Consider the following 144179-nt stretch of genomic DNA (forward strand, 5'->3'; position numbering starts at 1 on the left):
GCCGCTGCAGCTACATTTCCAAGCAAGCTTGTCTTAAAGAACAAAGGATCCTATCTTCTCTTGGACCAATACAACTACACCCATGTCATCATAAAGGGTGTTAGCTGCAGAGGGTGGGGGATTAAAGGGTTGCCTGGGGTAAGATAAGAAAAACTAAATTGCTTTAGTAAGGCAAAGATATTGTTGTTTATACCATTCCAGTTTGTTGCCGTGTTATACAACATGACTAAAGATCACTGGGGTATTTGCAGGACATAGTGGTCTCTTTCAACAAAGGAGCCCCTGCTGGTGCCATGATGACATTACTAGAGGTGATTCCCTGTTGCTCATAAAGCATTGTACATTTTAAAATACATTTTAAAACAAAGAAATATCTTTCGTTTAACTCTAAAGCATCTCCTGTAACCTTCTACCATTGAAGTTTTTGTGATTTCCCTGCCAGCTGATCACATGGCCATTCCTGATCACACTCCATGTGATCAGCGACTGGTAAGTCTACACCGTACACTCTGTACAAATACCACATGTGAGTGGAGGGAATACTTTGTCGATATCTGAGATGACATCATGTACGTTTTAACTGTAACAATGCTCAGGTGATGCAAACATGGTTTTTAATGATCCCTGAAGGGTAAAAAGGGCATTACTGTCACTTTAGGAAAATACAGTGTTGGATACTGTATGGATAAGGATTTACAGCGTTCTATGTGTCTACCAGGAGAATCAACATTTTTTTCAATCATCCAGAAAAATTAAAATATGTTGAGGGTGTAAGCAGACACAAAATGACTCAAAATTAAAAGTACTTTTGTGCAATACTAAACTACATTACACGCACAGAAAAGTCGTTTTCCTTTAAACTGCCACCCTTCTCCATGAAGTCTGTGTTTTATTTATTGATTGGGTGTGTGTTTTTTTTTCTTCCTAGAGAGATTGGGGAAGGCTCTTTATTTTCTTCCTCTGTAGAAACAGGAGGGGGAAGGGAAGGTAAAGTGGGTGCATTTGTGAGCTGATTGTGCTGCATCTCCGACCTCCAACAGCCTAGCTTGCCTTTGAAGTTTTCTGCCCTTCGACTTGAAGTGAGATCGATTACAGAAGAACAACAGGGACAAAGAAATTGCTGCTTTACGTGAAGGCACTTTCCCACGATCAGGGTAGCCAGCTCAGCAGCAACAAACCAGAGCAGACAGAACCACGTTCCCCTCACCTTCCTCCCCTGACAGCTAAACTCTGAGGGGGGCAGTGCAGGGAATGTGACTAAGTAAAAACACCAGGGAGAGGAAAGAATGTGTGTGTGTGCATGTATGTTATATACACATACAATGTTAACGGGCAATGCAAATACGTTACTAGTTAATAAAGATGTTGATAGAGTAATTAATTAATATGTTATAACGTATATAAAAAAAAAAAATGCCGTGGGGCTTGAACAACTTTGGATTTACCCTCTTTTTTTCTCCATTCATAATGTGTGATATCAGTGATTTCACGGTATGCGATGTATCCAGCACACTGCAAACTGTTCTAGTGTCAGCACGAGGAAAGAACAGCTGTGCATGTACGAAGAAAAATATAAGAGGATATGTATGCGCTAGAGAACAGCTGTGGGAGATTGTTAAGTTGTTAAGGAAGAGCTGGCAATTGTGAAGTATATATAAATATATACATATATGTATATATATATATATATATATATACACATACACGAGACCACATGTGTACCATACATGCAAGCCTTGTTTAGCTTTCTGTGAAAGGGGCCTGGTCTTACTCCTGCATGTCGGGAAGCCGAGAGAGGTCGAAGAGTGAAAGGAAGACGGATATAATTGCATTACCTAATTTAACCTCTCTCACTGCTGGGGGTGGTGCGTATGGATGGCGCCGCTGGAGCCTGCAGCACTGAGCAGGGTTAAACATCACACTCTTCAACTAAGTTTACATTACATTGCAGACCGCTCCAATTCCACCTTGTTAGCTACGAGTCGGGAGAATTTTTACCTCAAATGGCTTTCACTCTCCGCTCTACTATGACAGAGTAAGACAAACAATGGTTAATAATTTGTCACTAACATTCAGTCCATTCATAAAAAAACAGCAGCCGAGACCCCCAGAGAAGGTGGCAGCCTGGGGGATATTTTTCCCTCTACTTTTTTTCAACTTTCCCTCTTTCTCAGTGTTTTGTTTATTAACACCCCCCACCCCCACCCAATTCTCCCTTTCATGGCCTGACTCCTCCCCGCTAGACTGAACGGCGTCAGGGTCTGTGAACGAATGGGGATGGACACAATCAATAGCATTGGCCACAAATTACTGCAGGAAGTGTTAGCAGTGCACCATCAACCAAAGCAAGATCCATTCCACTATCACTAGGAAGGGGGAGTGTTGGGAAATCCCTCCCGCCCTATCGACAAACAGGGAGACACAAACAGCAGGCAAACTCACAGGCACTCCAGTGTAAGGATAACATTCACAAAAAGCTAACAGGGTGTAGTAGCAGTTTTCTTTGTGCATGGAATGGCACATAATTGTCTAATTACCCATTAGACTTAAAAAGGTTCAACATCAGTGTCTCTGGACAAGACAGAGTTTAAAATAAATCATATATATATATAGCAAATGATCAAATATGGGGCCTCTGTTACCTGATAATGCAAAAAGAGAGAAGGCAGATATACCCATTTCATCCACATCCTGAGAAGTTAGGGTACTAAAAACAGATTTATGCCAACCGATATATGGTAGTGGGGTTGGTAATGATAAACCAGGCATGGGACAGCACAATGCCTCTGACCATCCTCCCTTTCGTGGGCTGTGGAGTTATGTAGGCAGTGCACAGCCCAAGGTCCCCTGCTTCTTCTCCCACCCCCTGTAATGCAGGATGGGAGATAAATGGTGATGAATGCAATAATGTAGTTACCTTTAGCACTGCCAGCCGCCCCCTCAGTGCCGCCGCCCTTACTGCTGAGTGCTGGTATATGGCATGTTATGCCAGTGCTCTGCCTTTGAAAGACGCATGGCGCTAGGTGGAAATTAACGTTGGAGGCTGCTCTGACTTGCCACAGTCCTCCATAGTGTTAATAGGCTGGTTGGGGAGATTAGTGGTTAGGGAGAACCAGCCTATTCAGCAGTGACACTACAGGAGCTTGATCTCCCAAGAGGGTGATTGCCCCCTGTTCTGAAGCAGAGGGACATGTACCTTAACAGCTTTTTCTTGCTTTTTTTATCTTGACTTTTATCCACTTAAATTCAACTATTTTTGACATTTTAAAACTCTCCATCTAACATGTCTCCCTTCCATTTTTTTAACTTCTTTGACTCCATCTATTGTAGTTGCCCCCTCATTTGCCATCTATTATTTTACTCCATTAACTGCTCCCTATTCATGTTTACGGGGATCTGACATCTACTGATCCCTTGTGTTTTCAGGTTGTAGGTAGATCTAGGGATTGGAGTTTTAGCTGTTTCCCTGAAAAGTGACAACTGGATATTTAGTAAATTGAACCCTTAATTTGGGGAACATTGTTTTTTTGGAATAAATCCCTATAGTAATGGGATCGTGGTTTGGAGAATTTGTAAAGTAACATCTTGTAGATGTTAATCCTTGCTGTCAGTCTCCGTGTAGTTCTCTTCTTGCTGTCACAGTGATGATTGTAACTTGAAACTGGGGGTTTAATGATATCCTGTAATTGGAGGATTGATACATTATAATTCAAGAATGCGTACTTAAATTAATAATGATTGCTGAATTTTATTTTCATCACAATTGTTAAAACACACGTAGTCAATTTTATGTCATTACAAAATATTTCAAACCTTACAAAGACGAACACAGTTCTGTAATAAAAAAAAAGAAACAATGGTTAATTTGCTAAGTAACGGGGCTAACACTACCACCCAATGGACATTTGTGACAACTGTAGAAGAAAGAGCAATTAGTCTAAATTTTATGAAGGACACGGAGGCTCCTATTATATGCATTCTCTTTTAATACTACTCCCACAGCAGCAAGATACAGGAAACAGTTAACTGATGAAAAAAACATCCATAAACATATAACCAGCCAGCCAATCAGCAACCGATCCATGTCCATCAAAGGGCGCGATATACTGAAACACTTCCTCTTTTCTTGCTGCTCCCTCAGCGGAAAGTTAAGTATTTTGGCTCTCCTCTCTATTACAGTTATCCTTATATTTTGTTGTATTGGAAATATATATTACTGTATTTTCTCCTGGATTGTGCCTCTGTACGTTTCTGGTTGTGTGCTCCGCGGCTCTTTGCCGGTTTTCGCCGCACACCGATCGCACCCCCCCCCCCCCGGACAGGCGCCCGTCCGCCCGTCCGTTTACCTTACCTGTTTCCTTACTTGTTTCTTTCTTCCGCGTCGCGGTGTTGTTTCTTCTTGGTCTCCGTGTCGCCGGTTCAGTTCTTTGCCGGCGGTCCGGCGCGCGCATGCGCCCTGACTCGTTCGGCGGCCGTCTTCTTTTCAACTGACGAGTCCGGTGCGCGCATGCGCACTGACGCGATCAGCGGCCATTTTAGTTCGCACGCTTCTCCTGTTTCCCGCGATTACAGCGGCGCATTGTACAGCGGTAGCAGCATCTTCTACTTCGTTTCTCCACAGGTGTTCTTTCTCTCGGGTTAATCAACCCCTAGTTTATTTTCTCGGCCATTTTTTCCTAGTTTGTTATGGATCATTTTGGGGATCAGTCTGCTCCTACTGGTGCTGCTGGCTCTTCCAGTGTGGCTCATATTGATGAGGCTCAGCATCTGTCTTCAGAGGATTTCCAATCCCTGCTTGATGCCACAATGTCACACTCTATTACTAAGGCACTTTCCTCTGCTATGGGTGCTATGTCTCACTCTATCACCCAGTCCATTCAGCAGGCTTTACTCCAGGCGCCTGTGTCGTCTGTTTCTGCCTCTGTGCCCACCTCGGCCCCATTAGGCAAAAAGGCCCTGTTTAAGTCTAAACATATTTCTCCCCTGACTGACACTCATACTGATGTCGTGATGGACAAGGCTGATATTCCTGTCCCAGAGAGCGCTGGTATACCGCGCAAAAGAGTCCCTGACCGGACAAAAACGGCCAGACATTGGAAGAGAGCTAAGGCTCACATTGATTCATCAGAATCTGATGAGAGTGGGGATGACCTTGCCTCCTATAAGGACCCTTCCGATATTTCTGATAAGGATGATTCCCCTGAGGTTACTATGTTCCCTTCTGGGGAGGATACGGTCCAGGTTCTGGCCCCTTCTGGTGAGGCCGATGCCGATGTTAGAGACCCTCAGGGCGTCCCTCTATTTGATCCGGATAATCTCCGCCATCCGCGGTCCGCTGAATGGGACCCCCCGGCGCATATTGCTCAATATCTTGCGCTAAGGGTGCGTAAACCCCTCACAAAAGAGAGCAGGCGTAAACTTAGGGCTGAATGCCCCAGGCCCATTGTTCCTGATGAGGTGTGTAAGACCCCCGAGGTTGATCCTCAAATTATACAATTCTTGTCTAAAACAGGCTGGAAGCCTAGGAGAGGCTTGGAGTTTTCTCTTCGCCACTGTCAAGATAAACTCCTTGATAGCTTGGGTCCCATCACAAAACTGTTCGAATTACTTGAGGCGGGCAAAGCTTCCCCCGAATCCTTTGATTTTGATGAAGCTTTAGGTTGGCTTCAACGGCTGGTGTGCCTGACGGGCAATGCTAATGCAGCCCTGTGCGCTGAGAGGCGCAAGTCCATCCTGATTAAAATAGAGCCCAAATTGGTCAATATGGCTACCCAGGAGCCGGGTCCTTCGGCCAAGGGTCTGTTATTTGGTGACTCTTTTGTTAAAAATGTTGGTTCTTTCGTAAAGACCTTTACGGCCCTCGATAAAGCCCAGTCGTCTATGAAACGGGTTTTCGCCCCAAGAGTTTTTGCAGGGGCCGGACGAAGCAGGGGCCGTTCGTCTGGCCGGAGTTCCCGATTCCACGGAACTTATAGAGGCTCCTTCTCTCAGCGCCCAGCTCTCCCGGAGCAGAGATCGACTCCCTTCTTCCCTTCCAGAGGTCGCCCTACATCCTCCAGAGGTTCCAGAGGGTATTTTTCATCTAGACGTCCTTTCGGTAAGTCCCTTCTCCACGTCTCTCGATCCCTCGATGGTGGGCGGTCGCCTAGCGGCTTTCGCTCACGTCTGGACATTGATTACCTCAGATGTTTGGGTGTTGAATACGGTAAAGGGCTATCAGTTGGAACTAACCGTTTCTCCTCGGCAGGCTCGTCTTCCTCCTTCCCCAAGGTTTCCGCTTCTTCAGAGGCGCCTGATTTCAGACGAGGTAAGGTCTCTCTATCAGAAAAAGGCTATTTTACCAACTCCTATGCTCACCCCAGGGTTTGTCAGCTCTCTCTTCCTGGTTCCAAAGAAAGGAGGGGGTTCCCGTCCGGTCATCAACCTCCGACCCCTCAATGCGTACGTGGTGTATCACCACTTCAAAATGGAAGGGATCCATTGTCTCCGGGATCTATTGTTGCCGGGAGATTGGATGGTGAAGTTAGATCTTCAGGACGCGTATTTCACGATTCCGATAGCGCCCTCTCACCAGCATTTTCTCCAGTTTCTTTGGGCAGGTCGCAAGTGGAGGTTTACATGTCTTCCTTTCGGCCTTTCGTCGGCCCCGTGGTGTTTTACGAAGGTCATGAAACCGGTGGTGGCGTTTCTTCGTTCTCGGGGCGTACGTCTCATAATCTACCTCGACGACATCCTCATTCTGGCTCAGTCTCCTTCGCTCCTCAGGTTGCACCTCGGTTGGGCCCTTCATCTTCTTCAGTCGCTGGGGTTTCTCATAAATGGAGACAAATCTTGTTTCGTGCCGTCTCAGACCATGGAATTTCTGGGTTTTCGGATAGACTCCGTTCAACAGTCTCTTTTTCTTCCACAGTCCAAGATCGTGGCCATCAAGAAGGAGATCAGGCGCATGCTGCGTCTGGAGACGGTGACCGTGCGTCAGATAGCGAGGATGATAGGGCTGTTGTCCTCTTCCATTCAGGCCATATTCCCGGGTCCGCTCCACTACCGGGCGCTGCAACGGTTTCGGACTTCGTCACTGTCTTCGGTACCCTCTTACGAAAATTGTGTCTCTCTCGACGCCGAATCCAGAGACGAGCTGATGTGGTGGTTGTCCCACATGGAAGCCTGGAATGGCAGGGCCATCTTCGGCACCACTCCAGACGTGGTTATCGAATCGGACGCCAGCTTACATGGTTGGGGAGCGCGCTACGGGACTATATCTACAGGCGGCAGGTGGTCCTCAGAAGAGTCCCTTCTTCACATCAACTGCCTGGAACTGTTGGCCGGCTCCTTTGCCATTCGGAGCCTGGCGCCTCCCAAAGCCTCCTGTTCCGTTCTTCTCAAGCTGGACAACGTAGCAGCGGTTCGGTATATCAATCATCTTGGGGGCACCAAATCCAGACTGTTGGCATGTCTAGCAAGAGACTTCTGGAAGTATTGTCTTCTTCATGGCATCTCGGTGACCGCCGTCCACATTCCCGGTCTTTCCAACATCACGGCGGATTGGAACTCGCGGTTTCTCAGGGATTCCGGAGATTGGCGCCTTCATCCTTCTGTCTTCGCCAAACTCCACCGTCTTTGGGGACCGATGGAGATCGACCTGTTCGCGTCTCGCCTGAATTCGCAGCTACCGAAGTTCTTCAGTTGGAGACCGGACCCGGAGGCTCTTGCCGCGGACGCATTTCTCCAACAGTGGCCGCGGTCCCTCCTTTACGCGTTCCCTCCTTTCAGCATGATCGCGAGGACGATTCTGCACATGGTGCGATTCCGGACGTCTCTCATTCTGATCACCCCGTTGTGGAACTCTCAGCCCTGGTTTCCCCGACTGTTGGAAACGTCGACGGATTTTCCCAGGCCTCTCCCATCCTTCCCAGACCTGCTTCTCAACCCGGACCATCAGCCGCACGACCTGATTCTTCTGAACAAGCTTCAGCTGGTAGCTTGGCGTGTTTCCGGGGACCTTGGTCTGTCGAGGGTGTTTCACAGCGCACTCTCCTCCTCTTGGCCGATGCATGGGCCCCGGGTACTAGACGAGCCTATTCTTCAGCATGGCGATCCTGGTCTAGCTGGTGCCTGGGACGGTCATTGGATCCCGTTTCGGCCCCTCTAACTATGGTTCTTTCTTTCCTTACAGATCTTTTCCAGGACAACAAGGCGTATCGCACAGTTAATTTATACCGGTCGGCCATTTCAGCTGGACACGCTCCTGTAGATGGGGTTCCTATTGGCCAACACCCTTTAGTTTGTAGGTTACTCAAGGGTATTCGTTTTTCCAGGCCTCCTGTACCTCGTTACTCCTCTACGTGGGACGTCAATGTGGTCCTTCGGTTTCTGGAGGCTTGGTCTCCTAATCATGAGCTGTCGCTTAAAGAGTTATCTGCTAAACTTTTGCTTTTACTCTGTGTTCTTTCCTGTAAAAGAGTTTCGGATGTTAGAGCTTTAGATTTTTCGGCTAAGGTTTACCGTCCTGATGGTGTTTTGTTCGATATTTCTAGGAGAACTAAGACCAATATTAAATCGGTCTTTTATCCGTCTTTTCCTCTTCGTCCCCTCCTTTGTCCCGTGCTTTGCCTTCGGGAGTATGAGAGTCGCACTCGGGATCTTCGGTGTTCCTCCTCTCTTCCGTTGTTCATTTCTTTTCGACGTCCTCATGCTTCTGTTTCTTCTTCCACTCTTTCCAGATGGTTGAAGTGGATTTTGCAGCAGGCAGGCATTGATACCTCCATTTTTTCTCCTCACTCTGTTAGGAGCGCTTCGGCTTCCAAGGCTGCGGTCCTTGGTTGTCGTATGGAGGATATTTTGAAGGCTGCGGACTGGTCTTCTGATTCTACGTTTCGGGAGTTTTATCTTCGTCCTATCCATCATTTTTCTGAACGTTTGGTTGATCAGCTTTAAACTTGCATATAATAGGAGCCTCCGTGTCCTTCATAAAATTCTAAGATTTTACTAGTCTCATGACGTAAAGTCATGATTTTATTAAGGACACGGAGGCGAGTATTATTCCCCCCCTTCTTCTTCCCTCCCTTGGCTGGTTGGGTGAGTATATTGCCTCTGTTTGTGGATAGTCATCTATTTTGTTACGTTTATTTTACGTGGTTCCTTTATCATACTATTTTATCAGTGTGTTTATGCCAAGTCATACATTTTATTCCGATTGTATTGTCTTACCTCATGTGCTCCTGATTTGAAAATTTTTTTTTTCCATGATTTCTACCGGTGTCTTGTTTTTCTCTGTTTCAGCGTGATGTCTTCTGGATGCTTCCGAAGAGTTGTCCATTGTTTGAGCTGCCTGTTCCTGCTCCGGCTTTGTTGGTTCCGGTCTAATTTGATCCGCAAGAAAAGAGGAAGTGTTTCAGTATATCGCGCCCTTTGATGGACATGGATCGGTTGCTGATTGGCTGGCTGGTTATATGTTTATGGATGTTTTTTTCATCAGTTAACTGTTTCCTGTATCTTGCTGCTGTGGGAGTAGTATTAAAAGAGAATGCATATAATACTCGCCTCCGTGTCCTTAATAAAATCATGACTTTACGTCATGAGACTAGTAAAATCTTAGAATTTCATTTAACTCACACCATCATTATAAGTCAATGTATGTTCTTCTATAGATCTACTATAGGTCTATTTTATAAACAAATGATGTATGCCAATTTATAACACATTACACAGTTTCCTCTAACAACAGCCGACCAACAACTTTTAGTTTTCAATAAGATGCAGCAACAAAACAGTCATGCACATTTTGTCAAAAGAATGCAATGATAGACAATCTTTTAGCTGGCATATTTTTACAATGCTAACACTGTATTTCAGTCTCTTTTAGATTAACACCTTTGGTGTCCTGAACAAGGTTGCTCCTACAACTTAGAAACTTCACCTATCAGAAGCGTATTGATCCTACTATGTGTTTTTTTCTTGCTCTGTCACAAGCAAGATACTCATTACCTTTATTTTGTGATAATGATTGCGGTTAGCCCATTGGTGTAAATACTGTTGGTGTTGTACCATTGGAAGCACTGTTTTTCCTTTTGGGATAAATGTGAAAAAGATTAACTTTTAAGGAAATACAAAAATGGATATTGCTCAGCCTCAAAAAAGGTATCCAAAGAGGTCTGCAATAGTCGTTAGCGAGCCAACGTTCATAGAATAAAAACATCAGATGTGTCTTCTTCAGAAGTAAGAGACAGAGAGATACAGTATTTAGCTCTTAAATAACAGATCTTTCCACACTACTTTGAAAAAGCAGTGCAATGGACCAGTGAAAGACTCTCCACCCTTTAAGAGAAACCAATGTCAGGTTTGATGAGCAGTTCCTAGAGTGGCTGGAGGATCCAAAAATGTTTCAGCCAGGCTCTTCCACTGAGTTTACGATTAAAGTGTCAACAGATTCTATACAGCTGAATTATTTTTTTGTGGTCAAACAAAAACATTCCATTCTAAAACATGTATGGTTTCTGTCCTCCTGTCTAGCTAAGCCAACTCTAAGCATTTTGATCAATTTAAGGAAAACCTGGAATTTCAAATGCACAGCAAACAAGCACCGAAGTAATTAGTAACACATTTAAAAGGACAAGCAACATTATATAGAAGCCTTTATGTGGTGATTCCTCTTAAGTCTCTTGTTTGCTTCCTCCCAATTGTTTGCCTGCTACAAATGACAGACCAATAAAAAAAACCTTCTGCAAATAGCTGTGAAACTCATTGATTCTGCTGTCTTTTTTTTTGTAAAAGTAGTTTTGCATGGTCCTTAAATTCTGTCTTTTAACAACTGTTTATCTCAAGTCACTTTGAGTCTGAAGTAAATAGAAGTAATGATGCCTTGGGTTTCTGGAGATTACAAGACATTTGGGGCTACTTAAGAACATAATAGATGAGATTTTCCCATCACTGAACCTGAAGAGATGAGAGATGCAAAGCAGTGTCATGGGGTTTCATAAGATATGTTCTTATATTAAACATACAACAATAAATTGCATACAGTGTAAGCAATAAAACATATACAAGAAGGTGGCGTTAAGGCAAGCTCTAGGGTAAAACCCACACGCAGTTCTACAATATCAGTTTTAAACGAAAACGACTGCCATGCTGGCCAGGAGCATTATTACTTTCAAGTAATTAATAGGTGCCATGATATCAAGACAAATGTTATTTTAAATGGGCGATAACAGAAGCACAGAAAAAAGACCCTGATAATCGCTCAACCCACAAGAATTGAATTTTTCTAGCTTTCCTTGTCCTCTGTGAATATCTGTAATACACCATTATATACTTTTGCATAGCAATAAAAGGCTACCTGCCATCCTCATATATTAATATCTTGCTAGGGTTTTCACTTTGATTTACTTTAGTATGGTTTGAATGCATTATTGGTTGCTGAAAATGTGTACAATGAAATGCTAGCAGGTCATTTTGCAGGTCCCTTCAGTCCTCCTGTTTCACACTCTGAGGGTCTTTCCTTTGGGCCTGGTGCCTAAGAAAGGGCAGGCAAATGTTGTCTTATCCAATGGTTATCTTATCTGTCTGGTTCCTCTGTCAAGCACAGGATAAATAAAGAGAGGACCAGAGTGCATTAAACTTCCTTTGATAGGGTTCTACAGCTGGCCAGGGAGGCCATCAGGTCAGACATCAAATCTGCCTTTTGTCCCCTTGCTAGGCATACAGTTCAAGACTGATTACTTTTATAAAATGTCTGTCCATTGGATGCACACTCTTTTGCTATGCCTTTGAGATCTTTACAACCTTTCTCGAGTAAGTGGTCAGGAAAGTCCTCCCTGCTGCACTTCCTTGATGATTTCTTGTTCAATTGGGGTGCTGACAGGGGGAAATGTGCTTGGTTGCTATCATGCGTTTGGATTTCAGTGTTCTGTTGGTAGTGGATAAGACTGATGTCACCATAGTGTCTTTTTCTTTCTAGGTGTTGAAATTGACACTGAGAACATTTCAGCTACCACAGGTGGCTTGGTGCGTGTTGAGAAGAGTTTGTGATGCCAAAAAAGGTGCAACTCAAACTTGTTTAGTCATTGTGGGGACACCTGATGTTCACGTTCAGAGTCATGTCTAGTGGCAAGGCTTCTTGCAGGCCTTTGTCTCTTTCCATGGGGAATATCAAATGCTCTACCAGTACAATGGTCAGACTTGTTGACAGCACTCTGCGCTAATGCAGATCTGGAGCTGCTCCCTATTGCCTTGGGCTCTGTGTGCATAGGCATGTAGTTCAAGGGCCAGTTGGGGTTCTGAAGCAAAGCTGAAGGATTGGAGGGGTTCTGAGCTGGTTTGTAATTTGGCATTCCTATAGTTTTTGTGGCTTTGGTGGATTTATGTGGAGTGGAACTGTAAAATCAGGACATACTCAAAGACCCTCCAATGTGGCTGAATTAAAACAATTCTGCCAAGAAAGGTAAATTAGATAATTTAGTAATCATATAAATAATGGTAACCCAATATATAATGTGTGTGGGTGCACTAAATGAGAAAGAAGAACATTACAGCTAAACAGCGACACTGCAAAATTGTTAAAACAGCCTTTATCCCAAAGTGTACTACAAGTAAAAACAGTCTTGTCATTAAGGGGTTAAAAGCTGCAGTTTGTGTTTACTCACATTGTCTTTGTTGTATGTTAAATTAGTTGGATGATCTTAAATAGTAAAATGTGACAAGTTAGCAAAAATAGAAGAAAGCGTAAGGGTTGAATACTTCATCACAGCACTGGATATGGCCCAGCATGTTATTTCAAAGGCATATATGGATAACCAGGAGATCCTAATATTTTATTATTAATGAGTGTAACCACAGACAGCCTCTGATCTACAGGATCTGATCTATACATTTATGTTATATTGAAATAAAATGAATAGGATAATTGTGTAGCATTTTTTCAATCTAAGTAAAGGATATATTTTAAGTTATTTCTGATTTTTTGGTTTGTAATAAGCATATGAAGTCATAATGGTCACAATGGAATTTTGTGAAATGTTGGTAAAATATATATTGAACTGCTTTTATGGTTTGTATTTATTTTTTTAAAACAATCATAAGGGTACATGTCTCCTGAGGACTTATTGTTTGAATTACCTGTAGTAAAAGTATGGACTGCACTTTTTCTCAATTAACTTTCCATTCATTCACAAATTCTGTGCAGCTTACCCTGGAATGAGACCCTTCATTCTTCAAAGCGACCGGGTGACCTGATGCAGTTTCCAAGTAATGAGAGAAACAAAATCTGCTAAGATTAAACCCAAAGGAATCAGAGCTATCTTGGAATTTGCTGGAAAAAATAAACATTGCCACATTCTGAACTGCATTTTTTTTTTCTTCAAGAAAATGACCCCATACAAACTGTAGATTTCCAGGCCAGATAGCCCATTTTTGCAACAGAGTGTTCTTGTAGATCTATATGTTATATCTAATCAAGAACTGGCCAGGGTTCACGGACAAAAGAAACTATTGAGTCTAAAGTCAGACAACCAACAGTTTTCCCAAACCCTTTTAAATACTGCAAGAAAACCAGTTTTCCATATAGGAAATGTGGTAAATAAACATTAGACAGCCCTGACTCAAATGTCTATAAGGTCGCACAGCCCATGTTTGCAACAGTCAGAATTAAAGACCATCCTATAAAGTTAGAGTCTCTGTACGCATTAAAATCCATTAAAAAAATCTATATTAAACATCATTAATAATATTTTCCGGCAAAAATATTGGTTTGCTTCTTTTAAGCTTTAAAGGAGCCACTTACCTGTGGATAAATCCATAAAGTTTCTTGTTTTATTTAATGAAGATAATGCTAAAAATAGGTTTCAAAATCTTGCTTCTGGTTCTTTTTGGGGTGGAAGGAGGTTTTGGTGACTCACTTTTGGGCATGGATCTTTTAAGCTGCATATTCTGTACGCAAATGACAAATATCCCATAGAAGTTCAGCCTAACCTCATTCACAAGGTTAGTCCTAGGACATATTTCAGCCAGGAAAGGGCAATAAGCAAAAGGTGTGAGTCTGGACTTTTTACTTTCACTGTAGTGTGGAAGCCTACCCCTATTTTCAAAAGCCAGCAGTATAATAGCAGCACTGTTATAATGTATTCTAGGGATAGCCAATCCTTAGGTTAAAATATCTTTAAGATCCCTTTGTGATGATTTAATATCTTCATTTTAATTCATCATTTTCTAATTTAGTTGTACAACAAAGACTATATGGTTTTGGTATTATAAAAATATGAGAACGTGCAAGGTATATCCCATACATCCCATTAAGGTAAGGCTTCTTTCACCATATTATTCATTCTCATCTCTGTTTCTTTTTCTTTTTTTTTTAATAATTTATTGGTTTTTAAATATAAAAAGACATACCAATAACATACATACTATACATAATATACATAATATGAAGAATATATGCGACAATTTGTTCGTATGTCAAGACTTTCATTTCCTTATACACTAGCTTAATAATTAAGCCATATGCCAATCAAGCCCATTCAAATGGGTCTATATTAGTTTTTTGTTTAGTAGAAAAGCATATATAGATCATACTACCTAAACAAAGGTCCAGTCATAACACATACTATCAAGGACGCATACACACATGTGTGGCGGTAGAATGGAAGAGTAAGAATATAATTGTCAGTGACTATATTAGATTCCAAGACACTAAACCCATTGGTCTTACAAAACATAGGAGCGGATACAGTCTAGTATATGAAAAAAAAAAATTATGAAAAAAAAACATCTCTGTTTCTTGAAGGTATGCAGACCACGCAGGTGGAGGGAAGTCTGGGTGCTGCTCTAGGTCAGGCCTAAGGTGGCCCCAAAGGTAAATACATCACTGCACGATGTCATATATTCTTCCACTCCCAATAACGCTTTAAAAATTGCGGGAAATTCTGCAGGCTAATTTTTTTTTCATACATTTAGGTTTGGCAACAGTCACATTTACTTAAGGTTATTGTTGGGCGGGAGGACATCCCAGTTTTTAACACCTAAGCAGTTAAGGTAAAGAACGATTCCTTTAATCTTGAAAAATTCAAATGTCTGTCCAAGCAGACCTTTATAGTCATATCCTCTACAGTTTGTATGGTTATTTTATGAAATAAGTGAAATACAGTTTTTTGTGAACAGTGACTGTGATAGCAAATCATATAGTGTGATATTATTCAATCAAACCTGATGGTGGGGAGTCCTATTTCAGCCTCAACAGATCTGGTCAAGTGAATTCATGGTTTTGCATTTTCAATGTTATTAAAAAAAATTAAACTTTGTAAATATTTATTGTAAAGGAGGAAGGGTCAGTTTTTTGGATCACTACGACAGAAGCTTTAGTCTTCGCGACTTCACCCTAAAGCTAATCGGTGCTTAGATGCCCCAAAATATGTTCTGAGTAATTTCAATTTGGCTTAATCATGTTTTCTTCTGAAGTCTCATTTAACTTTATCACTCAATTAACTTCCTAATCACTGAGAGGCCAATTGTTGATAATGACCTATGTCATTATAATAATCCGTCTTCATTATAGTGATTATGGCACCCCTGCATGTTCTACATCTAATAAAATTAGTGTAACAGCATTCATTGGTAGTACAACGTAGTTTACAAAACCTGAGTGCTATTTATAATTTTAATGACCGAGAGTGCATAAGGCTTTAGATAAAGAAGGCACTCTGCAAACATGTTACTGAGTCATCTTTTTCTCAAGATGTGCCTTTTTCATCTTTTCAGGTAGGGAGAAGAGTTCTTCCTTTAAGTTCTGTCCTATCCCAAGGACACTGCCATTACTCCACACCCTGGTCTCTCTTACTCCCTGTAGAATGGGACTTTAATGCACCAATGAAACGTCCTATTATAGGAAGCTTTTCCACTTACTGACACCAACAAAAAAAAAAACAACAGACAGAAAAACAAGGAACCAAGAATGACATCTTTTTTAAGATTTCGGCCTCCTTATAGCAGCTGCTGGAACAGAATGAAGGCCCTGGACCAGTTCAGTCTAGCAGTTAAGTAGCTACCTAACAAGATGCAGGCTGCCATACCTGCCAACAATCCTGAATTTTCTGAGATAGTAGCATATTTTGGGTCCTGTCCCGTCAAATTTGGGTCTGTCCTGGCATAAAAATACTGCCTATGCACAGAGCATTGCATTTTAACTGTGTATGTCTAAGACACATACAACCTAAACGCTTACAAATGAGCTCCAAACTACCCAGAATCTATACCAGGTAGCCTAGAGCTCAATGCAGCAGGGTAACGCAGATTACATGACCTCACCCCCTTTAGCCCCCCCTTTGTCCCAGGATCCAGGAAGGAAATGTTGGTGAGTACGGATGCAGGTGAACCAGTAACCACTTAGAGAGACAGGTATGTGTCAAGCCTGGACTCCAATCCAATAATAGGAATTCCCTGAAAGATGAAATGGAGCATAGGCCAACCTCGCTCTCCTGTATTCCACTCCTCAGTGATCTAGTGTTTGCTACAGAAAAGTACTTTTATTTATCAAGATATTTGATATTGCTAAAGTATAATGATTTTGTTATTAAGAGTTTATAAATCACCAGTACACTCTACAGAGCTGCAGAGTTTTATTTTTAATCCCCAACATTTCATTAAGTAACATGGTTATGGATAATGTATAAATTGTGCTTCTTCCTAGATGATGGGTTTACTGAAATTGACAAAGTAGAGGTCAACATCACATCTTGCTAATCTGCCTGACCACCATTCTTCATATTTAATGAGCTCTTTGTTGGAGTAATAGCCAATTTAAGGCACAGTTAACAATAATTGCTGTGAAAAATAGTCTTTTAATTTAATATTTATTTAATGTTCCTATTTTGATTAACAGTTTCTTCTTTATCATTTAGACCATGCAAGCATAAATGATGGATAGAAAGCTCCCACAGGATATATTATCATTGCAGGTACGGATATGAACCAGTCATAGGGATTACCTAGGATAAGATACTTTAAATGTATACAATTCTGGTAAAATAATTGTTTTAGTTCTTTAAGGAACTTTATCAGTGACAGATTAACTACTTTAAAACTGAATATATGTACCTCATTCACAATTCCATGATTATTTATAAAACACATATTATAAACTCTAAAGGAACCAATGATTCAATCACATAAAAACAGCAAACTTTTAAGAAGGTTAAAAGCCTATAGGCACTTGCTTTTGTGTCCTGGCCAAATTTTAGAATAAGTTAACATTGTGCTTGAAGAATTATTGAATAATGTTACTAAAACTGTATTTTATTACAAAAGTGTTTTTAGCAGGGTAGGTGGAACAGTGCCTTTACGTGAATACATATATCTGTTTTCTATTTGGGTTTATATAGCATGATATCAATAGATATAGGTAGATATAGCTATGTATATATATATATATATCTTGATAAAGGACTACAATGTAGTCTGAAACATCCACATTTGTATTCACCGTCTAATAAAAGATGAATTATCAGATGAAGTACACTATGACCAACAGTATGTGGAAACGTAACCATCACACCTATATGAGCTTATAGGACATCCCATTCAAAAACTCATTTGGAGTTGACACATCCCGCAACCCCCCCACCACCACCACCACCACTATAACAGCATCCACTCTTCTGGAAAGGCTTTCTAAAATATTTGAAGTGTGTCTGTGGGAGTTTTTTCTATTTTTTTCTATTTTAGCATAGTTTTTTTAATCTAATATTATTTGGCAAACAATATGGTTGTTCAAAACAAATAGAAAGATAATGTATAGAAAGACCTTAATTGGAACACAAAAATAAACTTGCAATGAGTAAATACTGTAAACAGGGGTTAATTAAATGGACAGTGGCCCAAATTATTTGATAAAGAGCGGCCCAAACACCAATTGCTACCCCCTTGCCATTCTTCCCTTTCACACACATGTATATATATGGGAAGGGATCATTGATGGTGCATTTCCTATATATATTAGTTCCCCATATGTCTTGCAGTAAAGTTTATTAACATTTAATATGCAGAAATGTGCAAATGGCTTACAGAAATATCCACAGTTCAGAGAAAGAGGGCTTTTCTTGACTTAATCCACCTTTTTGTTGTTAAGGTCAAAGCAAGACCAAGGGACATCCTTTCTATGAAATTCTTTCCAAATTCTTGACAGTTACATGGTTCACGTGTGCAATGCCAGTCTCCTGACCTGAAATGTGAGACCACATTCTTCCACATTTAAAAAGAAATGTTTTGCAGGTACAGTAGCTCTGGCATGTTAGAGCCATGAGCAAATTTGGGGTTTTTCTGTAATAGTAACAGATATATATATTTTTTAGCATGTCTCCTAAAGTTAACATTGATAATAATCTCAATTGTAAGCTTGAGCAAGGTTAAAAATCAAAACAAAGTATGGATCTAATTGTAGTTTCATTGAGCTGTGCTCCAGCAAGTTCAACTTGTGAAACAAAAGACCTTTAGGCTCATGCGGAACAGCTCATAATTGTTTGCCCCTAAGGGTTAGGATGAAAAGCAAGTCAAAAGATTTTCCCAAGTTGGCTCTTTATATCTTCAATTTAAAGTGATAGAAGTCTAGGGATATCCCTATCCATTGAATGCTTTAATAGGATGATTACAGCTCAATAGAAAACATGTAACAAATCTTATTATTTTAATAAATACTATTAGCAAAATAACCAAAATGATATTTTATTATATCTTTATATATATATATATATATATATATATATATATATATATATATATATATATATATATATATATATATATATATATATATATATATATATATATATACGTGGGATTTGCTTGTTTAATGAATTGTAATAACATCACAACTTTAGCATGCAAATCTCCGACACTCCAAATCTAAAATTTCCATCAAAGTATATATCTGGGACATACCGTATCTCAAAAAGTTGTAGGATCTTGTCTGTGAATTGTCAGGGGAATAACATTCTGTTTTTGGTATTGTGATTTTCAATATGAGTGTGGTTTTGTTTTTTTTTAATTTGCATTTCCATTAAGAAATATATTTTTGAAAACCTATTTAATATAATTTGCTCATGTAACATATTTACCAGTGACATACAGTGTACTTTGTATTACTTTGCACTTTTCATACAGTCACTTTATATATATATATATATATATATATATATATAATGTTTTTAATAATTAAATGAAAAAACTGTTTTAAATGCACTTACAAACTTACAGACTTCGGTTTTAATTGCAAAATATTATTAAATAAAATTTTTATTTTAACCAATATGCAGCGCTACAGGTTATGATGGCACTTTATAAATCAATCAATAAAGATAATAATACATGTTAAGCAAAAATGCCCCTCTGAAAAGCTGCATTTTTACAAATTTAGCCTAAAAACAGTTCTATTAAAATTTTTGTATTTTTGAGAGAAGCACATCATGTAAAAAATGATTTATTTTTTTGTGAATAATAATAATTTAGTTTTTTATTGCATGATTTGCCTTAAAAGCTAAGAATTGTACCAAAAGTTAAAAAATATTTCAGTATTGATATTTTTAACAATAATACCTTTTCGGAAAAGCATATACATTTCCCAGAAATGATTCCTTAATATAAACACCTGTAATAATAATATAAATTATCAACCATTGCTCTCTAAACATGCACTTTTTAAATTGTTTAATTACTTGTATAGTTTGTTTAGTGTTTCATGCAGTCTTGTATAGAGGGTTGCAATCTTATGAGAATAATACGATTAGGATTCAGTTCTTTCCATGATGCTTTTTCAGCCGATTGGAGGTGATCTCTGAAATACTGTATGTAAACTAGGAACCTATAAATATCTCTTGATCTCAGCAGCATAGAATACTTGTTTACCTCTTATTCATAGTAATAGCCCCCAAGATACCTCAGTCACATAATAATGTGGGCACTTCAGTGAAATACTTTGCGTGCGCAATTGGAGAGTTTTGCTTGTTACTGTGGGAGGATAACATTCTGAATTGTAGTTTTTGTAATAACAATGTATGTACTGTAAGAACCACCACGTGATGTGTTGGAGCTGTAAGAATAAAAATAATAATACTGTAATGTCTGGTTTCGAGGTTCCGATAATGCTTTTGTACATTAAGCTCCATCTAGTGGTAATAAATTTGCATGTTTCAATTCTGATTCACTGCAGTCCTTTCTTACGGTTCTTTTTTCGCTGTTTTATTGACATTATGAATGGTCTATACATACATACCAGGGCTGTTTTCTTATACAAATAAGTGAAAAGCACAATCATCACTGTCGTCTCCCATCCTGTTCTATGTCTGTGCATAGTATTTTATTTTTAGCCGGCAGCTTTAGTGGGATAAGCCAACATGACAAGGGGGAACAGGGCATGCCCCATTTTCATACCTGGGAACGTCTGGGCTCAGGCTACCCGGAGCCCTCCCTTGCGGGACGCGGCCAGGACTGCACACTGACGTCAGGGGGCGGCCCTGTGATGTCGGTGGGAGGTCCTGCTGACGTCAGGGGTGGTCCCGCTGACGTTGGCGGGCACTACCCCCATTTAAAGAAAAAATGATCAGGGAGCGGGGCATGTCAAGACCCCGCTCTCGCGACCCGGAGGATTCGGGTCTTGAACCGGAGAGTTTCCAGGCATGCCCATTTTATATGGTTTGAGTTGGTTCTGGGGGGCATGGGTTTTACGTGGGGTCAGATAAGGCAGGTTTTGCAGGGTTTAGGGCCCTTTTGATACGTTAGCTTCTACAGCAATACACCCTTCCCTCAATGTATGTTTGTTGTTTTCTCTTAAGCTGGTGGGTCCTGGGTTGCTCTGCTCTGGTGCGGGGGCTGGTTCTTGGTGCTTGGGGGTAACCTCCTGGGTAGCTTCCCTAAGGTTACCCTGGTCAAACAATGCTGTGCGGGGACGCCGGCATGTGAGAATATCAGGAGAAGGGGATTTTGCGCCCAGGACAGAGAGCTCCCAGAAGGAGGATCAATATTCCAATGTTTTACCTAATGTTACAGGATGCTGTACTAGGTTTTATGTACTTTTCAGCATTTGGTTTTATGCTATTACAATATGCGGTTATTCTAGATGTATAGTAATAATTACAATAAAGAAAAAAACTGTTTGTCGTTGTGTTTTAAACAAACACTTTGGCCTTGTTAATCCCACTTTTGCCTCTGTGTGTTGTTTTACTAAGCATTAGGGGGATGCCGGACTTGGTTCTCCCCCTGTGATGAAAGAAAGTCCTTCCTTTTAGGTCCGTATTCTGTCTTACGTGTGCTTGTCTAGTACAGCGCTGTGGAATATGATGTTGCTATATAAAACAATAAATAATAATAATCACCATGCCAGCAGGTTAATATGTGCACATATACTATATATATATATATATATATATATATATATATATAAATAGAAAATCAGCCCAAAGTGGATGATAGACAGGTTGAATTGTCAATAATGGCTACTCATTCAACTCAATGAAGAATGCAATGCATCTTCTAACCACTGAGGACTGCTGGTTCATGGGAGTATATAAACACGCTTCTTTGCAGCAGTCATTGGACATGGTTCCGATTCGTTTTTTTCGGCACTTTTTTTTTTTTCTTAAACTATTTTTTTATTTGGCCCCTTTCCATGGGCTGAAGGTGAGCATTTAAGGTTGCAGACAGAATTTACCTGTAAGACAATCCTAGCAATATTTTCCTACATAATAAATTAATCTAATTATATCTACTTACAAAAAACCAATCATGGAGATTCTATGTAAGAATGGAGATTCTAGGTAAGGGAATGGTAATTGAAACATTTCCTGGTTGATAAACCTGCTCCTTTTAGGGACTCGTTTGCAGAGCCATTAGTTGAACAACATCCCCATATTTCTACCTTGTTGCATAACACAGCAAGTATTATTATTATTATTTATTGATTTATATAGCTCTATCAAATGGAACCAAGGGCTGCACAATGCTAAGTGACCGTCCAGACATGACCTTGTTTCTTTTCTTACCTCTGTTTTAAGTATAGACTACTAGAACATACTGGTGGGCAATGCACAGAGTATCCCAATCATCATCCACACTGTGAATTACAGTAATTTGCTTCACTTCTTATTAGTGTTACGTTCTGTAACATATATATCTTCTCCCACCCACTTCTGGCAATAATATGCCAAATAAGTGAACTCGATTAAGACAAGATTGATAAAACTGACCCATTTCACCAACCAATGGAACCAGAAACCACATTAGAGCCCAGCTACATAGATAGACCTTATAGAACCTTGCAAACAGTGACAGTAGCCAACACCATGCATGATTTGGCTGCCCTAGACACACAACTTCTGTAAAAAGGACTACTACTTTCCAGGGCCCTGAGCTGAGCCCCAGTACCATCTGATGACCGCTCCACCGAATAGGAAGCTGTGCTTTGTTTATTAGTACAGTCCTTCCTAATAAGTTAATTTAGAACACACACTGGGGGCCCGTGTTTACATAAACTGTCACACAAAGTAACGTGTGAGTGAGCCTTAGAGAAAGTTCTTTCTCTATTGCTCCATTATAAAAACGATTAATCCTGGTTTTGCGTTTCTTTGAGAAACGTCTGAAATTTTATGTGAAGTTCAGACAGAAGTCAACCATAGTAAACACATGGCAGACAGAATTAATAGGGATATAAATTGAGAATTATATCTAACAACTTGGGAATTATTTATCATGGTAACAATGTGTAGGAAATATTCTACATTAATTATAATAGGATGCATTCATTTTTTTTTTTAAATATAGGTTTGAGATTTCAAAAACATTAATGGTTAATTATCTGATGTGTCAAAATAGTAACAAATCTAGAATGTGAAAGAACATTCTTCTGTCTTGTCTTGTACTGCTAATGTTTATGGAGTCAAAAATATAAATGTTTACCAATCAATTATTTACCAATCAATAAGCCATAGTTAGGCAGGTGCATTTTGGGTCCCAAACATGTATTATGCCCTCTAATATATATTTTTTGGAGGACATGCTTAATGGGGCGGTTTTATGTCCCATAAACCCCCAACAATAAGGACTTACGGTATATTAAACTATCTTTTAGGTACTCTTCGATGCATTCTTTTTCTGTAAAAAAAAAGAAACAGCAACTATTAACAATTTCTGCAGATGAGCACATTAGCTGGCTTGCACTAAGAATACCTTGTGTGCACACTGGCAAGCGGGAAACGTTTATAGTGCAAAGCACATATCCTACAAACCAAGGGAGTGGGAAAAGAGAGCAAATACATCGGGCATACTGATAAATCAAGGATGTGGTCCTATGTAGTACCTGGATTAAAATAATTAAAAAATAGTAATAAAAAATCTTCAACAGTACTGACCTGGAAGTAAAAGGTGCCTCCAGGCTAGTTGCTGTCAGGTACACTCTGCAGAAGATGACCCTTTGCATCAGAGAGAGGGGTCATCCAGGTCATAAAGTTAAAAAAACACACGCACACATCCTTATTAAAAATACATATTTTATTATTTATTTTTATTACATCTCTGATCACTCATTAGTGACATTTTAGGTCACTGATTATTGATCAGATACACAGATCAATGTCAGTTGCCTAATATTTTTTTATTTTTAACAGCTTTAACCCCTTAAGGACAATGGGCGATCCCAAAACCCATTGAAAACAATTCATTTTGAGCCCGTACATGTACGGGCTTTGTCATTAAGGGGTTAAACCTTATAAATTGTTACCTGATTTATGACTCTTTAAGGCACTGATCATTGGTCAGTCTCATTGATCATCAGTCAGTGACCTAATCTGGTGGGTGCATATTATACACAAGTATAAATTGAGTGTTATACCTGCATATTATACACAGGTGCATATTATACACAGGTGTGTATTATACCTGAGATTTTACGGTATGTTGTTTAGAACCCCGATAAATGCATGGGGGATTAAGGAGAGTGGGTGGGACATACTTAAAAATTTTTTTTAAAATCACTACTATTTAAAGGGGGTTAACAGCCTTACCCATGGGATTTCTGAAAAATGTATCGCGCTTAAGAAAATCCAACATGCTTATGTTGTCCCGTTCTGTACATTGATATTAGGGTAAATGTATAGGAAATCTTTACAAAAATGTCTAAAAAAATCTATTTAATTGAAATCTGTTTCATTTATTCCTATAACTTCATATTTTACTTGAGTTTAGAAATCCTACTCTTAGCACCCACAAACAATACAAAAATGAAAGTTTGATGTATACCAATGTTCCAAATACAAATAATACAAATCAATTTTAGATCTGAAAATAGAAATTTATCAGGACATATGTCATCTCCTGCCTATTTTTCACGTAGTTTATCTTGCTTTTACATCCTGTTCCATGTTAGTGTTGAAAGATAATAACAAATCAACAGTCATCAAGAGAGCCACACTAAAAAATGAGAACAGTACTGGGTTCAGCCAAATGTACGCATTCGGCAAATAAACAGCCATCCTCTGTCTGCAAGCATTGTGTTCAAGCTCTTTGAGTTTTGCTTGGTCTGCTTATTTATTGTAAAATAATTGCATAAGTCAGTGTACAGTGTAAATATAACAGAGCAATCTCCATGGAAACCATTTAAAACGGAATGTATGTACAATGTTTATTTCAGTTGTTCACACTGAAGGTCATTCAAGGTACACATTTCCACTGCTCTGTTTCTTTGCTGAGGAAAAAAAACTTGTTTGACTATAATAAAGTCTTACAATCCCTTTTTTAGGCTCTTCTGTTTATATAATGTTCATGTTTTGAAATAAAAAAGAAGGAAACAGATTTTTTTGTGATTAGGGAACAGTTTGTTTTACATTTACTATGTATACATAAAATATTAGAACTTCAAAATCTGTAACCTAAAAAGTGTACAACAATGCGTATGGGGATTTGGATAATAGTAAAGGGAGGTCTTTCAAGTTAGGACACTTACTAGATACACTCATCAAGACAAAGTTGAGTAAAAATACACATTGAATGTGGGTGCAGTCCAAGGGCAGAGGGACATTTGTTCCCTCGGCTAGTCCAAAGTTGCCCACAAAGGGCTGGTCCAGGTTGCACCAGCCGTTGAACCAGCTCAGGGAGGCATCAATGCGTAGGTTAAAAGCAAGGCTACTTGCACAGTGTGCAAGTGCCAGAAAGAAAACTGCGAATTAGGTAAGCGTCTGATGGTGTGAGTGAGTTAGTGAAAAGAGGGGAGATGTATGAATGTATGTACAGTATGTTAGAATGAGAATGTATGTTTAAGTGTGTTTGTATGTAAAAACAAACGTTTAAGTGTGTGTGAGCATGAATGTGTAAGTGTGTTAGCATGAGTGTGTGTTAAGTATGAGTAAGTGTATGTTGGTATAAGTATGTGTTAGCATGAGTATGTAAGTTTGTATAAGTGTATCTTTACATAAGTGTGCCAGTATATATCTTGAAGATCAAATTAGTTTCTTTGGGAAAATCAAGTGTGAGATTTCTTGATTTAGTGTCTATTATTTTTAGTCTGTGATCTACAGTGTATATAAAGTGTAAAGTCTATTGCTTGATGAAGCAAACCTATTTTTTGAAGGTAGTTTCTTCCCTGATTACAAGCCCTGGTTAGTATGAGAAAACCATGATTTGTTATGTGTGATTATCTTGATTTTTATTTTTCTTCTTTCTTTCTTTTTTTTAGCTTTTTGTGCAATATGTACATTTCTATATAAAAATGTAAAACTGCATTGTTCATATTTTTAACAATTCTAGACAGGTCACAAAAAGAGAAACATTTCCAAATCACAAATGAAATGAAGGATACAAAAGTGACAGTAGAATAATAGTGCGGTATTACCATCTAAACTCATGCGGCATAGAATAGTCTTTATTGTAAGTTCTCTAATAGGATTAATATGATACACGAAGAAATAGAATTTATGAAGGAATTACATATATGATTCCATTACTGGTAAGCCATTCCTCTTTTTTTGAAGATGTTACTTCCTTCACTGAAGTTAGTGTTGTGACCGCAGTCCAAGTACCATATGAGATATGGAGGGTTGGTATCTGATTTTAGTATGAAGTCCTCCCAATGTGTCATGGGCTTACTAGCTTGTCTCCTGGAATGCCCATTACTATGGCTCTAGAACTTTATTAAAGTGCAAAGCATATTGGGTTTTTTTTCTACAACAATTAGTGTTGATGTAGTAGAAGTGTAAATACCAACATAAACATTTAATTAGTTGCCACACTTTTGCCAAGGAAGTTCCCAGGTGAGCTCATGTCCTGCTAAGGCTTCCCACAACTATTGTATGATTTGACTTATAGCACCTTATTAGTTATGGCCTGTTCTAATAATGCAACTTGATGGAAAAAAAACAGCGAAATAGGGCTTAAAATTAATGATGCTCGCAGGACACATAACAGACACTAAACATGTTTATTTTGATTAATGTTGCATTCCTTTTTGTATCACAATATAATGAAGTGTATATCTGTTGAAATTAGATTTTATTAGTGTCAGCATTATTTTGTAAACATTATTTATGCAAGTTTGCAAAACCAGATGTGCGTATAGAAGACTTGTTTTACCCTTCTTTATATATATTTTATGTGCAGAAAGGCTTAAACGAGAGTTTGGGGTATTCTCAAAGAGACAGCTGCAGTTCTGGTCTTTTGGACAAAGAGCCCTGACAATTTACTGTTTGTGCTGAACTTGTAGAATGATTAGGCCAGTCTAGGTTTTTCTACTCATCAACTGGCCTCTCAGAAATTGAGCTACACAATAGATCTGTAAAAAGCTAAAATTGAAACATGTTCAAGTGCATTACATGTATGATAATAAACCCATTCGCACCTCTTAGGATGTACTGGCACCTCCTTAAAAGCTGTAACCAGAGGTTTGTTGGGACGTACCAGTACGTCATGACATTGTTACAGCAGCACGGAGATAACACCGCAAGGTCACTGGGGGATATCCGATTTTCCCCCTGGAGGAGGATTGCACGTGTTGCCACCATATACAGAGCTCTGCTTGCTAATCACGGTGTGATCAGCACAGACAGATCAGGAGGAAGAGGGGGGGGGGCAAAGTTTCCAAAAAATGAAACAAATGTAAAAAATTAAGGAAAAAATAATTATAAAATAAATAAAAAATAACATTTATTGTGAGCCCAGTGATGTCACCAAAAGGATCTCAAGCCATACTGCACTGAGAACAATGCAAAAACAAACAAACAAAAAAAGAAAATAACATGAACATGAAACTCAGAGGCAAGGATCAAGAGTAGCAGCACTTCCAGTAAGCTTCATCTTTGGAGCCACTAACTTGGTTTCATCACAAAGGTTTCCATTGTACACTGCTGCAGAATGTGATGGGGCTATATAAATCAATGAATAATAAAAGAAGTACTCATTCTTAAGAAGAGCACATGATTTCTGGTAGTTCTTGTCCACTTCACTTTTCTTCCTCAGAAATGCTTCCATGCTCTGTCAAGGACAACATATTTCCAAGGCTCCTTTACAATGACGGCTTCCTTAGGCACAAATGTGTAAGATGACCCCATGTAATCCTTTTTAACATGAAACAGTCCACCAAACTATTAACAGCTATAGGGGGAGTGCTTGGAGTGGTGCTGCTGCTTTCACAAATTTCTTTAGTTCACAAATACCTAAATTATATAATGGCCTCTTAAGTCCATGAAAAAAACTAGTTATTTATATTAACTATGATCCCCACAAGCACATTTGTTTTCTAATATGATTTGTTTTTATGAATACTTTACAACAAATTTGTTTCTGACAGAACAGAGGAGAACAATGCTCATGCAGAGATAAATGTCAGCGATATGGTATAGCTGTCCTTTTGTCTCTGCTTGTGTGAGTGCTTGCATTCCTGTCTTCTCCCTGCCCCCAGTCATTATTACAAAGGAACTCATTTTGTGAATGAACTGTGCCTGCCTCCAGCAACACAGCTTTACCACATGACTTGTGATCATGTATTGAATTCCTGCCCAGCTGGGAAAATAAGCCTTTGGAAAAGGATTCTTCATTGATAGGCAGGGCCTGCTGGGACATAGTCTGTTAACCATCCTGGGAAGTTAAAGCGTGTATGCCCATCCTCTTAAATTAAATCAAACAGGCCACTCTGTGACCAGTTAAAGAGTCTGTTGAAGGATTAGTTCAGGCACCGTTATTAAGCTTTACGTGTCAAGGAGTCTGTAATGTACAGCACATCATTACTTAAAGGGTTAATACCCACACTACAGAAAAAAGCACATCATAATAACATGAATAATACATAAGTAAATAGGTACTTGTCTTAGATTCAACATAGTCATGTGCCTATCCCATTCATATTTAAATTCTCTTACTGTGTTACCATACAGTATTTCTGCTGGGAGACTGTTCCATTTATATACCACCCTCTCAGTAAAGTAAAACTTCCTTACATTCCATCTAAGCCTCAGACCCTCTTATTTTATATTATAGCGTTTGTTCTATTGCATTTCCCCCTTTTCTACTTCAAACTATACATATCGAGATTCCTTAGTCTTTCCTGATATTTTTTATCCTGCAAAACCACTCACAAATTTTGTGGCCCTTCTCTGAATGCTCACCAGAATGTCAATATACTTCTGGATAAGTAAAGCATTATCAGAGATCTGTAAAGTGGCAGAACCACCTTTATTATTATTATTATTATTATTATTATTATTATCTTTTTTTTATATAGCACCAACAATTTACGCAGCGCTTAATACAATACATATACTCAAGGGGTATGACAAGACGAGAATTGACAGACTAAGACAAACCGATACATTTGGTGGAGAGAGCTCTGCTCACAAGCTTACAATCTTGAGGGAATGGGGTGACAAACATAAGAAACAGAGAAAGGGTGAGAGGTAGTGTGGTGGTTGCATCAATGACAAGGAAGTTCTAGCAGCTAAGATGGTGCGGCTTCTCTGAAGAAGTGAGTTTTGTTTCTTGGATGTCAGGAGGGAGGGTGAATGCTGAAGGTTCAGTGGAAGTAGATTCCAGAGATATGGGGCAGCCCAAGTGAAATCTTGTAGAAAAGGACAGGTAGATCATCTGCATATAGATGATACTGGAGGCCAAATGAGTTGATTAGTTGGCCAAGAGATGAAGTATAAAGAGAGAGAGCCAAGGACTGAACCTTGGGGGATGCCAAACGAAAGTGGAAGGGGTGATGATGTCTTGCCGGAAAAGCTGACAGAGAAGGAACAGTTAGACAGATATGAGGAGATCCAGGAGAGAGCTGTATCTTGAATGCCGGTAGAAGCAAGTGAGTCAAGAAGAAGGTGGCGATCAACAGTATCAAAAGCAGCAGAGAGATCCAATAGTATTAGAATGGAGAAGTGACATTTTGCTTTGGCAGAGAGCAAGTCATAAGAGACTTTTGTTAGAGCTGTTTCAATAGAATGAAGGGGTTTGAAACCAGACTGTAGAGGGTCAAGGAGGGAATTAGAGGACAGGAAGTTAGTGAGGCGATTGTACACAATCCGTTCAAGCAACTTAGAGGTAAAAGGAAGCAGAGAGATAGGGCGGTAGCTAGTCAGACAGATGAGATCTGAGGAAGGATTTTTTTAGAATTGGTGTGATTAGCGCATGCTTGAAGGCAGATGGTACAGTTCCAGATGATAGAGAAAGATTAAATAGGTGGGTAAGTGATGGACCAAGGGATGGACATAGAGACACCTCCCTCTTTTTGCTACTAATGCCTTTACAACCCAGCATCCTGCTTCCTTCTTCCAACACTTGGTTGCATTGCTTACTTATTATTATTACCTTTTATTTATAAAGCACCAAAAATGATGCAGCGCTGTACAATTTAAATGGGGCAGTTAACAAACACATAACAAATATAGATTAACACATATAAATCTATAAAACTGGAAAAGTCGCTTAGTTAACCCTGTGCTCTATGATGTGTCATCAGAGGCTGGAGGAGAGTAGTCTATGCAAGTGCGACAAGAAGAGTTGAGTTGGCCCAAAGGGCAATTAGGCATTTGCCCCTGGGTCAGTCTTTATTTTTGAAGCAGGGCAAATCCAAATTCTTTAAATTGAGTCACCCAACATGACCCTGAACATTGAGTATGTGCTCAGTGAACGCAGTTAAAATAATCTTATATGGATGCTAAATAGTGTGGTAAGCTGGCTTGCACACTGAGGTAGCAGAAACATATTTAAGGCATTACTTAGTTTCTATAAGAAATTCCACTGCTTGTTAGACAAGTCCCTCAAATCTTTTCACGCGAGGCCCTTACATTTTTTTAAGCTGCCCTTCAAAATAGTTTGTTACAGATTACCACACTAAATCAACCAACATAACTAGAATAAGCTATACAATCTGGGCTCACAATTCTGATTACATAGATGCTTAACAGAAAACAGGCCTTTAATGGGATATGCGTGCTTGCGCCTGTGTACATGTCATTTCTCACTTTTAACTCACGATATACTTGAGCATGTTTTTGTTTGAGTATCCATTTTGTTACACTATATAGGGTATGTTGTTCTATTAATTATTTTACATATTTTGACTCACGTACGTTCATTACACGGGAAAATACCTATCGCAAAATCATGACTTTATTAGTAGATAGAATGGTAGCACACAAATGCAAGTAGAAGCAGAACGATTATCAACACCATATGTTTATACTAGCGCTTAGACTGAGAGCTATTGTAGCCTTGAGGAAAGAAACGGAACCACTCAAAGGAAATCCTTCATGTGCCTTCATACATACACTTAACAGGCAGGTCTGCATCATATATCAAAGCAGAATTCTACCACCAATAGGGAGCCTGCCCACTTCATACAATACATCAAAATACTTGGATCCAGATTTACAAAGTCCACGACATGGCTATCCGCACTGCGTGTTCATTGTACTTATACCTTTCGATTGTATCCAGACCGAGGTCCACGTAATAACTTTCATGTGTATTATTTTTGATGACCTCGGAGTAATTGGAAACACAACCATGAAGAACACATCTCGAAAGGAGGAAAAAAGGATGCAATAAAAACCAACATTGTATAAATGCCATTGTATAAATAACTTTGTTATACCTTTTCTGTGATACAGTCAATCGTTATGCATTATAAGAAACACATACACAATTATATGGAAGTTGATTTTACAGGGTGTAAAGGTAAGTTCATCTGAAATGTGTTAAACACACACATATGAAATAGGCATAGAACCTCTTCGCACTTTCACATGGTATAACATTTACTTGCCGTAGTCCATTATGTCAGAGCAGATGAAATGGGAGACAGAAACCCCATCAAAATTGTTTTACACAATATTTTTTCCCCCTGGCCGCAATGTAAAGGCTGTGATCAAAAAGCCCCTGCCTCTTTATGTGGTGTAAAAAGTGACTTTATTGGAGTTTTTACTTCAAAAACAATACATTGTGCAACAGGAATTCCTAAACTTATGTTTTTGTTTAACAGTACTTTAAGACATTGAGCGCAGTAATTTCCACTAGGCTCTATACAGAGGGATTTGCACACCAGATCTGAACAGCTTCTGACCCAGGTTTATCTCTTGCAACTAGCTTGCTTCCCCAGGATACTGTCGATGGGATAAGAAAAGTGTTTGTCCATACTAGGAATGTAACACTTTTTTGAGTAACTAATATATATACAGTAACTAATATAAAACCAGAGATCATCTAAATTATTGTTAAGACATTTGGCACTCTTCCTCAAATTGTAGTGATTAGGTTTGTATGTTTAAACGGTTAAATTAATAAGGCAATGGATGTGTGATAGGATACAGAAGGTTGTAGTTAATGGTTAAAAATCAGAAGTAAGGACTCGTTTTCAAACCTCATGGATTGGTATGGGAACACATATTTGTTACACTGAGATAGTCGCAGGTAAGGAGAACAGCCTTCCAGCAAGTTGGTAGGGGTTAAATCAATGAGTGAAACAGTTATGGCATTAGCATAAGGCTACAACCTTAATTTTCAACATTTTACTATTTATAACTTGCACTGAAAATGTGTTACATGAATAATCATTGATAAAATCGAGATTTGTGTGTTTCTTGGCCTGTGTACTATGAAGCGAGAAGATCCATGCTTATCATCACAAAGATCCCATGTATGGTGATCAGTAACACACTTTCAAACACAGTTTAGGAAACCTCTATAATCCTTCCTAAACTGGGTCCTTTTTTGAATCATGTACATGCCTGGGAAAGTTCCAGGGCTGTTGCCTAGGGTTTCCCATTTCCTGCATTGTCTGTCTTTGCCTCTTTTTAGCTACTTCATTTCCAAATATAGCCCAATTGTGAGGAGGGGACAGGGCCCATTTCACTCAGTTTAGAAATAACACAGCCACTGGAAGCAGTATGGGGATGACAAAACCCTTAAGGCCCTCCATTTTGGCCTGTACGTTAGTTTAGATTTGGCTCTCTGTACCTGCTAGTGAAGATTGGGCAGCTGGGACTTTCGGTGCAGATCAGGCCCCCCGGGGGCCTGCAAGAGCAGTCCATGTGAGGAGGTTGATGCTCAGCAGACACTGTGAGAGGGCACTTTAAACCCACCTTACAGATAAGCCATGCTGAAGGACTTCCATCACACAAATCAGCCTCAGCCATCCAGACCATCTCAAAGGCACTCAAATGCACACTTAAATAACATTGACACAAACTCATAGATACTGACCTGTTTGACACTCTGAGCACACCCAGCCACAGCGATGCACACTCAAACATAAAAACAACAGCCAGAACTGACATACAAAACACTTCCTTTGTAGCACAGTGTCTCCCGAGCCTGGAAATGTCTTGAACTCACTTCCTGGCTCCAGAGTTTTGATGTCAGAGAGAGAGAGGGAGCAGGGTCCTGGATGGTCCAGGATAGCCAAGGGGTCGACTATTGAGGCTGTTTTCTCACACACTATTGACATCGGGGCACGGTGGTGGCTAGCTCTAAGGTTTTAGGGGCCTGCTGCATTGAGGGATAAATGGGGTTGAGTGTATAGTGGGGAGTTGCAGCGAAGGTGCTTATCTGGGAAGTTTTTAGATGTGCTGGTCTTGGGATTCTTTGCGGGTTACATTACATTGTGTTTGTGTGGCGCTGGCAGATTCTGTAGCAATGTTGCAATCGGGCGGTGGAATGGCTTTAAGTCACGGTCACTGACGGACAGCTGCAGGGGGTGTTTCTGCTCTTGCAAGGGGTCAGTCTAGTCGGTGGTTGTAGGGGAAGTGAAACAGTGGGATTCTCTGTAGCGGTTTATTGCGTGGGTTGCCCGGGCAGCGTTACACGTCCTTGGTTTGTCGTGATGTGAAGCTGCGGTTACCTGGGTCACTTGCATTCAAGTAAGGTCATACTGGGGAAAGCATCACTTTTACCGGGCAGTGAGTGTTATTGGAGGGAGTCTCCTGATCTGCTCTGTTTGTCAGGTTGGCTGTATGGGGGAAGTGTTTTTGGGGGGAGGCGGGGTGTTGTGTTGTGTTTTGTTTGTGCCTATGGATAGCTGTGGGGGACCAAATGGTTCCACCATGGTGATTGAAGCTGATGTTTGCTCAGATGGCAGTGGTGGGGTCTTAGGGAGTTTTTGCTGGCCGTGGGCAGGAAGAGTGCATGTCGGTGTTTCCGGGTGCCAGGGGGGTCCATGCCTGGTCCTATGGCTTCTGGTGGGCTAAGGCCGGACGGGACAGGGATATTATCCTGGGGTCGCTGTGTTTGTACGTGGGGGTTATGCTCTGGATTGAATAGCGGTCGGCAAGGTGGTATGTACTACGTGGTCCAAGGTGATTTAGTGGGGCTGCAGGGCGAGCCACCCCCCACTTTTTTTGGAGGCCCTATCTGATTCCCAGCAGCTCCTGGTATGTCTAAGAGGTCATTGTCTTTGAGGAGGGGTGGCGAGGTCAGGTTTCTTTCCTGGATTCCTTCGGTTTGATGCACCTATTCTGAGCAGTTGGGAACTTCACATAAGGGGGGGGGGTTGCTGGAGGTGGCTAATTGTCATTGGCAGTTCATTTTAAGGCAGCTGCCCTTCATTGGTTGATGCCAGAGGAACCCCCTGCCGGCGACCAATAGAGTCGCTTTTACGGACCTTTCAAATTTAAATCCTGGCGCCAAAGCCATTGGTCTGCCCAGGCTGAGTTGCTCTGAGGAGTACTTTGCCCTGCCCTTTGCCAGGGGGACTCAAATCCCGGTTCCTCACAAGCCAAGTTGCTTAGAGTGGTTGTCTGAGCCTGAGAAATACCAGAGGAGCCCCCTGCCGCGACCAATAGAGTCGCTCTTACGGATGTAATAGAGTCGCTCCTGGCGTCAAAGCTGCTGCTAAGTGTTACCTGCATTAGCCCTGTATTAACCCATGCTAGAAAACTGGCAGAACACAAATATTCGCCCCAAACAAACACGGGAGCTTTAGACCTTTAGGTGGAACAAGTCAAATGGCATATTATTTAAGTATGTTATAAGAATGTTCAAGAGTGTGGCAGCTGCAGTTTAATGTTGATGAATATAAAACAATGCACTTGGGGCTTGAATATCCCACGTCAGAATATAGCACTGAGGACACTGTTCTGTCAGTGACAACAGATGAGACGGACTTATGAGTAATTATCTGTAGGCAGGCAACGCAATAAATTGTCAGACAAAGCAAGCAGGGTGCTGGGTTGTATAACAAATGCCATTATTAGCAGGAAACAAATAATCTTATGTTTAGTGTTGTGCACAGTTCTGGACACCCCATGCCCAGAAGTATAATAACTAGACTTGTGTATTCCTATTTGGGCGAACACGAATGTTGCGTTTTCATTCGTCAACATGAATAGCGAACAAATATGGAGGCAGATAAACGTACACGAAGACAAACACACACAACACAAAGAATCTTTGTTTCTTCCTGTTCATATTTATACTAGGCTAGCCTATTAGTTACCACAAAATCCCTAAATATCTCCTAGCTAATCTCCCTGGTTCCTTCCCATACAAGTCACTGCCTCTAGCCTATCTTAAGTCTTCTGTAGTATAGCAGGGGTTAATATGGGCATCCGCAAGGGAGAAAAGGCAAATAGTGTGAGAAAAATAGATCCCTAGCACTCTAACCTGAAATAAAATAATGGCGTGAGAAATCCCAAACAGATGCACATCAGCTTTATCAGGGCAGAAAGATCCCTAAGCAGAAAACCCAGCTTTGGTGCCAGGATTTAAAGGTCTGTAAGAGCGGCTCTGTTGGTCGCCGGCAGGGGGCTCGTCTGCCATCAACACAGGAACGGGCGAATAATTTTTTCCCCGAAGACGAACATAAAGACGATCACAAAGACGAATACAAAGGCGAACACGAAGACTTCGCAGGCACCCAAGTCTAGTAATAACACATTGGAGAGAGTTCAGTGGACGGCTACAAAAATGGTTTGGAGCAGACTTGGTCGCCGGCCAACTCTTCATCTTTGTGGGGGGAAAAAATCTTCCTGTCGTCTGTTGGGGCGAATATTCGTGTGCGGTCTTCGTGTTCTTGTTTTCTTCGTTTTTTCCAGGTTTTTTTTTAGAAGGGGTTAATACAGGGTTAACGCGCTACGGAGTCGGACTACTCAGCAGCTTTGGCACCAGGAGTTCAAATGTCCGTACGAGCAACTCTGTTGGTCGCCTGCAGGGGCCTCCTCTGCCTTCAACCAATTAAGTACACTTGTACTTTATTGGTTGATGGCAGACGAGCCCCTGCTGGCGACCAATAGGGTCGCTCGTACAGACTTTTAAAATCCTTTCCCAGCAACTTGGCCAGCAGAGACAACTGGTCTCCCTGCTACAACAGTTAAGTCAGTTCGAACGACCTCTGCTTGTACAGACCTTTAACTGTTATAGCAGGGAGACCAGTGGTCTGCCGGTCAAGTTAACCCCTGACGACGAACCTACGGATTTCCGCTCCCATTATCTCCGCAGCATCGCAGGGGTTAACGGGAGCAGAAATCCGTAGGTTTGCCGTCAGGAGTTAAAAAGGCCGTGTGAGTGAGCCTATTGGTTGCCTGCAAGGTCCTGCACAAGTCTAGTTTGGAGGATAGAAATTTATCAGGAATAACTAAGGGATCCTAATATATATAGCTTGGAGGAAAGAAGATAGGGGGATGATTTAATAAAAACATTTAAATACTTAAAAGGTTTTAGAATAGTACAGGAGGCAAGCTTACAAGATGTCATAGTCTAAAACTAGAGGGTCAGAGGCTTAGATTTAAATTAAGTTCTCATTTACTGTGTGGTAGAAAAATTGTCTCCCAGCAGAAGTGGTGGAGGCTAGTGAAGGAATGTAAACATGCATGGGATAAGACATAAAGCTATACTTAATGTGTACTTGGGACCATACCATGGAACATGGGGGGGCAATAGGTTGGACAGTGGGATGGACATGAGGTGGGCTGATAGGAGGGGCATGGAGGCAAGATTTCTGCCCCAGGTGAGCAGTACCTAGGTTTGGATTAGGTATGACCAAAAACATTCTCCCATTCCAACATTACACCTGGAAACTCTGGGTGAAACATACAGATCATACAAGATGAAACAGAACTCAGAAAGGGAGGCCTAACAATGGCCAGAGACGGATTTCCCTCTAAGCACAGTAGTCATAGGCCTAGGGTGTTTTGATTTTAAGGGAGCTGCTGGAGACAAAGGGTTGGCAATCCCCTTTCACTCTTCATCTAACTTTCCACCCATTTGTACAGATAACCCTGCTCTTAAACCATTTTATAGTTTTTTTTAAACATGGAGTTTACAGTGGTCTTTTATTATAAGGATACCTGCAATATAAAAACTACCCCCATTTACGTGTGGTATTTTTAAATAGACAGACCTTAAACCTCTGCCAGGTACTTGGTCTTCTAGGGCAAAGTCTGATGTCACTGAGATATGTAGTAATCAAGAGCACCTATTTGTGTTTTTTTATCTCTTAGTAAAATCCATCTTAAATGGTCAGTAATTACATCAGATGTACTGGCGATAATAAGCTTGTATCCTAAGCATTTCAATTAATTTTCTGAAAACAGGGGAGTTAACTCTATAGGGTCGTAGTGAAGTGATAAATAATTATTTTAAAAAAGGTACAAATAATTTTAAGTGTTCTGACAAAATGTACATCTGATATCGTTTCTGTTGTTTTCTATCTTATTCTAAAGCTGTATTTTGGAGAAAATCCAGGAACTGACATTAATAACCTATTTACAATAGAATTTTGTCCTTTTATGTTTTGGAAAAAATAACATGTATTAAAAAATGCATTATAGACATACATTAAATGCTCTTAGTACAAGCCTGTTTTGTGAAGTAAATAGTGCCAGAACATTCCCCTGCAAAATCAATCATCACAGCTGCCATGTGAGAAGACATTTTATCCTCATGTGCTCTGCTTCTTATAGTAGACAGTTTGTATAGCAATAAAAATACTGGCTCACTTTTTCTCGCACTCGTTTTGACATTTGTACTGCAGTTTTAGTTTTGTGAAAGCCGTTTAGGTGAGAAACACAAGATAAACATTCAATACAAACTGATAAAACTCATGTAAAATACCGTAAACACAACCTATACAGACTTTTAAATATATATATATGTATTATTTTTTTTATGTACTTCGCTCTTTTTTCAAATTTTAACAGTTTGATTATAATGTGTAACCTTTTGTGACATAACATTTTTAGTTTTAGTTTTATCCACTATTAGGTGTATGAAATGGTTTTTCTGGTCACAAAGTGCAATCACCATGGGTGTCAGGTTCTAGTTACCGAGAACCTTGCAGAATAAAGATGTGATATCTTAGGCTGTTACCAAGAATTTCCAATACTGAATCCGATGACATGACGGTGCTATTTTAAAAAAAAAGTAAAATTGGCATGGCATGTTTCTAACAAATACAAGTAATTCCTTAACAGTATAAGGAGCATTATGTTAATAATGAGTAAATACAATTCCTTATCCTTTTCTACAACACCGATAAGCACATAAGGAAAAAAGAACAACATACAGCATGTTAATATCCAGACAGTATACAAACAATTATTTGTTTATTATGGACTTTTTTTTTCGATCTATATGTGTATAAATATATATACAGTACCTTGCAAAGGTTGTAGGTATGTGAGAAAAAACGTTAGAATGATTTCAATAGTTTAATAGTCTACTTTAATCTTAACAAAATGCAACGTGAGTGAACAGAAGTAAATCTAATTCAAATGAATATCTGATGTGGCCACTCTTTGCCTTCAAAACAGCATCTATTCTTCTAAGTACACTTGCACAAAGTCAGGTTTTGTAGGGATATAGTTGGGTATATGATTAAACAATTATACTAGATAGGTGCTAATGATAATCATTTAATTTCTAGGTTGAAACATAATGCATAACTAAAATAGAAGTCTAGGAGGAATAAAACTGTTTGAGGAGCAGCCAAACTCACTAACAAGGTGTGGTTGCTGAAGGTAGCTTAATGGACATTTAATGGCAGTTAAATGAAAAGACTGAGCACAGCAACAAGACACATTGTAGTTATACTGCATCAGCAAGTTCTCTCCTAGGTAGAAATTTCAAGGCAGACGTTCCAACCAAGCTCTTTTGAAGAAGCACAAAGACACAGGCAATGTTGAAGACCGTAGATGCGCTGGTCGGTCAAGGAAACTTAGTGCAGCAGATGAAAGACACATTATGCTCACTTCCTTTTGCAATTAGAAGATGTCCAGCAGTGCCATCAGCTCAGTACTGGCAGAAAACAAAGTGACCCTGGTATACACATCTACTGTCCAGAGAAGTCTGATCAGAAGTAGTCTTCATGGAAGACTTGAGGCCAAAAAGCCATGCCTCTGACGTGGAAACAGTCTGAACTGATAAAGTTTTAAATATTTGGCTGTAGCAGAAGGCAGTTTGTTCACCAAAGTGCTGGAGAACGGTACAAGAATGAGCGTTTCCAAGCAGCAGTGAAGCATGGTGGAGTTGGGAATTTGGTCAGAGTTAATGGTCTTCTTGACACAGAGAAGTACAGACTGATAGTTATCCATCATGGAATATCATACAGCCCAAGTCATTGAGATGGTCTTAAGCAGAAAGAACAAGGAGTCCTGGAAGTAATGGTATGGACCCCACAGAGTTTATATATACATATATATAATCTTTTATATATATATATATATATATATATATATATATATATATATATATATATATAATAAAGGCAATATAGAATATTCAACTGACCAACATCTCAGAATTCCTGCTTGCATAAGCTCAACATGACATGCTAATGTACCACTAAGAGGGGGAGTATGATACTTCTTAATTAAAAAGGCACCATAAGAATGCCTTATTGGCAAGGGAATGGGTCTTTGCATGATATAGACTACAAAGTGAATTTAAAGTGAATTACGGTGCAGGTTAAATCCAGGGTGTTCAATGAAGGGGAATTATGTTGCTTTGGCAGATCACTGTAGATGTAGGTATTGATGTAAGACACTGCATGCTGTGTTGGATACTTATGGAGATGGAATTTGTCAAAATGAGGATAACATCTTAGCATGGAGTGGAAGTGGACAGGAATTCCTGTTCTTCTAATCCCCTGCCTTTTGTTTGACCTTGTCAACAAAGCACCACTCAGTGTTTTTATGTACAATTCCCATGGTCTGGGATCCACTGTATGTGAAGGAGATAAATTATTCATGTCATCTTATAGGGGCAATAAAAAATGATTTAGGAGAGGGAGGGGATTTTGTTACCTCAATATGAAATGGCAGACTGCATTAGAATTTGGAATCAGACCAGCAATAACAATTTACAACATACCTATTAAATGTCAAATAGTGATACATTTTCTGTCTTTGCTTAAACATATTATAATGCATGTACAATTATGATATTTTTTCCATGGGAAATTAGAATATAACTTATTGTAGTGGTCTGTATAAAAACCAGCTGTTTCGGTCTCTTTCTGTACAGTCATACAACATATGTAAAATGTATCTTTACAAAATGATCACTTGTTTTAGGTATTTGTCAAAATCAAACTGTGATTTAAAAATGTTCTATTCCACATTTTAGCTCAGGTGTTAGCATAAATGTTATATTAATTATGTTCACATATACCCTTTGATAAATATTATTACTATTTCTATATATACTGTATAATATATAATATATATATATAATTATATATATATATAAAATACACATATTTTGTAGAACACTATACTATCATTACTATTACTAGAAAAAATATACAAAGGCCATACATATGAATGAAATACATGTTTTATAAAGACTGAAGTGTCATGTGATTGGTCATTTTGTTTTTGTTAATTAATCTACAAGATGATAGTTCACTGCAAAGTAATTTGTAATATTACCTTTCTTTTTTTAAGGTTTCCTTCAAGGTTTCTTAAAGGTGCTTGTTAGATTATTCTTTGTCTTGAAAACAGTGTTCAACCTATATAAGGCATCAATTGCTCTGTTGCATTTTATTTAAATACCATTACATAAGTTATGGTGGGTAAAAGGTGATGGAAACCCTTCCATTTAAATGTAAGGGGTAATACTTCTATTACCTATTTTATTTAAACAAACCATAACAACCTGTCATTTTATACTATCCTCTTAAGTTTGATTCACATAAAAAAAGAAAAAGATTATAGATGGCCGTTCAAATGGCTTGGTTGGGTTGCTGGAATTGGGCATTCAAACCTTTCCTAAAATTAAATATTTATTGTGAATTTTTCCTCGTCTATAAATTTGATACTAGTGATCAGGCCCACACTGGTGATGAGGAGCCTGACACTGTAACGGCAGAGGCCACCAATTGACATGTGTGGCCACCAGCTGGATATGTCTGGGGGTTCACAATAATTACAACTAACAGAAATCTTATTTTATACAGGAATACTGCATACAAGTGTTCAAATTTTAAAATTTGATTTGACTGTGTCCAATGCAGATTTGGTGCAGTGTGATTAATGAATCAGAAATCTCCTGTTTACAAGCACATTTTACCACAGGGTTTTCTTTCTTTTGTTTTTAAAGATACATTTTTTTTTACTGTTGGTATATAATGTCCTGTTAAAATCTCCTTCATTAGATTAAAGGTAGTATTGAGGATTGCGCAAAACGATTTAGTTGCAAATCATTTAGTATTTGTCTGGGCCAAATAACAGCACCACAAAGGATCTTACCCTGAAGCATCTATCATACATATCACACTCATCACATACACACACTGAAACAATTTCCCGCAGTTTGTAGATCAAGCGGTTTTTTAGGGGAATCATGTCCTAGGATAACAAAAAAGAGAAATCTATATTAAAAAATGCATGATACACAATATAGCTCTGCCACTTGTTGTAATGTATATTCCAGTGTACTATCGCTGTACAATTATGAAGACATTACATTAAGAGAAGTATACATAGGTTGATGCACCTAATAGTTATAAAAAATAAAATGGTTATATAGCAGGGACCTCTTTATCTAATGTATCGGTTTGTCTTAGTTTTGTCATACCTCTTTAATATATGTAAAGTATGAACTGCTGCATAAACTGTTGGCTCTATATAAATAAAAATGTAATAAAAAGAATATATGCACTAAATTGCATGTGCCAAAGTACACTGGAGTTTGTATGTATTATATTTTAATAAATAGATATGTATATGGCTTTTATACTGGTAGGTGAGTAGATTGTTGGGGACCATTATATAAGACAAATCTGTCCATTCTCTTTCACCTGTTCTGTGTTGGCATTTCGTGTTGAAAGAAACAGAAAGCTAAATGGTATTTGTTTAAAGAAACGGAAAACGAAATGGTATTTTGTCTTTCAGGATTTTCTGGCTCCATATGAGGACTCATTACTTAAATAGGTAAGGTTGGAACACAACACTTATTTCTATTCATTCTTACATAACCTTGAGTGGATGCTACTCAAAAGTGGGACATTAATAGAAATAGCCTTTGGCTTCAGTTAGCTGATTACTTCTCACTTCTCAGCCATTCCTCGCAAGACAATCCGATGTTAAGAATTCTTCATCTTTACACATGAAGCATTGGACGTGGTCTCACCTAAACCTTCATTATTCTGAGAAATAAATTATATTGATTTGGACTGTCAGTTCCTTAAGAATTTGATTCCAATTGTAAGAGGGCATGTATCACACCTCATTCCGCCTAGAACATACCATCACATTCACAGTTTGCATATTGTCTGCTTTTGGCCATCATTCTACCTAACAAGTCTACTGGTTTATCCAACAATTTTCAAAGGTCTCAAAATATAAACTAAATTTTACCACCTGAGAGGTAAAACTAAACGACTTTTATTACCAAGCAGGGGAAAGCCTCTGCAGCTCCTGCAAATAACAATAACGATATTACACTACACAACAATTCTTACATAGCAATGAAAAAAATCTGGTCACTTTATAATATACAAAATAATAGATTGCTTGTGAGCTTAACGGCAAAGTCATTATTCTGATGGGTATAATAATACATATATTGGAACGGTTCACACATAAAACAGAGACAAAATCTGTTCTATTATACCACCCAGATTCTTTAGTCCGTTCCAACTGGAAAATGCAGTGGAAATAAAACGCATGTTATCTTAGGAAGTGTTTTGTTGTTAAACGTATTAAACCATTTAAAGCATGCAAACACTTGTGGGATTGTTGGCAAAATGATGAATTTTCATTCAGTTCAAAAGGGTGTCAAAATACAGGAAGTTCTAAATGAATGTCAATACCGAACAGTAATACTCTGTATTGATTAGAACTTTTAAGGGCTGGGGTTTTGTGTATTGTTTTCATAAAGTCTGTAAACTTTTGGCTTAAGTGTATAAAGCATCAGAAATCCCTGTCGATATTTGATTTCTAGTTTGTACAACTGTGAAATATAATTTGTACAGCAAGAAGCTTTGAAATTTGGGACATTAGCTGAAAATATGTTCCCATAAAGAACATTAGCTGGTGGGAAACCAGGTTGTAACAAACCATATCTCTACAGCAGCTCCCAGCTGCCCTGCAACGCAGTGTGTCTACAGCTGATGTAATCTATGGAGAGACAACCTGCAGTACGCCAGCTGCTACTCAACTACTATTCTCATCAGTCTCAATAAGTGCCATTATAAGGCAGCTGCCCAGGGCACAGGCTTTTCCCAGGGGCCACATGAGCTAGCCCTTGTGTCTGACAAAGGTGCAGAAAGTAAAGGGAATTGAAATGGAGGGAAGAAAAAGAATAGATGATGTGATGGAGGCACATCATGATTATGGGAGTGATGAGTGAGAACCCAGAGTTGTGTGGAACCTGTGGGCAGCAGACAAGCAGTTGATTGCCCAGGGCCTTATTAACTTTAAAGTAACAATTGTTTATTGATTTCCCATACCTCTTTCTTCATAGAGACTTAACAGCCCTCTAGCCTCCCTATTCTGCAGAGCTGTTGGGCTCTAACCCTTTCATACTTGTGTCATGTTAGCCCATGTAGTGGGCTAGTATGCCATTGGCACACACAGCTTCCAGCACGGTTTAATCTTGCTGAGAATGATCTGCGTGGTACACCTGGTGGTGCTGCCTGCCAGGGAGTAGTGAATAGCCTTCACTGTTATGAACAAATAGTTTTGCATGACGGAAGACAATGGAAACTGCAGACTGTCTACTTCTACATGTAAGTAAGCACACTGAATTATTATTATTATTTATTGTTTTATATAGTGCCATCAAATTCCGTAGCGCTGTACAATGGGTAGACAGGACATACCAAGTAGTATGTAAGATAACTATTTGACTTACAGAAACAACCGGTTAGGAGGGCTCTGCTCAAAGCAGCTTATGAGAAAGTCACTGTTTATATTCTTTAAGCAGAATATATGCATATAACCGTTAAAAGTATTCCAATGTTAAGCGTACTATTAAAACCAACAAATAAAGTGCAGTGTATGGAATGACATCTTCACTGATGTTTATCTAATCCTTTTTCTTAGAATGCTATCCTTTTCAATACTAACATGCATTCATAATGTAATAGAAAAGAGGATTTATAAAGATTTTAACATGGACTTTAATGTCATTACAAAGCTTAACACCTGCTTTTAGACTGTAAAAGTAGTTGTAATTTATTATGTGGTTAGTGATCTCTGCTGTATCTTTCCTTTGCAGTATTTTGCAAAGCTATAACTAGGAAACCACCGATGGAACTATACTTGGATCCTGGTTCAGAAACTGTGTCTCTTTGCAAAACTTTGCTTACTCCTCAAGGTAGTATTTTCATGTAACACTCATGACATCTCATGTGACAATGAAAGATCATACTTTGAAGGGAAGACCATTGTGGTGGTAAAGGGTAGAAAGAGATATTGTGTTTCTCCTCATATAGCTGAACATCAGAGGACACTATTCCAAAACTGCAGACACTAAGAGAGTCTTGGTTGAACTGTTCCCATATATGCAATTACACACACAGTGGAGCTACTGAGGGTTAGCTGGGTCCAATAGTGTTAGGCTAGTAGCAATCTTTTGTTATAAGTTGATTTGAGTTTTCCAGCATGCCTTGCTTCTTTCCCTGTGTTTTTTGGCTAATACTACACTATTACATTGTTGGTGATATTTGGGTCCTCTGTTAGGAAACTGTTTAGGACTATTTAGGACTAAGGACACTGGGATCAATAATGATGTGATGTGCAAATTTCAAAGATTACCTAGGTTCACTAAAATAACAAAGAACTATACTATTAAATGCAGGGTTTACTCAACAGTGAGGTGTAGGTAGGTAGAATCTTAACATTTATTCGTTGAAAAGGGGCTAGTGCACCCCACACCATCTGTGTTTAAGAGCTCAGCACCATGGGCGTAGGAACCCCTAAAAATCTGGGGGGGGCAGCATTTTCCCCCATCAGATCCCCACTTTCTCCCCATCTCTCACACTATCTACCCCCTCTCCCCCTTCTCACACTATCTACCCCCTCTCACACTTTCAACCACTAGCAATCACACTCCTATCATACCCAGGCAGCCAGTACATGCTGGTACAGGGTGGCTGTAAGTGATGTGCAGACCCCGTATAGCTGGCAGCATCAATACACAAGGGGGGCAGCTAGCTAGGTTTCAGCATGTACTGGCTGACTTGGCATGATAGGAGTGTGATTGCTAACAGCAATCACAGTCCCATCATGCCTAGGTTCCAGCATTTACACATCCAACCAGTAAATGCTGGAACCTAGGCATGATGGGACTGTGATTGCTGTTAGCAATCACACTCCTATCATGCCAAGTCAGCCAGTACATGCTGGTACAGGGTGGCTGTAAGTGATGTGCAGACCCCATACTGCTGGCAGCATCAATACACAAGGGGGGCAGCTAGCTAGGTTTCAGCATGTACTGGCTGACTTGGCATGATAGGAGTGTGATTGCTAACAGCAATCTGCGTTCTCTGGTAATGCACAGAGGAAGCAGGATGTGATGTGATGTTACGTGAACTCTGCTGGGTTCCGCTTCCTCTGTGCAGTACAGAAGACCCTCCCACAGGTAAGTAGCAGGGCTCTTGTTGTAGCAGGGCTCGAGGTACAGACCGCGTAAGATCGGTTGCCCTGGCTGCCGATCTTATGCGGGCCGCATTTGCGGCGTTTCTATTGGGGGGGGTTACCCAAGGGGTGTCTAATTTAAAAAAAAAAGAATGGTTTGATGGGGTAAATTGAATTAGCCAGCTTCAAAGATTATCCTATTAGGACATGGGGGCAATACGACTAGATGTATAAGTTCCAAGTTAAAAAATGCGCACTTCCTAAATGTGGCGTTTTACCTCCCAAACAACCCGACAACCCATGCATGGGGGGTATCACTGTACTCAAGAAATATTGCTGAACACATATTGGGTTCTTGTTTGACGTATACCAGGACCTGTAAATCCATACCTGAAGCGCAATTTTAGTGATAAAAAAACACAAAATAAATTACTACCACAAAGTTTGACAAAGGGTAGTAGTAGAATTAGTGCATGGAAAGGGTTGAAATACCAGCATTTAAAATACCTTAAGGTGTCTAGTTTTCAAAAATATATGGTTTGATGGGGTAAATTGCATTGGCCAGCTTCAAAGATACCCAAAATAAATCTAATCCCAGGACAAATAGTAGAATCTATTTAGCAGGTTTTTTCATTAACTTTTGTGGATGAGTAAAAGATGTTTCGGGTAAAAGTCAGAAAATTTGTTTTTTTCAATTTTTCATCATATTTTATTATTTTTTATGGGAAATTAGATAATATGATAAACAAATGGTATCTGAAGAAAGCCCTTCTTGACTTTAAAAAAACAACATATAATTTGTGTGGGTACACTAAATGAAAGGATAAAATTACATCTAAACACGAACACCGCAAAAGTGTTAAAACAGCCTCGGTCCCAAAGGGTACAAAAGGTAAAACACAGCCTGGTCCTTAAGGGGATAAAAGCGTGTGAGGGCCGTCATCAGAAATGTTGGGTCCAATACAAATTTAGGGCCCAGGCCCCTACCTAGTCAAAGCAAATCCTTTTAATCCCCCAAGGTGTTCTCTTAAAAAGAGGACAAGCCCCTTCTTACCCTAGAGCCCTCTGTGTTAAATATGTACAGCCATACATACATACATGCATTCCATACATTTCAGATACATTATAATTTATGCTAAGACAACATAGACCTTTCACAAAAAATTACATTGCACATAGAATGGCCTAAATAGAAAAGGTTTTAAAGTCAGATTCCAGATGGAATATGGAAGGGACCACTGAGGTGCAGAAAGTGCGACATTACATCTTTTTCTATTTTGGCCAATAGAAGGTATCAACTCCAGAGACACTCCAGTCATCATATGCACGTTAATGATGGCGGTATGGTCGCTTTACATTCTTGTGGTGTTCCTTTTGCTAATGCATGGTGGACTCTGCTGAATCCCTCTGCATACATTTGCCCCTTTGCTTGCCTCCCAGCTATTTGGTGTGCAGGAGATATGTTTGGCTGAACATATCTCCCTTCAGTTAAGATACTAACCACCAGCCATCTTCAGTGCTAGGTCGAAGAATGCTATTGAAAACATCGCACTTCAGTGGAGGTGCTGTCCTGCCATTGATTGGGTGCTTCAAGCGGCCAATCAGTGACAAGAAATGTTGAACCACAGAGGGAGAGGCCAACTGCAGCAACAGGGCTGCAGCTTTTTGGTCTGCTAAGAAAGACCGTCTATTTTGGTTAAAGGTATTCACAAAGTACTTTAATGTGCATTCTTCTTTAAGGAGGATATTAGGGACATTAAACTGTCCCTTTAAGACTACAATTACAGAAACAAACACTATGATCCAACTCATTGTTGTCAGCTTACTGGCCTCTTAATAATCTATGGAATATTTTTGCCCACCTACTCATCTTCTCATAGACTTTCTCATCTACCACAGCCACCAACAAGCTTGCAGAAAAGCATGCGGACCTCTAAGTGATCTCCACTATCAACATCTTTTGGGCACTCATACTGCACTATTTAATCGCTTTTGAAAATGTTAGCACATTTGTGTGCCTTATTGCAGCCTGGCTTAAATAGTTTTTCCATCCTTTGACAATTGTAGGTATGTATTCTTGTTCAACTGCAATTTCCTGTAACCTCACCCGGATTGTACTATGGACACCGTATGAACTCTTCCTTCTCTAGTATGTTGCCGTTGATGCCCTCTGTCATAGGACTATCTTTTTTGTCTACCCTTCTCGATATCCCTTGAAACAGACAAATGAACAAGGAATGGGAAACCTAGCCCACCTCTGACGGTCTACAAAATTCACAATTCGCTTGGATTTTCTGTTTAGTATGTCTCCAGATAGAAGCTATAACTTGAAGGTTTATAAACCTAATACATTATTAATAAACTATATTTTATTATGTACTTGTTGTTGTTGAAATTATGAATATGGCAGCAGCTGTATTTTCAGATTTGCTTTGTGTTGCCATATCATATGTTAATATGTATTGACACAGAGGTTTTCAGTAGCTGGCTTTTGACAATTTAAAAACCCCACCTTTTAGGTTTTCAGTTTTTTCATTGTGGTTACAAGTTTTTGGGATTTTTTTTTTCATTTTTAATAACAGCAATACAACATACAGCTGTTTTTGTGTTTTTTTCCAGTGGTCTTATGCGCTATAAAACATTTAGAAGCTTATTTAAGTTCAAGCTGCACCTGAACTTCCAGAACATAAGAAAATGAATAACACCCTTTCTAAGGCTTACAATTACATTTCTAAAATAGTTACACACACAAAAATTCCATGGGGCTAGTCTGCAATTGTATGGAGACCTTAAACCAAGTGTCATGTTACACACCGCACAAATCCACACTATAGCCTTTTTATTGCAATAGTATTTTTCCAGAAATGTTTATACAAAGTTCAAAGATATTATTGTTATTTCTTGGTGGTTAAAAGTCTAGTTGAAAGGATTTTCTTTCCCTTTCACTGAAATTCAAACATTCCTTCAAAACGTTAACAATGGTCTTCATTCATGATTACACGCTTACAGAAAAGTTTCATGAAAATTACAGACTACTACAACAGCGTTATGAATGAAATGAAATGTTAGACACATATTAGAAGGTATTCCAGAACATTTTCAAGCTGTTGCCTCAAGGCGTTCTAAAGGGGAACTGTTTATTGTTAAATATTCCTATAAGTCACATAAGGTTTCCTTCAGAACCTTGAACTTTATCCTAATGGTTCTACTTAAAGTTTCCCAAATGATTTTGGGGGTGTTTATTATCTATAGCTAAATTGTAACGTAATTTTTTAGAAATGTTTGAAGACAGGCACGTTATGGCTTTGTACTTTCAATATTCCTATGTTGCTAGCGTGTTTACAATCAGAGGTAACTTGAAGTGTTTTATGAAGAGTGAAAGAGGTGATTGCAACACCAGTTGTTGCAAGAGCTTTTAGAATTAGTGCACTTCTGGTGAGACCCCATAACCCAATAGTCTTTTCTCTCACAATCTGGTTTAGTGGAGTCGATTGCTGGTGGTCCCAGGCAGAACACAAAGTAGGCAAAATCATTCAATCACAATACTGATTTGGCCTGCAACAGACGTTTTGCTTAGATTTGGCTCTAGATTTTGAAATATTAATCCTAGTTCTCAGTTATCCTATTCAGATTTAATGTGATGCCTCAAAACTAAAAACAAAACATAAACAGGTCTATAAATTATTACTAAGCAATGGTGTATAACTCGAACAGTACCTTTTGTATCATACAAACAAGGTATTTATTTCATTGTTGCTCAACCTGCACTTCAATGCTTTAGCTAGAAAAAAATCTGCTACTGATAAGGTTATTTTATGAGGCATTTTTGAGGAGATCTAGCTAATTTACATCACAATTACATAGTCTCTATCAGGCCTGGACTGGGCATCTGGCTCCAGAGGCAGATTGTGTGCCGCAATGTGGGGCAAAAGGGGCAACTGCCCCTTGAACCTGAAGCAATCATGGTTGTACGGGCCCACTGTTTAGCTTTTACATTATGTTACATGATCCTGCTGCCTTTGTGCTTCCCCTGGGCGGTAAAAGATAAGTTGTTTGCACAGTGTGCAAGCAATGCAGAGGTAAGCTGCCGACCTGTGCGGAAGTGTGCAAGCACCACAGAGAAATCTGCAGTTGAGGTAATGGGGTACGGGATGGTATGTGAATGAGTTAATGAATGAGTGTTCCTGAATTAATATCTATGAATGAGTATTTGTGAATGCGTATTTGTGTGATACGTATGTAAGTGGGGGCAAAGATGGCAAATAGAGGCTGTTTGGGACAAAGATGGCAAAGGCAGATTGTTTGGGGACAAAGATGGCAAGTCTTATGCGTCCAATCTGGGTGCTGGGCAGGTCCTATAAATACAATCTGAATACTGGGACAAGTCTGAAGTGTGCAATGTGGGTGCCATGGCTAGCCTTTAGCTGTCTGATCTATGTCTGCAATTTAGGGTTTGTATGATTATTTATCAGATCCATACCTTCAATGCTGAGTTTGCTTATGATTTTTTGGTTGATGCAATGCTAGGCTTCATGTGTTATTTATTAATACCTGCAAATACAGAGTTTGTAGGTTTTATTCAGTTGATATATAATGTGTCACGGACTGGGTCCAAGCTGATGGCTGGAAGGACCCAGCGCGCCCGATGGTTGTTTGCAGGAGTCTCGATGCAGTAGCGGAGTCTGGGGCAGGGCCTGGTGCAGGGTGACCTCACTCGCCCAGGCGTTGAGCACCTAGGTAGTGCAGCCAAACACCAGCGCCCTGATATGGCAGCAGATGGAGTCCAGAACAAAACGAATCCTGCAGGCACCCTGGAGCAGGCATGAAGCATATCACTGGATAACGTGCAGGATGTTGCAGGCTGGGAGAATGGAAGCTAAGCAAAGGGTTAGTGTAGCAGACACAAAACAAGCAAGAGAAAGGGAGACCAGGCAAGAAACATGATACAAGATAAACACGAGAAGTGGCTAGAAACATGACATGAAAAGCGAAAGATATAAACAGGCACAAGACAAGGAATAAACATAACCAGACAAGACATACATGTTACAGGGCACAACAAAGGACAGGGAAGAAGGCAAGGAACACAGGGGAAGGAGTGAGGAGCCGGAACCCTCGGACGCTTCTCCTATAAAGCAAGGATAGGACATATTAACAGGGACATGGGGAGAGGAGAGAGGAACCGGAATCCTCAGATGATTCAAGGAAGAAGGGCAAAGGTACATAAGAGACAAACAAACATGAATACAGAAACTAGCCTAGGACTACAAGATAACTATTGGAGATTTCGTCACATGATATGGCCATAGTATGCTTAGCCCACCACTACGCCAAAGTACTCCAATGACGGTGGGTCCTAACGCTAATCCCTGCTGACAAAGATACAAAACAAACCACACATGAAAACCAAACACATAGCACTGAGACATACCTTAGACTGCAGACTGAGACAAACAGAACACACAGGTGGGGCACACTTAATAAAGGAAGCAGAGCTGAAGCAAAGAGCCGGAGCAGAAGCAAGGAATGGAAAATAGAACAAAGCAAAAGGAAATCCAGGAATGGATCAAAGCAAAGCAGAGAAACTACAGCAGGACAGATATGCAGCTCCGCAGCCTGGGCAGACCGTGACATAATGCTGTGTTTCCATGAGTTGTACCTGCATGAGGAAACTACCATAACATATATATATAGTGAACTACATGAGGGAGGAAAAGAGAGGTGTGGTACAGTGAAGGAGGGGACAAAGAGACTCTAGGGGTGATGAGTCTGCACCACATGGGTGACCTCCACAGGGTGCCCGAACACCTAAAGCCGGCCCTGATCACAACTCACACGCCATTTCAGGTCACTCGCCAGACCCACAAAATTAATTTGGTTTGTGATTGACATAGTATTGTGCTCCTCCCCTGCCATGGGCTTGTGGTGTGAGGAAGTCTCATACAGAGTCACTTTAGAGTCAGGAGGACGGAAGGTTTCACTGATTCTGGCAGTCTCCTCTTAATCTGTAAAATCGTCGTTGGAGTGGAGGATGTGATTATATGCCAGGGAAGGTGGGGTTGTAGGACCCAGGGTCTAATCAATATTAAAGGTGGCCCTGCACATAAGTGGGCATAAAAACGTAGAGTATGGCCACACTTATCCATCCATCAACCACGCCTACATCATCAGGAACCCGCTGCCCTTAAAATGCCAGTACCGCCTAGTGGTCACCAGTCCAGCCCTGGTCTCTACCATTTGAACCAACACCCAAACTAAGTTTCCCACTCTTATCCTTGGATCTAATCTGCATATTGTAGGGGAAAATGTGCTGGAGTACATATATACATTTATAAATTTAGCTGCCACAAAAGCATATTGTGAATCATAAAGCATTACTTTGTATCCTCCTTGGCAGCTCAAACATTCCAAACATTTTTAACTGTGCTCCATTTTATTCATGACCAAAACTACTATGCTTTCCATTGCAGCTGCTACTTGAAATTGAGCACTGTCGATAAGTTTGCAGACTCTAAAATTGTAAACAATATCCATCAAGGGCAGATCCTACAAACTGTACTTCATGGGTGGTGCTCTTAATTTTTTCAGTAAGCCGTTATCTTATTACAGATTCTGAATCATGTCCATCACATTCTTATTTCACTAGCAGGGTTCTGCTGTTTCTATTGAACATGGGAAAAAAATCCCATATTCATATATATTTCTCACAAATATATTTCTCACAAATCTTCCTCAAATGAAGAGCTTCTGTTTTTGGGGGAGGTAGGTACAAGTCGTCCGTTGGGGCTACTTCTTCCCCATAGTATGGGGTGCTACATTTCCCCTATTACTCGAGACCTTTATGGCCAGTTGTTTTAAAATGGTTTCAGCCAGAAGTCAGGGTACCTCCCATGTTTACCATCTTCCCCACAGACTATAGTAGCAACCACCTACTGGGTTTAGGTGGGGTCAAGTGGAAATACTTAGCACTGTGCAAAGGAGGGCTTGATTGAGAACTATATGTGTTTTGCTGTGACTATTGTATGTAAACTACCCAATTTTGTACTGTGTGTTTCCCATTAAACTGAGTTTCTGATTTTACTCTCAAGCATCTAGTCTCAGCTGATGCTTCCTCATCATTAGGCGGTACTGGCATTTTAAGGGCAGCGGATTCCTGATGATGTAGGTGTGGTTGATGGATGGATAAGTGTGGCCATGCTCTACGTTTTTATGCCCACTTTTGTGCAGGGCCACCATTACCTTGGGTCTCCCAACCCCACCTTCCCTGGCATATAATCACACCCTCCACTCCAAGGACAATTTTACAAATTAAGAGGAGCCTGTCAGAATCAGTGAAACCTTCCGTCCTCCTGACAGTAAAGTGACTCTGTATGAGACTTCCTCACTCCACACGCCCATGGCAGGGGAGGAGCACAATACTATCAATCACAAAGTAAATTAATTGTGCGGGTCAGGCGAGTGACCTGAAATGGAGTGTGAGTTGTGATCAGGGCCTGGCTTTAGGTGTTCAGGCACCCTGTGCAGGTCACCCTTGTGGTGCAGCCACATCACGCCCAGGGTCTCTGTCCCCCCCCCTTTCCGTTGGAAAGTGGTCCTTTACTTACTTCTGAGCTTACGGATGTAATGGACTTAACACCTGAGGATGTTGGCCCGGGAGGTGTGGATGGTACCATGGTCTTCACATTTGGAGCACAGGGATGCTGGGCAGTTGGGCTAGATCCCCAACTCCATCTTATGGGAACCCCAGCCACCTTGCCATTTTTGCAACAGCAGGTCCCTGAGACTGTGGATCTAATAGACTTAACATCCAAGGATGTTGGTCCGGGAGGTGTGGAAGGGACTGTGGTCTCCACACCTGGATCACAGGGATGCTGGTCCAGATCCCCAACCCCCCTGACATGGGCACCCTAGCCACCTTGCCATTTTGCCAGCAGCAGGCCCCAGAGACTATTGATCTAATAGACTTAACATCCATGGATGTTGGCTCAGGAGGCATGGATGGGACAGCGTTCTGCACATTTGGATTGCAGGAAAGCTGGGCAGTCGGCCCAGATCCTCAACCCTCAGGCCACCCTGCCGTCTTCCCAGCGTCATGAGTCATCTCCAGGAAAGGATGCGGATGGCATCACTTCCTAGTGACAGAGTGTATATTAGGGAGAAGGTGCAGGCGACATCACTCCCCAGCTGCACCAGAGAGAGGTGCTGAGTAGCCTCTCCTCCCCTCGGCAGAGTGAATACCAGGGAGGGGATGCGGGCAGCATCACACACAAAACTATGTGTGTTTTACTGTGGCTATTGTATGTAAGTTTTATCCTGATTTTATCCTCAAGCATCTAGTCTCGGCTGATGTTTCTTGAGGGGAAGGCATTATCGGACGATATTCTGACATATGCCAATACCAACCAAGAGGTTCATTGGTCTGAGTAGCGTAGGAAACCAACTTTAATGGATGTACCCAGTCGGGCCACCGAGTTCAGTTACATCATCTAATGATAGTTGACACTTAATCCTAGGGATAGCATGAGAGGCTAAATGTCTGCTTTTGTTTTCACAAAATTCTCAGGACCCAAATAGATATTGAATAAAAAATAAAGCTTGACTTTTTTTACTGGCATGTAATAATTCTTTATGACTAGGTAAGTTGATATGGCCTAGTGGCTGAGAGGGAGTATGGGTTTGAGTTGTATACTTCTTCTCATACTGGCAGTCAGCTCCCAGAGCATCTATATTAGAGACTGATTAACTATGGGGCGACTATCCTAGGGCTCTTGGTGGCAAAGGGCCCACATATGCTGCAGTGAAATTTAAGTACGTGACTGAGCTGCACAGCATACATACAGTACTTCTAGTGCTGGGTGATGTTGGAGCCCAGATGGGGACCCTCTCCTGCTAGAGATGTATTGGCAGTGACACAAGTACAGAAGTACACAAAAACAAAAGGTGAGAATACGACACTCAGTTGTGAGGTGGTGCACGAGCCAGGGTACCACCGGACCCTCAAATATATGGAATAAAGAAGCAAAGGCTCAGCACTCCAATGGTGAGGAGAGTTTATTCCCCACAGGCAACGTTTCGACACACAGGTCATGGCTTGAGAAACACCTGTGTGTCGAAACGTTGCCTGTGTGAAATAAACTCACCTCAATAAGTACAGAAGTATGACATATGTAAAGATTTTTTTATTCTGTCTTGTCTGATGGCTACCTGTCATCCGGTTTTGTGGGAAGACAAAAATACTTATTTTGCATGATGCCCAACCCCAAACCTTGTATGTAGCCCCTCTATTGGTAAATAAAAATCCGTAGCAAAACTGTAGACAATGCAGTAATTGAGCTACGTTTAGCAGTCAGTGGCTTGCTAATGCATGTTGTGTGCGTATGTGTATATGTATGTATGTTTTTATATATATATATATATATATATATATATATATATATATATATATATATATATATAATACTGGGGGGGGATCCCTTGTAATAGTGTTGCCTCAGGGCCCCGCCTGACCTTAATTCACCCCTGATCCTTATGGTCACATCTGGTCAAAATATTTGCCTTAGAACCCATTTATTCTAAGCTTATCCATCTGTAGAAAAGTAAAATATTGTTTTTTTAAAATGAGACAATTAAAAAAAGTTATCAAGACCAGCTGAAAAAATTAATTAACGGTGTCATAGTATACCTTAGGTTTTCACGTTAATGATATATGGTAGGAAATAACTGAAAACTTCTGATATGACAGTTACCTACCAAACAAGTTCTTTTTCACTACAAACTTGAGGTACTGTATTACTATTGCTAAATTCTTAAAATCAAAAAATGATTAAAATGCTAAACTTGCTTCTTTCTAAGTTTGTATAACCTGGATTTGTTTTTGCGTACTCAGAAAACCTTTGCACTTCAGTATATATGGTGGAGGAGGCTTCGCAGGTCAAGCTATTTTGTTATGGTTTTAACATCAGGGAAATCCTCTGTTTTCTTTCTCTACTACGTTATTGAATAATAACACCACGGTGTTATCAGGTAAATGTAAAAATGTGAAAGGAACTGGTTCACACAGACAGATATTGCTAAGAATAACAAAGACTCATTCCTTATTCTAAAATACTTCAGTTATAGGAACAAAGATTTACTTTGGATTTAAACAGCACCCCATGTCTAAAAAAGATTGCTTATACATGTTGCTAAAGAATGTAAAGAATGCACCTAAAGATACATTTCTCTTCTTCTTAACATGGGTGGGATTCAGGTCTCCCAGCCCCACTTCCACAATGTCCCTGCAAACACAAGCCTTTGATGGTATGGTGTCTGTAAGGGCTTGGAAATTCCTTAGAGGTCTGGTCCCCGCTAAAACAACAATCTGTTCTAACCTATCTTGTCTTCACAGATCAGAAATATCCAAATGGCAGGAAAAATTCTATAAAAGGCATGTTTCTTTTTCAGTACCAGCAAAACATTGGGTATTTAAATAAAAAAAATACATAAATGCGAGGGAGAAATACAGGAGTATGTTCATTTTAACCTTCTTAGTTCAAATTTAAATGTTGTATTTCTCCCTGAGTAAATGATTACTTAAGTGAAGTACCTCCAATGTCAAGTTTCATATATAAATACAAGTTATTGGATTAGCGTCCATATATTATACATATGGCCCTGAAACTACAGAAGCTGGAGTAATGCACTCTTCGGAAAATAAATAATATAGAGCGATGGCCCACATTTATCCACAACCCTTCTACGCAGGAGACAGAGCGACACAAACGGAAAATACAGCCCAACGCATTTCACCTCATTTGTGATTAATAGTGAAATGTGTGTGGGAAACTCACCAAACTAAACTATTATTTTGATTGTCCTATTACTGATATATCCAAGGCATTATAAATACTATGTGTAAAAAATTCTCACTATTACATTAATAAGCCATAAAAAGAATTTTAAATGTTGCAAAGATAATAAGAAAGGTTACAATCATTCTTTTCATTCTCCTCAACAAAATATTTTCTGTTCACTTTGTACAATGAGTGAGAACAAGTACTCATATCCCTCTGTCCCTTCTAACATACTGCTCTACTACCATGACAACATCACTAGTTAACATTCTGAGTTGTCTATAGAGAAATTTACTCTGCCTCCAAAATGTCATTATGCTGCTAAAAATGATGTGCTTTTCCAACCTCAGACGACTTGTAATGTCCTATACTGTTTGTACTATGCATGGGCAATGTGTTGTACCTTATACAAATGCCGTCACAAACCAACGTGGTTTAGTACAATAAAAAAAAAAAAAAATTTGCTTTTCTACCCTCAAGTTGACATCTTTGTAAGTTATAAGCTTATTTGGGCAGGGCCCTCCAAGCTGTTTTTGTTCTCCAAATTATTATGAGATTCACTATTTGTTATGTCCTGTTTGTACAATGCTCCAGAATATTATGGTGCTATAGAAATAAATTATTATGATAATAATATTGTGGCATCATATTGCATAATGATTCATAGGTACTGGACTATCATGCTTTACATTTTTAAAGCGTGTGCAGCACTTATGTTGTAGTTCTGGGAAATAAGCTCTGTAGAATGCTTTCAAGTCAATATGTATTAAAATAAACCATGTTTTATATGATATCACAATGTGAATCTGAAAGCTGTCAGGAAAACCATTCATTTTATTGTCTGGAACAATTCATTTATACTACTAAGTGTTTTTCACTCCAACGCCATTATAATTTATTGCAACAAAATCAATATGTGCTATAGTAAGAAAAACAGATGCCACATATACTTGGGGATTATTTGGCTATTTAGTAGGAATTAGGGTCCACATCTGAATCAGAATCAGCAGGTGTGTGTGTAAAGCACAGAACCAAAGCCAACATCTTAGCAATGCAAAATGAGTTCTTTGCCATAACATATAGGTAAGGTACGTCTTAAGGGAAGGTGATCCAGACTGCCACCTAAGATGACTGCATGAGTGTGTGTGCTTAGGAACATTGCAGAAGGTAATGGGGGGCAGCTGAGAACGGTTCTGGTTATAAAGGAGGAGGGAGCCAAGGGAAACCAAGAGTAGAGGACTTGTAGAGGATGAAAGGTGGGGGTTTCAATATTGTCAGGTGGGGAAGCAGAGAGTTCAGAGCCTCTTAAGCACACATTTTGTTTTCCCCTGCTCCATATTTTTCCAGGTGCATGGACTCAGGGCACCAGGATGTGAATAAGAGCAGAGAGATATGTACCAAATGAAGATCTAGCAAACAAAGCTTTAAAGTGGGTGCAGATTTGATGGACCCATTGGGACTCATAACCCAGTCACAGCTGCACCCCTCCCAGCACTATTGTTACATAGATTGGCTGCAGAGGATTTGATAAAGACAAGAAATACAAGAGATCCACCCTAATGTGTATCTGGTGATGTCCATAGATCTTTTCTTAAGGCTAAAACACATACCAGAAAGACAGAGGGAAGTAAAAGGAAACATTTACAGCCCGATGACTGAACAAACAGCATCATTTCTTATCAATACTTAATTTGCCTTTGGGTATTTAAAGAAAATTACCAATATCTTTGCTAAATGTTGTACATGGTCATGACAAAGGCTCTAAAACCTACCATGGTGTTAACAAAGCAGGGGAGTGCTTTGTACCAGACAACTTTCAAAAGTCACGTTCAAAGTAAAAATGATAATATCCCACTTCTTCCCAAATACAATAAAGTACAGTTCTAAATGTTATAGCAACTACAGATCCCAAAGAGGCATTTAACTCTTTTTGTCATATATTACCTTAACTGTTAGAAATTATCACAAATGCGATGTTAAAATTCAACAGCTCCAATTTATGAAATTACTTGGACAATAAATAAAATATTACATGTTCTGCCAATTAGAATACAAACCATGGACAGAACACTTGTGCAAGATAAGTAAGATAAGGTGGATGTAAAATAAACAGTAAAGTAGGCTTTCTGGAGTTTCTCTTTCTTAATAGTATAGAATGAGGCAATTAGGTGTCACCAGATACATAATGCATACATTTGACCTCATCTGCATGTCATACCTTTTTGCACATGGTTGAGTGCTAAGGGGAATGACTCATTAGGAAAAAAACAACTGGAAATACTGTAAAAAAAAAAAAAAAAAAATAACCATGTTCTAAATAAATACTAATGAACATTTAAAAAAAATGATGCTTTTTCCATATGAATGTTCAGGAGTGTTTTTTCTATCTTCTATGTTTGATGTTTTGTTTCAACCAGAGAAAATATGTTTCTATGTAATGTCAAAAATATAAAGATATATTTTTGAATTAACATATAAATATTATATGTTGTGTGTTATTAGAGAAAATAAATCTCTAATGCAGACTCCCTTCTCAATCAATTCCTCCTATACTGCTTAAACTCTGCCCCCTCTTCTGCCAAACATCCCTATTATTCTTCTTCATTAATCAATACAAATCTGATCCACAACACCTAATCTCTATCAATATTCTCTCCTCCATCCTTGTCCTCCTCTTCATCCAGTCCTGACACCCGTCAAGCCTTTGAAGAATTTATCAAGCAAACGTTTGATACACTCAATAATGAAATGTCATGCAGTTACTCTCAAACACTATCTTTTCCTGACCCTTAAACCAACACTTTTGACTCTTTTCTCTGTGGTCACATAGTCTGATGTTTCATTCATTCTCAAGCCTCAATATCCATCTCCAATTACCAACCTGAAATTCTTAAAGGAATGACATGGTTTCTGTCATTCCTTTTCAATGTTCCTTCTGTGTATCATATGCAAACAGCTCATCATTGAGTCTCATTTTCTGTATACTCTTCCATTCGGTCAACTCATAAAATCCTTTGCTTTCATTTGCCATTTCTATATAGCCTACACCCAAACCTAAACCGATCCACTCCTTCGCTTTCAATGGAAATTCTGCATGAGGTTATAGTCTGCCTCACAGCCGTCTCTTCCTGAATGGCTCATCATTGACTAAAACTTAATATGTCAAAAACCTAGCCCTACTAACACCTCACTTCAGTCTTATTGCAAGTTTTGTAGGGGTAACTCTGGTTTCAGATCTTTCACTTTTTTGCCCCACATAAGGAAGTAGCTAAAAGTTGTCTCTTTTTTTTAGAATTATTGCAAAAAAAACCTTATTTTTCTCTCACGCTTCAACCAAAACACTTGTGCATGCATTAATAATCTCCTGTCTAGACTACTATAACACCTTAATCGTTGGTTTTCCTGCTTCATGTATATCTCTCTACAATCTGTTCTCAACTCAGCCACCAGATTACTCTTTCCTCCAGAACACCATTCACCAAAAATATGATGCCTTGGCTATGAAGCAGTGCATCATCTTCAAAATGCTCCTTCTTACCTTCCATGCACTTCAGTACTCATCCTGTACTACATCTCTGATATCCCTACATGTATATACACACCCTCTGAACTCCATCAATAGTGGCCATGTCTTTGCTCCTTTAACAGCTACTGCACTATCCCGTCTAAAGCCCTTCTCTCTTAGTGCTCCGTATCCCTTTAGTTCCCTTCTACCTGACTTTCGTAAAGCTCCAACTCTCATAAAGAGGCAATCAGGGTCACTGGCATACACTCTAACATGTCAAGAGACTGTTGTATTGATAATGTCTTTCATCAAATTTACTTTTTCTACAATTATTTTTCTAAATGGGTGGAGTATTTCCTCAACCCCTTAAGGACAATGGGCGGTCCCTAAACCCATTGAAAACAATGCATTTTGAGCCCGTACATGTACGGGCTTTGTCATTAAGGGGTTAATATAGTGGATACAACAAATACAAGTGATGAGATAAACCATGAATGTTGCCCTGCTATTTATAAATGGATAAAATATCTCCCGTACTATTACCTGAGAACATTTTTTGATGGTTTGGTATACAGGCATGAGTTACAGTGCCCATAACTTTAAAACACTGCTGTTGGTTGAAGCTAGGTTGTAATTTTTTGTTTATCAGAGTAGCTATCTACTATGTGATCATTTAAGTCCTGAGTCCATATAGCTGTGATAGATGCATTATTTTGCTTAGATGGGGATCTAACAGCAGAATAGGACAAAATCTTTCTAAATCAGCATGATCGAATTCCGTCCTTTATCACATGTTCCAATAAACATTATCAGTTCAGATTTATTATCCACAGTCTTTTACCAAAGACAAGGTCAAGCCTATCTCCATTTAAAAAACGTATCCCTCCTCCCGAACTCTGCTTTCTTCCTTAAGATGAATAATTCAGTGCAATTTTGTTTTACTCTGTTGACCAATCGGAATACTGCGTTGTAAAGAGACTGGATAATAGATGTTCCAATTAAACAGACGGTTAGTAGATGTCAATTTACGATAGAGAGGTGCTAACCGAGTTGGAAGATCCCTTTTTATTCTGTAAACTCAAAAAAGGCCAAACATTATCATACCTTTTAGGTTGTATTGAATTATTGTTTAATGTTCTCACAAATTCTTCAAATTGTGTTGGTGATCCTGTCTATATTCAAACAATGTTGTGTATATATATCTCATCCTGGATCTTACTAAAGAAGTATCACCATTGAGGAGATGTTTGGGTAAGATGGTGGTTTTCCACCAGCCTAAATAGAGGTTAGCATAATTAGGGGCACAGCAAGTGCCCATTACTGTGACCCTAGTCTCCTGATATAGTGTTCTATTATACAGGAAAAACATATGGATGCGAATGAACTTGAGCAATTTTAAGATAAATTTGACATGTTCGATTGTGAAAGATTTCCGATTTACAGTATTTGCAGTGCCATGATGCCTACCTGATGCAAGATGTTGTTTTACTGAGGCTACTATAATTTCCTGCTCAACAAGTGGTATTGATAAACTATTTTTTTAGCACGTACCTACAAGGCTATGATTCAACCCTTGATTATTAACAAGAATACGTGACCCCCAAAACACCACAGAAAATGAGCTATATTAATAAATATTTTTAATACAAAGCAGAGTGTAAGGGAAAAAATCTTTGTTTTGCACACACATTCTTTCTTTTCCCTTTGGGACACTTAAAGCTGAATGACAAAATGCATGTTCCATTGTGCTTTATCATCTCCAGTGATGTTCTGGATTTCTACTATTGATGAGAGATTTGTTTAAGTTGAATAAGACCCAGGTCGAATATGATGCTGATACAATGCACAAGAAAAATACGTTTTATTTTTTTTTTTGTTTTGCATGAGATCCTAAAAATTCTTAATAACACTAGATGAAAAAATAAGTATTCTTAATTTGTAAACGCTCAAAAGAATATTGCTATTATTTAATGCAGCTACAGTGCAGCGTTTCATAATGTCAATAATATCACATTAGAAAACATTCTATTCATTTTACAAATATATACATATGTAAATTTATGTGGGTTTCACAAACAGGGAGAGTGAAGAAAAATGCTATATTTATATGTTCTGCAAACTATGGATTTAGTGTAGCTATAGCCAAGGAGCATTGACTTCAGAATTAGGGGCTTCCTCATAGCCACATATTATATAAAAAAAAAACACACTTTTAGTTATTTCATTCACAATTCATTCTTTTCAGATGTGGACGTTGCACCACTCTGGTCACCATCAGAAGCCTCCGGTACAAAGTTCAGCGACGCAGAGTTTATACAATATCTCTTGCCTGTAGGACGAGGGCCATCATCAAAGATGTGCCCAAGGTGGGCACCGCACTGAAATTCAACAAATGAAACCATTACATATCTGAACTTTGCTGACAATTGATTTGTTTTAAGATAAATAATCTAAAAGATAAAAAATCATGTTTGCAAGCTTTCAATCTAGAGGGAAATGGTAACATGTAAAGTGTAGGATATCGTGGTGGAAGAGCTAGTGCAACATTTAAAGATGTACAGTATGTATTGGTCATCTAGATAGGTGCAGCTGTCTGAAAATAATTATCTCGGAAATAAAACAGTTTTAACACGGAAGGCAAAACAATATTTCTGAATACTAAGTTGTAATTGGATAATAAACACATGTTGATGTAAGTTCCCATTTAACATACTAGAGAGCCCAATTAATGTTCTAAGTGGAAAAGTACCTTTAAAACAAAATGCGAGCCACTGTGTGAGACAAAGAGAGACCCTCAACAGCAAGCCACCCCCAAAAATATAAGCCAATCATAAAAAGGAAGGCTATTAACCGGTTTTAGAATAGTGTATTTCAAGAAATTATATATTTCTGAAGTATTTAAAAAGTTACCTGAATAATTAAATGTAATAATCACCTGACTTCAAAGGCTTACTGGTTAATAAATGCCATATTTTAAAGCTTTATGAAACTAAATATATGTTAACATAAACACTGCTTCCATGTACCACTCCTTACATATACATTTTACAAAATATATGACTGTTAAAATGCAAGTGTGCAGTATCTTATACCATGTACAGGTTGGTTTCCAAATAGTTATGGAATGTTATTTCCTGTCACCTTCCTAAACTGAAAATATATTACTAGTGCAACAAGGTGTAAAGCTCGCCATAAAACACTATGCTGTGTTTCAGCCTCTGTTGGTGGCTTTCTGGCATCCAAAACATAGAACCATCAGCTAACTATTTATATAATGCAGTGTAAAGTTTCTCTTTATTAAAAAAGAATAGGGGACCCCATAATCAATCCCAAAACTCTTCTGTGACAAAGAGGGTTATCATTTACTTAGTACACATGTTCACAAAGTTTCATCCAAGAAACGATAAACTACTTCCTAGCAGATCAAAGGTTATGTGACGGACATATCTGTATTCAAGACTACCCAGCATTTTAAAAGGCATCACTTGGTTTGTATATCCCTTTAGTTAAAGTTATATAGGAGTTCATTCCTTAACTAAAACACTGCAAAACTTGGGCTAGCATTAACTTAGGTAAGAGTAATGTGACTTTTTATATCTATTTTTGTATTAACCAATTGAGATATCCTTAGAATACACCATATGTATCTTTCTTTTCTTCCACAATTGAACTACATCCTGTACAGGTAAAATATTTACTAACATATGGTGTAGTCTGCTTACAAATACATTTTGTTATGCTAAGATTTGTTTTCTAAATAGTCCCAAATAACAGAAAAGTAAATTAAAGAATGGAAAATGTTAAGCTTGTGTGCATATCAGGCATCACATTGAGTTACAAGTATATACCTACCTGACTGCAGCTTGTCTCCACCCTGTGCATGCCATATGCGAAGTCATCATGAAATGTTATGGCCTCTGGATTCATAACATCATAAAAAGAAGGCCAGCCTGCAAAAAATGCAAGAGATCATGATTTACTACATTCCCATTTTTCCTCATTTTTAATGTTGATGTAGTTTCCAGCTCCACCTTTCAAAGGTGCAGGATTTCAGTATATTCACACAAATGGCCCAGATAAAGGATATGTCAAGAAGACTGAAGCACCTATGATGTCATCAGGTAATACTGACTACATAGACTTAATGGACAGGAGCTGGGTACCCCTGATGTATTTGACATTCCACTTGGTGTACGAGCACATGCTTCATCAGTGTTTCATCTTACGATTAAAATTTTTCGGACCCAAATCCTTCAGCCTACCACCTTTCCTGCTCGGGTGTCTCACTTTCCTAGGGACACAGAATTATTTGATTGATTGATTTATATACATCTATCAAAAACAGCCCCCCTTCAAACAGAACAATTTGGACTTACAGAAACAAAAGTTGAGGAGGGCTCTGCTCAAACGAGCTTACAATCAAGAGGAAAGTTTGGTGGATATGTGTGTACCACAGTTTTCTATACCGTGAAATGCCTTGGTAATGTGTATATACACTGCAAAAAATGTGCTAATTGAATATATTGTGTAAATAAATGCATTATTCTTCTAAAGCCTTACTGAGTTATATAAATAGCTATTAACTCATTATAAAAACAACAAAGTTTCAGAAAGCTCCAACAGTCCGAGCTTTGCCTCTCACCGCACCCTGTGTCTTCTCTGGCCCTAGAGAAACGTTTGAAGGTGTGGAATGTTTGTGTATTACACTTACACCAGAAATGACTGAAAATCAGCATACTAGTCTGGTATTGAAACCTTTAAAGACTTTTGTACCATTGATGGCACTGAATTACCTATACCCCTTAAGGTATATCAGATTATTTGTATGAGGTGATGACTGAAGGATGCAGATCGGCAGTGCCAAGACATCCAACATCACTATTTCGTATTCTTGATGCTGAGCGTGGCTAATGTTGATGCAAACATGCTAAAGCACTTTTAATATAGAGAGCTACAAAGAGCTCAACTTTATGTCACTTTGGGCTACCATTACCTTTACAGTTAGAGAAGATGTAAGCGATGTAAGCTGGAAACGTGTGCTGACAATGTGACAATTCTATGCTGGATTCATGAAATAGGGAGTTTTCAGTGCCCTGATTTTTACTATGTACTATGAAAGAGCAAAATTAAGAGACCTTCTCCTGCAAGAAGTTTTGAGATGGCCCCGTATAATGCATAGATAAAATGTGAGATTTTGCTTAAACATAACAAATATGAGACATCTTAACAAACAGATTAAAAAAATAATGGTGTTGCCTGAATTTGAAGACCGTATGTTTCACCTTAATAAATATACAGCACTTTAAATGGTCTATGCCCTAACCCTAATAGGTGAAAAATAAGGCATTATACATTTACTTTGTATTATTTAAACTGAATCCCCCAGGCAGGCAGAGCCATACAGTTTGCACACACATTTGGAACCTTTCAATGATAATGCATAAAACAAGTAAGTTATAGCCTAATAATATCAGTCTTTTGCATTATCCTTTATATAAGCATATGCAGCAACAAATAACATGTCTGAACAATTCTGAGAGTCAAAGCATTCATGGAAAAACAAGTAAAAGTCCAACAGATGGAGCAAAAGAGCTAAGAAACCATGTAGTGCTCATATTCCTGCAGAGCTGCTACAGTCAACACAACAAGGCAATGGGGGGTTCCATTGGCAGCTCAGTTATAGAGTATACATACACATACACTCACACACATACACTGAAGGTGCAGGGGTATACTAGACATGGGCAGACACAGGTGTAAATCATATCAGGTGCAAGCACGGGTATAGTTTATAAGAATATATTCGTAAATATTCTCAACTTCTTGTGTGACAGTAGCACAGCTTTGTTAGTGTTGCTTTGCATTAAAGTTGTTATGACATTAATGCAACTTTGTATTATATTGTGGCGGTATGTGGTTCTGTTCCTTGGGGTCTTAACATTTCAGTTTCATGTAAACATATAATTATAGTTTATTCAATGATAACATGTGTGGTGCATTCCAAAGATTTAATTTGCCTGCACGGTATTTTAGTAGAAAAAAATTAAGATGCAGATCATTGCATTATCCAATTTAGCCATTTTCTTACAGGAGGAGGCATCAAACGATTATTAAGTATATCGCATTAACTTTAACAATGATAGATACGCTTTTGAAGACAATGAGTGTAATACATACACAGAAATGGTGGATTAGGATAAGCATCTGATAAAATATATAAAATTCGTTTTTTCCAAAGGTGATTTTTAAAAACATAATGGAGGGGGGGGGGGTTTAAAACGTAGTCTTATTTTTACAGTGCATAACGGAAGGTTCTTGCTGATTAGATCATATACATTTGAATTTGATGGCAGATATGAACCATTCGGCCCAATGATATGTAGAGATATGTACAGTATAATAGTACAATCGGTCTGAAAACAAAACCTAGTGGTCATAGGAAACAGACATTAGCATCCCTTATTCAAGGCAAACTCACAATCATGTTGTCTAAAACATAGAAAATTAGATAACTATTTGATCATATTGCAACATAAAGTTCATATTCCACACTCTTTGCGTGAACTGAGAATTCCACATAAGAACATATTTAATAATCTTATATTACACCGTTACATATCCTCTATCAAATCAAAGAATACCGCATTTGTTAAAAATGTTTCTCTAAAGAAGAGTAGCCACATTGCGGCAGAAACATCTGAATTATCCTCTAAAATCAGAAAATCATAGGGAATTCTATACGGAATTAAGAATACTCGTTCGGGTAGATATCCTCTGGTATGCTTGGAGGAAGGCGTCGGGTCTGACATGCCAGTAGTGCGGGCCGGAATATAACCCTTTTGGGAGCAGGGGAATGGGAAAGAAATTGCTGCTCAATTTAAAAGTAGAGTTTAAAAACATTCTCCTGATTATTACGATGATTAGTCATTGGAAATATCAACAGAAGTATGACTTTTAACAAACAAAAAAGTATTGGATTTTTTTCCCACTTATGGACATGTGAATCCTTAACCAAAAAAAACATGTTTATATTTGTTTTAGACACACTTTTCCTAGCTAAAACTAATTTAGAATAAATGATATTTGATACAAAACACAGGAACATTTTAATAATTTATAGTTAAGTCCAAGCCATCAACAATTTTATTTCTGGTCTTGTTTAAATAATGTATATCTTCTGTGCACTGGCTCATTACAAAAACACTCATACACATTCTACCCCGGGACACTAATCAGTCCTGAAATCTCGGAATCTCACGTGTCAAAAGACATCACTTTCAATTGGCTAGACATTTTAAACAAGAATAGAAGAGTTTTCTGTGATTCTCTTGTAACCTGGATTTCACCTCGTTTTAAACACACAGAAGGTAAAAGGATATCCTGTGGCATTTCTTATGAATGGTTAAATGATCCAGTACATGTGAAATTCTATATCAGTGAGTGATGAAAACCTGATTGGTCTGTGGCCTACTAACTACAGACCAACAGCGAATTGAAAGGTTTATTCATAGAATTAGACACAAGCACGACCAAAGGGAAATACATGAGATCCAAACAAATGAACAGTCTGCACTCCAAAATGAAACGGCTAAAGTTTTTAATGAAACTACTTTGGATAAAATGAGAGACACCAATTTCCTTGAAAAGCATAAGTCCGCGTAACCTCTTTCCCCAGGTATTTTACACACAGACCTAAAATCTACACAGTACCTTAAATGGTTTAAGGAGCCAAGCTAAAATCTAACAACTACAAAGACTAGAAATTCTAGTAAGGGACAGGAAATCGTTAAGGAAATGTATTAAAAATACCTTTCGACACTTCATAGGTGGACGTGTAAGTACATGGGCCTTCTACCAGATTATATATTAGGAACACAAGGCATGGGCCTTGGTCTGCCCATAGCAGCTCACTATAGGACAATTGCTCAGTAGGGGTTGCTAAATGACCCTACACTACTGTGTGTGTGTGTGGGTATGTGTAAATGCACATATGTCTCAGGGCCTAATCCTGTACTGGTTCAATAATGTACTAAACCACTAAAACTTACAAATAATACAATCTTCTTTGGAACCAGTATAGAATATCTCTTGCTTAAAGTATATCCACTGTTACCCATGTAATGCAGTTTATCACCCTGTCAACATTTGCATAAACACTCACAGTATTTAAAACATTAGGTCAGATTTCATAATCAACTACAGAAATAAAAAATGGGGTGTTCTGGGTAGTAGCATCTGCTGGTAAGCTTATGTTAGGCTTTGCAGGATTCTGCTAGGGTGTTTCACATCACACACGTAAATAAATGTTTACTGTCTGCTGGGTGACAATATCTCAGTGGCTGTTGGGTGAACACTCAAAGTAATCACTGGCTTTTAAAGAAGGCTCTTCTAACCATGGATAGTTTCTAGAAACATTCCAAAAGATTTTAGTATGTATGAATATATCTAGTAGCAGAGAGCTCAGAATTTTAATTTGCGTTTTGTTGCTCTCACACTCTCACTCACTCTCCAAGTCTTCCTATCTTCTTTGTGTCCCCGTCTTCTTACCCTTGGCTCTGCTTCTTCTTTTGCCTCCTCTTCTTCTTCTTCTTCCGTCTTCATTCTTTGTGCATTTCTCTCTGGCATCAGCTCTGCAAAAGTCTCTGCACACATCCTCCCCCCCCCATTGTAGGAAGCTGTCTCCATGTGGTGGGCCGTGGCTCCACCCTTTCGTGGACGTACTCCAAGAAGCCAGAATATTGCAGATGGATTTCTGGAGAAAGAAGTGTTTCGCACCTCTATTTCTCCACGAATCCATCTGCAATATTATGGGTTCTTGGAGTACTCTCCCCCTTTTCTCCATTAAGAGAAAGTAAATGAAGGTGTAAAAGCCGAATGGAAAAAGCCCTCTGAATTTCGTCAGAAATCATTTTTGGTCCAGGTGCACAAGTCTAATATTTAGTACTGTTCTACATTTATGACTTTGGTAAATATATTTACACCTGCAGACATATCAAGATAAATAAAGGAGGAAACCAGAACAACATATTGTTAGCAGCACAAAATAAGAATATTCCATTATATTGGCCACCTAATCTATTTTATCTTCTTAGATAGTATGAGAAGTAGCCAACAGTCAGAATGATGGGAATCAAAGTTAAGCAATGTTTAGAAGCCCCTATTTTGATAGATAATATGCCAATGTTTAACTGCTTTGCAGATAGTAATCAGCAATGCAGTGTAGAGGAATATGCCATTTTTATTACATTGCAATTATTCATGGTGGAACTTTTAATACCGTCAATGAAGAATATGAAGGCTATACATATAGTGGATTGTTCAAGAGAACACGCCTTATGTTACATGAGCACATTTAAATCTCAGTTCCCAAAAGGATGCAGTATCTGTTTTATTTGTATTACGACAAAACAGACTCTGGAACACACATTTACAAAATCTACAATAAGAGACTATGATCAGATTGCAATGATGAAACATCACTGCTTGCCTCATTCTGCCTTCACGACTCAAAAGACTTATAGCTTAGGTTTTACACCCCCCCAAAATACTGTAATTAGAACCATTCTTTTTAATTTCATGGGTATTTTATCAGTGACTAATATCAAACAATGCCCCCATTCCTTTTGATTCCTCAAATACATTTGACAAACAATCTATTTTATTTAGTATATCTTGGACTTGTACATCAGATGTAACTATGCAAATTGTAGTGTCCTGCCCCTGGCTTAGGACCATATACAAATTGGTTATATAAGCACCAAAGATGTATACGAGCAGGGCTCTCTCCACCTTATGTATTGTTTTGTCTTAGCCTGCCAATTCTAGTCTCGCCATACCCCTTGAATATATGTTTTGTATGAAGTGCTGCATAAACTGTTGGCGCTATATAAATAAAAGATAATAATAAAATGTTCAGTACATATGGTGGGTGGGTTGCAAATAGGATGAAGGAATGCCATTCATGTGCTTCTGAGGAAAGATTTTATGTTAACTTGGTCTCTCTGTTTGCCTTGATAGTGTCTAACTATGTACAACCACTGGTTGTTCCATCAACCCGACATTAATGGAACATCATAACTAATTGAGCTCCATCACATGCCACCCACAACTTAAAGGCTGGATCTGGAATCTTCAAAATCACTAACTCATTTCAACAAAAAAAACCAGGTCAGTATTAGATCATCGACTGACTTCTGGCAACACATCGTTCCTGTTAAAGTGGTCAATGCAGCTAAAGTATAGGATTGTCAAATGTCTTTGCTTTGAAAAGAACACATCACCCACATTCACATTTTAAGAGCTACGTGGAGATCAGAGAACAGATTTGTTTGAAATATGTGAAGTGCAGAGTTATTTCAGGTAAATGTTAAGTACAATTATACTACACCACTATCCTTTCCCTTATTTCATCAACAATTTACCTGTGTTTCGTTTTAAGTTTAATTTGGGAATCCACTTACATAGTAAATGTTTACATTAAGAGGACATGAGAATGTGAGATATATTTAAACTGTCAAGGATGTTGTGAACAATTGCAGCTGTAATTGGAATGTTCTGTGATCTCAGTGTTATCCTCAGCCCTTGCCTGGGAAACCGTACACTATTTTAACTATTGTAATTAAATGTTCCTGTGTGATATATCTTACATTTGTCCAAGTGTAGTTTCACTGAAATCCTTCCTTGAATATATAAGAAAATGGCAGTAATATATTGGAAATATATCTGTCTAAGCAAGATTCACAATTTTTTGATAATTTAATATTTTATTTTTAATCCCTTTTGCAGTGTATATAGTGAAACACTATAAATACTATACAATATATATCTGCATTTCTGGACACTTATGTGTAGTGACAATTGTTAGACACTAGTCTAAAAAAGGCTGAAATGTAAAACTGTGTTGATTTTCAATCCAAAATTATATGAATACATCTCAGAATATATGGTGTATATATTGGATCAAGTGTAGCAAGGATTATACTTTTTATTTTTGTGCTATTTTTGGCACCTATAGCTGTGGGTTCTTGATTCGCGGAGTACTTATGAAATAAGTACTATATAAAAATAAGTTCCCTTTACATTAGACATTCTGCAAAAAAAGGGGCTTAAAAGGTAATCGATGGCACATGAGGTGAAAAGAAAGGAATGGTAAAAACTGTTTACAGATGAGCTCACAGTTCTGTCACACCTAAAGAAAATCAGGAATACCCCACATCATTTATTATCTTCCTGAAGATTGTTTCCATGTTTGTTATAATTTTATACATTTTAATACAGAGACAGACATGAAATATGACTGAAATAATGGATATCAATCTCTCCAAGCCTCCAAATTATTTCCTCTAAGCTCAATGCTTCACATACATGTTTACACTAAGTTTTTGTTGAAAACGTGTTGAACCACAAAAAATGTAGAAACCCATAGATAGAGTATTCATTGGATGCGTTAAGTCTATCATGATGATTTAATTAAATTCAAATTCCGCTAAATGACCTTATAATAGCACCAAGCAGTTCACTACAGCTAATGACAGCAATGCACCTGGTGGATACTACATGTCAGGTATCTCCTGTCAGTTCTTTATTTTATTTTCTCCCTTCCCATCTTCAATCTTCTTTCTTTGTCCACATCTCAGCAGATATAATCTGTGGGAAACGTCTGCTCAAATGTCGGCACATGCAGTGATGTCCTCTTCTCGATGCTCCAATAAAAACCCCATTCCTTTTTGGTTTATCAGAAAAGAAGAAAGGAAGTCTCTGTCCCCAAATAACACATGCAATCGAAATGACGTGTTGTGTATGGATGTGTCGTATATGTCACACAAATGTTTTAATGCATTCTTAAACCGTGACATTTCAGTCATATTTCATGTTTCTCTCTTAGTATGAAAATGTATAAAATTATAAGAAAATTGTAAACAATCTTCAGGAAAATACAATACTGTAAATTACAATAACACAATAAAGGCTGCGGATTATTCCTGATTTTCTTGAGGTGTGACAGAACTGTGAGCTCATCTGTAAACACACTTTGTACAATTCCTTCCTTTTCACCTCATGTGCCATTGATTATTAGGGCAATATAGCAGCACTTTAGGTGACGTCCATTCCCCGATTCTCCAATCAGCATAAGTTTGCAATTCATACGAATCTGAATGCACAAGTCTACTATATAAATTGACTTTTATACTGAAGGAATTTTTTTTTTTTTCCCCATCAGACACTTCATTTAAACAACCAAAATGATCCGATTTCTTTTACACTTTGGATGAAAAAGTTCCAAAATGTCTGTCAGGTACGTAAAAAATAAAGGTGACTCTGTGGCAGCCAAATGATCCAAGCTAGTGTTTGAAAAAAAAAAAAAGTACACCAAACCTTCCTTTTTATTTGTATCATCAAGCCTAATAAGCACATTAAATTCAAATAAAACTATTTTACAGGCTTCTGGTGTAGGATTTGGCAACCCTAGTGGGGTTTTACAGTCCTGTCAGATAGCATACCATGTGACTGATCTTGCAAAGGAAGCAGCACACAAGAGATTAAATGAGATTAACAGAACTATAGGTTATATATTTTATTAGCTGCGTAGATGGACAAGCACTGTATATATTTAAAATATATCGATAGACCGATCTAAGAATAATTTTGAAATTCTCCTTTTTGCTTTTATGGTTAATAATATTAAAACCCCTACTTTTTGATTTATCAGAAAAGAAAAAAAGAAGTCTTTCCGCGTCCAAATACCATATGCTATCAAAATGATGTGTTGTGTGTGGATGTGTCATATATGCCACATTTATTGGCTGCAATATAAAATACTCAGTGTACTTGACATCATACGCCGGAAATGTTTTAATGCATTCTTAAACCCTAAAGCCTTAAAAAACTTTAATCTTCGAAATACGTTGTTGGCAATTATTGCTTGTTCATGGTTTATATCCTCGTTGTTTCCAAACTGTTTAAAATAGAATGTTTAAATCACTAAAATACAATCAAATGAATATATTTTGTAACATAAACACTGTGATCTTGAAAAACTGGGGGAAACCCAAGATATTCCTTTTATACTGTTGCAATATGCCATCTTACTCATAACAAAATGGACCTTATTTCAGAGAATTGGCACAGAAAGAGAGACAACCTATGAAAACCATACATCCTATAATTACATATGTACTGCACATGGTCAGAAGACTTAACTTGTAAAATTCAAATTTATTTTTGTAGTGAAATATTTTATTTTGGCAGATGTGACAAAAGCACAATAGAGAACAAAAAAAAAGTCACTTTACAGTTTATTTGACACAAAGATTTGAAGAAGTGAAAGAATCTTTCTATATATTAATATTTTAAATATATTTGTATTTTTATATATCAGTGCCTTATATACAGTATGTCATATATATATATATACGCACATATTATATATATATATATATATATATATATATATATTTATATATATATATATATATATATATATACACAAACACACACAATATATATATTGTAGTTTCTAGCAGTACCCAGTAGCAAACCTATACATAAGTATTTTATTGCCCAAACTTGTACATTTTGTTATTTTGTGTGTGTGTGTGTGTGTGTGTGTGTAATTGCCCGCTGTACAAGGCAGCCTTTAGACAAAACTTGGGTAAGAGGTGCAATATCCAGATCACCGCTCATGGACAGCTGTTTTGTCCTTAATGGGACTCGTCAGCATGAGGTTGTGATACCGGCTTAATACTTGAGACTTGGGGTAGCCAAGAAATACCAATACAAATGGAAGTCAAAGTAATTTCCCTTCAGACTCATTTTCTTTCTTCTGATCTTAAAGTGTTCCTTTAATATATAAATGGGGGTGTATATATATATATATATATATATATATATATATATATATACCGTATTTGCTCGATTATAAGACGACCCCGATTATAAGACGACCCCCCAAAATCAAAATATTAATTTAGGAAAAAAACAAAAAGCCTGAATATAAGACGACCCTATAGGAAAAAAGTTTTACCAGTAAATATTAATTCATGTAAATTATTTTTTCATGTTTAATAAAAGCTATGATTGAGAAAAATATATTTTTTAAATTTCCTTTTATTTGCCAACCTGCCCCCCCCAGTTATGCCATTCTGCCCCCAGAAATGCTTTATACCCCCCTATTTGCCACTCTGCCCCATGATATGCCTTATACCCCTATATGCCACTCTGGCATATAGGGGGTTAAAAGGCATATCATGGGGCTGAGTGGCATATAGGGGGTTAAAATGCATTTCTGGAGGTATATAGGCATATCATGGGGCTGAGTGGCATATAGGGGGTTAAAATGCATTTCTGGAGGTCCAGAAATGCATTTTAACCCCCTATATGCCACTCAGCCCCATGATATGCCTTTTAACCCAGCATGTACTGGCTGCCTTGGCTTGATAGGAGTGTGATTGCTGTTAGCAGTTTGATATATATATATATATATATATATATATATATATCAAACTGCTAACAGCAATCACACTCCTATCAAGCCAAGGCAGCCAGTACATGCTGGAACCTGGGGATGATAGTAGTGGGATTACAGCCTCCCTATGCCATGCTACAACCCCCACCCCCCTTACACATCCATGCTATCACACACAAACACATTTAAATACTCATTCATTCCATTAATCACACATACTTCACACATTAAACACACATTAATCACACATACTTACCCAAAAACCCTCCCCCACCCCCTTACCTGAACTGCAGATCTCTCACTCGAAGACTTCTGCAGGGGACCGGCTGTAGAGCAACTTCTCTGGCCCCGCCCCCAGAGGAGGGAGGGGGAGATAGAGCTCTGTGAGGACGCTGCAAGCTTCCTGTCCTCCTGCTTCTAACAGAAGAGACGCTGCTCGCGACCGGTAAGCAGCATGGCCCCAGCAGACATTTTTTGGGGGGTCTGAGAAGACGACCCCGATTATAAGACGAGGGGTATTTTTCAGAGCATTTGCTCTGGAAAAAACCTCGTCTTATAATCGAGCAAATACGGTATATATATATATATATATATATATATATATATATATATATATATATATAAAATCTAGACTGTAAGCTTGTTTGAGCAGGGCCCTCCTCACCTGTTGTCTCTGTAAGTTAAATTGTTATGTTACATACTACTTGTTTTGTCCTGTCCACCCATTGTACAGCGCTATGGAATTTGATGGCACTATATAAAATAATAATAATAATTAAAAGTACTGGAACACCTGACTATTACACCGACATCACATTCTAAATAAGTAGACATATGAAACAATCTCCATTCCAGTTCAGTTAAAGACATTTTGGACAATGCTATGCTTCCATTGTGGGAACTGTATTCTAGTGCCCAAAGCAAGGTCCATAAGCAATACATTCCAAAGCATTTGGCATTAATGTAACTTTTCTGCAAGAAGATTCAGCATTAAGTATGAATCAATTATTAAAAGGACTAATATATAAAACATACCTGAGTTGGAGTCAAATTTTGTATCAGACCTAAAAAGAAAAAAGAAAATGAGATGCTGGCAAATTCTGTAATTTCATAGCAATCAAAACATTATATTTTTCTGCATTACTTACTTTGTAGATCCCAGAGCTACGTACATAACTTTACAGACTTTAAAACAGGTCTGTTCAAGCTATGGGACACTACCTCTTGGTGGACTATAACATTATACTCGACCATAAACACAACCCAATTAATTACACCTTAAATATACCAGAAATACATAGGTTATTTTCAGGGTGGCCAGTGGGGGGGGAATGTAGCTTTTGTTGGAACATCAAGTTTTAAATATAGGCTAATACTAGTTGTACATTCCAAAGCCTTTGAAGCTGTGGGAAAACCTCAGTCTGATAATTACTCTGGGGATGCTGCTGATGTGCTCTCATGCAGAATTAAAGCAACGACTAGGGCTATCTGACTAAACCTTTATGAGGCTGTTTTGTCTGTGGCTAGCTTCAAACCAATTAGTGTATATAATCAGGACCTGAAACTGGAGTCATAACTGAGAGAATCTCACAATTATGGCTGTAATCCTGTTCCCAGAATAAGTGCCAGTAGAGTTTTTAAGGCTTACACTACCCTAGCCACCACCCATGTCTTTCCCCAAGAGGGGTGTACTCTGGTCTGGGCGCCAGGAAATGATGTCTCATTCCCACACTCCACCTCTGACGAGTGTGCGGCATGGTGGAAAAGTGCCATGTCCGCTGACCGCCATAGCACAAATGGACCAATTGAGATATTTGATTTCTCCAACCAGCCCAGACACTACAAGTGTACTATGTGCATAGTGCCAGATCTGGCAGGTAAGGTTTGGGAGTGATTAACTACTATTATATGCATTCTTTACGTGCAAGAAAAATAAAAGAACCTGCTCCCTCCACTCAATTTCCATCAGTTCTATCTACTCATCAGCTTGAATCTACCCTCAAACATACTTCATGGTGAACTTTTATGACGGGGTCTGGCCTGGTTTTATTTATGGCATCATCTAAGAAACAATATATTTTCTAGTATATATTCATCATGCTTCGTTGTGCCTTCCAATAACTCAGGATCAGAATGTTTGGGTGTAAATATTTGTTTGACAACACTGTGTGCAATAGTTTCACTGATATGCATCATTGAATGATAGTGGTCAGTATGGCTAAGAGCTGTCAATGTGTGTATATGTGCCAGTGTGTGATCTATGTGATCTATGTAGATGAATCTGTGTGCATGCCATGCGATTGCCATGCGATTGAGAATATTGTGCATTTGGCCGACAGTGGTATGTTTCAGTGAATGTCAGTGTTGCTGGTTAGTATGTCAGTTGAGGCTAACATTAATCAGTGTATTTCAGCTTGTGTAAGTCAGCTCAGTCACTACAAAATGCCCCACTTGGGGGGGGAAATGACCCCATCTGTAAACCCATGGAGTGGTATTCTCCTATGTAAAATATACTAAATTCCAGGCTATTTGTATAAAACAAGCATGCTGGCTCATCATATAAAAATGTCAGTTTTTTTATTATTTCTAATGCTATATATGTTGATATTGTTGCAAGGATTTAAGGCTTTAATCACAAAAGCAGGAACCAGGCATTTTAGCTAGCAAACCAACTATTAACTGGGTTTGCTTCATTAGTAAGACCCCCACTATTCTGAATTTTAAAATCCAACCTCTTCACTTCACTATCATGGTCCAAATGTTTGCTACCATTTAATGCTTTGTAGGCGCAAACATAAAGTGAAAGGATTAAAATAGCTGTACTTTAAATTCCATGTCCATGTGATAATGCGACTAATGTCAACGAGGGACAGGTCAATTTTCCTTTATCGCTGAAAATAAATACAATTCTACAGATTTTAGTCATGAGTCAAAGTAGATAATGGTGTCCAAAATCCGAAAGGGGTACTTTGGAGGCTTGGTGGACCAACCACATTGACTATGCTACATAGGTCTTGTGTGTTGGGGATTTAGTCTAATAAAATATTGTATTGACCCCTTTAGCCAATGTCCATCAATTACCAATTACCATTAAAGATGGGTCTCTATTAAGTTTCAACTCCAATACTACCCTAGAAAGTATCTATTATTTCTGACACATTTTTAGTGAGTAAGGAGATGTAGTAAAATATAATAACTCTTATAAAACTAGTTGGATATAAATTAAAGACAAGCTTGAGGAAAGACTGAAGACATGAGCCATTATACACGTTATGTCCCTCTTTGGTCTGTGATGAGACAGTATGGTTACGTTAACAGTGTGACACTACGTTATTTGAAGTCTCTAAAGTAAAAATAAACAAAGCCATGGGACCCAAAGTTATTAAAAGTGCTTTGGAATGTCCTGACAAAACTTTTGTCAGACTTGCTTAACCAGTCACTATTTACAGGAGTAGCTCCAGAAGATTGGAAGTTGGTAATTGTAGTACCACTTTACAAAACAGGTAGCAGGGAAGGCTCGGCCAACTACAGACCAGTAAATCTTACGTTGGAAGTTGGGAAATACCATGCTTAAGTAAAAGACTGTAAAATATCTGAATGTAGATGGTTTACTATAACAGAAACAGCATTACTTTACTGCAGGGAGATTTTGTCAAACTAATATATTTTAGTAACAAAAATAATAGACCAGGGAGATGCAGTAGATATAACATATCTACATTTCCATAGGACATTTGACACTGCCCCTCATACAAGACAAATAAGCATTTGGGTTTGGATGTTAGAATAGTTGAATGGACAAGGCAATGGCTGAGTGACAGGACATAGAAGGTTGTTGTTAACAGTGTATATTCAGAGGAACGTCTTGTTATCAGTGCGGAACCTCAAAGATCAGTATTTTTTGCTATATTACCAAAGATCTTAATGGTAGCTAGGGTGTGTATTTTTTCACATAGTACAAAGGTCTGGTAGAAAAAGCCAAATGGCAAGTGATTTAAGTAAATTAGAAGAATCGTCGGGAGTGTGGCAGCTGCAGTTTAATGTTGATGAATGTAAAATAATGCAGTTGGGACGTAAAAATACCAAGACAGAATATAGCATTGGGGACACAATCGTATCAGTGACAACTGAAGGGAATGACTGGGAAGGGAGAGGGGAGATGTGATAAAAACAGTTAAATACTTAAATTGATTTAACAAAGTAAATGGGGAGTTTATTTCAGATGAGATGCTACATAAGCGAGGCCATAGTCTAAAACTATGGAGGATCGGGGGTTTATATGTATTGTAAGGAAGTTTTACAGAGTGTGGTAGATATATGGAACAGCCTACTAGCAGAAGTAGCATTTAAAAAGACAATACCAAGGAGTGATTAAGGTTAGAGTCTCTATATCAGGAAAAGCGGACAGACTAGATGGGCTGAATGGTTCCTATCTGCCATCAAATTATATTTTTTTTTATGTTGCTATGTGTTGCTTTCACCAAGACTCAAATATTATCAATTGCTTCACACTCATTCAAATGTACGTCATGGAGATTATATGTACAGTTGTTTCCACATTTGGCAATAATAGAAATACCCCACATAGTTTCATATAACAATTGCTATCTCAGTTGCTAAAACATCCCCAAAAAAGCAGAAAATAGCAAATGTTCCATTATGCCTCTCAGGATTTGTTTTATGCGATAAACTTTTACTTTTGACCAAGTAAAAATCAGAATGAAACATCAAGAGATTAATAGTTCCATTACACTCAGAGCATCAAAGCATATTCGTAAAACAAAATATCCCCGCTGTTCTCCAGAAATGTATTTGTATCAGTAATCTGAATACACTAGGGAGGAATAATATGCGTGTGGTGCTCTGTGGTACCCATAAACCCATGAAAAACCATTTCCTGGTTATAAATTATTGAAGAACAGCTGAACATTTTTTTCCTTTTGTGTGTAAGTTTTTTTTTGTTCCTTTTTTTTTTCAACGAACAAATATTTTGGCAACTACAAGGTGCGATTTTTTAGATTGTAGGCTGTTATGAATACTGTATGTAAACTACACTCACCCCTTGAAGAAATTATATAAAGGGGGGGGATCGAAATAGTAAAATAAAGGTTTTTGTAGTAGAACCCTGCAAAACATACATACATACATAACCCGGAAAACACAGGTATTTAGTAGGGGGAGGCAGGATAAGGGACGCTTGACTATACATGACGACTTATTATAATATTTTGAGGATACTGGACTAAAAAGGATAATATCTCAAAATCAAAATTGGTGCACAATTCACCCACACTAGGGTGCATGTGCCCCCTGTTAGGGTGTCCCTTGCGACAACATAAGCAACTCCTTATTTAAATTCACACTGCAAAATTTCATATGTAAAAATTTTTTTTTTTTACCTAAAAAGCGGAGCTCCACAGACAACGCAGTTATATTTTCCTTTAGCCTTATTGTGAGTGTATTCTCCGGCAAAGGCACTAAAACAGAAAAAAGGTTGTTAAAAATGTTATTTTAATGAAATGAGAGTTTATTTTACTAGTGATATGCCTTTAAAAATGAGTTTACAGTCACTGTGTTACACATTGATACACAATACATGTTGTGAAGGCTTATAGTACACAGCATTTAGTTTTCCTCTTTTTTTGATACATGATTATAAAAAAATGTCCTAATCTCTGGCTGGCATGCACTAAATCACTTTGTTTAGTAAATGTAAGCCTTCTGAGCCGAGGTTATGATCTGCAGCCAACTCATTTGTGGGCTTGTAGTGCCAGTGATTCACATCGGGCGAACAGTCTGCTGTCCAAGGAAAAGAGAGCTGCCTATTAAGTACGACCCCATGTGTGGTAAAGAACCTTTTCAGGTCATGAATGGAAACATGCAGTTACATCATTAATACATTTGGATCAGAGGTAAGCCAGGGCTTCCTGCCAAACTGCATGGTATAAATTAGACAACAAAATGGTTAGACCTTGGCAAGCTAACATTCGTGCTGGAATCAGCTGAGACAGACTTTATTCACTAAAACACTGTTGGAAAGGAACATTTTTTTTTTTCTCAGGACACAGGGCTAGCGGCCAAGAACTAAAGCCATGTGAGGGCAGTTATTGAACATTTTTGACATTCCAACCACAAATGAGCCAATAAATATTTTCTCCACATGTGCTTCAAAAAGAAATTGGAGTGGAGTGGAAAGGAACTAAATTATGCTACCTTCTCACCCAGCCAAAACGTCTACGCTTACAATGACCACCTTCAAAATCAAGTCCTTCTGGCACGCAGCCAGCGCACTCATGGCTTTGCTTTCTCTGATGCCTTCCAGTAAAATGTACCTGAAACCTTTTCACTTCCACACATTCTGCAGTAAACTAAAACAGGCCTCGCACAATGCATTAAGGGCTTCATTGAGTACATGTAAAGTATGTGTAGAAAATGAATTCAGGGGCAAACAGTTTGTGCCCCCCTCCCAAAAAACCCACATATTTATTTTCCCCTTGCAATATGATATTGTCACTTAAAATGAGTATAATACGCAGCTTATTGCAGTTTCATTTTTGGATATATCATAACACGTGTTTATCTGGAGTTTACCATAGTAAAAAAAAAAAAAAAAAAACACAATAGGAAGTTGTTTTATCACTTTATTCTGCTACAATGACTTCCACTGTTAACCTCTATGTGTCTGCAAAATGCCTATGAAGTAGACGGCGTTAAGGATACCAACAGCTAACTTGTAGCGATTTAATAACACAGATTGGTGGATCTTATCGAAGCATAATACGCCTGCAAATTAACTGGATGTTAGAAAAATGCATTTTTAATGCATCTTAGAGGTACACCTTTGATCAGGGTCCTAGAACTTAGAAAAAATACAAACCCCAAATTAAAGTGATTGCATTCTCTCTAGTTACAATTAGGCCTCAAGTGCAGTATTGATGTGTATTTCCTATGGCCTCTCCAGGTCTGCTTTGAATTCAGCACGCACGCACAATATGCTTACATGTGGTGTTAGGTTGCCATGTTGGACATGTTTTTCAGGATACATCTCATTTTGACATGCTGCTGATCACCACCTATAGTGCTGACCTGGAGTACGTGGGATGTGTAAATCCACGGAAAGAACTAAATTACGTCAACAAAGATTTACTACATCTTGAACAAATAACCTGCAGATTATGGGTAACGCATATCAGTTTTAACACCTGGGTTCAGTAACTGCCTACAAAAATGCTTTTCTTTTGCTCATCCATTCTTCCCTGGATGCTTGCTTTTCCAGCACTTTGGTCCCCTGGTTGAGCTACATTGCTGCTCTGATTCAGGATGGAGTCCAGTAACCCATCAGATACACTGGCAATCTAGCATGCAAGACAGGCTAACAAACCAGCGAATGCAAAGGTGAAGTGCCAAGAAACACAAATGACAACTCCTTTCCTTTAAAGTGACCCTTTGGTCTGTTAAAGGGTCCTGTTAAAACAAAGCTATGTTGAAGTACAAAAGACAATGTTGTTGTACTGCTGTTCTGTTGTGTCGGTTGATTGCATCTTTATCCGATATTTTAAGCAGCATGAATGGTTAAAACAGTGGAAATTTTGGCCCAGATGGTCAATTAGTGTATTGTTCCATTATTGCTGAACACCTTTGGTATGGGACTGGGGCCTGTTCAGTCTATATAACATTATAAGTAATTAAATAATAGCAATAGCACATACAAATAACCATATAATCATTCTTCATAATATACTTCATAAGAAATGTACAGTTAAATTCAAAACAGCCATGGCACCCAATTTGTTCCACAGAATAAACAGAACCTCTGGATATGGTGTGCAAACTAATATAGACTGTAGGAAACCACCAATTTCCAAGCAGACTGAATCTATACTAGCCAAAACAATGCGCTTTCTTTACAGTCTGGATTTCTACCACCCACTCTGTGTTGCTAGAAATGATTTTGTCAGTAACTACAAGTTTTAATCTTTTTGTGAAATAACTTGCTTAAATGAGGGTTAGACTGTACACATGGAGTGTGTCATTAGTGAGATTAGTTTCCGATGTGTCAGTAAACACAAAGTAATATAACGTATGGAACTAGGGTTCATCTAGAAGCGATGATGTCAATGGCAGTGATGTTGTGGCATAACGCATGTGAATGAGGCCTGGATGGCTGCCATCCTGATTTTCTCTAAGAAACCAGAAATTCAAGCATATAAAAATACATCCTAGAAAACATATACATGCAAGGAGCCAAGAAAAATCTTTGGTATCCAAAAGCTTGCTTTGGATATACAAAAACCGGATAAATGACTGAAAACGCGCCACAATTGGATAGCCACCTATGTTTGTGTCTTTAAAACCATTTATATTCTTGCCATGCCCCAAGACACTAATCTTAGAATCTTGGAAAAACATGCAAATATACTCCAAATGATTAAACACTAAGAAACCTGGGCCTCTTGGATCACGTACCCCCATTATTATCAAACAGAACTTAGAGACACATTCCTGATATGTAATCCATGCAATGGCATGGAGTGTGTCCATTTCAACTCAATGACTTCACGACATATTATAAAGCACAAATCCCGATGTGCATAATGACTGGTGAGATAACATTATGAAGTCATGCAAGGCCAAAACTCATTGCAATTGGTTCTTCAAAATGTATAGTGATGTCAGGAGCTGTTAAACTCTTCTGCCGGATCCTCTGGTACATGCGCCCTATGGGGAGGTGCTCTTGCTTATATTTAGAAGGGAGTGATATTTCCTTGAAAACACATTGCTATTGGGTGTACACTACCGGAGAGATCCTCTTACCACTAGCACAGAAATTGTAAACGGCTTGAGAAACTGTCCTTCGAATGTTAAACTTCTGAAAGTTGTTTAAATATGATAAATCTATCTAACAACATTTTTATGCAAGTGCATTCTACTAAATTCCCATCATTTAACAACAGCTGTGTCTACAGTTAAAATAAGTTTACAATGTGTCAAGAGGGTAGAAAAATAATTCATGTCATCACTCAAGGTGTTTGCCAAGACGGAATCTCCACAAACTGCAAGTTTCAGCATCTAAACCCATATTTCACATCCTAATGGTAGTAGCGCTTGTGTTTATTTTGACAAAACTGGCAGAAACACGACCCAAAGATACAAAACAGCAGTCAAAATAAAACAAAAAAAAAAGGGATCTGACTGCATGCAAACAGGAATTCCAGGGAATGTCAGGTAGTATCCACACTTATTAACATTTCTTCCACGGGGTAAAGGTTTAGAGCAATAAATTAGCAGCAATGCTAGAATTTTAATATTAGATGAGTGGGCATGCCACCTGATGTTCCTGGAACCTTACATTTTTTTTTTATTCTTTTACTTTTAAGGACACTATTGATGTATGGTGTCATCAAATAATAGGCACAATTATATTCCAACCTCAACATATTAGCAATTATGTGCACATTTGTTTCATAATGCTACACAAAAATATTATGTTAATCTCATCAAGCGTGAGGTTCTACCAATGGACTTTATCTATAGCTATACTCTATGTCTTCAGAGAAAAAAAATGTTGGCAGGACAATGAATTCTGTATTGTAGTGTGGCATGGAGGAGACACTTGTTTAGTTTCTGATCACCTGGAAATTCCACTCACACATTCTATTTGTATATTATGCTTACTTTGCCCACGCAGTCTTTTTTTTTCCACAATGCAGCTGGTCCCGTACTTTTCTCATAGCTCTCAATTAGTTATTTCTTCTCCAAGTGCTGCCAAGACTCAAGCATTGAATTGTCTATCGCAATGCACCAAGGCAAATAATTGGTGTGTTTTTGTCTTTGATGGATTAACATTTTTAAGCACAAATAACCCATGCATTCATGATTTTCATAGCTACTTTTAAATTATGGCACAGTCCCTTTAAAGAGAACACCTCACTTTTTGCCATCTTACCTCTCTGTCCCCTTCTCTTGAGTGACATGGTATTGTTGGGGTGTCAACCGTTTCTTCAGTTCCTGCTGAGTAAACACAACCTTATACTTCTTGTTATCCTTACGTGACCCTGAGAAAAAAACAGAGAGGACACAGAGAGATAGATTTTTTTTTTCTCTTAAATCTACAATAAATTGCTTTGGCATCTGTCCATAGCATAACATTTGCACTCGCATGTCAATGACCACACCTGTCCCTAATGTACAAGAACTGCATAGCTGAACTACAGCTAATGATGTTTTCAAGTCCAAGAAAATAAAACAATACATATATATTTATACAAATATAGATATGTATGCATATATACATTATGTGAAAGAAAACCTGTTGCCAGACCAGTTAATTGCACATGAGCAAATGTGATGCAGCCAAAGCTTCTTCATGCAGTGTTCACGTATTCAATGCAATCGTTCACAAAAACAAAAATACCCCAGTTCTCAAACTCGGGTAAATGCTAAGAAATGCGAAATAGGCATAGGATGTCCAAAGCTCAACATTTGTTAAGATATCAATGTGTCCTCGTTTTACAATTATTATCATTCTCAAATGTTCAGTAGTGTTAAAACTCGCCAAAGATGGCACTTATTTTTTCCGACATTTCTTGGATGGATTTTTTTTAGGATGGCAAAATTACACAAATAGGTTAAAATTTACTTCCCTTCTGCTTCTCGAATCAAGGGGATCATTCCAAGGTAAAATACCTATTTCTAACTCAATAGGTTCCGGGTTGAACTAGAGAGGATCATCAGTATACTCAAAAAATGCTAATAGTGACATTGGATAGAAAAAGTGTGGGTTAAACATCTGTGTTCAGACAAGATGCTGGCATATTTTCATCAATCAAAATATCCCAAGGCCACAATTAACACACACCATGTTGAGAGACATATCATGGATGTGACTGGATGGAAAGCGGATTTGCTGTTGAAACAGTGTCCCTGAGTAACAATTAGTTGTTTAGCTTTGATCAGATTGGACGTATCTTTTTTTAAAATCACCTGCACAGCTAATTTTTACCTGTATGCAAGCTTAACATGGACTGGCTCTTTTCATTCAAGTCTGCATCTTTTTATCTTTCTAACCAATGTATAACTGGACTGATTTAATATAATTTATCCATAGGACAGCAGAGCACTGTGATGCACTCCTACCCAGCAAACATTCTTCATTCTACACCAGGGGGAGAAAACGTCATAAGCAAAAGAACATGGGGGAGCAAACTTAATTTTGAAGAACTTTATCTTGTATAAGTTTGCATAAGTTTGTCAGTAACAAAAAAAAATTCCCCTGGATTTACATATAACATTTTCTAAAGTATTTTTATTTGCAATAAAATACTTTTGTTTTATAATTACTAGTTAGAGGAATTATGAGCCATTGGACATAAATAGCACTGAAAAAAATATGTGTTGTTAATATATGCATGCCTCTATGAAAAAGGCCGATTGTGTTCACGGAGCCCTAAGAAGAGGGCATAGCATCTGTATGTCATTTAGTAGAGAAGTGACTTCAGGTTTAAATTACATGGTTTTGGATTGCAATTTCCTAACATTTAAAATGTTCCTCTTTTTCTCTCTGTTTTGCTTTTTTTTTAAAACTTTGGACCATTACTAGTGTTAAAAAAAGTACCTTGGAGCACTTATGCTGGAACACAAAGATGTTCCTATGTACAATAAAAAATAATACCAATAATGCACCCCCCCCCCAATCCAACTATTTATAATGATTTCTGGAGGAAAAGACTGAAGAAAAATTAAAAACAAAACAAAAAAAAAAAACACCTGATCATGGTAAAACATACAAATATAAACCAAATTAATGTAATCAAATTAATCCCCCCCCTTTTGATCAATAAATACTCTTGAGTTGTGTTTTACGTTCCTGACAGTGAATAGCACCACGTCCTTGATGAATATTCAGGAGAGTTGTGATACTCCTTTGTTGGGCTTATTCTCTGTGAGATTCATTTCAGGAGTCTTTGCTTGTTTTTCAAGGCATAGTAAGAACTGGATTCTCACAAATTTTGCAGGAATTTGCCCTGTGCCATAGCTCACAAATTATTTGGTTTTCGTGCACTTAAAGGTCACTATCCAAATTAGCTAAATTTTCCAACATCCTGCCTTTTCAACCTTAAGTATAAATATTGTTTCCTAATTGTAAGTGAGGCTTGTGCTTTATAAAGTTCAGTTGCTTATTTTAAGTTGTCAAACGTTTAAGGGTCTCAGTTTCATGGTGTTTTTTGTTCTAATAAGGCTGTGAAAGTATAGATATTAGGTAATAGCTGGAGAATTAATGAATACACACACATTATATATATATATATATATATATATATATATATATATATATACATATATATATATACATATATATATATATATATACATATATACATATATACATATATACATATATACATACATACACACATACACACACACTTTTTATATATTTTTTTATGTATATTTTTGTATATATATTCTATAATTAATTCTATATTGATTATATACAGATTGTACAAAGATGAAAGTTTTACAGTTTCACTCCTGGAAATAAATGACATGAAAACATTGTGGGTAGCTGTTATTAAGGGAGAAAGGTCTATTAGTGACAAACCACTCACAGTTGACTACTGAATAGGTTTAAAATTATATAATTATTCATCCTCTAAAATAATTTTTGGTTATTAACGCTGTATAAATAAATACACAAACATGCAGCATATGTAGGAAAATGATGGAAGAGTAAAAGTATGTCTAGATGCTAGAAACTATCCTACCTCCCAACATTCTAAAAGGTATGACGATTTTGTTTTACCGGGTGTGTTAGAAGTGTGGCCTTACCAATGATTTTTATATGACTTTGTGACCCGTTGCTAGCTGTTTATGTAACGGTGGAAGGCATTCAGGGGAATAATACTGTATTTTCATAAACTAATATACATAATAGCCTTGTCACCGTGGGAATTGTCTGTCACGCAAGATAGGGCTTAAAGTAAGGTCTAATAAGAGCACACATTTTGACGTCTACACCTTCTACCTCTACACGCTCCACCAAGGACAGAACACACAGCCACTCTCCCCAGCCACACGACCAGACCCCCAAGAACAATGAGGAGGGCAGAGTGAGAATATGATAGAAGAGGAGGAGACAGAGGTAGAGAGAAAACCGAGAAGAAGGGGAGAGACAAAAAGGAAAGAAATAGCAAGAGGTTAGGAGAACCACATTATGGTGGATTTTAGGCCAGAACACCTTGATACACTCATACCTGCGAACACCCACAATAGAGGGACTTGAGGGGAGGAAAGGGTGACACTTGGAAGGTATGCCCCACCAAGTTCTCAATTCTTAGCCAAATTAAAATGAGTTGCAAAGTATAGTGGTATTGATATATAAAGGGGTTTGCATGAAATTAGAATGTGACAAGTAGAATTAGCTAAGCCAGGGCATTTGATAACAAAAATACCAACTACTAAAATACTTAAAATCCTAAATTCTAAAACCATGGAAAAAAAATCCTTCGAGGTCAAAACAGCAACAAATCACACATGGAGACTAAACATGTTCTGTGGAAAGTAAACATGTAACTACCGGTGCTGTTTTTATTTGTTCAAAGTGCTGGGACATATGCTTACATTCCTTCGGCTTGGTTTGATTTATTTTATTTTCATGCTTTTCTGCCACTGTAGTTAGAAGGAAGTTGTACATACCTTACTGCCTGCTAGTGATTCATTATCACAAACTAGCCTGCCACACATTCAGGAGGAGGTCATTGTGTTATGCGGGTAGCGGAATATCATGGATAGGGTTATGGTTGAACTATCTCCTATAAAACACCCTGAAGCAAATCAAAACAGTTTAAGTGTGAAAAACACACACACAAAAAATCAGTAAGGGTAGAGAGTAGAGCATTTGTATCTGTAAAAAAACTAATGGAGGCTCACCAACATGTGTGTGCAGCGGCTGGACTCCTTACAAGGAACTAGGGTGACAGTCCCTCCAAGCTGTATTACATATTATTTAATGCACCAACATGGGTGTCTATTTTACCTAGGGAAACACTCAGCGGCGTATAAAGGTCTATGCTGCAACGGGCTGGGATAAGCCATTGTATTCCAGGGAGGAAGGAGGTAGTGAAGTACTGCCCAATTATATGCCATCATATTCTGTAGCACTGAACAATGGGTAGACAGGACAACAAGTAGTATATAACATAACAATTTGACTTACAGAGACAATAGATGAGGAGGGCCCTCCTCTAACAAGCTTACAATCTTGAAATATATTTAGTTTGAATTCCCAAGTCCTATAGTTACGTGACAAAGTAAGGACACAATTGGGTTCATAGCCTTTGTGTACAAATTGTTGCTTTCAATTCCAAACTTAGATTATGACTTATCGCATTAAAACAAGTTAATAAAATATCATGCAGTTTTAGGTTTCAAAACAATCTTTTCTAGTATTAACTTAAAACCTACACGACATTCCATGCCGTCAAGGAAAAAAGCACCCCAAAAACCTATCATGGTGGCTTGGAACGTCATGGAAAAAAAGCAGTGGCGTGCGCTCCTGTGAACACCGCACTCGAGGCAATCCTCGGGAACGGCCATTCATGATCTCCACACCAGGATTGGATCCTTAATTAACGAATGTTAAATTCGCATAAATTGAGTGCTGATGATCAGATGGGTGCCAATCGGCAGCCTCACCAAAGCGAAGAGGAAGAATGATCTAGCAGCAGGCCATGGCGCAGTCCCCAGGAACCGCCATTAACCCTCCCAGTGTCAGAAGTTTTCCACAATAGCGCGATCATGCAAGACTGGTCAACTGAACTGATCTGGGGACCATTTTCATAGTAAAATATTAGAAAAATATTGTTTTGTTTTTCCAAATGTTACTGTATTATTACTACTAAATATTAGACTATATATCTAAAAGCAGTATCTTAAGAAAGCTCTATCTGTCCTTGAAAAAGCAATATATCATTTGTGCAGCTGCAAGAAAAAAAAAATAAAAAGGAGAATCATGGTTAAGGAAATTTGCAAAAAACGCTGAAAAAGATTTTTGGGCACTAAACACCCTCCGTTAAGAATAGATTAAAAATTATTAAATTATGTTTGTCAACCATATGTACACACTGATTTTATTAATTCAATCCAACTTTTGACTTATTTAAAAAGATAGCTTAATAATTTTATGCAAAGTAATTTAGCCCCACAGCTCCTAATAACCTGTATTTTTATCTTGTAAATGTGCCAACATTTATCAGGTAACCTTGGCTTCACATAGTAATTATCCAAGTGTAAAAGACTGTTCTCTGGAACAGTGCCACAATCACATAAAAAACAGAACACAAAACATCTCTGTTTCTTCTCTAGAATGCCAAATTAATGTTTAACAAGAAACAAACAATGCAGGTGATTTATAAAAAAGGTACAAAAAGCAGATAACCTACAATTGGGCTTGCGCAGAATGATATGTGCAGCTAGGATGATCAGCCTTTACCCGCATTTATGTTGCAAATGACATGTCACTACTTGGATGTGGCGGTCTAGGTCAGGGGTTCTCAACCCGTGTATGCTCAGGACCCACATTTGTCTTTGGTCGTTAAGTCGCGACCGAAAAATAACCTCAGAAAAGATGAGGGAGTGAAAAGGCTGCCCGCGGGCTGCAGCAGGAAGAGGGGAGGAGCAATCAGAGAAAAACTTTATTCAGCTCCCACTAGGAACAGACAGCGACCGCAAACCAATCAAGCAACTTGCTTTGCGGTCGGGGAGTAATACTAAAGTACAAGCCGAACCGGAGGCTGTCTGATGCTCGCAGATTCCCGCTAGAATGTGTAAGGCAGCCCCAGGAAAGTGACATTTTCCCAGTATGCCTCCAGTCTGTCCCTGACCCTCCCGTGAGATGAGAACCACTGGTCTAGGTGACCATATTATAGATTATACTTGATATGCCCAGACTTTATAGCCCAACTGTACGACTGTATACTGTTGCACATTTTGGTGTCTTAAACAATGTTTTTACATTGGAAAAGTTTCAGTTTTGTGCCTCGACTTGTTTTTGCACCTGAGACCAGTGGTGTGCTCATGGAAAGGGCTTTGGTTGAACTCTCTGTAGTTCTGACACAGGGCAGCACCCTCAGCAACATGACTGCACATTATTATATATATGCTTGTAGTGTAAAAAGGGTTGTTTATAAGGCCCAACCAGCCAACTGAAGAGAAGTGCCCCACTGCCCAGCAGAATGACCAGACCCAAGTAACGCAGCACGGGGAGTAACATCCCCGGGACCTGCATCCCTAGGCCAGAATAAACCCACATTCTTTTAACACTTTTATAAATCTCTCCCGCAGAGAGAATTGGATTTATCTAAAAGTAAGAATTTGAGGTTTATTCACAGAGCCAGAATATGCAGGTATCAGCACCAAGTTGAAACATTTTACCGTGCCATAAAAGGTACGAAGCCTGGCGAACTTCTCCTGCATGATGGCCAAGTCGGCCCTGTAAAATGAATTGTTAAATTGGGAGATGATATTCAAAACAACTTTACCATTTAGCCTTATGCAGGGCCAACTGTGGCTTGGAGGCAAAACTCAGCAGGGTTAGTTATTCTAATGCACAGTTTGCAGGGGTTTCAATGTTTCGTTTTACATAAAGTCACCTGCAATTAACCGTTAAGTGGATAAACCCAACAGACCATGAAGATATTCATGTGATTTGCCTATTTAAGCAAACTTCAAATCTCTTCTCCATTGGTGACATTTACTATCCAACATTTTGATTTTTACTAATTCCACTACGTCGTGACATCCCTAACTAGACTAGACAACGGTTTAACTTAATTAATTTAGCATGTTTATATTAAAATTACTAGCTTATAAAAACCTAAAAGCAATATACTGAGGTTTTTGGTTGCTTCTTAAAAATAACTACCTGGATGCTTGTGTTTCAGGGCTCCTATTTTGGAACTAGCAGCAGGACTGTAGAAGACATAAATAGCATGGAATCCTAGCTCTAGTTTTATGAACTTGCTTTTTTTCTTAAACTACAGTTCAATATAGCTGTTTGATATACTGTAACTTGAGCTAGGATGCCATGTTTTTATGACCATCATCTACGTTAAATCATTTAGTTGCTTCTGGTAGGCAATATGTTGAACAGCTACTTGCCACAAATTTACATTGATGATGAGAAATCCTTATAACATGCAATTCCTGTCTCCATATTTACATATGGAGACAGGAATATATATATATATATATATATATATATATATATATATATATATATATATATATATATATATATATATATATATATATATATATATATATAAAACACATACAGAGATGCATACAGATATTAAGTCATTGGGAACAAGCAAGAAGTAATTTAGATGATTTCACAGAAAATCCTACATACACATCTCCTTATTTGTAGATAGAAACACTAGGCTGTGTGCACCATGTAGTAACATATTTTGTATACTGTCTTTAGAATGGTCACACACCAGGCTGTACCACTTAACCTCACAGTAACTAAACAAATTATATTTCATTGAAATAAATTTTGTGATTAACACGACAGTCAAAGTAGCACTATAGTCACAATAGCTGCTTAAGACACTTAGAGAGGCACCAGAACAAAAGTTAGTTAGTTTGGCTAAAAAACTCAAACTGTGTATGTCAGCCTATTAAAAAATGTAATTTCATAGATTCATAGATGATCTTCTTTTCTTTGTTACATCTCAATACATATATTAGCATTGACACTGTGGGAATTGTTGGCCCTCTTAAGGTGAAGGGGCTGCATGATAGTAGATGAAGAGGGCGAGGGGCTGCTGAATACTGTTGTGTGCAGAGCAGCAACAGGCCTCCAGCAGTATAGGGTCCAGCGTTTGCCAGATAGTGTTGTGGGGGGGTTACTTAATAGTGTTGTGTAAAGTGGGGCATTTGGTGGTGATTTTTCACAAATGGACGCGTGAATGTTGTCAAAACTTCATGGCGGTTTTCCTAGCTACAGCTGACCATTTTTATCACAAATAATGCACACGTTGCTCAATGTAACATCATGTTTAATGAAAGTACTAATTCATGCAAAAAACAAGTGATGCAGGCAAATATTCAATGTGACACACACACAGCAAAAAAAAAAAAAAAAAACACGCTAGAGATGAGAGCTCCTAACAAAATATAAAAATGCAACAAAGCAAATAGGTTAATTGTTCCTTAAAATCATGGGTGGTCTGCTGCAGAAAACATACCTGAACTAGTTCAGTAACAGTCTTCATAGTGAAAGATGTTGGCACACATAGCAGGAAATAGTGGATTAGCAGAACATTTCAGAGGTGGGCTAATTCCTAATGAGCATTGTTCTTACAAAAGGTGTGTTTTATTTCGGTATTTGTAGATATGTTTTAATGAATCGGAGCTGGGGGTCTTTACAACATCGTTTCTCATAAACTGCATCTTTCTATAGTATGCCATGGCTAGAATAATTCTTTGCTAAAATCTGGGATGCATTAAAGACCTGTTTAGCTATTTTCATTGTTTCAAACGTTGGAATATCTCTGTTATATATCAGGAAATAGTGTATTTGTGTGTAAAAGGTTTGTATGCATTAAAGTTTAACCCTACAGGTATAGAATAGCTGCCGATATATTTACATGCCGGCTAGTCTCATTCTCAATTATGGGTAAAAAAAAAATTAAATGTGGGTCTAGTGCCATCTAGTGGAAGGAAAGAAATATCGTTTCAAAATAAATGTGCGCCTTTCAGGAGCCCAGACATTGTGTCCTGATTATTAAAATGTATAAGGGCTACTGTACTTAAAAGAAAAACAACTTCCTTGCCATAGTCAACATATGTGAGAGAGACTTTTAACATGTTAATAATTTCACATTCTAACATGGACTGGTCACCTGTAAGAAAAACCCAAACAAACTCTAAGCATTTTTATGACCTAGTGATTTGAACGTAATAACTTTTTGGAGGTCTTAAAACATATATTTAAAAACAACTACTTGGTTTGCATTGTGTATTGTCTTACTAGGTGGAGATTACCCTACAGGGTGACTGGGCTGGGCACCCTGGGCAAGAATACTCTTCTGTGCTTTCCTCCAATTGTCAAAATATATAGAGTTTAGTTCATGGTTCAATGTACTCATGCTGGCCTACTCATATAGAAAAAGTGCCCACCCCCCAAGGTTGGTGACCTTACTCTACATGCACTCTAAAACCCCACTATCTCTCTCTCCCCATCTCCCCCTCACAGCTATCACTTTTACAGGTCTCCATCTCTTTCTCTCCTGCTCCTCCAACTCTCACAGCTTTCTTTCTCTTGAGCTCTTGCTCTAACAGCTTTTTATCTGTCCCCTTACATCTCACATTCCCCCCTTACCTCCCGACTGGCCTTTACCAGCATTGCCACTATACTTCTGCGGGGTTATGTGTTAAGTGACAATTACAAAAAGCCCAGGGCATGTTAGAAAAAAAATTATACGTGTGAAAAAATAATATATAGCATTTATTTTCTCCTCACTAGGTTTAATAATGCCCTGATAAAATTATTATGTATTTATTATTATTACTTTTTATTAGCTAAAACTAAGTTTCTCTCTCTTATATTAAGATAGTTTTGAAAGGAGAATCACGTCTAGAATATTTATGACGGAGAGTTTGGGAAGTAATGACAACACCTCTCACTATCATATTGCTCCTGAACATAAAGGAGAAATGGGCAGACCTGAAATTGTTTTTTTGTTTTAAATTAGTTTTTTAGATTTTCCATGAGCAGTGTAAAAACATACATTTGTAAGCCGAAATAAATAATATGAATCTATAGTTCAAACAGAAGTGCAGACACAAGTAAAATTTGTAACTGTTGGAACTGTTAAGTGATATGTGGTTTAATAATTCATTGTTGTCTGCAGCAGAGACCTGAAGCGTTAAGAGCTCTCGGTATGCATGACACAACAAGCACCACCCAGTCAACCTGAGGGCAGCCCACAGGCTTGCAGGGCCACTGGCTGGCTCTTTGTCACCAAATGGAGCAGGTTGAATGCAGACATCACTGTGATATCCTCACCAACAAAACGAAGGGGCAAAGGACAGGGACAAGAGCTGAGTGAGGAAACAAAAGAAAGATTAACAATGTCAGCATCACATATGCTACATATTTTACAATAGACAGAATGGTCATGAATCGCCCTTTTGTGCACAACACACATATAACACATTGGGTTCCAGAGTCAAGGCACTCACATTACTTTGCAAAGAAACACACAGCCTTTCCAGAGCTCTAGGGATATTATTAATGATACATCACAAAAGCAAGGAAGCATGTGTCACGCTACTACTTTCACCTAAAAAGGAATTATTCCTCTCTGCAACCATTAAAAATATTTTTTAAAGGGGATACCCCCCCTCTTAAAAAATAATGCATATATTAAAGTACTCTTTAAGTTAACATGCTTTCTCCTAGGATGAAAGAAGTACTTACCTGACTCCATGGTCTGTCTATTGCACACATGCCAAAACTCCTACAGAGCTCTTTCAGAGCAATCACACCACATAAATAAAATTGGCCAAAACACATACAATGTATTATTTGATAAAATACAGCACAAGGCAAAAAAAGCATAGCACATTCTGGCAACGTGGTTTTCCTAATGATTTGCTACATAGTAAAGTAAAAGACAAGACTTGAAGGATGGACTTCTTGAGACTTGTACAACTAGTAACCGCACTCAGTTGGCCAAGCCCTAAGTAAGCTTTGTGGGTATACAGTGTTTGACTATACCAAACCCATTATGATTACCTCAATGAAAGAAAAAATATCCCTGTTAGTCAAACATTTATTAACACCAGAAATATGGGATAAGTGGCTTGCATTCTGGAGGCTTTAACCTGGATAGAAAGGAAACTGTCAAGAGTAGCTTTAGCTGAGAACACTGGATCGAAGGGTCTGTCTAGCACCTAAACCTTTTTGAAAAAGTACACGCAGCTATAAAGAAAGCAGAAAGAAACCAGATGACATGAAATGCTGCAAAGAAATGTATTTTGTGTGCCCTGAAAACAATCTGATAGGATAATCACTTTATTAAAGGTAACTCGATTAGACACCGCTCACACAGAAATGTATATTCCTGTCAAAGTTATCCATGCACTCAAATACATAAAACTCTCAAATATTAAAGAATTTTTACGCCAAATGTTGTAATATTTGCTGAGACATTAAAAAAAAACTGGGAAGAAAACAAGCTGATTTTCATTACATAAGTTGTTGGGAGTTAAAAGAACAATAAAAAAAGGTGAAAAGATGTGTTATTTATTGACATTATGATTTTAAATGAAAGCTGCCTTTATCAATTGTACAATGGAATGCCGCTTTCTCCAGTTTTTGTCTCCTTTAAATATTTCCATATGTACCAAACAGCCAGATTTGGTGTTGTATAGTTATTTGACATTTAAAGGAAACATTCAGACAAGGGGCCTCAGTGTAGTCCTCAGAGGCTGAAAACAGTCTAGAATTTCGGGATATCCCTGCTAGAACAGAAATGAAACCGTTGGTCAAGCAGGGATACGCAGGACTACCATCGTGTTTGCAACTCTTAAACACCGGGTTAAGCCGGAAATATGACAAAGAAACAAAAATCCCATCCTACGCATGCATGACAGAGAGAGAGTTTGTGAACATTATGTTAAATCATTTATAGGGAAAAAAAATAAGTGTGTGATGTATGTGAAAAGAATTTAAACTGCTTTAACCATTACCAGGGAGAAATGTGTTTTCATTAGAAGAATAATGGAATAAGAATGTACAAAATGCGCACCTCCACACATTAACAGAAATGTGTCACTATGACTGGGTACTGAAGAATTGGGGGGGGGGGGTACACCGCTTCAGAACAGACTACTGAGCAATAAAAAGATCTAAGAGCCCAGCTCTCCATGCAATTCTTTCGGCTCCTTTCCTTAATGACCTTTAGGGTGCAAAATAAAGTGTGCAGTGAAAATGTAATTACCTAGCAAAGCTGCAGTCTTATTGTACTCCAGCAACTGATCATAAAACGTCTTCCTATTCTTTTTCATCAATTGTAGTACCAGGCAACATGAGCGCCTACCAAGTCCAGCCATCTGGCTTGTGTCAAAGCCTGCAAGTCAAGGAGCTACGCTGCAACAGGAAGAAAAGTAGTGATGTCACTCGGCAGGTCAGGCCAAGAACAAAGATGTATTTTACAATTAAACACAGAGTACCCCGCGGCAGGGCCTCCGACATTTCTATTTCTGGGTGATATATTACTGTTAATACCGTGGCATGAACCGACCCAAAATATGAGTGCACCATCTAGTGGCCAAACCAATGCCTCTCGGGCAACGGCCACTAACTGGAAACAATCTAACGTACAAAAACCGACACTATGTATGAATAAATAAAAAATCTTCATAATTATTAAAATGCAGTCCTGTGGGCAATTGCTTTTACTCAGAATATGACTACAGATCACTAACAATCGAACACAGTCATGTCTCTGACAAAGTGTTCAAAAATGCAAAAGGGGCATTTGTAATGCTAAATAGAGGCAACCAACAAGATCACTGCACTGTTTTCCAGTGGTTTAGTTCTAAAACTTGTATAAGTATACCATAAATGGGACAACGATTGTTACGCAGATCACGCACACCATGATCATATTGTGCATTTGTCAATTTTTTTTTCATTGAAAATTAAATTAATTTTGTGATTTTGGCATATTAATGAAATATTTAATTAAGATGACATAACAAGCATTTGTGTCTCTTGGCCTGATCTTTTTTCAAGCCATAAAGGTTCTGCCTGGTTGACATACACTATATGGACGAAAGGACACTTGAACACGGAGAGTGAGGGGCGCCGAGCGGTTGCTGAAAACTTCACGAGCAACCGGTCGGCACCCCTGCCCGGGACTTAAATTAAAGCATCGTTTTTTTTTGTTGTTTTAACTTTATTTAACATCCAGAGCGGCAGAGCGAGAAGACCGACACCTCCCGCTCCCACCGCAGGACTCAACGAGGTAAGTAAGGATAATGAAAAGTAGGGAGAGGGGCAGTGAGAAGGGGCAGAGGTGGTAGATAGCGAAAAAGGGGAGTTTTTTTTCTTTCCTTTTTTGGGAAGGGGGGGCACCAGAGGAGTAGTCCGCACAGGGCGCCGAAACACTTAAGGCCGGCTCTGCCATTAATACGAAGGTTTTACATGTGTACGTTGGATCAGTGGCGGCAGTTAAGATGTGCTGTATAAGAGGATCAAGGTGTTAGTAAAATCAGCTCAAATGCCATAGGTCAGATTAACAGAATCTCCGTCAGTATGGGGGATAATTACCTTTTAATCCACTGCAAAACGTCTGCTGGGGAATTATCATGAAGCTGTGCTTATCAGTGGCATCTGAATCTTTAGAGTTTTGTGATTAAGAGATCTTCTATACGGTAACAATTTACATGGGGAACCGTCCATAAAAACACAAAATATTCTCCTTCTGGAGAGTCAGCAATTGCACGGGTGGTCACATCTATTTGATAAGGTTTATGTGAAAATCTACAATACAGACGAGAATTCAAACCTTCAACATTAAGCCAACAGATGATACACTTCTTTAGCTGGGGCTAGTGGAATACGGCAATATACTAGTCTTGTTGCAACCTTGAGTTTATTTGCTAAGCAGGGCATTAACAAAATAAGCTTTTGTGTCTGAATAACTGCAAGGAGGACAATATAATTTTTCCCCCAGGAAGTTAAAGAAAAATGGCTTCTTTGAGGAAGTGGATACAAACTCACAGTAGTAAAAAATATAAATATAAAAATACAGCAACACAGCCTGAAGCAACCAGTCAATAGCCGACAATCTCTCCCACTGAAATCAACAAGAGCTATTTCCACATATGCGCATCGGGGGTTAGCGCTAGAGCTAATCGGCAGTAAGTATACCACACGCAAGGGTACATCTTCTGCACATAGGGTCAGGGAAAGCATTTGGGGGGATTCCGCAGAACCACATGAAAATGTAAAGGGACCATGCAGCTGTGGTCTGGGCTTGGGTGTTCCTTTAATAGGTTAGGCAGGGCCGGCCCTATAATGGGGCAGACTGGGGCAATTGCCCCAGGCGGCACTTTAGAAGGGGCGGCACTTTGCCGCCCCAAGCGCTTTTTTTTTGTTTGTTTTTTGAAGCGGAGGAGAGAGAGAGAGGGGCACCGAGTGGTTTTCGCTTACCCGCTCGGCGCTCCTCTCTCTATCCTCTGCGGCGAGTCTCCCTGTTCGGTCCCGGTGCCGGCTTGTAATGCAGAGCGCCGGAAGTGACGTCAATTTCCGGCGCTCAGCATTACAAGCCGGCACCGTGGCAGAGCAGGGAGACTCGCCGCAGGACTGTTAAAAGGTAAGTACCGGGGTCGTAGATTATGGCGTCGGCGAAGTTTAAAATGCCGCCCCCCCCGGCGTCGGCGGGGGGGGCGGCGTTTTAAACTTCGCCCCAGGCGGCGTTAAGTCTTCGGCCGCCCCTGAGGTTAGGTAGTCTAAACAAAAAGTCCTTACCCAAGTAAGGCTGACCTCACCTTCCTTCCGATAATTCTTTCAAATCATTGGGAACGCTTTCAGCGCTTGCGCACAGTAAATCGCCGCCAGCTTACTCGCGGTAAGTATAAAATGTGCAAGAAGATCTGTTCATCTGAACACATCTCCTGCATGGGAAAAAAAGGGGGACAGGAGCAAATGCATGTTCTGCAGCCTCCTCCCGTACATTTTAAAGGAGAATCACACAGCTATTATATGCATAAATTACATATGACAGCTGGAGTGTCCATTTAATATATTACGTATTCCGCATCATTACTGCCGCTGGTAAAGATACCACAGTATCTCTGATGTCACTTTCACATAAAAATGCCACAAGCAATGCAAATTTGCAAACTTCTTTGGTTCAATATTATGGGGACAAAAGCCAATAGTAATGAATGGTTAAAGGCAACTCCAACTACTCACTTGGTAAAAATATTTAATTCGTTTCAGTACTAAAAAGGATCCATGGAGTGGGTCAGATAACCTGCCATGTGCAAAGAAATTAAACCCAATATATTGAGCATAACACAATAATGTAAGGTTTTTAAAGGGTCTAATTTTATGATTAGTGTTTTATTTTATATATAATAAACTTCAAATACTGAGATGCAGAATTATTACTTTACAAAAGTCTCCATACGGCGAATACTTGACTCCACCACAAATGATCTGTGTTAATTTAGTTAACTTTGGCAGCATGCCCGTATCTATTATAGATGATGCCGTATGTAGCGGCACGAAGCTTGGCCTCTTCAAAGAGGTCTTTGTGCTGCGCGGCCAGTCCACACCAAAAGTACAGACAGATAAAGTGGCTGTGTGCATAACGCCATTTTTAAAGGGTACCAAAAGGAAAATTGTCGATTTTAAGAATAATTTGCAAGTAAAATTATTATTATTGTACAAGCTTTTAAGACTGCAGGATATGCAGGGGTTTTTTTTTTATAATTATTATTAGTATTAGGATCAAAACACTGTTTTTGAGGCATTTGCAAGGTATGGTAAACATATTCTGATTAGAAATTAAAGAGTACAAAAATATCACAACACACAAAATGTTACATTATAATTAAAGATATCTTTAAATATTCCAAGATTTTCCATCTCGGATGTAAGGTGTTTTTATGCGATACAAATTTGTACTTTGTTTCATTACTCAAAATATTCCTTAGATCACGGCCATAATTATTTTATTTAGCATTGGTCCTACGAACAAGTGATATCCCAAAATCTGAGTAACGCAGCATTCTTTGTAATACGTCAGGGGGGATTATACTAAATTGGTTGACAATGATGACCACTTGACCAGATTAAACACTGTCCTCAAAGTATAAAAGAAATATATGAAACTAGAGGTGTGAAATGTCTGACAAGCTCATATTTACGTGCTTGTAGTAGTTTTCATGTTTGAAAATTATTATTTAGGATATGCGATTAAACTTGATCCCATCTAACAAAAGAGCCTGGGAGGGCAAACTTATTCTATAAAAGGTAATATTGGCATGGAAAGAATAACCACGAGAGCCAGGGAAAAACTTCATAGCAATCTCAGCATTCCATTCCGAATAAGGTTTAGAGAAGACCAAGCCATGAGGAAATTCTGTAATACATTAAAAAAAAAAAATGACCAGAAAAGCATTAAAATATCCAAAACACTCCAGAGACAAAACATAGTGATGGTTTAATCCTATACTAACTTTGATATATGAGAAATTATTCCACTAATGATGCACTCAATCCTTGGGAATGATGAAACTGTAAACATGTATTTTCCTTTTTCGAAAAAAAGGTGGAACTCAAGGCCTAATAGTGCTTAGGAGCCCTTAGTCAACCAACCGGTCTGGTTGGTCTTCCAATATCACCTCTCTCTTGATAGGCGAGGGTAGTGGTAATTGTTGCCAGTCAAATCTCTCTGCCTCCATGCCCCAACAATTAAAGGCCCGGTTGGTAAATGAAGAAGCACAGTAAAGGGCTGCTTCTATATCAATGATCCAGAAGGTGGAGCTGTAGCGATAGAATGCTTCATAACCAAATCTCTATACAATATGATTATCTTTTATTATTATTATTATTCATTTGTTACATTTTCGGTAGGTTAACAAAGAGTACCATACAATGAATCAAATTAAGCTGCATTGCTTCTGCATTTATTGACAATTAATAATTAAACGAATCAGACATAAAGATATGTGCAGTGCTTTCCAGCATTCTCACCAATCCTATTCTTAGGTAAAAGCACATTTTATCACACCACCCAGGGGCAAGTTGCTGGCAATACCTAACAACTGCCATACCGAACATTGGTTCTCACAGATTCCCCAAATTAAGCAGTCCATAATGCATAGTCTGGCTGTCAACCCTGTGCATTTATTTGTTTTTTTATTTTTGAAGGGGGGGGGTAGGAGACCCAGAAAATTAGCCTTCAATTAATACCTGCTCATAATGGCAATGTATGCTCTAAAATCTAAGAAACTATGCACTAAAGTGTTAGTTTTAGTCAATTTTATATCGGTGGCTAAAACTATTCAGTTATAAAAATAATCTGCACAAGCTCGGCTGTATTCAACTGCGTGTATTTTATGTCCCACTGACATCATTGTACAGCGCTGCAGAATATGATTGAGCTATATAAATCATTAATAATGTGGACTCGGTTTTGGAACAAGAATTGAGAACTTTCCACATCTTCGCCGACAGCAGATTCATCCTGATTTTGACTGTTCGAGGTGACACATGTAATGTTAAATAGTGTAGGTTTCTAAGTGTCACAACATCCTACCACACAATGAGCTATGTTGCAAACACAAACCTAAATTATATATAAATGTCAGTAATGACTTTTAGTTTCTCAGATCTCAGGCAAATTTAAGCAAATCATATTGACTGAACCCAGTCAAATGATAGCCTGTGTCCCTGTTAAGTGAAAAGATCACAGAACCTTATACTATACTATAAAATATATACAACTTCCTAAGTTATTGTAAGCTTGCAAGAGCTCCCCGACTATGCCTTATGGTTGATGATACTGTGAAAAGTGTATATTTATTTGTTATTGTTAATGTTTAATGTTATATTACATTGAAATGGAATCTGCTGGCACTCTATAAACAATAATAATAATAATAAATAATATACGGTACATACTTATGGTAAATTAAAGTATACATTTCCTTTAGAAAATATCTAAAGCATAAAGGCAGTGTTATAAAGTCTCATGGAGTCCGGCATGAATACAAAGTAAAAGTACAAGTGAAAACACAGAAGAAACAAAGTATTTAGGAAAGAGTTGAACTCCCAGGATAATTCAGTGCATTTGGAGGATTGCCATGTCACAGAAGTTAGTGACATGTATTAAAAAGTTATTTTAAGAAAATAATCTAAAAGTGGCCCAAAAAGAGGGTAAGGTGATATTTCACTGATGTAAAGTATGTGTCATACATTTCAGCTCTTAAGGACTCCAAAAGCAGACTGAAAGTTTCTGTGTGTCCGGCTTGACATTTGGGGCATATCACAGCTTTTAGCTAAATGTTAAAGAATGGTAAAGTAGACATTATAAAGACCAACCCCAAGTTTCTCCTGTGGGAGGACAGGGCCAGATAAACTCTCCAATGATGAGCCCCTCATAATTGGTTTTTAGGCTGGTTGGAAGAGAGGTTAAATAAACCATGGTAATAACCCTAAATTATTGGAATTTATGAAAGAGGTAAGAACGAGGTTCCATTTATGGCATCTCATGCATGAACGTGCCACTAGAATGTTTTTGCTGCATATAGTCTACTGAGTAATCTGCTAGTAGCTGAGCGGTCTGCTGTCCCACAGGCTCTACTAAGGATTCTGGCTAAAACCCAGATAGACAGAAATAGAAGTATATAAGCTATGATACAAGTCTTTAGAACCCAATGGATGCTGGGAGTTCTTAGTTCTGTAAATGTTGTAGGACTGATCGAACACAGCACAACAACTCCAATTCAACTTGAGTAGATGGGAGAATGGGAGCTAATGTTTTTTCCAGTGGTGGTAGTGGATGCTACGACGACATTTCCATTCTTCTTACAAACCTTCTCGTAACGATCTCTGTTACTGATAATTAAAAGCTAGCGAACTACCAACTGCCATAAGTAACCCAGTGGGCTGCATTGATCATTGGTGCAATGATCTATAAAAAACTTCCAGTCTAGGACACCTTGAGATATTGTGAACAAAAGTGTTATTTACAAATGTACACAAGCAAAGGGAATTTATACTAAGGAACCGGCAGTGTTCTGTAAATGGGAGACATCAATAGGTTTCCTCTAAAGGCCAGCAGGGCAGGTAGAGAAGAAGGTGTGAAGGAGAGTTCCGCTTTCACATCTATATGGAGTATGAACTAGAGCCCTGCGCGGGACTGCTTTTTTAATCCCGCTCCCGGCCGCTCCCGCGGTTTTTAATCCCGCTCCCGCAATGTGGGTGTTCCGCTCCCGCCACTTTTGTGGCCAATCCCGCCCGCTCCCGCCACATTTGTGGCCAATCATGCCCGCCTCCTTACCTCGAGTTGTTCCCTCACGGCGTCTCTTCTCTTGCTCCGCCCAGGAACAAGGCGGAGTCACAGGAAGTGACGTCACATCACGTGACTCCGTTTTGTTCCTGGGCGGAGCAAGCTAGGAGACACTGTAAGGGAGCAGCAAGAAGGCAGCCTTGCCGGACTGCGCGGGATTACCGGGACCCGCAGGTACAGTGCCTGACCGCCCGCCCGCAGCCCCAGCAAGACCGCCCACAAGTTTTTTGGCGGGTCCCGCGGGAACCGCCTCCCAGTGCAGTCCTCTAGTATGAACATCTAGATGCCTTATTACACAACACTAGGATAACAGTCTTGGACAGCTCCTCAACAGACCGGTAGCAGCGTGTTGGCCTAACGGACAGCGCGTGGTCTACCCTGTACCCACTAAATGCTGGAGCTATATTATGGAGACAATAAAATAATAAATACCATAAAAATCTAAATAGAAATAGAAAACAATGTGGGAGCACTTAAGTCAAATTCTTTTTAAGCATAATTTTAGCAAACGTATTATATTAACACAGGGGTGGAATAATTCCTCTGATCATCAGCGTTTGCTTTCATAACAAGTTACTTATGCCAAGATACTGAAATATTAATAAGCAGTGAGTTTTTGGACAGAAACATTGTCAACAACTTCAACGTCACCTTGCGTGGTAGCAACCGTTATAAAGCGCTGCTTGCAGTATTTACAGTATAAGGTGGTATTATCACGCTGTAAAATAATGCAAAACTCTTCACTAAAGGGAGAGTTGGCAGGAGAGCTGTGGTTTTAACTATGAGGAGATGTTGTCACTATACATTATACAGGGCCAACCAAGCTCTTCCTGAAGCAGAAGCTCACTGGGGTTGGTCGTTAATAATGCATAGCGAAGTCAAGGAGCTGGGAGCACAACACTCCAGTGTGCCTTTAGTGAATAGACTCCACGGAGTTAAGTTCTTCACTAAGCAGTTACCCCATCTGCGCAGCGTATAATATACCTGGATAATGCCCAGCGTGCCAAAGAGGCAGAGCCCCGGGTAAAGCGATGAGTCCGGGAAACCTGCTCCAGGTACCGCCCAGGAAAGCTCTAGAACGTAGAGGGATGGATGGGGGGGGTCACTTACAGCCCCCACCCCTCAAAAACAACGAGACTTCCCTTTATAATATAAGGATGCTTACCTGCTGCAGCGAGGGCCAGTAGGGTGCAGAGACAGCGCAGAAAGAGGTGCATGCGCCTGGCTGCCAGGACAGTAAGGCAGTCGCACAGACAGCAGTGTAATGAGCACGAGGTCTGTGGGTTAATGCTGCAGCTTTCTACCTACTGGAGTTCGCTGTCTCTTGAGACGTATCAGCTACTGTCTCCCTCCTACGAGTTTCCTATCTCTCTCTGTCTGTCTGCGTCCCTCCCTCCCCTCTCACTGTATCTAACGTCAAGCTGAGTGTGACAGACATGCGTGAAAGGGATGCCGGGAAATTCCAGTGCAGCCAGCACCAAATATGAGCATGGAATGAGCCGCCGCTCGCGAACACTTCTTTTTTAGCTGCGTTCCCGCCTCCTATTAACCATTAAAAGACCTCTGAATGGCGCTGCGTCTTCTTGAGTGAAAGCTGCATCAGAAGAATAAGGGCATCTCTACACATGGTGTCTGGATCCTGGCCGCGTTTTCCACGCTACCCCAGCTGTGGGTATCGAGGTAGTTAGTTGGGACTGCGAGTCCTGACAAAGCCAGCAGGGAAGTTTACTTCAAAGGAGGAGAATTGTTAGAACAAGCGGCCAGTCTAAAACTAGAGGGTTAGAGGCTTAGATGTAATGTAAGTAAGTTTACTTTACTGAGAGGGTGGGAGATAAATGTCTCAGCCTCTCAGCAGAAGTGGTAGGGGCTAATACAGTGAACGATTTTAACCATGCATGGGATAGACATAAACCTTTTCAGACCAAGGACTTAGATCTTAGTCTTTATGTTCTATGTCAGGGAGTAGCACGGTTAGCGTTTGGCATCCAGCGACACTGTCATCAACAGCGACACCAGCCGTCCTGATAATTCACTATTTCAAACGTTTGTCTGAAAGGGATAATTGCATAAAATCATAAAGCCTGTGTATTTAAACATATATACATTTTATTAATCAATAAAAGGTAATAATAAGCAGTTATCGCTCATTTTAAAAAGATAAATGTCTCTGTTCCTTATGTTTGTCACCCCATTCCCTCTACATTGTAAGCAGGGCTCTCTCCACCTAACGTATCGGTTTGTCTCTTAGTCTGTCAATTCTCATCTTGTCATACCCCTTGAGTATATGTATTGTATTAAGCGCTGCGTAAACTGTTGGCGCTATATAAATAAAATATATAAATTATACAAATTTATATAGCGCCAGCAGATACCACAGCGCTGGTATAACTGAGTCTGTAAGATCATTTAAACACAATAACAAAGTGCTACAAAAGGAGAAGAGGGCCCTGCTCTTGGGAGCTTACAATCTATTTGGTGGTTGAGGGGAGGTGAAACAGTATTAGAGGACTGCCTAGACCGGGATGAGTTGGTCGAGTCAGGATGATCTGTCGAGCTTGTGAGTCGTACAGATGGCTGGGTTAGGATGATGGCTGAGAATGTTAGGAGGAGGGTGGGTTTTCATTGAGAGATATACATATATATATATACATATATATATATATATATACACGTGTGTGTGTGTGTGTGTGTGTGTAAAAGGGGCTGTACCCCAGACGCAACAAAATATAAAAAAAAAAAAAAAAAACTAGATAAAAGACAATGTTTCTGCAAAAAATGCGATTTAACCAGCGCCACCTACTGCTCCAATATAAAACTGCAGTCAAATAAAATTGCTTCACAGGGAGCTGCTTGGACTAGGGGGACCATGTCCGCTATTTTTACAGAACACTAACGCAGTACATATTACTGACCAGTGCCTGTAAAGCGCAATAATATTGTAAATAGGGTAGCGTGACAATATTTGCTGCAATAAGTTGACACTTAACATGCACCGTCAAATTACTTATATTTGGGTAAGATACCCAATATCCCTTTGGAAGTTTATCACAAAAAGTAGCTTCACTGAAAAGAAAAAAAAAAGTCTTACAAAATGTTTTACAAGACAAATTAGACATCCATTTTGCACCTTCTTTCAAAGCACCTTTTTAATGTAAAGTCTGACACATTTGTTAAAATACATTGGGTACATGAGCCAGATGTTAATACTTTTACTGTACGTAAGGAATACACCAGTGTCTGAAGCAACATAATGAAAAAATAGATTTAACATTTGTAACAAAAACTGCAAGAATGGCCCTACCAGCACGTATACCGACTTGACGCAATACAAAACCTCAGTATATTTCAATACGCGATGCAAAGATTCAGGCAAGCCAATTGTTTAAATAAAATGATACTGTAAGGCACACATTTGCTTGGTTGAAGAACAGAATTGATCCCGTTTTCTAAGAAAAGGTGCATCTTCTGTGCAAGTTCATGCAGACTGAGTAACAAGAAGCATCGCTTAGAAAGGCAGACATCGGTCCGAGAAAGGATATACCATTTAAATAAAAATATAACAATTTGTCGTATCCTAGAGAAAGAAAAAAAGTCAAGTAGAATGAAGGACCCTTTTCATAAGAAACTTTAATGTTGATGAACAGAAGCAAGTCTCGTTTTTTGCTGCACATTATCTACAAGGTGTCACAGCCCGAAATAGCAATTTGCACGCGGTTAGCTTTACACACGGTAAGGAAGCCAAGACTGCTGAAAACTATTAACACGGAGGAAGGCGATATCAGAATACCGGCCGTCGTTACAATCCTGGCTAATAAATACAGCGTTTCACAAAAGAAATTGTTCAGGACTCTGCCAACTGTTTCTTTATTGCTCACAATAATTTGAATCTTTACAAATCGGTATCAGACCTCACAAGAAACCATAGTCAGACATTTTATATAAAACCTATAAAAGATAATTAAACTTTTATCTAATACTTTTAAAGGTATTTGGCTGTTTGACCTTTACGAGATGGCGCAGCCAATTATATAAAATAACATTATGTTGAATAAAATAGGAAGCTTATTTACTGCATGAAAGCAGACATTTGCACAAGACTGTCGCCACCACCATCACTTACATTTAAATACCAAATCCAGTACATCGTTATTTCCTGCATGATCAACCAAGTCAGATTCGTCCTGCTGCAGCACGATTTATAGAGCAGCAGAAGTCTTAACAGTTCTCCGCAAACGTACACTTTAACCGTTGGGTGTATTTATATATACAAAACAAAAATGTTAAAAAAAGAAAAAAAAATGCAGGATCCCATAGGAATTCAATAAATTATATTCTGCTTTTCACTAAGAAAACAGTCATCTGGGCCACAAACAATCCAGTAACATCCGAAAAGTCTTTAAAAAAAAAAATAAAAAAAAAAATCCTCATCTAAAAACGTGGTGCGATTTTGCCACTGTTATTTTCAAAATCCCTATTTTTTATATTAGTTCACCATTGTCCTTTGAATTGTTTTAGAAGTCCAAATAACCTTTACAACCACGACGGTGGGAAAAATGAAAAGATAAAATTAAAAAAAAAAAAAAAAGGAAGACAAACGCAGGTTTTGTTTTCTTTATTTTCCCCTTGCAGCCAGGTTTTTTTTTTGTTTATTTTCCTGTTGCAAATAACAGTCATCAGTGGTACACAGTCTTCTCATAAGGATGACGGAGAATTCAACGGGCCTGTCCGCAGACTTAGTTGTGACAGAGAGTTCATGTGTTTGTTTGAAGGCTTCAAGGGAGTGTTGCACGTAATAGCTTGAGGGAAGCGGTGATGGTATCTGTCCAACCGCAGGTATTTCACAGTCACCAGCTTTCCTATGTGGAGAAATAAGGAGTGTTAAAATAAAGCATCTTATTTAATCATATTGCTCTCTAAACAGGGGGGGGGGCAACAATTCTTACCATCAAACCATGACCCATGCAGCGATTTAAATGCTTTTCCAGCATATTCAGGAGATAAGCATTTTACATACACGCAGCCCTATGGGTGGAAAGAAACAAAAATCACGATATAATTTGTGTTGAAGTAAAAAGAGGAGAATCAGAAGAGGTAAAAAAGGATAAGTACCTCTCGAGAATTCTTATCTACAGCAATATGGACAATTCCTTCATTGTCGCTGCACTTCTCCAATATTGCTTCTTGAATCGCCAAATGCCAGTGATCACCAATTTCACTAACCAGGAGAAAAAAAAAAAAATAGACGGCAAAGAAAAAAAAAGTTAAGTCATACCAGGGGTTACAAACGCCATACATACATTTTTAGGTGTGTGCCAACTCTTAGAAAGAAATTAAAACCAAGAACAATGAAATACATACATTATATATCAACCAGATTTTTTTCTGGTAGTTCTCCTTGTAATAATCATTTACACACAAAGCCCTGATTGGCCACTATCAAGACAGACTTTAGCTATTAAAGAGTATACTGTTTGTCCTTGTAATTAACAAAAGCCTCAGTGGAAAAGTCAGTTTTTGATTTTTTTTTTAGATTACGTATACTTACACAACAGGATCAAACATATTGCGTATCTTTAGACAAGGTGTTAAGCTGTTTGGAGGGGAGTTTCTTCTGTCTAAATGGAAAGCTGCAGATAAGGGAAAACAAAGTGTTCAAAAAGGGTCTAGAGAGTACATTACATATGTTTTAAAGGGTCATTCCTAACCTTTATGTTAATAACTTGGGAATGCGTATGTAAATAGGAATTACCTTGACCTTGCCATACTTTAGATGGCATGACAGGAACTTTTTCACACGCGGCAGGCGGACGCCATTTCCAGAGTAGCACGTTCTCTCCGGCTATCTTCTGCAGCTCGCTGTGGACTCGAGATTCATTGGCGACCAGGAAGTCAACTGCTCGCTCCCAAACCAAAGCCAGATTTTTCCTTCAAAAAGAAAAATTCAATAAACGTTTCTCAATAACACAGAAACACTCAAGCACGGTAATCAGCCACAGATCAGTAAAAGGGCGTCAGGTACATAAAAATGTTACTACCCAGTCATAACAAGGGACAGCAGAGCATTCAATACATTTGATCCAAAACAAAAGTCACAGTGCCAATAGCTCATGCAAACTCACTCACTCTGTTGCCTGTTTTATATGGCTTCCAATACCTTATGTGACTTCTATCCTGGTTTGGCTTTTATATTTTATATCCAAGCCACATTGTTAATATGGAAACACATTAAACATTACTAAAGTGCTTCTTTGTATAAAATCCACACACAACACTTATCTACAGGCTTATGGATCTCTATGAATGCAAAGAAATAACTAGAACGCCCCGAGACCAAAGTGATTTAACTGGAAACTACACAAAAGTTTTCTACCAAAGTTTGCTAGAAATACACAAGGTCAGATAAAAATCATCTGCATATTAAACATTGGCTGCATCCTTAAAGGGGAACTGCCTCCGTAGTTTGGAGCACTTGTGTGTATTTTGATAAATCTATCCATAGTTTGCACTGTTGGTGTCACCTTTTCTTTAGAGACATTTAGGAAAATAGAATCACGGAAGCCAAACCAAACAGCTTAATAAACCAGTAAGTAAACCGTAACAGATTAGCTACATCTGGCAATATAACACATTTTTACGTACACACAACTGGATAGCCACTATTATATCTGTTCCTAAGGAATAAACACAAAAACAGTATCGCCAAAAAGAACAACAATATGAGTGTGGTGTTCGAAAGGAGAAAGCCACACAAAACGTCACATGACTGACAATGGCAGACCCCAGGTCTGCAGATAAAAGGGAATTTATAGCAATAAATAAGTTAAAGAGCAGTATTTTAACAAATCAACATCTGACATTTTGTTCTTTTCTCGGGATAGCCCTCAATTTTTTTTTGGAAAAAAAAACAAAAAACGAGCTGCTTCAGTGTTAAGTGTGCCCAGCAAAAAAACTTTAAAGGAGGCGAAAATCACGTCTGGAAAGATTTGGGCATTCAATAGTTCTAGTGTTAAAAAAAGAAACATACCTGTCACGTGGTGGTATCAAGGAATCTCGTAAATGTGGAACGGCCAGAAGTGGCTCTAAACCTTTATTCTCTTTACAAGCCTCACTGTGACTCTTTAAGGCATCTACAAAGTAGAAATCAGTTATTTTTATCCTTATTCCAGTTCAAGTTATAATTGGGTCACAAAAAATTGATAAGAAAAATGGATGTAGTCCGAGAGTTTGTTGAACTTGACAGCTTTTAAAGGGCCAACATGGAAAACAGTAACATTACGAAAGCTGAAGAGACTTTTGAGGTCACAAGACCTTAAGTAAATTGTCACAAAAATTGGCAATATAATCTAAAAATATAAAGTTAAAATACATAAGGAATACAGAAGACCAAATGTTTACTATTTACCTATGATTTTAACCACCATGTCGAACATCTGCCTGCTTTCTTCCTCCTCTTTAGACCAGCGATATCTCATGTATCGAATTCCACCCAGGAGTACGGCTACACCTGCAAACAATAATACATTTTAGGATTTCAATGCTTAGTGTGAATAGCCAGAATCTGGTGAAAGAAAATCACAACCCATACTTCGTCCACTCCTTTTGAAGAAACAGAAACTATGAAGTACTAATGGAACGAACAAAATGACATTATTACTGCTCGTCACTTACCAAGAAGAAGAAGAGACAATTTGTGTGCTACAGTAACTATGGCTCGTCGGACGCGGCATACAAAGGACATTTGTGGCCGGGTGGATTCCAAGTACTTCACGTCACTTATATCTAATTTTCCATCAACATCCCCAGAACACCTATTTAACAGATTAGAATATTTTTTAGAAAAGTCTTGCTTTAAGTGCAACACACAAATATATACATATATTAGATATTATATATATTACAAGTTATAGAATCAATACTTACTTAATACCAACATCTTTCTCAGAATGTAAGATCCACAACAAGGAGTTATTAAATTCATTTGCATATTCTTGACCTAAATCCTGGAGAGGTGTAAGAAGAAGTTTGGTGAGATCACCCAGACAGGCACAACATTTATATTAACATAACATTAGTTTCATCTGCTCTAGCCACGTAAATCCTTCACAAAATCTGTAAAATTAAGAACACTTGAATTCTGTTCTACAGAAGAGAATACAGCTAGAAGACCATGCACGATATGCAGCAACTACGATCAGTTTCCTAGCAATAACTAATTACGAATCTATCTCCAATGTCCGTTTGTTTCATTGTAACAGGGCCTTAAACCCAACTGCATTTAACTTTGATAAGCAACAAAAACGCTATGCATATGTCTAAGGCTAGGACATGCAAAAGTAACAAGGTATGCCACTTTTTGATCCCATACCCATTGTTATGTAGGCTCCCTCTTTTGCATATACCTGCTGTTTTATGGCACAGCGTATGGTTGGAAATGCATTTCATACACATACAGCCATTTCAATCTTATTAGAGATAGTCGGTGCAGAACAGGAAAAGCTTGGACTCAAGCAGGTGAATATGAATAGCAAGATTCAGTAACCTTATAAGAAAGAAATGCAGAGCACAGCAAGCACAATACTTAAGCAAATGCTCTGAAAAATAACTCTTATAATCAGACCTTAAATAGACTACAAGACTAAGATCCAGATCCACCGCAGCGCTGCAGGGGACCCGAATCCTCCTCTCTGGCTGCCGGCAGGAGTAACCATTTGCATAGCTGGGGGGGGGCAGATTGGCATATAGGTGGTATAAGGCATATCTGGGAGGCAGATGTGCATAACTGGGGGAAGGTTGGCAAATAAAAGGTTCTTCCTAAATTAATATTCAAATTGAGGGGTCGTCTTATAATCGAGCAATGCGGTGTATAGATCTCTATCATTGACCAATGCATGCAAATATACTTGGCTAACAAAGACAAAAAAAAAAATTAAACTACCTTTAAGTATTCAGTTGCTTCCTGGACGGAAATTTTACCATAATCTGTGTCACCACATATATGATCTCCTAATAGGATGCAAAAGAGAAAAATATTAAAAGAACAAATTAGAAAAGGCCACATATAATGGTGTTTATATTTCAAGCTCTACATTAATATAAACAGAAAGATTGCCAGCTTTGTTAACAGGTCTTAAAAAAAAAAAAAAAGAAGGCCTGGAGAGATGTCTGTCTGAATGGCTGTGGATAAACTGCACACTTCCTAAACCCCAGCTTTACCATGCACCAGAATATATGGAAAAAACGCATATTAGTACCTGCAGTTTTAGCCAGCTTATCGTGTAGTTTATGCAGGGTGCTCATGAGGAGGTTCTTTCCACCTGTCTGCAAGGAACAAAAACAACAACAAATTATCCTCACAAATCTGTTTCCAGAATTAAACATATGCAGAAAAACTACGAATGTACAAAGAGGTCACTATATAACAGTTATAAACGTAAGGTGCCGCCAGCGCCTGTGTAATGAGCAAACTGTGGGTTACGTATATATATATTACTGTCATGTATACCTGCCTCAAACCCATACTGGATAACATGGACAGATTTCTATATAGTGAAAGACTTCTGCAACTATTCACCACTTCCACAGGTGACCCTTTTTAACTATATTCTCCCGACGTGATCAGACGCAATGCATGTCTGATTACAAAATTCTAGCAATACCTACAATGAAAGTATAAGAAATATAACATGTACCCTTTTATTTTCCCATAGTTTCCTATATAAAGGAAAAACATTTTATAAAATGGCCAAACGCTGCAGTGCTCCATACTTACTTCAGTGCTGGAAAGTTCGTCTGGATTTCTTACTGTAAAAACAATAAGTGAACAGGTTTCATATTTAAATAAAAACTGAAAACATTTAGCCAAAAGCATTACAATACAGTCACAAATACAATACAGTCATCTCATAAAATGGACCAATACATTTTCATGGTTAAAGCTGCATGGACATTCACAAGAATGACTTGGAGACATGGAGGTCACGGTTCTAACCATTTATGCCGAGTTGTTGGTACACAGCAAGTGTCAAAACTCACACGATATTTATTGGTAGTGGTTGCATTCACTGAGCTCCCATGTCGCATCATGCAAATTTTTCTCACCATTTAACCTTTACTACCAAAGAGGACAAGAATTGTCTAAGGAAGAACTATTTTATTTAAAGGGAAACTGAAAAGGACAGCAAAGAAGAGTTAACTCAATCTATGTCAACAGTTGGTTGGCCAGCACCACTATACAGCCATTGCAACTCTTAGTCCTTCTGAAAAGATCATTACTTGTTGATGCATCCATGTTAAACAAAAAGCCTTGTACACAGATTTAAAATGCCAGCTATATGGCCGCTGGTATATAAAGTGCTCTATAGATGGCAAACAGGAAAGGTGCAAACCTTATTCCACTTCCAGCTGGAGGGATATATGACTGTTATTCTGTATTATACAGATTATAACCATCTGTACAGCAGAGCGGTCCTTCGAAAAACTCAGTGCAGTATGCGAGATCAGTTTGGGCAAGTTCAAAAACAAAACCGGTTTTAAAGATTCAGGTGTCATTTCAGCCGATTAAAAATTATTTCTAATTATTTTAGTCCGGTCCACAAGTGAGGAGGCTGGATGCCATTGCTGCATTGAATCGCGTCTATGTTCTATATGGTGTATGATTGCTGAAGCTTTAAGAATTAAAAAACAGGTGCGATTGTGCAGGCAAAGGGACATTATGGTAGAAATGGGTGCATTAGCTGTGTTTGCATCTGTGCTATTTATGTACAGTTTATATATAAACTCAATACTTTAGTTATTGGGACAGTATCTCACTACTAAGAGTGGAAAACACTTGTGAAGGACGCATCTGCATCATCTGACATTCCAGGGAGTGATTCCACATCACACACAATCACTAATATGCTCATAAAACCCCCATTAACAGAGTAATTACAGAGAAAACTATATTGGAGCATGATGGGGGAAGAAATCACCAACGCACCCTTCACTTCCATGTGCACCGTGTATTTACTCCTGCTAAGGAAACGCATTCATTGTTTACATCTACTGACTGGCCTAATATGGACTCAGTGCCGGTTCTTCTAACTTAAATCTGACGAGAACTGGTTTTCACTTTTGATATACGCTGAAGAACACAGTAGACAGATGCTCATTCAAGTACTTGAGCCAGAGGCTACCAGACGGCAACAGGAATGTCTTCCACAATTATTTACACTAAAATGTTTCAAGCTGGAGACACAATTATGCTCTGTGAACAAGCGACATGTAAAGATATCGTGACCCAACGTACAGGAGAGACATACACCGTAAAGGGGGTGATTGGAACCACCAATCCATCATCCTGGCCGCCAGCAGTTTTATGCCTCCGTGGAATGTGTGAAAACGTAGCTATATAGAATCCAGGTATGACACACAAAATCACTTCAATTGGCTAAAGAAACATAAATCGTTCATGAGAAGCTTCCCAGGGTTTTTCCCCCTGGCATGTACAGAACAGTCCTCGGCTAGGTTAGCATAACAGGTATCCAGATATCGTGGACCCACAACACCCAAGATGATGAGCTAGCCACAGGTGGGATCACCCCCAAAACGGAACGCCAATACCAAGCCATCAGCTCTGTGGATCATCAAGGGGTTCTAGTTGCGGAACCCATGGAAGGCTACCTGTGTGCCCCCCCAGCTGGCCGGACACACACAGCACTCACACCCCCTGCAGGTACAATGAATACTTACTGAGCTCGTCTCCAGACGGTCCCGCTGTGCCACTCACTCTCAGGTAAGTCAGTCCAAGCAGCACAAAGAAAAGGCAGGCGGCAGCTAAGAGTACCATGGACAGGTAATGGGCACTGAAGCCTCCTGGGGGAGACACCTCACCCCTGAACTGTTGCAGCAGTTCCTCGTCGGGCTCCGGGAGCTTCTTCTTGGCGCTGGAGTACGGGTAGTGGGGGAGACTGTGGTTAGAAGACGAGTGGTTGGGGTGGGAGACTCTACTGGGGAGACTGTTATTAAGCACATAGACCCCGGAGGCCTCGGCGCTGTAGCTGCCCCCCATGTGGTTACTGGGCTTGCGCGTGAATCCCTCAGCCTTGTCCGTGTTTGATGGGGAGGTCTTCCGGACGGCTCCCCGGTGCCGAGTGGTCACATCGGGTACATCTTCGCCCCAGCCCGGTTTGCTGGGAGTGTCCGGGGGGTCCATGCCGTTGCCCCTTGGCTGTTTTACCATACCCCGCCTACTCCGGCGACTCTGCGGCTCATCCTTCCCCGGCTCCTCCTCGTCTGAGTCGGAATAGTCTCTGTGATAAGAGAAGCGGCTGCCGTTCATGATCCGGCCTTTACTTGCCTCTCCCTCTTCTTCCTCCTCTTCGTCGTCGTTGTTGTCGTCGTCCCGCCCTGGGGGGTTGTGCGGCCTGCGCACCCCCCACCAGCCAGGCGCCTTCCGCCCGTCTGCCTCTCCGTCTGCAGCGTCCACGCACCCCCGCTGGGCCGGGCTCCTCTCCGGATAGGAAGCGTTAGCTCTCTCCCGCCGCCCTCCCTGAGCCCCCAGTCCGATATCCGCATCCGACTCATCGGAGCTGAAACCGACTAGTGGAGACGGCTTACCGAGCTCCTTCGGTGGGCTCTGGCGGGCCCCTCTCCTGTGTGTCACGTCTCCGCTGTGCGGGCGGGATCCCCCGCTCTCTGGGAGACCAACCGCCGCAGTCACAGTGTTGTTGTTAGTTATTACCCGCGTTTTCGCGAACCGAGGCTTCTGATCCTCCCGAAGCTTCTTAAGCTTCTTCAGGTACACCGGCCGGGTGCTCTCGGTGACCGGGCCCGGCATCATTCCGGAGCGCTTTAACTCAGAAACGAGCTCCTCATCCGTTAGCTGCGCGGTTGCCATTTTGACCACTCGCTCGGGCTCTCTGCCCCCTCCTTCCACGCGCTGGCTGGGTCCCGGAAGTGACGCCATCGGACTAGATGGTGAAGTAGACCCGACGCTCGCCGGCGTCGGGGGCGCGCATACCTGGCTACCTCACCTCTGATCAGTGCACGAGGCCGCCTTAGTGCAGGAATGCTTAGGAGGGATAGCTTAACAGGTTGCGGTAATAAAACGAGAGGAAGGATGCGGGGTACGGGCAAAAAGCTACATATTTGTATCGCGAATTAGGGTCATTGCCACATGTTCAATCCTGTCTGCTTAAAGAGTCTAACAAACGGCGCAAGCAACCTGGGACAGTAGATAATAAGTACATATTCTGTATATATATAACTGTGTATCCCAGCGAGTTTTACACTCTAAAGTTACACACTTTATGGACCTCAGCAGTCTCCTAATTAGGTGGAAATTATATCTGAAGAAAAGACTTTGGAGACTTTGTGAAAGATTATTATTATTATCTTTTATTTATATAGCGCCAACAATTATGTAGCTTTATGTATTTTTCTACATAGCCCCAATATGGGCTAATACAATACCATCCAGTTGGTAGAGGAACAATACCGTTGGCTAGATGAAGACATAGGGCGTGGGGATTAGTCATGGGAATCGGGGTTTTAGCTGGGAACCGTTCCGTTGATGTCCAGGCCTTTTGGAAATTATAAAATGAGCCACCCAGGCAGAAAATATAAGTCCTTGGGGTGCAAACCGTCTTTTGGGGAGTAATAGAGAAGGCAATACAGCTCTTTTGCAGGGACTTCATATCAGCATTTTCCACCCAGTAAAGTAGATAACAGAGAGTACTGTACTGAGTCCAGCAGAACACTAATTTATTATTATAATTATTATTTTCTACACTACAGAGCAGTGGGAAAGGGATGAAACTTCAGGAACCTAGAAAAAATAACCAATCAGAAAAGGCAGATTATTGCACACCCTCAGTGCTCTCATGTAAACCTAGGGAAACTGACCAACCAACTTTCTGTGTGGAACCGGCACATAAAGCTTTATTGGATGTGGATGCCCAATGTCAATTCTGCCAGGACGCCGTTTCCCCTGCTGGGCACCAGCTCCCACACCCATCACGCCTCTATCCGTCCCAGGAGTAAATAATTCCAACATGAGAATTTACTAACGTATTAATATGCATACATTTTTATAGGTATTTTTATATATATATATATATATATATATATATATATACACACACAAGTGGTAATATCCTTTTTAATGTAGCTACACTGCATTCAACACATACACTATGCATTGCCGTTTCAGATAATTTATTATTTATTGTTTTATATAGCGCCATCAAATTCCGTGGCGCTGTACAATGGGTAGATATCAAATGGTAGGGAATTTTGAATGGCACTGTTTCTTTTCAATGCAGTGTTGATACCTGGTGAAACCCAGAGACTCTGGGAGAAGCGCCACTTCTTCATGTCGACACATGAATCCTCCTGGGTGGAGGAGTAGGGTCCTGAAACGCCCCACTCCCTGTGCATTTCCCTCTTAAATGCCGGTGTGCCCCGTGATGTCGGCAGGAACACCCACTGATGTCACAGGGTAGACCTGGCTGCATCCTTCATGCCAGAGCCTAAAAGTTCCTAGCTATGGCAGTGTTTCAAATAAATTGCTTTTTTAGGCAATATCATTATTATGTGTGATACTTTACAGAAGTAGGGTATCAATTATGATTGAGTTCTTTATATGGATTCTAAAACTGATAAATCGGTTTTTCATTTCCTGCAAGTTTAGGATGCTAAAATGCCAAATAAAAAAAAATGATAACCAGTTTATTTCCAAGAAAGAATGTGCACATACCAAAATAGAACTACTCTATAGTGTAACGATTGTGTGTTGCATCAACTCTTAGTGTTGACAACCTCATCCCACCTAGTACTTAAAAGTTCTGGAGCAGAATGTAGTAAAATGTGTGTTACCATAGAAACCAAGATACTCCAGATATGGTACAACAATATGATTCATTATAATCTATAAATGAAAACTATGGAAACACATAAGCAGGGCAAATTTTTTAAAGAAAAAAGGTTCCAAGGCTTCAGATTGCGTTGCATAGTGTGACAAACTCTGTTAACTGAGGGCCAAACATTTCACTTTTAGGGATTTAAGGCACGGCCTTCTGCCGCAATAAGGCTCAGGAACACCAATATTAAGCAAACTGTGATTTTTTTGCAAGTGCACAAATAAAACATCCCAAAACAAAATCGTAAAAGAAAAACCTAGCTCCCGATCAGAGTGGAGCCAGACTCACCAGCCTAATTACTCTACTTCTTCATCCAGATCAATCCAGTTCTGCTTTCCGAATTGCTTCCAGTTTATACTTATACAGGTTCTGACCCACTGCACATGGCCTTTTTGGTTCTCTGGCAGGTCCAGGCTCTTTTATCGCCCTTCATGGCTCCTTTCTCAGCATCTAAATCCATTTACCACCATTTACGTGAGTCTGGAACAGAATTGTTCATACTTTATATTGGTCTGTTCATGTTTGCGTATACTACCGGATATTACTATTTGTAAATATGACCCAATAGTCTCCCAGCTCACGGGTCGGACTGGAAATGAGTAGCACCTGGAAACATTTGGACACCAGCCCTATATGATTTAATGCATGGTCAAGTTCATGTGCCCAAATGCCACACCAGGGGCGTAACTAGAAACCACAGGGCCCTGGGTCAATTCTTTTTGCCTCCAAACAGCTTGTCTGTGCCACTTTTGCCCACAAACAGCTTGTCTGTCTCATATGTTCCCCCAAACATATCTGTGCAGTCTTTGCCCCATGCAGCTTGTCAGTGCCCCCTAAACTGCCTGCCTGTATCACCTCTGTCCCTAAGTAGCTCTGTCTGTGCAATCACTGGCCTGCCATCTCTGCCTTAAAAAGCGTGCCTGTGCCACCTCTGCCTATTAAACAGCCTGTCTGTACCACCTCTGCCCCTTAACAGTCTGCCTGTGCCATTGCTGGCCCTACACACTTATACATTAGTGATATTTCTTGCATGTAATCTTGATCTGATTTATCTACATCAATTCAGGGCCATTTTCACAGTTACAGGTTACTGAATTATAGTGAATATACAGATCAAATTAATGTGATCAACAATCTCTAGATGGTAAGGTCATTTGAGCAGGGCCCTCCGCACCGGTTGTTTCTGTAATTGTTATGTTATATACTAATTGTTATGACTTGTCTACCCTTTGTAGAGCAGCGCAGAATCTGTTGGCGCTATATAAAACAATAAATAAAAATAAAATAATGCGGCAAAAACTATATGTACAGTATACTTATGGTTAAATATTATAAATACTGTAAAGACAAACCCCTTGCTCATTATTTTCTTGTTTTTGGGATGAGTTGTGAGATCTGTCCATATTGAAGAGAGGGACATACAGTATGAACTATTTACTATGAACTAACGCAGATGAGGTTACTCTGCAGGAAGGGCTGAGCTAGTCTTGCATAATGCATAGTTAAACTGGTGAACTTTATTCATTTCTCACCACTACTTAATATTTTACAGAAAAGGGGATCCGGGAGAGAAGCTTCTATAGCTCCAACAAAGGCAAAATATGACATGAAACCAGACACATAGAGAAACACAAGCTCAAAATAAACTCAACATACTGAAAGGACCCGATATATTAATAAATATATTCGCCCAATATATGTAAAAAAAAACCAAAAACTAAGGAATTAAATTTAAAAATAACAAAAATTCACAATTGTTATTGTTTTCAGAATTTTTTCCTTAAAGGGCAAGTCCCATGGAAAAAAATACTGAGGACAAAAAGCAAAAACATAGATATCTGCATACCTGGAGGTTGCCATTGTTGTCAAATCATGTGATGTTTGGGTTGGCGTTCATTGCTCAGACACCACAATAAACTAATCCTTAATGGCAATGCTAATGAAGCCTGTTCTGTTATTAGTCACAGTGTCCTGCTGGGTGAGTGAAATTGAGCCATTGTATTGTTTACCACAGGCAGTATGATGAAGAGTCAGGGTGTTTGTCTATTAGATTGGACTATGGTAAAATAGCTAGAATACTCACAACTAAAACAATTAAAAACAAAGTCAATACAATATTTTTAAAAGTTAATTTTTAATCTGATACCAGTAATAAAAATGGTGGGTGTTCCCCTTTAACCCTTTCAGTGCTGGATGTCTGGCCACATTTCACCCCCCCCCCCCCCGGGACAACCATTTTCACATCCTTTCAATTTCCCAATTCTTGGGAAAATGTTTCAGTTTACTTATGAAAAACTATATTTTGGTTTCTTTTTGGCAGTTTAGATTTTTAGTGGTAGCTGACTTGAGGAGAATTTTCCATTGTGAGACAAGATATAAAGTCTTAAGTACAACAATTTTATCTTCTAAAACAACCAAAATGTGTGGGGCTGGTTGAAATAAATGTTTTTTAAACTTCAACATTCTCTGCATACATTTTTATTGACTATGTATAGCTTTAAGCAGGGCCGGCCCTACCATGGAGCAGAGTGGGGCAATTGCCCCAGGCGGCACTTTTGAAGAGGTGGCACGCGCCTTTTTTTAAATTTATTTAGTTATTTTTTAAGCGGAGGAGAGAGAGGGGCGCCAAGTGATTTTCGCTTACCAAGTTGTCAGTACCCGCTCTGCGCCTCTGTCTCTCCTCTGCGAGCCCTCTAGGTCGGTCTCGGTGCCGGCTTGTAATGCTGAGCGCCGGAATATGACTACATTTCTGGCGCTCAGTAGTAAAGCATCGTGCACCGTGGCAGAGCAGGGAGACTCACCGCAGGACTGCTGAAAGGTAAGTATAATGGTAGGGTAGATAATAGGGAGGGAGAGGAAGGGTAGATAATAGGGAGGGAGAAGAAGGGTAGATAATAGGGAGGGGGGGAGAGGAAGGGCAGATAATGACCCCTGGCGTCGGCAGGGGGGAAGGCATTTTAAACTTCGCCCCAGGCGGCATTATGTCTTGGGCTGGCCCTGGCTTTATGTATATATTTTTTTGTAAATACGGACTGAAATTTGGAACACAAAAACGTAATTTCTAATATATTTATAGGAAAAAGGTACAAGTGATAGAATGCATGGTCAAACTAGATTTAAGTATCAAAATAAATAAAATTAACAGAAATGGTATCAAATTGTACAGAGGGAAGCAGCGGCCCCTGCGGAAGTCTGCGAGCGGGCCAGAAAGGTAGGATCTATTTAATTTAAAAAAATCTTTGCTGCTGTCGACTACTCTTCGAATCATGGGGATTGTAGTTCACAGGTAACATCTGAAGCTTTACTGTTGACTGCACTTTCCATGATTCTCAGCCAGCTCCCATGATGCCTAGTCATGGCATGTCTGTTGCCTGTTGTCTGTTGAATAATTTCTTCTTTGCTGGTATGTACTATAAAAGTAAGCTTCTTTACGACTTTCATTGCCTAGGTGTCACCTTAATTTGATTAGTCTTTATTAGTATGAAAATTCTAGCAGAAGTTGAAATATTTTTAAAAACATTGTGCACACTGGCATATACTTCAGTCTATATTCATCAGCTCTGAAACCAGTATTTTTGGCTGTGGGTTTATCATACTGTCATATAAGTAATTACTTTATCTGGCAGTGTTAGAATAGATAGACTGCGCACTTCAGATCTCTTGTTTAAAGCTGTTTGAAGAACTGGATTCACCCTTGTACATTGCCCAGACTGGGTTGTAAGAGGCTAAGATAAGAAAAAAAAAATTGTTTAAAAAATTTAGTCTTGTAGTCTTAAAGGCATTGTCAATTATATATTGATTACACTTGGTCCGGCCAAATTTTTCCACCTGGGAGGCCGGGACATTTTCAATAATTTCCCCTTCTTTTTGTTCAACCACGATTTCAGGAAACAGTTTTCGCTTTACCCGTATGTTGTATTTTCCGGCAGAAGTTCAACTTTTCATTGGTAGTGGACCAAAAAAAAATACAAAAAATGACTGGGAGAGTCAGCAACAGAAGGACACACCCACAGGAGGTTGGGCAATGTGGTGGCAGTGTACCACATTGCAGCCGCACTCAGGCTGCCATTGGGTGAGCCATGGCTTCACACAGAAGTAAAGTGTCTCGCAGACATGCTGTACCACCATCCGTGTCTGGCTCACAATACAATGATAGGAGTCATGCTGTATATTTTCTCACAAAGAAAAATGAGTGTGGCCCACGGACACATATTTTTCTACAGAAGTGGTCCACTGCAGAAAAAACTTGGACACCATTGCTATATAATGATAGGAGTCATTCTGTACCACCGTCTGTGTCTGGCTTGCTAAATAATGCCATGGCCCACTGCAAAAAAACCACCTCTGTTCTAGGTCATCCACAGCAACCACAAAACTTCCAAGCACATAGGATATTTGTCAGGTCCCATCCAGGCCATGGAGCTGCATAGCTCAGGTTTTTCCTTTTTTCACTACAGTTCCCCTGTCTCGCTGTAATCAATTCCTGGATTTCCTTATGCTCTGCCATTAACTTCTGATTCTTGAATATCGGTCCTGCTCTTGGCTTCAGCTTCTGTTTCCTTTATAAGTTGTGCCCCACCCATTTGTTATGTTTGTCTCAGTGTGTTTAGATTTAATGTTTAGTTTCCATTTATTAGTGATTCAGTAGGCAGGGTTTAGCACTAGGACCCACCGAATATTGGAGTACTTTGGCATAGTGGTGGGCTAAGCATACAATGGCCATTTGATGTGACTAAATCGTCAATTGTTATCATATAGTCATAGGCTGGTCCTGTATTTATGTGTGTCAGTCTTTGATGTGCCTTTGCCCTCTTTTCCCTGAATCATCTGAGGATCTTGGTTCCTCTCCCCATGTCCCAGTTAAGATATCCTATCCTTGCTTAAAGGAAAACGTCTGAGGATCTCAGCTCCTCACTCCATCTCTTGTGTTCCTTGCCTTGTTCCCTGTCCTCTGTTGTGTCCTGTACCATGTATGTCTTGTCTGTTTATGTTTAGAATCGGTGTTCTGTGTATTCTTTATGTTCGGCTTTGTTAATTATGCTTTATTCAGTTTCCCATGTATTTCTCTCTTGCTATGTTTCTTGCTCGGTCTGCCTGTTTCTTGCTGTGTCTCTGCTTCTGCACTGTGACTCCTGAATTCCATCTTTGGGTGTTCTGGGTCATTACAGTCGTCTGTATGGACCCAGGTCCCTGACAATATTTGATTATGTTTCCCACAATTTTTAAATTCCAGTCATGTTTGAGGGTGGATGCTGAAACCTGGCCTACCTGGAACAAGAAAGAATACACAAAAAATAATTTCCCATGTCTCCTGAACATATAGATGTCACATATATGTGGTAAGTTAGCATTACACATTCACGAGAGACCCCTATATCATCAGTGCTACAAATGGTTTCAATCTGAGAAATTAGCACAGGTGAACCAAAAATGTGCACATCCAGAATTTGGGGTGATAATTAATGATGGCATTAGAGTACGCTACAAGTAAAGAGGATAAACCAGTGGGGTTATAGCAGGGATAGCACATGCTGCCAGGCCTAAGGTACCTAATTAGGTCATTACGTACTGCATCACTCCTGGTGAGTTGTGTGCCACATGTACAATATTCATGTTAAACTAAACAAAGATACAAAAAGTCCTGTAAGTCCAAACTGTTATGCGATCACTACTTCTAATGTCTTGTTTACCCATTGTTCAGGACTGTGGACTATAATGGAGCTGAAATCTACCAAGAACTCCGTAGCTTAATATACTATTTTTGTACAACGTACATTTAAATTTTGAATTCATATTCTTATCCTGTAGAGGGCACACTTGCATTTGGAACTAACCTGTTACTGGAGTTTCAGTGTTCTTGAGAAAACTTTCTATATGAGGTTTATTCTGTACCATGTATTATAGAAAAATACAATGTATTATCTTTTATGTATATAACTCTAACAATTTACACAGTGCTTCTTACAGTTAATACACTGAAAAGGTATGACAAACTAGAATTGACAAATTCTCATTATATATATATATATATATATATATATATATATATATATATATATATACACAGATAGTGAAGATAAAACACCATACTTGCAATGGAGTCCACAGAGGATATTTTACAGTTTTGAAGACACAGTGGCAATATGATATTAATACCATTGAATATAGGTTCCGACATAATTTTTATATACGGTACATATCTCTCTCTCTCTCTCTCTCTCGATATATAGATATATATATCGAGAGAGAGAGATATATAGAGAGAGAGATATATATATATATACACACATATTGGTCAATTTTACCCGTATGCCTTCTTGGTATCAGCATTTTGACACATTTTGAAACTAAAGGTCTTGGATAATATGATGCCATCCAACATCTAGTACTCAATCCAATGAGGACTAGATGTTGGGTGGCATCATAGTATCCAAGACCCGTAATCATATGCAGCAGTCCTTCCCATGGACACATCATCCATTTGCTGTAACTGTTAATGCAGCCATTTGCAGGTTCTCCAAAATTAATGTGCAACTAAAATATATGTTTAAAAAAACCACATTAAATAACACAACCAATATTAATAGGCTTCTACCCTGCTAGTATTTAATTCTATAGAATAAGCAACAAGGATGATTAAGTTTAACTCGAAAGAAAAGTGCATTCCCACAGTCTTTAGGCTCAGATATAGACTTGAAAGTCTGTACAGCTGAATAAAACCTCTCACCCGAGACATGTTTTTCAGTTTTCAGATGTCTTAAACTTTAAAAGAAACGTGGCCTCTTTTGAAAAGGCCAAAGCTATTCTACATAAATTTGATGATGCAGCTAATAATTTAAAAATCTTGCCCATAGACCAGTCATTGAGTCTCAGTCTGTTTTTTGAAAGAAAATCACTACTTCCGTTCCATATAGACCCAAATTGTTTTTTTTTTTTGTGTGAATCTCAGAAGGATCAATCACTGAGCAAAGATTGGTCATTTCACTTCTACAGCTTATTGGTTAGAGCTGGCCCTGACAGCATCAACATGTAGCTTCAACTAATTGAGTGATGAAGAAGGCACAGAAAATCTGGTGAGCCCTATTGTGTATTAAAGGCTTACAGAAAACCAAAGTGATCTGGAACTTTGAATGGTTCTTGAGTTAAATTAACATTTCCATCTAGCCTGATAAAAAGTGAAAATTTCAAATTAAACATACTGTAGTAAGTTGAGCTATATAGTGTTTGTTTCAACACATTGAAAGAAATACGCTTAACATCTGAAGACATTCAGTATAATTGTTTTGTTAAACCAAAGAGTTGTTTTGATTGTATTTGATCCCAGTATTACCCAATTTATTTACAAACTACATCACCTAATACAATTTAAATCACACCTGGTATGTGTATTCTATTTCATAGTTTGCGTGATGCTCAGTGTAGGGCTGATTTGCTAATTCAGTATGATTAAAGAGAATTGTACAACTACAATAACGCTTGGATGTTGTACGCTTCAAACATACACATCAATCAAACACAAGCATGTTGTTGTAAAATAAGTCTGATTCCAGGTGCAGGCTGTTAATCTGCATTCAGAGATGAAAGTGCGACGCAAGGCAACATCCTTTGTAATTACAAAAAAATCACGGATTTCTAATGCGAAACAATTGTGAAAGTTTTGCATACATGGGGCAAGTGTATGCATCTGAAATATGATGTAGAATGGTCTACTAATTGATTTTCCACTTTTTCTGCGCTCCCAAATGCATTAGTAAATATCTGATTGTCCCCTTTTCTGAATTACACAAGAGCATGTCACCTCACTTGTAGGTCCACTCTCAAAACACGGGCTGTAGCAAGATGTCACACCAACCCTATGTGTTGCGTTTGGCAGCATTACATCATTGTCCTTAATTTCAGCATTCCATATAATGGTTCTAGATTTTCTCATTCCCTTTGAATGTACGTACTGTGTGAAGCACTGCATAAATTGTTTGTGATTAGTAATTGTCCACATCCTAAATCCCCATTAGTCCCAATATTCCATTGCTCTCACTGCACACATGTTTTGTGCCACAATACTGATAAGACATTTGCATACACCAGCCCATCCATCCTTACGTTTTAACCCCTTAAGGACAATGGGCGGTCCCAAATCCCTTTGAAAAAAATGCATTTTGAGCGCGTGCATGTACAGGCTTTGTAAGTGGTCCTAAATATGATTTGCTTTTCGCACAGTAAATTGATATAAAAATATATGCATGGTCTCACCTAATCTCATTATATAACAGAGGGGAAAAAGGCGTGCTACACATACAACAGAATTTATAAGCAGCTATTTTTTCATGTTTCAGATCATTCATTTTTGGGAAACATATTATATGGCATAAAATAGTTGGGATAGTAATTCATACCATGTCACTGCTTTTGAGGAACCTTCTTCACCATTTCTGTACAGGGCCTGGTATAAAAAAATAACACTCACCATGAATCACTAATTGAACATGACTTGTGGTTGTAAAATAACTCCACTTCAAACATGTGTATAGCTGCTTGCTCCGTCTAAGAATGTGTCCTTGTCTTTCTGGATTTAATTACGTCTTGTACTCTGCACATGTACATACAGGAGGCTTGACTGAAAGAAGTACCCTACCAAGCAGAAGAATATTTCTCAGCACTAATAGGATATTTTACACACCATTTACCATGACCATAATCTGCTCAGCGCCACAAACCTTTCCACAGTAGACAAATCCAAAATTAATACCGTATTTGCTCGATTATAAGACAAGGTTTTTTTCAGAGCAAATGCTCTGAAAAATACCCCTCATCTTATAATCGGGGTTGTCTTATAATCAGACCTCAAAGTCTTAATATGAGATGACTAAGATCCAGATCCCCCGCAGCTGCAGGGGATCTGGATCCTCCTGTCTCAACCCCCCCGCCCCACTTACCGGTACTTCAGAGTCCCCGGTGTGCAGCTGTCATGTAGCTGGGGCAGCGTGTAGATTCACGCTGCAGCTGGAAGGAGGCGTGGCTAGCACCGGCGCGGGGAACTCTGATCTCTGACAGCCGGGGAATGTCTGCGCGATGCACGCAGACAACCCCCGCTGCTAGCCACGCCTCCTTACGCCTCCTTACGGCTGTAGAGTCTACACACTGCCCCAGCTACATGACAGGAGACTCAGAAGTACCGGTAAGTGGGGCGGGGGGGGGGGGGTTTGGAGTGTTAAATGGGGGGCATAAGGCATTTCTGGAGGCAGGGTGCTCTGTAAAATGCCTTTTAACCCCCTTAATGCCACTCTGCCTCCAGAAATGCCTTTTTAACCCTCTATATGCCACTCTGCCTCCTGAAATGCCTTAAACCTCCCTATATGCCACTCTTCCCCATAATATGCCTTTTAACCCTCTAAGTGCCACAGTGGCATATAGGGTTAAAAGGGATATCATGGGGCACAGTGGCAAATAGGGGGTATAAGGCATTTCTGGGGCAGATGTGCATAACTGGGGGGCAGGTTGGAAAATAGAAGGAAATAAAACCAAAATATTTTTCTCAATCATAGCTTTTATTAAAAAAATAGTTTAAATGAATTAACATTTACTGGTAAAACTTTTTTCCTATAGGGTCATCTTATATTCAGGCTTTTTCTTTTTTCCTAAATTAATATTACAATTTGGGGTGTCGTCTTATAATCGAGCAAACACGGTAATTATATTATAGCACATATAGCAACTATGTTACATAAAAGCCTGGAATAGAGTCTTTAGTTTGCATCCTTCTTTAATGAGGGTGTCAAGGAGATTAAACTGTCCCCTTAAGTATGGTCATTGCCTGAATCACAAGCATGGTAAACAGCAGTTGACCAAGGGAATAACGTCTGCCTCTATCCTCCATGAGTTGAGAAAAACAGTTTACTATTTCTTTTCTGCTAAGGATTATGTTAATGATGTCCCTGTACTTGCTTATATATTCTGTGATTCCTAAATGGAGCATACAAAGTTGTGCCCTCTTCAAAAATGAAAGACATACTTGAAGCGGCTCCTGCGTTTCCCCATTTTTTTCTTCCACGTGATATGCTTACTGCCAATCTGTTCTAGCGCTGGCTTGGCCAGCATTTCAATGGGGCAAGTGTTACTGCTTCAATAAATGTAAGAATGTCTTTGGCAAGCACATTTGCACACATTCACCACATGATGGCAGTGCAGCAACTTAGTAAACCAATGCAGTGGATGCTGGTCATTGGGAAGAGTTTACATGAGCACCTTTATCCAGTCTGCCATGAGAGAACTTCTGCACAAACATCACCCCTTCTCCTATGGCAAGCAAAGAAAAAAAGAGCTTTGTGCACATTGGTTTATTACCTACTATACTCATATTATTTGATCCTTTTTATTTAATGATTCATACTTCAAATGCCTGAAGTGATTGTGGAATTTACGTTATATGCTATTATCATTGTGACTAATTGGAAACCAATGCCCCCAGATCTACAGCCAACAGACCTGGATACCATATATGACACTAACCAGAACTATTTTAGCTTAAAAATATCAGCTATAAGCATTTAAAAAGTGATATATATAAATACCAGACTGGAAGCAGATTAAGAGATATGACTCTATAATCTGTACAGATTGACAAACAGTTTCATGATTCCTGAGCACACTTTTGCAGTTTTGGAGATCATCAACTGACTACATGGTATGCTCATACTCGGATATTATTCTAAAGGAGTATTCAGATCCTGCCCTCACATGGGTCCTAGTGGGTCCATGGGAACGTGCCACACCTTGCCAACTGGCTGCCCTAAGGAATGTTCTTTTGTGGGGGGCCATTTAACGTCATGTTGCATGACCTCGTAGTAGTCAAACATGAAGCTTCTCCATGGTAAATTGTGAGTAATTGTCTGCTTACCTGTATGTGTCTGGTATGTTAGTGTGTGTCTGAGTATGTTGGTTTGAGTGTTTGTTAGTGTTTGTCTGGGTATGTTAGTGTGTGTCTACTACTTGTGTTGGTATCTGGGTATGTTCGTGTGTGTGCCTGAATATGTTAGTTTGTGTATGTGTGGGTATGTTAGTGTGTGTTTGTTAGTGTGGATGTCTGTGTGTTAGCGTGTGTCTGTATATGTTAATGTGTGGGTACATGTCTGAGTGTGTATGTCTAGTTGTGTTAGCACTCGTTGTGTTAGAGCGAGTGTCTGTGTGCCTGAGTATGTTAATTGTGTGTCTTTATTAGCGATAATATAACAAAGTAGCTGTGGGCATGGTTTTGATGAGTGTGTGTGTGTGTGGGGGGGGGGCAGCATTTCATCCTTGGACACAGACACCAAAATGTCTTATAGGCAGAATGACTGGGAATAAAAAAGCCAGGACATCAACAGTGTTCTTTGGTCTCCAAGGGCATCTTTAATGCAAATTGCTTCTGCCCCAACATTTCAAATGGCCAAGAATGGGACATTTTTGCTTTTGAACTGGTATTGGCAGAGGTTAAGCAATGGGACAGTGCTTTACTGAACCATTTTCACCAATTTGTATTTTTTATGCAATTAAGGCAAATAAGAAGAAAATATTTTTATGTAAACAACTTAAAACACATTTTCTGCAGTGAGTGTTAGAAGTTAAGAACTGTGTTTAGAAGATGAGAATATTCTTCTGTTACTCTGCGCTGAGTTTTCATAGTACAAGCTATTACTCTAATAGTCTGCACTATGAGCACTCGCAGTGCAGAGTAAGAGAAGAATCATTTTTAATAAATTGATGCTTAAATTAACGGTATGTCAACAATGATTTAATATCCCTCAACTCCACTATGATTATTTTAAATGGAACACAGAGATACTTTATACACATCTGCCCAGTTTTAATTGCCAAATACTGCAATTTCCTGATTTTGTTTTCTGTTTATATAATTATACTGATTTTAACCCATTATATTGCTAATGAATCACGCATCTCACTATAGTCTGTGGTCCATGCCACTGATCAGCCTGTCTGCTGGTGCTCTGGGGGGCTCTGCAGCAACACAGTGCCCTGTACCAGGCTTTCACTAGTAAGCAGGCGCCTCCCCCACATCACAAACTCCTCTCCCTCCTCTCCTTACTTCATTGACTCCAAAATGCCAGAAGCCAGCCCCCAGAGTGAGATCAGAGCAGCTAACAGCACTGCTTAGAAAACACACACACACGGGACAAACTAGCTGTAACAGTCCGCAGACAGAAGGGGGCTAAGCACACAGTGAATTAGGGCTGAGCAAGATGGCCCTAACTGCAGCCTGCACACTGGCTCTACAGATCTGGAGCATCCTCTCCTGTGCATTATCCCAAACTGAAGCTGTACAGCAGCAACAGCAGCAGCAGCCGGACAGTCTGTACATGTGGATTGATGCTCATCAAGCCAGAGTGTTAATAGGTATATTCATGTTCCGTGCTGTCTTTTCATTAGGTGGCTTCCTAAAGGTGACTTGGCTGATTGTTTTGCCCTTAGAATGTCACCAGAGTCACAGTCACTGCGCTGGGTTTAGTGAGGTCCTCATCTGATGGACTGGAGCTTTGACAAAAGGGCAGCAGCAGTGTGCAGGTCCACTCCACCACGTGTCTGTGTTTTCATCCTTGTCACGTTTGCTTACCAGGTTTTGAAGAAGATATCTTGATTGTGTCTGAAGGAAAAATGGCACCATTTACCCATGATTTTAGGAAAGCCCAACAGAGAATGCCAGCTATACCAGTCAGCATCCACTCCATGAATTTTACTTGGCAGGCAACAGGGCAGGTATGTGGGATTTAAATGGGGCTGCAGAATAATGGCAGTGACATTGTCTTTATGCAGTATTTGTATGTGTAAATGTATACATTCAAAATAATGTTGTTGGAAAAATGGGGAAATGTTACATTTTGTATTTGATTTGTGGAGTCATTGTTAAGTTAGGCTGCAAGTCCCATAAAGTCTTAATTGCTTTATGAGTTATTCTTTTTTTTTAAATTAAAAATTTCTCAAGACCAGGAACCCTTCCACCTGTGGGCAGTCAGGCTGTGCTTATAGTGTGTCTAAATAGTCCAACAAAGAAAAAGGGTTTTGGGACCTCAGAGCTCTTCTTCAGGTGGAAAGAGACCTCTGAGGTTACTTATGTAACTATATATTTGTCTATGTTGGCCAAAGAAAATTGAAAACTCAATTTTCTCTTAGGCTGGTAGAGTAATATTCGGTTTTCATTGTCAGTGTCTTTTTTTAATAATGAAATATTTAAAAAAATATGTTAAAATGTAATGTATTTTATATTCACTTTTGAACGCTTCAATGTTATATGTTAGAATGGTGTTTTTTTTAGGCATTTAATAGCTTAACCAGTATGGTAGGAAAAAGAAATCTAGAAATCATCACATTGCGCTGTTTTCCATGACCTAGTTTCTTTAATTTACTGCAAAATATTTTTTAATCATACTGCATGCTTTTATAATAACTTGGTTTAAATGGGGAATTATTCAAAAGGAAGAACTGCTTTTATACGAGACATGTTAAACTGAACTATACAAGAGAGATCTTAAATCAAATTTCCAAGTTTTTTGAAAGCTGGCAACATATTGCTTAATCTGTCTATTCTAATAATTAGAGGAGGGAAACAGCTAGCTGTCCTTATAAAGTAACTGTATTTATATCATGCATACAATCTTCATAGAATATTTATGAACAATATTAAAAAAAAATGTCATGTATATTTAACTAATTCATGCGCAGTCAAAACAAAGTATTAATCTCATGCCCTGATTCATAAATAGGGGTGAAGATAACTTAACTCATTGGGGTGCTGCTGGCTTATTCAAGTATGTGTTATCCTTCGATGTTAGATTGGAATAGAATGCTTTACTTACCGTTCTGGCGCTGAAAGGTTAAAAGGATTAAGGAGCAGCGGGATATTTTTAGAAGCTAATGTCAACCTCAGACACCCAGATAGCTGCACCCAGACATATTACCCCCTTCTAGGAACAGGAGTTCTTCTTATATTCGACTATTTGGCCGTTCCACTCTCATCAAATGAAAATAAAGTCTGACGTGTGCCATTTTAAACGCTCCCTTAGAAGTCAGAGGGACTTAACAGCTGCCTGAATGCGGGTCAGCGGTGCATTCATGGAATATAAATACTGTGGCTTTTTCTTATTATTCCTCCTATTGCTTTATGTGATACACACATTCTTTCCTAATAGAATTGTGATTATCTTTGAAGGTAACTTTACTTCTGTGGAATCACTCTCTAGGGACTTCCACCAATGCCTTCAATGTGGAGCGTGTCACCAAACAGGAGGAAATAGCTTGTTTTCTGACCTCTGTAGCTGAATTTCCGAACTGGAATGTCAATATGTTTACATTCTGTGGGCATGACTTCTTTTTTTTTTTTTTTTCGAAGAGAGTTCACATATCAAAAGTGCGGCTTCCAGCCTTTAATATTGAGATCCTGTCCTCCTGTGGTATTTTGCATCTTGGTGTTGTAGACATGCCACCAAGGATCAAAGCCTAATGCTGCAGAGATCCCTCTTTATTTAGTAGAGCAAGCATGTGCCTGCCATCTGTTGTATCTGATAGAAAACAGCGGTAAACGCCTCAACGTTTGGCCAAAAAAGGCTTTAGTGCTCAAAGGAGATGAGATGCAAGGCACCTTGTAAGATACATCTGGTTTCCATAGTAGTTTACAATGCATAAATGTAAAATACACAGCCTCTGCTGCCCACATCACTGCCCCTAATATCATTTGTCATATAGCTCATCAAATAACGCATATACAATAAGTACAAAGATCACTGTAACGATAATACAATAAGGGCTCTGGGAATGGATTGCATTAATGAACGTATTTTCTAATTTTTTAAGTAAATATACAGTGTTTGGAAAGCATTATATGCAATAAGGAAACCATCTTATAGTATTATTTTTTCTATAATAACGTGCGTTTTTTGCAGTGTAAATAATGAAAAATAATCACAACCATGACACACTATTTATAACTATTATTGTTAGAAAATGTATGGCACTACTAGTAATAATAATATGTTGAACTTAATGGGCTTTTTTCAGTCTTAGGATGTAACGTTACATACTTATTTAATAATATCTCAAATTAATGCTAATTATTATTTACATTTATTATACATTAAACTGTAATAATTGCTGTTTTTCATGTGCCAGGTAACAATTCTATCATATGTATATAAAGTAAGGCTTACAACAGCCATTATATTAACCAAATGGAGCTTGATGAAGTTAGACTAGTTCAAAAGTTGAGTTAAGTATGCAGGAGTAGAGTTTTTATTTTTTTCCTTTTTTCCCCTTTAATTAAAAAATAACTGCCAACACTAGTATATAGGCATGGCAGAAGAAGAAAGATTTAACACATGCTTTTATTCACAGAGCATAAACAGGTATTCAGCTGATCCTATCTCAGACTATCCTTGTTGCAGTGCCAAACTATTTGGCAGTAAAGGAAAATTGAAAGCAAGGCCTAACGAGGTAGGCCAAACCTTGTGACACCTCTACGACCTTGCCTTCTGCTTATGTTGCTCTATTAAATAAAAGCAAACGTTGTTGGCAGAGTGAGTGACACATTAATAGACACCCAGGGGGCACTCCAGTGGGCCGCTTTGGTCAAGCACTTCTTGATAGATAGGACTCCCTTTATCCTCAGTGGCGACAGTAAATATTGAGCTAAACGTGCATGAAAACAAATGGCAAATGTGTGACGGAGGGCTGTATTTTGCTGTTCTGCAGAATCCCCACTGTTTTCATTAAATACCATTTTAAAGCTTGAATGTATGAAGTACTTTCATGTTAGCTTGGGTCACATCATGATTTACGTAAGGGACAGTTTGCACCGGTGTTCATTGCTGTCCTGATCATATTGAATATTGAAGTGGATGTCGGGGTGATTTTCAGCAGAGTTTAGCCAGTTTCATTTAGGGGCAGTGTCACATTAATTCCCTTCAGCCCAACTAGAGGTTCAAGTCTGTTCTTCAAGTGGTGAACGGAACCCAAACAGTGAAAAGAGAAAGCCCGGAATAAAGAGACCTGGTACCTTTTGTTTTAGAATACACTATTAAGGAGGTCATTCTGGGAGAGGAGATTAATTGATGATTAATTGCATAATATGCAAAATAGTATTTTGTAATGTGTCCCCCCCATGGTTATAATAAATATATATATATATATATTTCACAGCCATCAAAAACCATTTGGCCCATCTAGTCTGCCCATTCTTCCTGATGTAAAGCCTTAATCAGTCCTTGGTCCTGTCTCAGATTCAAAATATCGTTTAGCCCTATTACTTTTAATGGGAGGCTGTTCCATGTATCTACCATCTGAGTATATCAAAACTTCCTTATATTACATCTAAGGCTCTGGTCCTCTAGTTCTAGACTCTGACTTTGTAAAAATCCCATTATGTATTAAAACATTTCTATCACCTCTCCCTTCTTTCCTCCATATTCATATTGATTTCATATCTTTGTTCATAACTTCTTATCTTTGTTTAGCAACTTTTGCGTTGAGAAGATTGAGGGGGAAAAATAAGCTAAGGATCCAAGATAGCTAATAAAATAAGCTACATTATCATAGATATTTGTTGCAAGCTGTAGCAAGGTGAAATCCTTCAGTTTCCTACATGTACAGGACAGGATGACCTTGATTGCTTTTAAATTGGATATACTTTAGAAAAATATGTACTTTTTAATTAGAAGCTTCTAGTAGATTGCATTATTTCTTAGCATCCTTAGCATAGTGACACTGGCCACCCTTCTGTGGGACACCAATCAGCAGATACCAATGCAAAAATATGCACATTGGAAAACCAAAAGTATTTATAATCTCCTGCTCCTAATATGCAGTAAATGTTGTATATAGTATGAGCATTACATTTTAATACACTCATGTTAAGACATGTATTCACAGCAGTGGACCTGGACTTTGTAATGCCCTTGTTTATAAACTGCAGTAGTAGTAGCCTCTAGAGAACCCGCCATTCACTTTTCTTTATTTAATGCAAGTATTGCTATACTAAAGGGGCTTTGGTAAGACAGACCAGTTAGTACTTATATAAATCTCTCCCTATATAAGAGAGAGTAAGAGAGATAAAAATGCAGTACATATGTTGATAGAAGTACCAGCACCATCACTATGTTTCACACCAAAGATGAGTAGGGCAACTACAGCTCTGTAACTGCAGCTTCTACCACAAGTGCTATGTTATACTTTATTCCATATTTTTGTCAAAGAATACATTTTGATTTACTTATAAAGAACTTTAAAATGCATTCTTCTTACTGGGCTGCCAGGGACAATTAACTCCTCCTTTAAGATTGACCTCTTTCTGGTAGCTGCACTTACAGACAAGAATCTACTGATTGTCAAAGACTCACATTACATTTGTATTTATTTGTTATTACTTTGTATACTTTATTATATCTTTTTTATGTTTTGTTTTATATTTTTTCACACGATAAACATCCTCTTCTTTGGTAAAGTACATGCAATTAGTTTTAAATGGACTCCATTGGATTTTACCATGTGCAAGTCGTCACATGCATTCATGTTTATAGTATACAATAATAAAAAATGACAATAACATGTTACATTATCAGTTTTCCTTTTTTTAATGGATTAATAATATAATAATTTCTCATTTTTTTAAAAAAAATTTCAAGCACTCTCTTTAATGAGTACCTCATGGCTACACTAAGTGCTGTAATCAGTGAAAGGAAAATAAAGAAAAAATGAAATAACAACATTTGCACGACGTGATTGAAAGTGCAATACAGAGTGAATCAAAAGATCTAAATAAGTTAATAAAAACAAAAACCAAGCTCTCAGTGCGTGATGTTTAAAGTTAAGAAAAAGAATAATATAATCTATCTGGACCATTTTGGAAGTCGTATTTAATTCCATATATCTTTTCACCTTCAAAAACAGCAACATTATATTCCTTGTTAAAGCCACTGTTTGCTATACTGATCCCTATTAAAATAGCATCAATTACCCCTTTAAAATGTAAAATGATATGTTTGATGATTTGTTAACCTGTGATATCTGAAGAAATGTTACTTTGAGGTCGAAAGTTAAAGTGTGAAAAATGTCAGTGTTTTTCTTTGAATCTTCATGTTTAAACTGTTGAATGGACAGAATAACAAAATGTTTTCACTTTTCACCTGTTTTGCCTGTGATTTCAATGAATGGTACATTTTATCCCTTGACAGTATGTATGTTTTAATTTAACTTAAATACATTTCCAAGCAGTTATTATTTTTTATGTATGCACTTTAAATAATCTATATTATAAAAAAATAAGCAGTGTGACTTAAAGAAGTAATGATTTAGGTTTTATTACATTTCCTACAGAGTTTACACCTAGGTGCCTGCTCATATAACACTCTAAAAAACAATATTATCCCAATAGAGAGTAACTGTTTTTTTAACATAATACCATTTGAGTTAATCCAGCTGTATTGTTTTAGTAAAGCAAGAAAAGTACTAAGCAGGAGAAATTTATAAAGGTTTTAAATTGTTGAAAACAATCATGTAAGATGTATAAAAGGTTTGGTACCAGAATCCCCCAAGATATACATTTTAATAAAAAGGTGCACAGCCATACTGTAATAAATGGCGCATCTCATGTCTAAAATATATATTTTTTTTCATTGAAAAAACCTGTGAAAATAAATCACCACTTCCGAACTGGTGGTCTATAGAACTAATAGTATTCAGATGGAAGAAGAATACCCCCTACCACAAAAGCTATAGGGATACATTATATATATTTTTTAAAAATACATTATTTTTAATATACCGCACTCTTATTCAAACTTATTTTTTGACATAAAAAAAAACTAATCCGACTTCTGCAGTACATATATTATATTCTATTTATTGTGTTATGTAATGTCTCACCTTTGCCTTATTGTGACCGCAGTTCATGGCTGGTACATGAAAGCTATGTTACCAGATAACTTTTTCTGTTTGCATCATACAGAGGATTCTATTGCAAACATGTCTCACAAATGTGTTAAATGAGGCATAAACAGCCAATAAAGGATTCATTACAAAAAGCGTTTAATTTTTCCTCTCTTTTAACTTGTTTGCCCTATTGATTATGTTTTCGTTAGAACATAATCAGGCATTTGGTCTTTAGCGTGCCCGGGGAGATCTATACAAGACATCAAAGCTCCTCTTAAGAACAAAAGCTTAATAGCTTGAAACCTGTCCAAAATCAGTCTGCACCAGTTAGCCATGTGCTTTACCCTTTAAGACATGGATTAACCCTCTTATAAGCTGGGAATGTTTTCTACTTAATCTACCCAGTAACAATCGCTGGGAAATGACGCTAGGAAAAGAGAACTCGGTTCGCTGAATGTGAATACATGTTTAGACCGTATTCAAATTACGTTTTAGCAAACATGGAAATAGTTTGAGATTCGTTGTCAACACAGTCATTTTAATTCCTTCTTTAATGAGCACATTAAAGAAAATACGGACGGAGCAATGTGGAATATGATGTAGCTGTTGCGTAATAATAAATAATAGCACCCTGTAAGCGTGCAGGTGAGTTCTGCATTTTAACTCACCAACTTCTCTATGCATTATGACGAGCTTCTCCAGGGCTGAGCTGGACCTTCATAACGCACAGGGAACTTTTGGGGGAACTTTTTTGACTTTGATTTAACTACTCAACACTGGACCAGCACAACCCTTCTTCCAGGCGATGCTCACGTATTGAAGATGAGTTTTAGTGAATACAATTCAAAAACAAAAGTATAAGGTCAAATGCAGATGCAATAAAATATCAAAGAGTTGGATGTTTGTGACTAGTCTCAAGTAGCCGAGGATAAAAATGATAAAATAAATATATTCATTTCTACTTCTTATTGATTATGGGAGCGATTATGGAAGTAGATATCCCGCATCAAAACCAGGCCCACCATGCAGTTGACCTATGCTGCTAACCTATTTCAAATAGTTGTACTGATGCCCAGCAATGCCGTCTGCTTATTAAACACGAAAATCTGTTACAAAAACAGAGCACAATCTATTTTAAAACGAAAGCCTTAATTAACGCTTAGGACAAAAATAACAAGAGTATAAATGAAACAACAAAGACTTTCTCTTCCCTCCAGTATTTACTGGATTCATTAAACATATAATTTTCATATTAAAGGAAGCACGGCTTGTTTAGACAGGAACATTTTACTGAGATTCTTGATCTATGTATAATTCAAATCAAGAGTTTTTATTTTGGTTAAAAAGAAACCTTATTTTAAGGTTGGTGTGTAATTTTAAGTCTGATATGGATATACACGGTGGTCTCCAATCCAATCACATATGTACCTAGTTACAAGTTTTATTTGTGTTTATACAAAATTTTAATTCCATGGCCCAGAGTAATCTTGTGAAAGCAATCCTTTTATACTTTATAAACTGTGTTACCAGATATGTACCCTTAAATACACATGTGCCCAATGGGATCAGCCACAAAAAAAGGCAGCCAAGGAGATGGTTACCATACATCCCAAGAGACAGAGGAAGGCAGGAACCCTGCCCCCTGGAACACATACAAACACCAACACACGTTTACACCATACATACACACAATTGCTCTAACACACATGCTCACCCAAACTCTTACTTACTCAACACAGCTTACTTTTTTTTGCATTTCTACCTTCATAGTCTGGTTCTGCCACTCACAATCACCTCTGCTCCCTATTGGCAGCTGCCATAACATTTGCATTTAGAATTTAGACCTAGTGTTGTCTGAAAGTTTTTTTTGTACGTATGTAAACGCAGTGCACACACTTATAGTGTCCTATTTTTCTAACAAAAATATTTTATTTTTTGTTCTCAATGCTTCCTCAATAATACAAAACTGCAGTATACCCTGTAGCATCACACCTATGTTTTGTATTACAGGCAGAGTATTTCTATGAGTTCCTATCTCTACGCTCCCTGGATAAAGGAATCATGGCTGACCCCACTGTAAATATACCTTTACTGGGAACTGTGCCACACAAAAGCTCAGGTTGGTTCCACCAAACTTTCAGTTTATTGTTCAGCAAACCAGATATAAGTGCATGGTCTGCATTTTACCATAACCTTCCCAGGCACTAGATTGTTTAATAACTCTGCTTACTTCCTTCTACTAAAACTTAACTTGCTGTATAGCATTTACATATGGCACAACAAAATTACCGAATATATTTATAAGGTGATGATTCTATTACATCTCCCCTATCTCTTCTTTCCTCCAAGCTATACATGTTAAGATCCCATAGTCTTTCCTGATTTTTCTATCTTGCGAACCACTTGCCATTTTTTTGTAGTCCTCCTCTGAACTCTCTCCATTATGTCAATATCCTTCTGGAGATGGATATAATAATTAATTACTCCTAAGTCCCTCTCCAATGTTGTCACTGACAGATTTTTACATCCCAAGTGCATTATTTTACGTTTATCAACATTAAACTGCAGCTGCCACACTGAGATTATTTATATATATATATATATATATATATATATATATTGTGACAGAGTCTATGGGAGAATAGTAGAAGGAAGGTATTTGCGACCCAGAATCCTCCATAGCCTGTACTCCATCACGTGGCCTTATTAGCAGCTGCTGAGGCTTTAAGTAGCAGATCTCAGAACAGACAGGCAGAATGTAAGACGAACTGCTGGGAGTGGAAAGTGTTAAAGGTTGGCGAAAACCTATGCTTATTGCACTGGATTTGCTAGTTTACTACCTTGGATTAGAAAGGGAATTATTTATGTTAATTAAGCGCTCAAATTGAGCTATGCTTTTGTTTGATGATTTTCTTTTAGATCTAAGTGCATGTGTCCTGGAACATGTTGGTAATCAAACATTACAAACATTATTAACAGCTACGGTCAGATCGGAGCCAATTTTAAAAGGCCTGCACAGTACCCATCATTGAACAGCCAAATTTATATTCCTAATGTGAGCAAACATGAAGAGGTGTGCGTGTATAAGTGTACGTGGAGTTAAGCTATGCTGACACTGGTGCTCCAACCCAGGAAAGAGAATCGCTATGTGACCTCATCAGAGAAATATGCAATTTAATTAACACGCTTATTAATATAACAAAATAGCAGCGTGTATGGGCCCAAAAATACCTTAATTAGAGAATTAATTTGTTTTCCAGCTTGTTAAAAACAAGAAATTCTACTATAAGTCAAGCATTTGTTTTACACTTATTAATTATCCTAGTCGTACAATACTTACACAGGAGAAAATGCAAGTTGTTGTCTTGGAAGGCATTACGTTAGTACACAGGAAGGAACAGTTCTAGAACACTGTTTAATTTGCTTTCATCTAACAGTCATCTGTCCTCTCCTTCACTGCAGATTCTTTCATGGAGCTGAAGTCACACTTGTGTTCATTGTGATGGCCCATCACCCTACTTAGAAGGCCAGGGTGCCCGCTGGGTTCAATTTTGAATCCCTCTACCAGAAGCAAATTCATTGGTAGCATGTGCTCACAATTCTTGTGCATATGGGTGCAGAGCTAGCAGAACATGAGAAACGAAACAAGAGCTGTTTCTGAATGAAATACAGCTTTTTATATTGAGAAATGGATCAATAAAGCAAACTACAGGGAATTATGCAGAACAAGTTGCTAGACTTATCATAGCAACCAGTTGAGTGGTACAATCACCAAGACTGGGCAAGCAGTACTCCTGTCCCAGGTCCCTCACTTAAGATGCTTGCTGTCTCTGCATCTCTGAGTGAAGCATACTATATCCCATGTCTCTGCTTCTCTTAGTGAAGCAGAGACCACAAATGTACGGGAGAACAGGAGTATTGCATGTCCTTCCCTAAGGACAAAAGGGCCCTGCAGATGCTGAACATAGTCCTGGCCAGTTACTATGGTGATAAAACCACTTATTAGATTTTGCACCACAATCATTTTTTCTACATAAACCCCATAACTTACTGATCTCTGGAAGGAAAAACATTTTCTCTATTTTTAATCCTTCAAGCATCACTAGAGAGTGGTTCTAGGTTTTATGTGGCTTCAATGAAAAACATATCTGTAAGCTATATGTTAGCTTAGTGGGTCATTGGTCATTTGCCTAGTATGTCTCATGGCTTCTTTTAATCTGTAGCTGTCCAAACTTGCCCTCATGCTTATTGGACACACGTTCTGCAATCATTTATATGATTAAAAGCATCTTGTGACCCTGTTAATGTTCATGTTACTGATACTGGTGAGGAATTCTGCTAATATCTTTTTAGACATAACTATAGTGTATATGGTAACATGACTAGTTCACATATCTGTGGGTTGTATTTTTTTACTTTAAATGTTTTTTTAAAATTTTATTTTCATGGAAAGAAAAATAAGCCAGGGTATCTTTTGGTAGTCCAAATACATTACATTGTCAAGCCTATATTTTCTAGTACTAAACATTAGAGATATGATTATTAGCATAGATGTATACAGTATGTTTTCTCCTTTTTTGCTTTTTGATACTTTCACAAACTGACATTATTTTAGCAGTTTCATATTTTCTTTTCTAGTTGTACAAGTGGGGTTTCCATGCCTTGGCAATCAGGATGGTGTTGCAGCCTTTGAGGTGAATGTGATTGTGATGAATTCAGAGGGCAATGTGATACTCCAGACTCCTCAAAATGCCATCTTTTTCAAGACATGTCAGCAAGGTAAGCAAAAACTATAACATTTTTATCATGTTTGCTAGCCTAGTATTTCACTTTTAATTATGAGGGACCAAAGATGTGGACTCTGGATCTTTGGAAGACACTTCACAATCATTTTGAGGAGATGAAAAATGAACAACAAGTCATCTCTATCTGCCCCAGAACCATGCAATTTCTCATCCTTACAGTATTTTGTCCAACATCATCCTATTTGTGACAAATGTCTCCCTTTGCTAGCTTGGTGGTCCAGTGTGAAAACCAACAGTCTGTGAAACAGACCTCTGTATGACCGCATCCTTGCAGTCCCATAGCTTCGCACAGTCATAGCTTAATGCAATTCGCAGCCCAAGAGGGGAGCTAGATACTGAAGTGTGTGTGTGACTGAAGTGATACAGTTAATGGAAATGCTTCCCCAGCGTTAATTAACCTGTTCTGTAAAAGGCCAATGTTTAACACAAGGTCCTATTGACTTACTAAATATGTTCCAGTGCTTCCCTGCACCTCAAACGTTTGTACTAGCAAAATATTATTTTATTTGACTGTATTTCATATGTTAAGAACTAAAGTTTTTTCTTTTCTTTCAAGCTAAATGTCCAGGAGGATGCAGGAATGGAGGTTTCTGTAATGATAGGCACGTCTGTGAATGTCCTGATGGATTTTATGGACCGCACTGTGAGAAAGGTAAGGTCCTGCTCCACACTGAGAATATGAGAGAAATAAAACATCCAGTCCCTGTTTATTAATACTACTGTAAACTGGATTTTATTCCTAAAAGGTGAATTAAGCTGTGCTAAAAGCTGCACCATTTCCACTTTAATATTATGAGCTGTGCACTAAAGCAGAGGGAACATACATTTGTGTTGAGTGCTTCCACTTAAATTATATCTGTGCCTGTGCCCTCGATCCAGAAGTGGCACTAATGAGGATTGAGACACAGCATAAACTGTCTGGAAAATATTGGACTGAGCTTAAATTCTGTTTTGAGACATTTTCCAATTAGGAAATTTGTACATGTGCCTGAAACTGTGCAGTCAGTCTGTTACCCGACTGGGGGGGCACCAGAAGCCTCTACAATGCGTGGGGATATGCGCCTAAAATGTAATGCAAAATATACTTTGCTAAGGAGCTTCCTGTCTGGGGTGCTGTTTGGTCAAGGTCAGGCCATGCCAGGTACACTGTTTTTTTTTATAAAAAGACATGGAAATATCTCCTGCATATCGAATAAAACTAGTTAGTAAAATTGCCTTTTCCTATAATAGCCATCCTCCCTTCCTTAATTGTAAGCCCCACCATCTCTATCCGTAAAGGGCATTTCTGGATCTTTCTCAGACATTGTGGTTTGTCTAACACAAACGAAAATATGTTCTTTTATACTTTGGTTGGTTCAAGTTGAATTAAATAAAAGCTAAAAAGAACTGGCCTAAAGCTTGTTTTGCATGCGGCCAGTGTTTGGGTGGAGAAATGTAGCTTTGCGTGTTTTGCATGTGTCACATCTGATACAATCTACCAATGACCACTGCTCTAGAACCTTATAAGGTAGGACAGCAAGCCTATCATTTAGTCTCTAAATTCAATACCTCCCCCATAATTACGGGAACCACACAATTGTCATTACTGTGTACTAGTTCTTTTCCTCACTAATGGTAAGGCAAACTGGATTGAATTAAAATATGGCCCAGTCTTATCCCCATCTGACACCATTTAACTCTTCAGAGACTGGCACAGGCTTGGATAAGTCATAGATCCCTGCCATTCAGAAGTGCTTTTCGACCACCAAAGTATTCATTCAGGTAGTTACATAATTGAAGAAAAAAGTAGAAAATGACGACACTTAAATAGAGTTAACCAATCTTCTCTTTATGTTTGTCTCCATTATTATAACATTTTAATAAATCAATCACTTAGTGTGTGAATAAGCTGCTTATTAAACCCGGATTGTTTTTTGATGTTCCTTTATTTTTGCCATAGCTCTCTGCATGCCACGGTGTATGAATGGAGGACTGTGTGTTACTCCTGGATTGTGCATCTGTCCACCTGGCTATTATGGCATCAACTGCGATAAAGGTACCACCCCAAACTACCTCTCCCCTTTCTCCATACCTTGTGTTTCTCCTCACCCCATTCCCTCTAGATTGTAAGCTTGCGAGAGGGACCCTCTCTGCCTAATGTA

General features: G+C 38.8%; 3 protein-coding genes across 6 annotated transcripts in view; 1 reads left to right on the top strand and 2 right to left on the bottom strand.

Annotated features, from left to right (window-relative positions):
• Positions 1–62081: 62081 nt before the first annotated feature.
• Positions 62082–104674, bottom strand: MSRB3 (methionine sulfoxide reductase B3). 4 transcript variants are annotated; one of them, XM_053462766.1, is made up of 7 exons: positions 104593–104658; positions 96336–96484; positions 84269–84377; positions 79722–79799; positions 75358–75386; positions 63711–63808; positions 62082–62236 (listed from the first exon to the last, which is right to left on the bottom strand). In XM_053462766.1, the coding sequence occupies exons 2-7, from the start codon at positions 96445–96447 to the stop codon at positions 62084–62086; spliced, it is 579 nt and encodes a 192-aa protein (XP_053318741.1). In that variant the 5' UTR covers positions 96448–96484; positions 104593–104658; the 3' UTR covers positions 62082–62083. The 4 variants fall into 4 exon arrangements, with proteins under 4 accessions (XP_053318741.1, XP_053318743.1, XP_053318742.1 ...); XM_053462768.1 differs by lacking the exon at positions 96336–96484 and adding an exon at positions 94304–94431 and having other exon boundaries at positions 104593–104652; XM_053462767.1 differs by lacking the exon at positions 104593–104658 and adding an exon at positions 94304–94431 and having other exon boundaries at positions 96336–96471.
• A 3354-nt stretch (positions 104675–108028) lies between these two features.
• LEMD3 (LEM domain containing 3) lies at positions 108029–116341 on the bottom strand. The gene is made up of 13 exons (XM_053462770.1): positions 115158–116341; positions 113197–113228; positions 112679–112745; positions 112363–112430; positions 111348–111427; positions 111096–111235; positions 110830–110931; positions 110452–110554; positions 109177–109352; positions 108973–109054; positions 108537–108642; positions 108371–108449; positions 108029–108283 (listed from the first exon to the last, which is right to left on the bottom strand). Exons 1-13 carry the CDS (start codon positions 116302–116304, stop codon positions 108120–108122), a joined length of 2346 nt encoding a protein of 781 aa, XP_053318745.1. The 5' UTR covers positions 116305–116341; the 3' UTR covers positions 108029–108119.
• A 14071-nt stretch (positions 116342–130412) lies between these two features.
• The window catches only part of WIF1 (WNT inhibitory factor 1), a 23392-nt gene continuing 9625 nt past the window's right edge, over positions 130413–144179 (top strand). Inside the window, exons 1-6 of the mRNA XM_053464605.1 lie at positions 130413–130714; positions 130935–131074; positions 139244–139352; positions 141872–142012; positions 142595–142690; positions 143978–144073. Of these exons, the coding sequence (XP_053320580.1) occupies positions 130561–130714; positions 130935–131074; positions 139244–139352; positions 141872–142012; positions 142595–142690; positions 143978–144073 (736 nt within the window). The 5' untranslated portion in view covers positions 130413–130560. The remainder of the gene's footprint in view (positions 130715–130934; positions 131075–139243; positions 139353–141871; positions 142013–142594; positions 142691–143977; positions 144074–144179) is intronic.

Source organism: Spea bombifrons, chromosome 4 (genome assembly GCF_027358695.1).
Source record: "Spea bombifrons isolate aSpeBom1 chromosome 4, aSpeBom1.2.pri, whole genome shotgun sequence".
In the NCBI taxonomy this organism is placed as follows: domain Eukaryota; kingdom Metazoa; phylum Chordata; class Amphibia; order Anura; family Pelobatidae; genus Spea; species Spea bombifrons.

What these genes read in the sequence shown, in the direction of transcription:
- LEMD3 (XM_053462770.1), bottom strand. Translation starts at nt 116,304, where the DNA reads ATGGCAACCGCGCAGCTAACGGATGAGGAGCTCGTTTCTGAGTTAAAG. An exon ending in GAGAAAGATGTTGGTATTAA is followed by an intron (nt 111,236 to 111,347) that starts GTAAGTATTGAT and finishes TCTGTTAAATAG; the next exon opens with GTGTTCTGGGGATGTTGATG. An exon ending in ATTGTCTCTTCTTCTTCTTG is followed by an intron (nt 110,932 to 111,095) that starts GTAAGTGACGAG and finishes TATTGTTTGCAG; the next exon opens with GTGTAGCCGTACTCCTGGGT.
- MSRB3 (XM_053462766.1), bottom strand. Translation starts at nt 96,447, where the DNA reads ATGGCTGGACTTGGTAGGCGCTCATGTTGCCTGGTACTACAATTGATG. An exon ending in TAAGACTGCAGCTTTGCTAG is followed by an intron (nt 84,378 to 96,335) that starts GTAATTACATTT and finishes TTTTTTTCTCAG; the next exon opens with GGTCACGTAAGGATAACAAG. An exon ending in AAAATTTGACTCCAACTCAG is followed by an intron (nt 63,809 to 75,357) that starts GTATGTTTTATA and finishes CATTTTTTGCAG; the next exon opens with GCTGGCCTTCTTTTTATGAT.